The sequence below is a fragment of the Artemia franciscana genome, chromosome 11 (assembly GCF_032884065.1).
Source record: "Artemia franciscana chromosome 11, ASM3288406v1, whole genome shotgun sequence".
Taxonomy (NCBI): domain Eukaryota; kingdom Metazoa; phylum Arthropoda; class Branchiopoda; order Anostraca; family Artemiidae; genus Artemia; species Artemia franciscana.
The window spans coordinates 674251-779991 of record NC_088873.1 but is presented as its reverse complement, the minus strand read 5'-3'; the positions used below and the strand labels follow the sequence as shown (position 1 = coordinate 779991).

Genomic DNA, 105741 nt, shown 5'->3' with positions numbered 1-105741 from the left:
AGGGATTTGTGTGCTGATTTAGTGATTTTTTTGTTTATATAACATGAAAATTACTACTACTACTAACAACTCACCACAACATCAAGCCGCCTGAGGCCAACACAGCTACGCACGCTCCTCCATCCTAATCTAATAAAGCCTCCCTCTTTACACCCTCCCAGGAAGTTCCCATTTCCTTTAAATCTTTTATTTTGACATCCTCCCAGCCCAGACGAGGACGACCTGCTTTCCATTTAGCCCTAGACGGTTGGCCGAAAAGGACAGTCTTCGGCAATCTGTCATCCTTCATCTGCAGAACGTGGGCTAGCCATCTCAACCTTTCTTCCCTTATATTTTTCTTTCCCTTATTCCGTTCGAAATATGAAGAGCGAGCCTGGCTATTCTGCTTTTAACATCTTCACTGCTCCCACCTTCTTTACTAATAATACTCCTAAGGTAAGTGGAGCTGCCCACCTTATCAATCTTTTCGTTACCGAACGTCACCTTTTCATCTTCACTTATTCCTAACGTTAGTCAGTTAGTCTTCTTAACATTAATTTTCAAAGCTATTCTAGCACCCTGAACTCGCAAAACCTCTAAAAGAGGTTAATAAGTTAAAAATCACTAGACATTGTTATAAACCACTAAGGGTGGCAACCCTGCGCCCACGTGCATCCACCAACCCTTATCCATAGCGTTTCAAGTGACATGTGGCCGGATAAATTTTTGTTGTTATCTTATAGGAGTTAGACCCGGATAAGTGGAAAAGAAATCGGACAAGTAAAAGAACACGGGGATAGGGTTTTTGTTCTCTTTAGCTTATGGGTTAGACAGACATGGGTGCAAGCATTGCTGCATTTTATACCAGCTTTCGAGGTTGACAATTGGGTAAATTTTCCGATTATCTATTTTGATTATCCGTTAAAACAGTTTGAAGAAAAGAGTAGGGCAGTGCTTCCACTCCTCCCGATTTATCGGGACATCTCCCGACTTTTTGGAAAATCTCCCGACTGAAATTTCCTCCCGATAATCTCCCGATTTCTGTTGAATTGATCTCTGTCCAACTTGAAGTTTCTGATCTTTCTTGATTGTCTGGCAGAATGCAAAATATGTCTTTGATGCCCGTAAAAGGGGGATTTCAAAGCCGCCGGCCGCGTTTGATTCGCGGAAGTCAACTGCGGACCCTAATTAATGACCTAGTCGGCAGCTTGTCCCGTGAAAGACCATTGTTGTGTTCGAAAAAGGGTTGATTTGATTCTCAGTTCATAACTTCATCTGATCTGATCAGTCAACTCAGATAGTTCATTTCCACTGGATAATTTGTGTACAATAAGGACATGGCTTACCTTACGTGACAGGATTTTTTTTAGGGTAAGTACCAAGTTTACTGGAACTGGACAATTATACATCCTTGCACGTGGGCAACCCAAGAAGTAGGCTACTGACCTGTCCTAGGGGGTAGGTGGCTTTTCTGCTTCTATGATCTGTTTCTTTACCAAAGTAACATGTTTTAACTTGAAACCAATTCTTAACCTGTTGCCAGTTCAAGGATTCTATAGTACAAATTCGAATACACTATTCTTACGGGTCTTATAGATATCCGGTATTCGCCAGACTACTAGCCTAGCCTATATCAAAATAACGATTTCGAGTGTCGGCGAAATCGGCTTCACAAGTCACAACAGAGCAAAATAACACCAGGGAGTAGGGTCAAGAACTATGCTTTCCTTGCTTTGCAAACGGGCCATACTCATAGCGCCGCCCACTACGCTTGCGACATTTAAAGCGAGACAAACATGCGGGTTTAGAAATTTCTAGTAAAGGTAGTATGCGGTCTGCACACCTCGAGGAAACTGGGGAGGTCGTATCTTTTTTTTGCTTTGTTCAAAATATGAAGTTATTTGAGCCAGCGCTGGTGTAAGACCGATTGAGTTTCAGTAGGGACGTTCACTATCGCTAGTGGTGCTAGTGTGGCTGCTGTTCGAGTGTGTCTCACTTTTTCCAGGTCTTGGCGCTACTGTCTAGTGTTATTTTGCTCTGCTTCACAATATAGGAGGATGGATTTTGAGATGTAGGCCAAAGCCAGCCATACCAAATCTGTTTTCAAAGGGACAAATCTGTTTTCAAAGTGCCGATATGTCTAAATTTTATGTCACAGTGTTCAAAGTGTATTAAAAGTGTATTATTTTGCTCTTCAAAGTGTGTTATTTTGTTCTGTTTTGGGGAGACCGGAAATCTCGAAAAACGGTTAGAATGGTGGGATCGGCGTATCAGGGACCCGATCAAACTGACTTGTAAATAAAAATTTACTCGGTCCGATAGTCGTAGGGGGAGTGGAGGAAGGGGGAATCCGCAATATTGAGTCATGCGTAAATTTGGAACGGGTGATCAGATTCGAGTGAAATTTAATAATTGATCAGAGGACATGTCTCTGGTGATCTTTTTCATGTCCGGACCGGATCCAACAACTATTTGGGGGGGACGAGGATACGTGACCGGCTTAGACTGGAGAGATCGGGATGTAACTTTGTGGGAATAAAAAACAGATGCTCTGGATAAATCATTTACAGAAAAGTACGCATCATTACAGCCAAATCCAAAAATAAAATACTTTTTACAAAACGATACATTCTCGTGATTTCCAAGTTCATGGTCATTTTTATCTCAAGGGTTTTGGTTTCAAATGATCAGAACGAAAAGCAAATTCTGTATTTCATTTTCTGAACCAGCCTTGCAAGTGCCATATGAGCTACTAGCTCTTGTTGTGTTTCATATCATTCCTTTTAGATTGTTTTGTATAACTCTGCTGGAATTAACAAGTGGGCCAAAATTAAATAAATCATTGTCTGTAGGTACCCTACTCTCCAAGTTCCTAGGCTAGACAGCTGTTAAAATTAGAAACATTGTGAGAACAAGTGTTATAATGAGTCTTGTTTTCATCAGTTGTGTTAAAGTGATGGCTTACCTTTTGTGGCGTGAATTTTGTCTAGGGTTTGTGGCCTACCGCCCATTTGCGCTCATAAGAAATACTTCTGATAACTATAGGCCTATACTCCTGAAGAATATTAATGATTCAAACCACCTTAAACTTCCAATGTTCAAACTTTCCAAAATATTAGTCGTTTTAACTAACAGCTCTCTCCTTAAAAAAAATATAAACAAAAGGAAGTAAACAAAATCATCTTAGTAAACAGGAAAATATTAGTTCCTTACTGATTCAAGAAAATGGATTTTAACGCACGGAGAGAACCAATAATTTTTTTTTCAATTTGAGCCCCAAAGCGAACTGTTATGGTTTTTGGGATCCCAACACGTAAGTGGAGGGATATCTATGACATCGCAAAAGTTGTCCGTCTGTCCGTCTGTTAGCACGATAACTCTCGATGGGGTAGAGATATTTTCTTCAAATTCGGTAAGAGGATCAATTGGGTCAAAGTACAGGCCTAGTTCGTAGATGAGCCCTGTAGCCTAATATCTAGGGGTGGGGGAGGGGTTTCAAAATAAGGAACGAAACAAATGTTTTAAAAAGCCAATGAGATAGTCTATATAGGACATGCTGAATCCATATCTGAAACTTATTTTCTCGCCGGACAATTAGTTCGTCCGGAATCCGGCCAAAACCGGAAAATTTGTTAAAAGTAAAAGTTTTATTTGAAGTTGATTAAAGGCTCGATTAAAGGGGTAAGAAGACATGCTGAATTCGTATATGACAATCGTCAACTACCCGGACGATTAGTTTGCCCTGAATCCGGCCAAAGCCGAAAAAAAAATTAAAAGTTTTATTTATAGTTGATTAAATGTTCAGTTTAGGGGTAAGAAAATATACTGAATCCATATATGACAATTATTTTCTACCCGGACATACAGTTCGCCCGGAACTAGGCCTAAGCCGGAAAATTTTAAAAAGTAAAATTTAAAGTTAATAAGAGGTTCGATATAGTGGTAAGGAGAGCAAATAGGGCTCGCCGGGCAAATAGTTCGCCCGGAATCGGCCAAAACCTGATTTTTTTTTAAGTTTAAAGTTTATCTGAAGTTGATTAGAGTTTCGATATAAGATTAGGGGGATGTACTTAATTTATTTTGAGGTTTAGTTTTTGCTGGACAAGTAGTTCACCGGGAATCCGGCCGAAAACGGATATTTGGTAGAAGCAAGGCAGGAAGCTTTGATCAAAGATAGGGTAAAAACCATATGCTGAATCCAAACCTGAACTTTGTTTTCTTGTTGTGCCTAAACAAATACATGTTGCAGCATGTCCAGTAACAAACAACACTTTCCAGGCTCATGAGAAATGTCGGACGCAGATTATTCTGACTCCAATGAAGCTCAGGATATAAAAAGAAGGACAATTGAAAAGAAAATCGAAATTGTTCCTAGCAGTAGTGGCTCAGATGAGGAATTGATAATTGTGGAACCAAGCCCCAGGCCCCGAAAGAAAAAGAACAGTGGAAAACGTTACGAGCAAAATTATGTGAAATCCTGGGAGATGGAAGATACATTTAAAGGCTGGATTTCGAAGAAGCACGGATCTGAAGTTGCTATCTGTTTGTGGTGCAACGCTGAGCTTTCCTACAAAAAGGGTAAAACAGATCTCACTGTCCATGCCCGTATTTCTGTGCATGTTAAAAACACAGTGACCCCAAAAGCTATGCCTCCTGCTATTTCAGTGTACATGGTTCATGACGAGTTTCCGTCTGTGCTTGAGACTGAAGCTAAAATTGCTTCATTCCTGGTCAGCAACAACCTGCCATTTTCCCTTTCGGACCAGTTGATTCCCCTGCTGAAAGCGAAGCCACCAAAATCGGTCCTTGATAAAGTGCGTCTCGGGAAACAAAAAGTTGTGAATGTTGTTTGTCAGGGACTTGGTCCTTACTACAAGCAAAAAGTTGTCGAAGAAATGAAGGTGAGACCTTTTTCTTTGGTCATCGACGAAACGACGGATGTGGGAACCGTTAAACAGCTCGCTGTAAGTGTTTCCTTTTAAAACAACGAAATGGAAACGGATATCGATTTCATTGATTTTGTGGAGTGCTCAAACGGATCAGCAGTTTCCATTTTCACCAAACTGGAGGAAACTTTGGAGTTTTTAAGAGTAAGTGAAGTGCCTTTACGGAATTGGGTCGGGTTCTGTAGTGATACCACGAACGCCATGATGGGTGACTGACTTGGGCAACTCTGATCCAAAGAAGCTACCCTTGGGTATTAATAGTGAAGTGCAGTTGTCATTCCATTCATATGTGCGCCTCATACGCCTGCAAGAAACTGACGAAGACTCTAGAAGACCTGTGTCGTCATGTGTAAAATCATTTCAATATGAGTGCCAAGCGTACAGCTGCCCTGAAAGAATTTCAATTGTTTTCAGAGACTACGGTCCACAAGATATTGGCACCAAGTCAAACAAGATGGCTTTCGCTACAGAACTGTGTCCACCGAATTCAAGAGCAGTGGAATGCCCTAACCTTGTATTTTACCAGTGCCCATTTTGAAGATCCGACTCACGGCAGTGAGTTAGTTCTTAGTGCCCTGAAAAATCCATTTATGAGGATCGTCATGATGTTCGTGGACTACGCGCTAGGACTTTTGAACGACTTCAATACCCTTTTCCAGTCCCAGGCACCTATTTTCTACCGACTGAAAATCGAAGTCATTCAATTGGTGGAAACTGTTGAAAAACTTTATGAATGCTCGCGCAGTAAGGAGCTGTACCGACATCATGAAAATTGATGTTGAAGACGAAGCCAGTTATGTAGATCTGCGAAAGGTCTACCTCGGCTCAGATGCCGAAGCAGCAATGACTGGCCTTCTTGCGTCTAGTGATGGACGAAATGCCAATCCCGACAAAGTTGACAAGGTTTATTCTACCGCGAGATAATTTTACAAGGAAGTGGTGGTCCAGATTAAAAACCGCTTCTCGTTCGACTCGGACATTTTCGCCTTCTCAGAACTACTAGACCCTGTTCAGGCTCAGGATCTGAATCCTCCTAGCCTGGCACCATTTTTGGTGAAATATAGCTTACCCTCCTGGTCCAAAAGTCTGATAGACAGAGAGTGGAGAGAGCAGAGCTCTGTAAGACAGCCAAATGGCGAAGATGCCAGTTCGCTCTCAGTAACTGACTACTGGAAGCTTATATTTGCCCAGAAATACTCTAACGGCAAACCAAAGTTTGGTAACCTGAGGCTTGTCGTTGAGTACCTGTACGCTCTACCGTTTTCGAACGTAATAGCGGAGAGACTGTTTAGTACTTTGAAGGACGTCAAAACAGACAAACGTAACTGCCTGTCGACAGTTACGATTAGTTTAACGCTTCAGACTAAACTTGGCATGAGTAGGCTTAAGGTGACACCTCAGTCTCTGGTCGTAGATGGGAGCATGAGGCAGTTACTGAAAGGCGTAGTTGCTTCCGCAACCGCTACTGAAGCTAGTGCCGCTATCTTGAAATCGGCTTCTTTAGCGCGAGCTCGTCTGACCCCAGAAAGAGCAAACAATACCGTTGACGATCAGGATTAGCTGCAGTGTGATCTAGTGAAAATTCTAACTGTGATCAAGTAGTTTTAGCTGCAGTGTGATACAGTGAAAATTCTGCCTGAGTTCTGTTACTCGTATTCGTAATTCTAGTTCTAATTATGTGAACAAGTAGTTTTAGATGACTTTCAATAAAACCATTTAGTTTGCATAAGTTTTGTATGAAAGAAACATTGTTCCTTGTTGATAGCTGATTTTGGAGTAATAATAAGTCTTCACCTTCCGGAATCTGGGTTCCCAGATTTTCCGAGATTTTTTTTTGAATTTCTTCTGCGATACTTCAAAAATTCCGGAAATCTGGAAGTTCAAAAGCCCCTTTTTTCCGGATGATTTTGATATACTTTCAGACCGGTTCATATTCGAAATGCAAGAAGAAGAAAACGTCAAAGAATAATCTGGAAGCCCAGATTCCGGAAGTTCCGGGAGGTGAAGACCGGACTTAAGACTCTAAAACATATTTTCGATTCTACTTTGTTCTGTCTCTCTATTACTGACATTTTTACCACCAATACAACTGGTATGTGAGACAAAACAGCTGTTTAAAACCTCCTGATTTTTTCCCCGACTTAAAAAAAACCTCCCGATAATCTCCCGACTTTTTTGGAGTCGTTACTGATTTTTAGAAAAAAAAAGTGGAAGCACTGGAGTAGGGGTATAAAGTATAGTGCATATACACAATTCGGGCTATATATTTGACTATTAGGGAGGAGGGTAAAGTTAATTTACGACTTAAAGAAATGTTAGGCCAGTGTTTATTTCTTCGCTATCTTGACATTCAGTTATTCAAAGTACTACCGATTATTTACGATCCTGGATTTGTGGAAAAGCTCCTTTAGAGTGTTTTTTAATGGTTAAATTTCTAGGATTTCACTTAATAAAACAATGTTTCATTTAGTTTTATGGATCTGTGGAAAACCTTACTACGAAGGTTTAAGCTCTATTAACCTCCATCTTGAGGTTTAAATCACAGCTGCTACCCGGCGAAAAAGAAATCACTAGATTTTAGTGATTTTTTGGTTTATTTAGTGATTTTCTGTATTAATTTATTGATTATTTTAATCTTGTTTAATAATCATGTTTGTCTGACTCGTAATAACGTAACAAAAATGGATTATAAACAATTTTGTATGAGTTTCTGAGTTTTTTCTGTGAACCCAAAGCCAAAAAAAAAATCCTGGTGTAAAACACCCCCCGAAAAAATCCTGGATACGGCCCTGAAAAGTAGGCTTATCTTTCGCAGACAAACACTCTTAAACGCTAGAAGAATGTGCTTCGTCTTTTCCGCTCTTTAGCGCTTTTCAAATAAAACTGGTCATATTTAACATAACAAAACTAGAAGTGTATCTATAATCAAAAACGGTGATACTTTATATAATAGTATTTATGCAATAAGAGCATACCTCACAACCACTTTTGACCTACCAGTTTTTCCTAGGTTAACATTAAAGGCCGTTTCTAGGAAGCTACTGGGTTCGAACTCCCCCCCCCCGAAAGTTTTGTTCGATTCGTAAAATTTTATCGAATTTTTTTTTATGTTTTTGTTCAACCCCATGCCCCCCGAAAAAAGTTCTGGGTATTCCTTGTCGACACCCGTTTTAAGCGTTTAAAAAGCTTTTTTAAGCTCAAGAGGCTATTCAATATTCAAGATGGATTTGTGGAAATATGTGTGATTGAAGTCCTATGCGATCGGCTACCCGATCACGCCTAGCATTCTAATAAATGACATGGCATTGTATTTTTTAGGATCCATGATAAACAAATGAAAATATTTGATTATAAAACGCCCCTTACTCTATTAAAAAAAAAGTTCGCTTATTTTTCTGTCGTGTTCGCTCTTAAAACCCTAAGTCTTTCCAACCCTCTGCCTGAGTGAATGTAAGGCTATTAAGGGCTCACTGAAGGAATTTTGGGTTTTATCACAACAAGATGTTATACGGTGCCCCATGGGTGGACCCCTTCACGCCTCATCTAGGATTATATAGAAAAAAACTAATTTTTTCCACTGAAAGGAAGGAGCAACATCAAAACTTAAAACGAACAAAAATTACTCCATATATGAGCGAGCAGGGGAGCTGCCCTTTCTTCATCTATTGCTCTTTACACTGAAGTCTTTAAGTTCTTTAAAGACTGTTCTCATTCAAATTCAAGAACCCTTGTGTTTCTGAAGTCGTTCTTAAAGAATTAGGTCAACGAGTTAAATCTTAGCGTGAAGGGAAAGGGATGAAGAAGGGGCAGCCCCCTAGCAAACGGGATAATTTCCGTTTGTTTAGGGTTTAATGTTGCTCGTTACTTCAAGTTGAAGAAGTTTTTTTTATCTCAAAAAGTTGCAAGGAAATCCACCTCCCACCTGTGTAAAATTTCCCAGGAAAATTCCCCATAGACACTTTCTTATCCAAAGAAAATTCTCCTTGCAGAAAAACCCGCAGAAAATCCTCCTTGAAAAAATTCCTTTCCCAATAACTAATAGGCTTACTATTTTGAAACAATGGGCAAATTGCGCAACTTACAGCACTTCCTTTGGGGATGTGGGGGGTTTTGCCATCCCTAGATGAATAGCTATGAGACTTTCAACTATGCCGAACCGAATGGCTATCTTAAAATTTAGATCAGATGTCCTTGGAGAGAAGAGGCGTGGGAGGGAGACCCGTTGCCCTCCAATATGTCTGGCTACTTAAAAAAGCAATAGAACTTTTAATTTTCGCACTAAAGAGCCGTCTCCCAATGTTACACGACCATTAGTTTCATAGGATCAACCTTGTAAAAAATAATAATAAATAAACACGCACCCGTGATTCTGTAACTTATAGAAATTCTGTAAATTACTGTATTGTCTATTGTATTTGTGATTTTCTGTGCTTATGTTGTTAGGCCCCCAAAAAGCTAAGCTTCCTTTGGCCAAATAACCCTTGGTAGTGCTTTTAAAATATTTTTTTTTATTATTATGAATAGATTGATTGATTGATTGATTGATTTTTCTTTTGGCAAAAAGTACAAAATTTCATATTGTTTTTAGATCACTTGAAGCCTTTATATGGGATTCTCTGAAACGCTTAATGTGACGGTGAGATTTTCATTAAGATCACTTGACTTTTTAAAGGGCGTTTCTCCTTTTTTTGAAAAACAATGCAATTTTCTCAGGCTTGTAGCCTTCGATGGATAACACTATACATATAAACTCATATGTTTAGGGGTGTGCTTGTAGCTGTGCCACTGTTTAACTGAGTGTCCCGTGAAAATGTGAAAATCCAGGGGGATACGAATATGAAAACACTTTTATCTTAAAATCGAAGACCACAAAATAATCTGTGTTTAAAGCTTAAAATTTGGTTGATGCTGTAGGGGATGAAGAAGTAAAGACTTTAAGACTCTTCTCAGAATGGAAAGAGTCTTAGACTGAAAAGAGCTTAACTTAAATCCAAGGCCCTAATCCCCCTACGTTCGGCCCACTATCTACAATCAAGAGCATTCTTACTCTCACTCTTCGTTGCATTTCCTATCTATGGTGCTCAATGTAATGATTGAAGCTCAACCATGAATGCTCAGGACTCCAAATATTAATAAAATACAAACCTGTCGCAGGAGTTTGGCAATTTTGTTGTAAAACAGAATTGAATCAACAAAATTTCCCTAGAAGAACTGATAAATCTTATCCGAACAAGAAACTGTAATTCACTGAAACGTCTCTCTTCTGGGGAATGCAACAAATGCTGTAATATTGATTTTGTCCCTTCTCCATGTTGGTCTTATGAGTTTTCGTGTTATGTCCACACGTGTAGGGAATATTCGGGTCACAACGAGAATCAATTCATAAATTCCTATTTAAGGAAGAAGAAATGTGAAGTTCAAGGGTGTTATTTCAAGACAGCTTTCTTTTATGAGATAAATTACAAAAAAACCTTTTTTTTTTTATTATGTGAAAGTGAATAGCAACGGTAAATATTAGGGAACCTACTCGTCCCTTGAACTCCTAGCTCTCTACACTTAATTTTAATCTGCACATCCCTGAAAGCTTATTAGAAAGTGAAAAACGTAGCTTGTTCGTAATAATAGATTTTTTTTTCTCTTTTTAAATTTGAACAAAAAGTTTTCCGCCATTAAAAAGTACATATTTGAACGTTCGTGTTTTTTTCAAGCACTGGGGCCGAGGGACTTGGCAGGGAGACTTCTCAAATTTAAGGTCATTATCAGTGCACTTCGTAAGGAAAGAGTTGTCGTGGAAACTTCGGAAGCGACTCATTCGATTCTAAATTGAGAGTTATAAGGCCCTTTTTAAGAGTCGAAAGTCAATGGAGGGCAACAAGTCTCCCTCCTGCGCATATATTTCCCCAGAGCCGTCTGATCAAAATTTGAAATAGGCATCTTGTTCGGCATAGTTGAAAGGTCCAATAACTATGCCTTTGGGGATGATAACCCTCTCTCAGAGTCCTTGCGGTATGAGCTTTAAATCATACAGTTCACCGATTGTTTACATGTAGCATTTGTTATCACATAAAAAAGGCCAAGAGCATTCACCTGAAGCTTTCAGGGAATGTTGAGGGGGATGTTGAACCAAATCCGAACACACTATGTGCATGTGGGTTTTCAAACGGGTATATCTTAGGAATGACTTAGGTTTTCAAGTTGGAACTTTCAGGAAATGATCAAATTACTAAAAGTCAACTTATGCGCGCTAATACTGCTACTGCTACTATAACCACCACCACTACTACTACTGCTACTAGAACTACTAGTTCTATTGCGACTGATGCTAAGACTGAGGATGTTAAAGTAAAAATTTGAAGACATGTTGGAGGAAGTTGGACTAAATCAAAACGCACTGTGTGTATACCAGTCCTCAAAAGGGTGTTTTAGCAATATATTGGCATAGCCAAACGGCGTGGCGTATTAAGTTGAAATATCCAGTGCGTGATGAGGGGGATGTTCAATTGACCAAAAGGCAATATGAGCATACCGTTTCTGCTGTTGCTACTGCTACTACAGCATTACTTCTGCTACTGTTACTCCAACTACTAACATTGTGACTTCTATTATTACTAGGCTAAGGGCCTGAAGGGGAAAACTCTGGGTAATATGGAGAGGAAAGTTGAACTAAATCAAAACATACTCTGTGGCTGCTGGTAGTCAAAAGGGTGTATCTTAGGAATGGTTTGGAGTTTTGGGAAATTAGGGTTTCTTAGGGAATGATGAGGGGGGTGATTCATTAACCATAAAAGGTATTACGCGGACAATTCAAGCCCCCTGGCTGAATGACGCTGCCTTATATTTTTATATTTTTGTTTTGAGATTTGCATTATACATTATTGAAGGTATCGCTTAAACTAGGTAAGCCCCCCTCCCTAAAATACAGCTTATGGGCGCCCATGCATTGCTTGTTGTAGGGGATGCTGAACTAGCAAAAATACGATATTTGCATGCTAACTCTACCCTTATACAACTACTACTACACCTACTACTATTATTAAAGCTAAGGGCATTAATGTGAAAATTTTGGAAATGTGAATAGATTTTGAGTTAAATAAAGATACAATATGGTCAATGCAGGTTGTCAAACCAACTTATCAGCAATGTCTCCTGAACTACTTACGATATTAAGTTGAAACTTTCAGTATGTGGTAAGGGGAATGTTTCTAAACAAAAGTTACCATGTACATACTGCTCCTAATAGACTGCGTTTTTTTTACAGTTTTGTGTTAAACCCCCTCCTTACCCCCGAAAAAAAGCCTGGACACCACCCTGAATAGAGTTAGATTTTATGTGTAAAAAACTATAGCACAGATTGAGTGGAAAAAAAACTTAATGCCCGAGCCACAGTCACATCTGTCGATAAAAAGCCAACTTTTATGAATGGCATAGTGTTTTTTTTTTTTTTTTTTTTTTTTTTTTTTTTTTTTTTTTTTTTTGGTGTCACGCTTGTACTTCAGAAGGGGAAGATTAAGCACCAACGTTCTACTTTTGAAAATTGTGCTTTAAATCTCGACTCTGATTGGTCAATCAAGAATTTTATGCTTGAAAGTTGAACAATATTCAACTGTAAAATTACTTTTGGGAAAAATAATGGGCGCTGTAGTCGTACGTAATTTCGAATTTATCGACAAGTGCGACTGTAATATGGCCTGAAAATAAATTCAATAATTTAACTTTTTGAATATTTGAATGCATTGATAAGCAGTTTCTGTCAGCAAAAGGGGTTTCATTGTCAATTAAAAAAAAATGATTATTATCACTGAATTTTTCGATTTCATTCTCTAAATTAAAAACTAGGTCATGGTATTAAGTAGCCTTTTTAATAACCTAGGAAAATTCTGCCATAAGGAGTTTACTAGCACTTGCTTGGCCGAATCTCTCGAGGGACATGCATTCGGTGACATGTTCTGGTTTCAGGGTTTGGACAATAGAAATAACGCAATACGGAGAATTTGTCAATAGGTAATCAGAAGCAGGAATATCAGCTACAAAAAGAACACAGGGCGGGTTGAAGATTTAATCTGCATAATGTATTGAAAATTGCTAGCTGAAAGCCAATTTCTGTCTTTCGATTTTAAAGTCCTTGAATATATTTCATTTCTTGTGACTATATAGATGGGATGAGCTGTCATACAGGAAGTCAAGATTAAGAATATTTGAGGTTGGCGATTATTACGTCTTTTTTAAGGCAATGGTCAAAGTCACGGGGCTAAAAACGATAACAATTTTTGCATTAGACTTGAATTCAGCTTTGGATGAATATCACTCAGGATGCGACAAAAGAGAGGTCTGTGCTGTGTTGGGATTAATGGTTATCAATTGCATTTACAGTATACATTGATCAAGACGAATTACCGTTCTCATTACGGGAAATACTAAATAGAGAGTGGAATTTTACAGTTCCAAATGGTAGAAGCCTTTCAAGTTGGTTATCGATGATTATAGCTTTGTCTCCTTTATTAGATATGAAATGTTATTTTGAAACTTCTATAGGTTGGTCCACTAGGACCAGCTTAAAGTCCAAGCTGTTCCTAAGATGTTGCTAATTTAATATATAGAGATTTAATATATAGAGTTCGTATTTTGGTTAGGTTATGCTAGATTAGTTATTTAATATAATGCACTCTGTGCAATCTGCTGTCCATAATTCTTTGCCGCAGGTTTCATAATTTTGTTTCTAAAGTAGGTAGTAATGCCAGAGGCACTTTAAAGGGCCAATATCCTCTTCAGATCCTGGTTCGGACATATTTTTAAATTCTTCAAGGCGCAGGTGTTTGTCATGTCATAGGCAATATTTTCTAAGCGATACGGGTGTCTGTTACGTCATAGAGAATGTTTACTGTTCGTTGTTACATAAAAGGGTTTGGGGTGTTAGATAATAAAACTCATTTGAGACTGTTAGTCGAACGGGGAAGTCTCGGTTGTAACTGAAGGGGGCACTAACGTGGTAATGCGGTACAACAGTACACAAGTGGGATTTGACACAATCTTACGTGCCTTGCTAGATTTATTGGGGGTGATGTAATCTTACATGACTTAGTAGGTTTATTGGTCATGGTGCAATCTCGCGTGACATATAAGACTTCAGGGGACCAGTGGGGAAACCCAAGTTTGTAACTGAGGAGGGCACACAAGTGGGTGTTACTTAATGTCGATGCACACGTGGGTGTTACGTAATGACAGTGGATGTAACGTAAAGACGGTACAAACGTTGATGTTACATAATGACGGCTCACAAGTGAGATGTTACGTGGTTGCAGCGCCCACTTGGGTGCTACGTAATGACAGTGCACAAGAGGGTGTTACGTAATGGCAGCGCAAACTTGGGGTGCTACGTAATGCCATCGGATGTTACATTATGACGGCGCACATATTAAAGTTACGTAATGGCGGCGTACACGTGATTTGTTGCGTAATGGCAGCGCACATGTGGATACTATGTAATGACGATGTACATGTGGGATGTTACATAATACTTCAAAAGATTTCATTTTATTCAGGATTTTCTTTCAAAGTGTTTTTTTTCTTCTGGATTTCATTTTCTTTCAAGGCATAATTCTCAGGTGACGTTTATTAGTAAAAGATTTTATGTCCGCATTAGGATTCGAAAGGGGCTTCCCAAAAATAGAACTCTGGGTTGGACACCTGAACCATGAAATCCTTTCTAATATCATGATTCGGTTAATACATTCTACATGATAGCCTATTCAGTGTTTGGAAAAATCCCTGTCTTACATATTAGAATGATTAAATATATTACGTATTCCCGTATAATTGCAATAACTGACATGCATGGTGGAAAATAGATTACTGAATTTTTCTTACATTTGAAATAAATCTGCTTGTTGAGTAGTGCTTTAGAAAGTATCATCAGATAGTGTTACGGGTTTTTCCTAGCGTATAGAGTGTTTTTCACACATAAAACATTTTTAATGGCTAGATTGCGGGGATTGTTCAATCTTTTTTCTTTAAAATAAATTTATAAACTAAAAATGACTATTGTTTTTATTTGAACAGCGGAAAATTGCCATTTCATTGCTAGATTGCGATGCTCCATGACCATTTCAAGCCTGTGACACTCAATGGCTGATAACCGACACCCTCTACCAAGCATTATCAAACATATAACATGTTTTGAGCATTTTTGTGCAAAAATATTCGTTTACACAAGAACCGATCATTTAAACTTAATGTAAAATATCCCCATTAGCGTTTCTTCTGATGACTTCTAGCATTTGAGGCCGGTGTAACACCATGCAACAGCCACCGAAGCCACCTTTCTGGCCCACATTATCAGACCTAAGGGGGTTTTCAAGCTTTCTCCTAAAAAATAAATTTATAAAATAAAAAATGACCATTGTTTTTTTCCCATTTTGTTGAGATTTTCCATTTTGTTGCTAGGTTGCGCTATTTCATGACAATTTCCAGCCCATCACACTCAATGTCTGAAAAACTACACCTTCTAACAAGCATATGAAAAATATGACTTTTTCTCGAGCATTTTCCAGCACAAATATTCGTTTACACAAGAATCGATCATTTAAACTTAATGAAAAATCCCCAATAGCATTTCTTCTGATGACTCCTTGCGTTTGAGACAAGCGTGGCACAATGTACCATTCCTGACGACACCTTTCTGGTGCACTTTATCACATCTTAGGGTTTTTCAAGCTTTTCCCCTCAAAAATAAATTTATAAACTAAAAAATGACCATTGTTTTTATTTGAGCTTGCGTGCTTTTTTTGTTAGTTAAATTGTTGCATGTTGATTTTTCTCTTCGAAAAACCTTTATATTGATTTTTCTCTTCGTGCAACTAATTTTGTAACTTATTGCGTGCTGATTTTGTTCATTGAACTTGTTGCGTGTTGATTTTATTCGTGAAAATTGTTGCGTGCTATTTTTCTTCGTGAAACTTGCACATTGATTTTTCTCCTTGTGAAATTGATTTTGTTCATGGAATTTGTTGCGTCCTGATTTTTGTTTTTGGAACTTTTTGCTTGCTGATTTTTGTTCGTGAAGCTTGTCGCATATTGAATTTTGTCAGTGAAACTTGTTGCATGTTAATTTTCTCCTCGTGTAATTGATTTTGTTCATGGAACTTGCTGCAATTTAATTTTTGTTCATGAAACTTGTTGCGTGCTGATTATTGTTCTTGAAAATTGTTGCATGTTTATTTTTCTCTTTGCGAAACTTGTGCATTGAGTTTTATCATCAGGAAACCGATTTTGTTCGTGGAACTTGTTGCTTGCTGCTTTTCGTTCGTTGAAATTTTTGCGTGCTGATTTTTTGTTTCTGAAACTTCTTGCAAATGGATTTTTCTCTTCGTGAAACTTGTAAATCGATTTTTCTCATTGTGAAAGTGATTTGTTCATGGAAGTCGTTGCTTGCTGATTTTGTTTTTGGAACTTGTTGCGCGCTGATTTTTCCTCCTGAAACTTGATGCATGTTGATTTTTCTTTTTCTGAAACTTGTACATTAGACTTTTCTCTTCATTAAACTTATTTTGTTCATAGAACTCTTTACGTGCTGACATTTTGTTCTTGGAACTTGTTGAGTGCTGATTTATGCTTTTGAAACTTGTTGTATGTTGTTTTTTTCTCTTTCTGAAACTTGAACACTGGTTTTTCTCCTTATGAAACTGATTTTGTTCATAGAACTTTCTGCATTCTGATTTTGTTCATGGACCATGTTGCCTGCTGGTTCCTGTTCATGATATTTGTTGCAAGTTCATTTTTCTCTTCGTGAAACTTTTAAACTGATTTGTTTCTTCGTGAAACTGATTTTGTTCATGGGATTTGTTGTGTGCTGATTCTTGTTAGTGAAACTTGTTGCTTGTTTATTTTTCGACGTAGATAACTTCGAAGACCAAACTGCCTTTCCATGACGAAAGTAAAACAGTTCAAAATAGGGATGAAACCTTTTTATTGACAGTGAATAGATATAAAATTATTTAACTGGATATTTCGAACACATATACAGTGTTCATCATCAGCAGTAAAAAACTGTATATATGTTCGAAATATCCAGTTAAATAATTTTATATCTATTCACTGTCAATAAAAAGGTATCATCCCTATTTTGAACTGTTTTACTTTTGTTTATTTTTTTCTCTTCGTGAAACTTATATATTGATTTTTCTCCTCACAAAACTGATATTGTTCATGGAACTCCTTGCTTGATGACTTTTGTTCTTGGAACTTATTTAGCACTGATTTTTTTTTGTTCGTGAAATTTCTTGCATTTTAATTTTTCTTAGCGTGAAACTTCTACATTGATTTTTCTCCTCGTAAACTGATTTTGTTCATTGAACTAGTTGCGTGCTGATTTGTGTTTGTGGAATTGTGGCGAGCTCATTTTTGCTTCTTAAACTTGTTATATGTTGATTTTTCTCTTCGTGAAATTTGTTCATTGATTTTTCTCCTCGTGAAACTGATTTGCTCACGGAACTTGTTCCGTGCCTATTTTTGTTCCTGGAACATACTATATCCTAATTTTGGTTCGTAAAAATTGTTGCACGTTGATTTTTCTCTTGGACAAACTTTTACATTGATTTTTCTCCTCGGGAAACTGATTTTGTTTATGGAATTCATTGCGTGCTGACTTTTTGTTCGTGGAACTTGCTGTGTGCTGATTTTTGATCGTGCTGATGGAATTTGTTGCGTGCTGATTTTTGTTTGTAGAACTTGTAGCGTGCTGATATTTCTTCGTGAAGCTTGTTGTATGTTGATTTTTTATTCGTGAAATTTGAACATTGATTTTTTTACTCTTAAATCTGATGTGTTCATTAGATTTGTTCCTTGCTGATTTTGTTAGTGGAACTTGTTGTGTGTTGCTTTTTGTTCGTGAAACTTGTTGCATGTTGTTTTTTCTTGTCGTGACACTTGTACATTGATTTTTCCTCCTCGTGAAACTGATTTGGTTCATGGAACCTGTTGCATGCTGATTTTTGTTCATGAAAAATGTTTTCATTCGCGAAACTTGTAACATATTTTTTTCGTTCTTGAGACTTATGCATTGATTTTTCTCCCCGTGAAACTGATTTTGTTCATGGAGCTTGTTGCGTGCTGAGTTTTGTTCATGGAACATTCTGCGTCCTCATTTTTGTTCGTGAAAATTATTGCATGTTGATTTTTCTCTTTGTCAAACCTGTATATTAATTTTTCTCCTCGTGAAACTGATTTTGTTCATAGAACATGTTGCTTACCAATTTTGTTAGTGGAACTTGTTCCGTGCTGATTTTTGTTCGTGAAACTTGTTGCACGTTGATTTTCCTCTTAGGGAAATTTTTACATAAATTTTTCTCCTCGTGAAACGGATTTTGTTCATGTAACCTGTTGCATGTTGATTTTTGTTTGTGAAACTTGGTGCTTGCTGATTTTTGTTCGTAGAACCTGTTGCGTGTTGATTTTTCCCTTCGTGAAACTTATACATTGATTTTTCTCCTCGTAAAGCTGATTTTGTTCATGGAACTTGTTGTTAAAACTTATACTTTAATTTTTATCCTCGTAGACTGATTTTGCTCGTGGAACTCATTGTGTGCTGAATTTTGTTCTTTGAACTTGCTACATGCTACTATTTGTTTTTAAAAATTTTTGCATTCTGATTTTTCTCTTCGTGGAAATTGTACACTGATTTTTTTCTCCTCGTGAAACGGATTTTATTTTTGGAACTTGCTGTGTGCTGATTTTGTTCGTGGGACCTGCTGCGCGCTGATTTTCTTGTGAAACTTGTTGCATTTTGATTTTTCTCTTCGTAAAACTTGTAAATTAATTTTTCTCCTCATCGAACTATTTTTGCTCATGCAACACTGTAAAAAAAAGGTATCATCCCTATTTTGAACTGTTTTACTTTTTTTTATTTTTTTCTCTTCGTGAAACATATATATTGATTTTTCTCCTCACAAAACTGATATTGTTCATGGAACTGATTTATGTTTTATGTTTTATGTATTGTTTTATTTTGATTTTAATCAGGGAACTTATCGCGTGCTTATTTTTTTCGTGAAACTTCTTGTATGTTGATTTTTTTTCTTCGTGAAACTTGTAAATTGAATTTCATTTTCGTGAAACCGATTTTATTCATGCAACTTGTAGCGTGCTGATTTTTGTTCGTGGAACTTGTTGCATGTTGATTTTTCTCTTCATCAAACTCGTATATTGATTTTTCTCCTCATGAAACTGATTTTGTTCGTAGAGCTTGTTGTGTGCTGATTGTTGCTCGTGGAACTTGTTGTATGCTAATTTTTGGTCTTGAAACTTGTTGCATGTTCTCATTTCTCTTCGTGAAACTTGTACACTGATTTTGTCTCCTCGTGAAGCTAATTTTGTTCCTGGAGCTTGTTTTGTGCTGATTTTTGTCAACTAAACTTGTTACTTGTTCATTTTTCTCTTCGAGAAGCTTGTATACTAATTTTTTTAATTGTAAAACTGATATTGTTCATTGAATTTGTCGCTTATTGGTTTTTATTGATGGAACTTCTTACGCGCTAATTTTTGTTCATGGAACGTTTTGCATATTAATTTTTCTCTTTGTGAAACTTGTACATCGATTTTATGCTCGTAAAACATATTTTGTTCATGGAACTTAATTCATGCTGACTTTTTTGGTGGAACTTTTTGCATGCGGATTTTTATTTGTGAAACTTGTTTCTTGTTGATTTTTCTCTTTGTGAAACTTTTACATTGATTTTTAGCCTCGTGAAACCGATTTTTTCATGCAAACTACTTTCACGAGGAGAAAAATCAATATACAAGTTTCACAAAGAGAAAAAACAGCACACAACAAGTTTCAAGAGCAAAAATCGGTACGCGACAATTTTTGTGAACAAAATCAGTTTTATGAGCGAAAAACTAATGAGTACGTTTCACGAAAAGACAAATTAATAAGCAACATGTTTCACGAGGAAAAAATCAGCGCGTTATAAGTCCCACGAATAAAAATCAAGACGCAACAATTTTTATGAGCGAAATCAGTTTTGCGATCAGAAAAATTTATTTACAAGTTTCACAAAGAGAAATATCAACATGCGACAAGTTTCATGGAAAAAAAACCAACACGCAACAAGTTTCATGAACGAAAAATCAACATGCGCCAGACTCCATGAACAAAATCAGTTTCACGAGGAGAAAATTCAAACTGCGATAATTTTCACGAAAAAACCCAGCATGCAACAAGTTTCACCAACAAAAATCAACACATAGCAAGTTCCACTTGTTGGGTGCTGACATGCAAAAGGTTTCACAAACAAAAAAATCAGCACCCATCGGATTCCACGAACAAAATCAACACGCAACAAGTTCCATGAACAGAATCAGCGCGTAGGAAATTCTACCAACAAAATAAGTTTCACGAAGACAAAAGCCAATGTGCAAGTTTTACGAAGAGAAAAATTAACTTGCAACAAGTTTTAGGAAAAAAATTAGCAATGAACAAGTTCAAATAAAAATAATGGTCATTTTTTAGTTTATAAATTTGTTTTTGAGGGGTGAATGGTTGAAAAACCCTTAGGTGTGATAATTTGTGCCAGAAGAGTTTCATCAGGGGCTGATACATTGTGTCACGCTGGTCTCAAAGGCTAGGAGTCATCAGAAGAAATACTAATGGGATTTTTTTATTAAGTTTAAACGATTCGATTCTTGTGTAACGGATATTCTTGCATGAAAATACTCGAAAAAATGTCATATGCCTGAGAATGCTTGCTATAAGGCGTTGTTTGTCGGCCATTGAATACCACAGGTTTGGAAATGACATGGAACATCGCAATCTAGCAATGAAATGGCAAGGTTCTTCTGTTCAAATAAAAACAATGATCCTTTTTTAGTCAATGAATTTATTTTGCGGTAGGAAAGATTGACAAACCACCACAACTTATATGTATATTGTGCCACGCTGGCCTAAATTGCTAGGAGTCATCAGAAGAAACGCTAATGAGGATTTTTTCATCAAGTTTAAGTGATAGATTCTAGTTTAAACGAATATTTTGCAGGAAAATACTCCAAAAAGCTCATATATGTAATAATCCTAGCTAAAGGATGCTGTGTGTCAGTCATTGAGTGTCTTGGGCTGGGAATTGTCAGAAAACAACGCAATCTAGCATTGAAATGGCAAGTTTCCGCTGTTCAAATAAAAACAATGACCGTTTTTAATTTATATATTTATTTTTTTGGGAAAAAGCTTGAAAAACCCTTAGATGTGATAATTTGCGCCAGAACGGTGTCATCGAGAGTGCAACATCGTGCCATCCTGGCTTCAAATGTAAGAAACTCATCAGAAGAAACACTTATGGGGATTTTTTCATTAAGTTTAAACGATCAATTATTGTGTAGGAAAATGCTTTAGGAAAATGGTTTTGCAGGAAAATGTTCGAAAAATGTCATTTGTCTGATAAGGCTTGCTAGAGGGTATCATTTATCAGCCATTGAGTGTCATGGTCTGGGACTTGTGTCTCATGGAACAGTTCCACAGTTCCAGTTCCAGTGTTCCTAACAGTTCCAGTGTTAACATAACAGAATATAGCAATCCAGCAATTAAATAGCAAGTTTCCGCGGTTCAAATAAAAATAATGGTAATTTTTTAGTTTATAGATTTATTTTTGAGGGGGAAAGCTTGAAAAAATTCTTAGGTATGATAAAGTCTGCCAGAACGGTTTCATCGGGGGCTGGTATATTGTGCCAACTGGCCTCAAATGCTAAGAGTCATCAGAAGAAACGCTAATGGGGATTCTTTTCATTAATTTTAAACGAATCGATTCTTATGGAAACGAATATTTTTGCGTGAGAATGCTCGAAAAGCATGTGTGATAATGTTTGCTAGAGGGTGTTGTTTGTCAGCAACTGAGTGTCACAGGCTTGGAATTGTCATAGAACATCGCAATCTAGCAATGGAATTGCAAGATTCCGCTGTTCAAATGAAAACAAAAGTGATTTTTTAGTCTGTAAATTTATTTTAAGTTCAAAAAGATTGACAAACCCCCCGCAACTTAGCAATGAAATAGTAAGTTTCAGCTGTTCAAATTGAAACAATGATCATTTTTAGTTTATAATCTATTTGGGCAAAAGCTTGAAAAAACCCTTAGGGGTGATAATATGCGCCAGAAGGTTGTCTTTGGAAGTAGTACATTGTGCCAAGCTCGCCTCATTTACTAGGAGTCCTCAGAAGAAATTCAAATGGGGATTTTTTCGTTAGGTTTAAATGATTGGTTCTTGTGTAAATGAATATTTTTGCATGAAAATGCCCGAAAAATGTTATATGTGTGAAAAAGACTCTATTAGTAAAAATGCGCTAAGAGCAACCGGCAATATTATCTGACAATACTCTCTAAAGTATTACTCAACAAGCAGGTGTACCTCAAATGTAAGCAAAATTCAGTAATCAATTTTCCAATCGATGAAAATTCAGTATTCAATAGTCATACTGAGGGGAAACCCCTTTTTAATTCTAATGAGTACATACAATCTTTAGTCGATAAAGTCTCCCTGAAAAAAACGACTTGAAAGAAAAAGAACACCTTGAAAGAAAATAAAATCCCGTAGAAAAAAAGCGCTTTGAAAAAAGGAAATCCCGAAGAAAATGAAAGCTCGTTATATCCCAAGTGTACATCGTCATTACGTAGCGCCCATGTATGCACTGCCATTACGTAACGTCTCAAGTGTGCACTCCCATTACGGAAAATATACGTAAATAGTAATAAATAAAACACAACTTTGCTTCTTTAAGCAAAACAGTAAAACAAAACGTCATTTGCAAAACACATGTCATTTTGCAAAAAAAAAAAGAAATTACATAGCCTACTTCTGGAATAAATTCTGGAATTTTATCACGGTTTTGGCACCAAATTCTTTTACATAATGGTGAAATTACTTTAACTTTTGGGTTATTAAACAAGACAAACGTCGCAAGTAAGTGTTGGCCAAGAAGTTGAATAATGTAATATGGCTTATGTAACTGTAAGCAAAAATGTAATCACATCTATTGTGTATTTGCTGTACTTACTTTAAACGCACTGTTACTACTTTCTCCTAATTCAGTTTTTTTAAAAGACTGAATTTAGAATATATTTAAAAACTAAATATTGAAATGGAGACAATATTAAGATTTTAAAGCGAAAAATACGATGACATGAAAGTTAGCTAAATCCTGACGAATGAGGAGGGGATCAGAAAATATTTTCTTTGGCGGAGGACCAGAACACATCGAACATTTATGTTTAGGCCAAAATTCAGGCACGTACGCAGGATTTTTTTTCGGGGGGGGGGGGCAAAACCTTCGAAACAGCAGATTTAAAGAAGCACTTTTTTATTTAGTAGGTAAATAAATGCAAAAAGCACTTACATCAGAAAATACAGATTAACTTTAATCTGTAGTATTGTAGCGGATGGGGGGGGGGAAGACTGAAGCCTCAAAAGTACGTTTTAGGCTCAGGTTATGTTCATAGCGATTCAGAACAAGTGATTAATCTATTATATTCCACTGAAATGGAAATGTTAGGGTCAATAGTGCAATATGGGTGCTGTGGGGGGTAGTTCTTCTATTGCGAAAACGTTGATTTTAATGAAAAATGATAGTGTCCAAAATTGATCCATTGAAAGCTGTACTTTATCCTGAAAAGGGGGGGATAAACACCCTAATATCAAGGATAATTCTATTTTGCTGTGGAAAGCAAACTCTCTTTGCGAAAAGCAGTTCTTGGCTCTTTTTGCGTTTCGATCGTCATCTCCAAAGATGCTAATTTTTTGCATCTCTAAATTGTGGATGTTTATGTTTAATTATGGCTGAGATTCGTTGGCAGAGAAGTAGACTATCAAGAGGGAGGTGGGCGGGTGGGAAGAACAACCATCTAGCCTGGGGCAGCCAGCCACCTAGGGGGAGGGGTGGTACTAGGTTTTGATAAATACTCCAGAGAAGGGGGCAATTAGTTTCCTAAGGGGCTTTGACCGATATTGTGTATCCTAGCTATTTACATATGAGAATCAAGAGAATTCCCATATTGTCGTATGCTATTTGATTTCTGCTCGATTTAAGCTCAAACTTTGGTATCGTGAATAATTGAAGCTTATTACTAAACTATGGCTTTAACCTGTTCCTAAATGTCATACCATGACGATTTCGTGGTCATGTTTGAGGCTTAAATCGGTCTCAGGTGAGCAAAGGGTTCTCCATCTCTTGTTTTCAAGTCCAAAAATCAAAACACTTCGAAAATTCAGAATTGAGTGAGCCCTAAACCGAATTAAACACTGAATTTCAAGCAATAACATATAAACTCCATCAATTATTTTACCAGCTGAGAGAGAGGGAGAGAGAGACGGAGAGAGAGAGAGAGACGGAGAGAGAGAGAGAGAGAGAGAGAGAGAGAGAGAGAGAGAGAGAGAGAGAGAGAGAGAGAGAGAGAGAGAGAGAGTACCAAAAACTGTAAACTGGGACACCTAGTTCTGAAACTTGTGGAATTCACCGGTGTCAAAGGCCATCTAGTGAATATCCCCAGAACCAAAGGGAATTCCCAAAGCAATTTTGTAAAAACGTATTGGGGATCAAAAGTTCGAAAAGCCAACAAGTTGCTAGTTTAAAATAAAGGAAATGTGTAATTTGTTAATTATTGTAAACAAAGCGCTGTATGTTCATTATACGTGCAGTTTAAATAACATGAATCTTGTGTCATCAAGGCTTTCAATCGATACGGATGTCACGACAGGGAGCTCCCAAGCTGTCAATTTACTCAAATGACATTTCCTTTAAGTTGATTTTAATTGTTTTCCAAGCAGGTATGCTAGAATGTTTTTAGAGAATACTCGTTTTTGAATTTCAAAAACAACATTCTGCTCTGTTCAACCGAAGGATTTTTTAAATCCCCTTCTGCAACTTTCATTGAACTAAATATCCTCATATCTGACACAAAACCAGAGCACTTAAGTGGTTTTTACATTCTAAGACCACACTAGCTATGCTTGACGCATGAAGTAAAGAAGAAAAATAATAAACGAAAAATAAAATCTGGTTATTTTCGGTTGGGATTTTTCGACTGGCTGATACTATCCTCGCTTTTTTCGCCTATTTGATTTGACACATTTTTGTTCGTGGAACTTTATGCATGTGGATTTTTTCTTCAAGAAACTGAATTTATCTTGATTTATGGCTTTTCTCCTCGCTTTTCTTGCCTATTTGATTTGACACATTTTTGTTCGTGGAACTTGTTGCATGTATATTATTTCTTTAAGAAACTTCGAGAAATCTATTATACTTTTCTTTCTTCTTCAAGAAACTTGTTGCAAGTTGATTTTTCTCTTCTTAAAACTCGTAAATTGATTTTTCTCCTCATCGTAAGGTTTTGTTCTTAGAGCTTGTTGCGGGCTGATTTTGTTTGTGAAAATTAATCTATCTTGACATTTGTACGCCTTTTCTTACGTGCTACTAAGTTAGATTGCCCTAACCTACCGTATGTAGGTTAGGTTGCTTAGGTTAACCTAGCCTAGTAACATGTAACAAAAAGGCGTACAAGTTTCACGAAGAGCAAAATCAACATGTAAAATTTTTCATAAAGAAGAAATAAAAATATAACAAGTTTATCGAGGACACAAATGAGGATATTTTAAGTTTATTGAAGGAATAATCCACATGCAACAAATTTCACGAATAAAAATCAGCCTATGTCACATTCCACGAATGAAAACCAATACGCAGCCAGTTTCACAAAGAAAAATGTCAGGACAGATTAAGATTCGGGAAAGAATAAAACAACATACAACAATTTCCACGATGAAAAAGATCGAAATAAATTCAGTTTTTCAACCCAAAATCATCGCACAACTTGTTTTATGAACAAAACCGATTTCACAAGTGGAAAAAATCAATGCACATGTTTCACGAAGAGAAAAACCGACTTGCAACAAGTTTCTTGAAGAAGAAATAAACATATAACAAGTTTTTCGAAGACATAAATCAAGATACATTAAGTTTCTTTAAGTAATAACCCAAAAAAATCCACATGTAACAATTTCCACGAACAAAACTGTTTTTTTTTTAGGAGAAATATAAATGCACAAGTTTCACGAATAGAAGAGTCAGCGTGCAACAAGCTGGAATAAGTCATGTTTCGTGAAGAAAAACCAACATGTTACAGATTTCTCGAAGAAAAATATCATGATAAATTAAGTTTCACGATCAAAAATCAGCACGCAATAAGTTACATGAACAAAACCGGTTTCAGGAGGAGAAAAATCAATGCACAAGTTTCATGAAGAAGAAATAAAAATATATCAAGTTTCTCGAAGACATAAATCCAGGTATATTAAATTTCTTGAAGAAAAAATCCACATGCAACAAGTTCTACGAACAAAAAAGCATGCATCATGTTTCTCGAAAAAAAAACCAACATGCAATAAGTTTCACGAAAAAAATGGCATGATAAATTAAGTTTCACGAAAGCATAAGTTGACATACAACAAATTTCACAAGGAAATGTATCAAGATCAAAAAATTTCCAAAAAGTAAAATCAGCCCGCAACAATATCCACGGACAAACCCAGCTTCACGAGGAGAAAAATAAATATTAGAGTTTCACGAAGAGGAAAATCACCGTGCAAGAAGTTTCATGAAGAAGAAATAAAAATATAACAAGTTTCTTGGAGATATAATTCAAGATACATTAGGTTTTTTAACAAAATAATCCACATCCAACAAGTTTCACGAATAAAAACCAACACGCATCATGTATCACGAAGAAAATCAACATGCCATAAGTTTCACGAAGAAAAATATCATTATAAATTAAGTCTCACGAGAGTAAATCAAAATTGATTAAGTCTCATGAAGAAAAACATCAAGGAAAATTAAGTTTCATGAACAAAAACAAGCACGCAACAAGTGTCATTAGCAAAACCGGCTTCACAAGGAGAAAAATCAAACAGTTTTGACCCTTTCTTCTTTCTCACAACTGTAATTTATAAAACAATAAAAAATTTAGCGTAAAGAGCGAGGTGCTGTGGAGGGGTCAGCCCCTTTTGTATATGGAATTATTTCTGAATTATTTCTGTTTGTTTTAAGTTGCAATGTCGCTCCTTACTTTGGGTAATTTTTTTTTTAATTTAATCAATGCACAAGTTACACGACTGGCGTCAAGTTTAAATTGTAAACGGTTATTTCTTGAAAACTATCTGAAAATGCTTTAGGAGTGATAATGCACGCCAAAGGGTACCATGTGCTTGCCATCGAGTGCCCCAGATTGGGAATTGCTATGAAACATTACAATTTAACAAAGAAATGGCAAGTTTCCACTGTTCAAATAAAAAAAATGTTCATTTTTAGTTTATAGAGTCAATTTTGTAGAAGAATATGCCAAAATGCTTTAGGTTTGATAATATTTGCCAAAGGGTGGTATAGTGTGCCAAATTAACGTGAATTGGCATGGTATACTACGTTAAGGGTGGCTTGCTAAAATAAGAACCATTGGATTTAAAACATACTTTCAACAAGAAAATATCTGGAAAATGTCTTAGGAAGGACGGATGGGGGGTGTATGAGAGACAGTAGTAGTATTACACGGTGGTGTGAATTGACATGGTATATCACGGAGTGCATGATTTTTAACGGACGTTTTAGGCTCAGGTTAAAGAATTTAACCTGAATGATTAACCAGGTTAAGAGCATTTAAAGAATGATTTTTAACGAGGAAATATGTTGGAAAATGCCTTAGAAATGATGAGAGGTACTTAAGGGTGCCAGAGGGCCAGTAATAGTGTGAGAAGGTGATGCAGACATGGTTTATCAAGGAAGGGTGGATTGCAAAAACATGAAAAAATGGATTTAATGCATGATTTTCAACAAGAAAATGTATGGAATGAGGGGGTGCAAGATTACCAGTAATAGTGTGAGACGGCGGTGTGAATTGACCTAGCATATCACGGAAGGATGGCTTGTGAAAACACAAACCAATAATAATAATTTATTTGTTACCCGCTTGTTTTGACAAATTAAGCGGAGTAAAGACATTAAGGAAAGAAAAACGAAATAACACAAACAATACAATTAATACAGTCTAATCAAAGGATGGTAAGGGCCCAAGCGTTGACAGGCCTCAGCACCTAATCTAGCATAGAGTTTTTCATAAACGAAAATAATATCAGTGGCACAAAACTTTCTGATAATCTTCTGATTTCTATAAGAACGCGGCAGATACAATAAATATTTACAATAACGAAAATACATAACTCTTATGCCCTGCAAATCTTGATTATTAAACAACGGGCGCAAACCGGAAAGAAACAATATAGAATGATCGCAATATGTAGAATAAAGTCTGGATAAAGCCTTTCGTGGAAATCTGCCTCGGTTCGGGACAATTTTCGCATACCCTTTTTTAAGTTTAATTTTAATATCATTTAGCCCACAGGATCGAAAAGCCGATAAAGAAGAACAAATACTAATACCAAGCCACCGAATCGAAGAAACGAGCTTAACTAAAAAATAACCAAAATCAAGATCTCTACTTTGATGCTTAGCATTAAAAACTAAATATTCACATTTTTCAGCATTAAGTTTGAGGCCGATTTCCTCAAAAGACTTAGAAACAAGCTGGGTCGACTTAATTAGGCTAGATTTAGTGCGGCTGATCAAAAGTAAATCATCTGCATATGCAATGTACGAAAGATTAGTTAGGCCTAAAAAACATGATGGATTAATACGTGGCAAAACAGAATAAAGACAAGCATTAAAAAGATAAGGGGATAAGATTCCTCCTTGCCTAAGACCAGAACGGATGGGGATATTACCAATGTAGGTGTCACCTGACTTGAGTCGAACATATGAATTAGCATACCAAAAACAGAGTTGATATAATAGACAAATTTGCACCAAGTTGGATTAAAGAATACCAAAGTTGGCTATGACAAATTGAATCAAAAGCTTTTGAAACATCGAGTGCACAAAAATGAACCTCAAAACCATTTTTATGCGCTTCAAGTAATAGCGAAACTATAGCACGATGAGCATGTTGGCATCCTATATACGGTTTGAAGCCAAACTGATTAGACATATAATCTACATTATACAGGAGATCAGGGAGCAAAACATATTCAAATACTTTACTTAAAGTACAAGCAACCGTAATAGGCCTATACGAAGCGCAACTAGTTGGGGTCCTTACCACGTTTCAAAATTGATGTAATGTTACCAACTAAAAAAGAATCAGGGACTAAAGAAGAGCATAAACACATCTGAAAAAGTAACTGCAAGCGATAAACTAATTCCTCCGAATCGGTGTTGAGGTGAAAAGCACTGATTCCGTCTATATCATAAGATTTCGATTTAAGTCTCTCTACACTTCTTTTGACACGGTCAACACTAACGGGAGGTACATGACCTTGAATGATTTTGTTAGGCAACAGATTAGAACAGAGCTTGGCAAAACGAAAATGAACCGCATATATCACTGTATCGAAAATGTTACTATAATGATTGATCCATGATACATTAGGGATTCGGTCAGCCGTAGGCGATCTATCAAACTTCGCGACATTAATCACTTTTTTCCACTGGCTAGGAGACTTAGGAAATTCAGCACCATTGTACCTAATTTTTCGAAGATAGCGTTTAAAATCAAGCTTTGTTCTTTGTTTAATATCGAAAACATTACCCCTTAAGGGGCGGCCGCAAGCTATCCAAATTTTTAGCCACAACTTAGCCTGATTTTTTATTGTTTTGAGCTCTGGATCATTCTTCCAAATTGAACTTCTTGTTTTTGCTCTAAAGCGACATAGGGGAACAGATACTTCTTCAGACCTCTTTAAGCACGATACAATGTGGCTATAATAAATATTAAGCTGAATTCTGGCTTGTGGGGACCCAACGCTTGTACACAACAGATTAAAAGGGACTTTAATCGTTGATAGAAGGCTAACAAGCGTAGAAAAATAAAGAGGCCAGTCAACTTTGTTCCATTCTCTTTTAGAAATCCATTTTCTAGAATTGGGACGAAGGTTCTTCTCCGCAGTAGCATTAAGGGTAACAGTGAGGGATAGGGGGAGATGGTCGTAATCACGCTCATCCTGATCGACATGGACTTTGCCACAGATGAGACCAGAAGAAACAATACAATGGTCAATGTCTGAAAGGGAGCCACCATTATGGATATAGGAATGGGAGGCATCTTTCTTCAAAATTTTGTAACTATTCGGTAAGGAATCTAACAGAAGCTCAGTCCGCACTGATGAAGAGTTAATTTTACAGTTCAGATCACCGATTAATAACTAATCCAGTCCATTACTCTCAATGCCATTCAAAAGACTTTTTATTAACGCGCAAAATTTTGTAAATTTAGTTAAACTTCGGAGGGATTTCTGGTCGCAGGGGAGATAAACATTAATGTGGACAAGGTTGGCAAGACGAATAGCAATATAACAATCACTCTCGTGATAGCATAAAGGGGGTGGTGAAAACAGCGTCTTTTTTATTAAACATGCTAGGCCACCTGATGATCTGCCAGAGGTTTTGCGTGCACTTTTAGAAAAAACTGAGTGTTCGTTACTTCTCTGTAGGGAGTTTTAGCTCACTAAAGGTAGGAGATGCTCTTGGAGGAATAAAACATCAAAATTTTCTAATTTCTGATCTAAAGAAACGTCTTTATCCTTAGTACCGTTAATATTGAACGAACATATAGTGAAATTAGTCTTAGCACTCATTTTCTAGTATAGGACGATCGTTTCGACAGAAGTTCACGAAGAATTCGGCATTTCATTGAAAATGACACATGATTGCCTTGACAGTTCGCACATTTTGGTGTAGCCTGGCACGGAGAATCAGGCGAAGATTCATGTTGCCCTGCGCAACGGGAGCAGCATTTTTCTTTATCACAATTTGATTTTAAGTGATTTGGTGATTGGCAATTATAACAGCATTTGGGTGGGCGTTGGTATTCGTAAACTCGATATATATCATACCCAATCTTTATACCAAGTCGAAGTGCATTAGCGAGCGCAACAGCGTTTTCAAAAAACACTCTAACAGCCAAAGAATTGCCTATTCACTTCTTCTGAGTAATATTATTGCAATCAATTAACATTTCCTCATCAAAATTGGTCGGTATACATTTAATGATTCCAATATATTTCGTTTCTTTTACTTTGACGTCACAATCTCTCATTACAGTTGGAACGGCATTGCAAAAGTTCCTTGCAGCAATCTTGTCAATTCGTACCACTAGCTTATCGCCAGAGGGCTTAATGCTGTGAATACATTCATGACCTGGAATAGAGACTATTATTTCACGACGCTTGGCAGGATTATCTAATTCTGATGGGACTTTAGAAATAACAATGGTTGTCAGATCGGGATTCAATGACTGAGCGCCAGGGCTGCTAAGAGGGGGGAATTTAAGATCATACAACGAAATCTTCTCACGGATTTGCTTAAGTTCTGAATCAATGCTTACAAGCTTTGAGGCGAAGCTAGAATAAGCCAAAGCAGGAATAACAGGAACCTCGGTAGGTAAAATAATCATGTATTTGGGCAAAGAGTAATTTTCGGTGTCGATTTTCTGGAAGATTTCTATCATGTCCTTAATGTGACGGTAATTAGCTTGATCGCCTTGGCGTCTTTGCACACGTTCACCCTCGTAAACATGAGACCAAAGTTCTATTTTAGCCGCCATAATAGACTTCTCATCGAAAAACCCAACAGCATGGTTAGCAATAACTTCATGACTTACTCCTTTTTTAAGATTTGATTGCACGAAATTCAACACCGACGAATGTACATATTCCGTCATAATGGTATAACCAACAAATATGGACAATTAGCCAAAGTCAAAAATCAAATCAGTTTATTACTCACCATGCTGTCAAACAGCTAACATCCGATTAAATTAGTTTCAAAATAATCCTTTTCAAAGTAACTGAATTCGTTATTTTCGTCATACTAAAGTAGACCGGTTTTACTCACAGTTCATAAATATCCAATTCAAAACAAATCCTTTTGGTGGCGTGTATTGCAATGGGGGTTATCACATTGGAGGATGTGAAAACATGAATCAACAGACTTTACCCCAAGAAAGCATCTGAAAATGTCTTAGGAATGATGAGGAGGTGCCAGATGACCAGCTACTTATTGCCATGGTGGCGTCAATTGTCGTGGGGAGCAGCACCTAGGGAGTGGGTTGCAAAAACCCGAATCAATGGACTAAAATCACAATTTTATCAAGAAAACACCTGAAAAATTTCTTAGGAATGATAAGGGGGTGCCAGAGGGCCGGTCACTTATTACCAGGGTGGCGTCAATTGGCGTGGTGTGAGTTGCAAAAACACAAATCAATGGCGTCGATTGGCGTGGTGTATCATGCAGGGTTGACATGCGAAAATAGAAATCCGTGGAATTTAAGCTCAATTTTATCAAGGAAATATGTAAAAAATCTCTTAGGAATGATGATAAGGTATCAGAGGGGCATCTTTGACATCATTGCCGTGAGGGGCATCACGTTGGGAATTCACTTTCAAAAATATGAACCAATGGATTTATTGCATGATTTTTCTCAAGAAAATGCCTAGAAAATGTCTTAGGAATGATAATATGTATCACCGGGATGCCATGGGCCGGCCACGTACTGCCACGGTGGCGCGAATTACTTGGAATAACATGTTCTACAACTTAAAGTTAAGGTGGGAGCTGTTAAAATAATTTTCGGTTGAGGCGGAATGAAATCTAACCCCCAGTCAAAGATGCTAGGCATTTTTATCAAGACCTCTCGGAAATAACTATTAATATGGCTTACATTTTTCTCTAATAAGAAACCACCCCTCTGGAATTTGTTTCTAGGGGGTGGACCAGTCACATATTGTCACGGTGGCGTGAAATATGCATAATCTCGGCTCAAAGAAACGTGATATTTTCAGTAAAACCTCTCAGAAATAACCAACTGTCAAAAATGTGTCTAATAACAAGCTTCCCATCTGGAATTGGTTGCTAGGGAATGGGCTAGCTACATATTATCTCGTTGAAATGAAATATTTTTAGTCTTTGTTAGAAGAAGCGTGGAATTTCCATTGAAACTTCTCAGAAATAACCAAACACAAAATGTGTCTTTTTTTCTTGCATGTGCATCTAGCAGAGCAATAGAAACGATGCGTTTTCATTAAGACCTTTCAGAAAAACCTCTTAATATGGCCTAAATTTATCTCTAATATCAATCCTCCACCCCTAACCCCCTTGGAATTTGTTGCTAGGGTTCCCACCTTTCTTTTATTCATGTTTTTTGTTTATATTTTATCCTTTATAAGTTTTTATCACGCTTGTTTTTTTTTTGCGTTTTAACTTCTTATTCTGTGATTTCATGATTTATAATCTTTATTTATTAATAAAACTTTTATATACAAAAGTCTTCATTCCTTAGATTTCTTGTTCCAAGATAAAACTTCACTACGTATTCATTTACGCAATAAAATATCTAAGGCCAATGCTATGTATTATCTTGCTGATTCAATAGCTAACTTAACCTGTCTAGGTCATGTTAGAGAATTCATAACACTGTAACAGCCAGGTACATCTCATGGAACAAAAATCAGTTGCATTAAGATGCTTGTGAGTTCTCATGTGGAAAGTGTTGGAAACATGCGAACAATTTAATTGCTTTAGTAAGAGGGACAAGGGATTCCCCTTGAATGGAATTGGTCATCATGTAGAAAGTATCACCCGATTCATATTATTAGGAAGGATTTCATAGTCAAGCTGTATAGCGATCCATCCATTGGAGCCCTATCCCTTTTGAATCCTAATGCGGACAAAAATCTTAAGATTATAAAGGTTCCTTGAGAAAAAAAACAAAACCTGAGAAGAAGAGTGTTGTAACGACCCACGTGTTCATTGTCATTACGTTTCACCGCAAATGTGTCTCCTCCACAGTTACAATTGAGGGATCCCCGACCGGCCCATAAGAAACAAGTTACGCTAGGTCGTTTCACATCCCACGTGTGGACCGTCATGACTTAGCACCCATGTGTCTCTCCCCTCAGTTAAAATAGGGGATTTCCCACCTGACTAATGGACCTCTAACAAGTCCTATTCCATTACAAACAAAAGTAAACAGAAGCAATTACGTTACAACCAAGTAAAAAAATCTCTATTATATCAAGCACCTGCACCTCTTATAAAACATTCCCTATTATGTAACAACCAAGTAAATTCTGATTTGACGTGCTCTGAAGGATTTTTTCCGGCCTTGCAGGTTTTTATGAAGAAACAACCAAGGAAATTTTGAATCAAACCACTTGCATAAGTAAACAAACAAGTTTTAAATACGTAACAAATGTTCTCTATTATGTAGCAAGCACCTTTATATCTTGGAAAATATTTCCTATTATAATATCTGCACCTGAATCTTGACCTGAGGGGGATCGCCGTTAAACTTATACGTCATCTTAAATCATTAAGGGAAGAAAGGAATAGCGGATATGTGTCTTCCAGGAGGCAGAGGGGCCTCAATATTCGTTTATTCAAATCTATTATCCAAGTTGTAAATTTATGACCAGTCGCCCAATCAATTCTAAATAATGTTACCACATAAACTAAAAACGTTTACAATGAACTCGATAGGGCGTTCTTGTATTGTATCGAATCGTCTTAATTCGTTTTCGTTAACCGATCAACTTTCTTTTTCTCACATTAATTTGCTAATTATTCGTTACTCTTGTATACGTTACTTTTGTATTACTCTTATATACTCCCTCTGTATAATTAAAATGACACAGACAGGTGATGAAGCATATCAAAGACTGTGAAACAAACTCTAATATATAGATAAGACAATTTTAAAGACTTTTTGGCCTGACATAAGACTAAAAAGTCAAAAATAATAAATGCAAAGACAAGAAAACAAAACGTAGATTTTTTTTCTCGATAAACAATTAATGTAAGTGAAAATGAGAGGCGTAATACGGATTGGATTTTACTCAACATGGTGTTTGAACCCGTCTCCCTCAGCTTGATTTTTCATTTTTGTGCATTTCTAACTTGGATTAATTTTCCATGCATATTACATTTAACCCAATCCGTTTTGCGCCCCTCGTTTTCACTTATATTCCTGGTTTTGAACTGACCAGGGAGAGCTCAAAAAGTGGGTATCTTAAGTAAGCCATCTTGGCTTTAAATAAATGCTTTTACAGCATGATGAAATCAGTTGCCCCTCCCAGAATGGATTCTTGTTTTATAAAAAAAGAACAAAACTTATAGTGTCAGGCAAAACAAGAAACCCCCCCCCCCGTAAAATACTAGTCTTTTACCCTTGACAACTAAGTTTCATGCATCTGTTTATAAAGGCGGATGGCCAACAAAATTTTGGTGGGAACATTGTAAAAAGGGCGCCAATAGTTGACTAAATTGACAAGTTTATTAAAAAAAGGATATTTGTGTCTTATAGCCACCACATTCAAGTTCTGTCGAGAAGTAAGTTTGGTAAATGCTAATAAAATAAAATTTGATGAAAATATCAGCAAAACTATGAAAACACAAACAAAGAATTATGGAAGGGGCCACCCAAAGTATTGTATCAAATACGTAATCTAAACTAACCAAAACTAACGAAAATACCTAATATTTAATTAAAATATAGCTATTATGTAGTTTCCCAATATTATGTAGTTTCCAATATTAGCCGAAGCTAATATTATCTGGAATAAAGACTATGAAAACCGGTTATTGTCTTATGTTCGCGACACAAGAACTTGATTGTGGTGGCTATAAGACAAAAGGACCAAAAAAGTGTTAAAAGGAGAAAAAAAAGTAGGATGCCAGAAATACCTTTTGGGAGTATTCTTCCGCCCCCAGATCCGTCCCTGTCTCTTGAAACCTTGCTTGATATTTTCAACTCCTGTTTTACATAATGGTGAAGTCAGTTCGGAATAAGTACACAAAGATAAGTGAATTATGTCATCAAATGAAAGTCCATTTCAAGTACTCAGTCCTAGGACCTTCCTCTTGATTCGCACAGTCACCGACCAGAGTTAGCTAAGCAGAGATGTGTTCTGTCCTGTCGCTTTGCCTCAGTGTTGCCAGATTGGCTTGTTTCAAGCCCCGATGGCTTATTTCTCTGGGCTGGGGCGGGCGTTTTTTTTTTCTTATTGTTTTTTAATTTGGCTTGTTTTGGGCTTTTTCTACTCAAAAGAATAATATTTTTTTTTCAAGTTCTTTTACAAAACTTTCGAGGAAAGAAAGCGAACGGATTTAAGGAAAAGTTTAACTATACCCTACGATTCACTAAAAAACAAGAAGAAGCTAAGTAAAGTGAGTCAAAAGGAACTATTTATTACGGCAGATTACTAGTTACAACTATTGAGAGACATTTCAAACAGTTCGTGGTAACGAACTGTAGTAAGGAGCGACCCGGCTCAATAGTAAACGAAACTCTAAAAACGGAAGTTTGATGATAAAAGATACATCAAAAGAATCGAATTATCATGCTGATGTTAAATATATAAGTTTTATCAAATTTAATTTTTGTCATCAAAAGTTACAAGCCTGAGAAAATTTGCCTTATTTGGAAAATAGGGGGAAACACCCCCTAAAAGTCAAAGAATCTTAATGAAAATCACACCATCGCATTCAGCGTATCAGGGAACTCTATAGCGAAAATTTCAAGCTCCTATCTACAAAAATATGGAATTTCGTATTTTTTGCAGGAAGACAGATCATGGGTGCGTGTTTATTTGTTTGTTTTTTTTTCCAGGGGCCATCGTATCGACCATGTGGTCCTAGAATATCGCAAGAGGGCTCATTCTAACGGAAATGAAAAGTTCAAGTGCCCCCTTTTAAGTGACCAGAAAAATTAGAGGGCACCAAGGCCACCTCTCACGCTCATTTTTTTCCAAAGTCAACGGATCAAAATTGAGATAGTCATTTTGTTCCGCATAGTTGAAAACCATGAAACTTTGTCTTTGGGGATGACATACTGCCCCAGAGTCCCTGGGGGAGGGGCTACAAGTTACAAACTTTGACCATTGTTTACGTACAGTAATGGTTATTGGGAAGTGTACATACGTTTTCAGGGGGATTTTTTTGGTTGGGGGGGTGGGGTTGAGGGGAGGGGGCTATGTGGGAGGATCTTTCCTTGGATAAATATGTCATGGGGGAAGAGTAATTCAATGAAAAGGGCGCAGGATTTTCTAGCATTACTATAAAAAAAAACAATAAAAATAAACATGAAAAAGTTTTTCAATTGAAAGTAAGGAGTAACATTAAAACTTAAAACGAACAGATGTTATTACGCATATGAGGGGTTCTAAAAACACTTTAGCATAAAGAGCGGGGTATTTAGGAGGAGATAAATATCTCGCTGTTTATGCTAAAGTATTTTTAGTAATTTCAACTATTTATTCTATGGTCTTTCTGATTCAGGGGTCATTCTTAAAGAATTGGGACAAAAATTAAGATTTAGTTTAAAGAGCGAGGTATTGACGAGGGGACAAACCCCCTCGTATACATAATAAAAATATAAGAACATAAGAGTTTGTTACGTGAGTTAATTCTTAAGTTATGTATATTTTTTACTAACAAAACGTTCGTTAAAAATTAAAAGTTCTAGTTGCCTTTTTAAGTAACCGAAAAATTGGAGGGCAACTAGGCCTCCTTCCCCACCTCCAATTTCTCTAAATCGTCTGATCAAAACTAAGAGAAAGCCATTTAGCCAAAAAAAGAATTAACATGCAAATTTCATTTTAATAATTTATGTGCGGGGAGCTAAAATCAAACATGTATTAATTCAAAAACGTTCAAAAATTAAATAAAAAAAAATAGTTTTTTAACTGAAAGTAAGGAGCAACATTGAAACGAACAGAAATTACTTCGTATATAAAATGAGTTGTCCCCTCCACAATCCCTGGGTCTTTATGCTAAAGTTTAACTCTTTGTCACAGTTCTACTATTTAAAACAATTAAAAACTTTAGCGTAAAGAGCAAGGGATTGCGGAGGGGACAACTCTTTACATATACGGAGTAATTTCTGTTCGTTTTAAGTTTCAATGTCGCTCCTTACTTTCAGTTAAAAAAAACTATTTTTTTTATTATTTAATCATCTACAAAAGGTAAGACGCCAAATACGACATTGTGTTTGAAACAGATGGAGATAGACTTCATAACCCTCAAGTACTTTCCAAAAATAAGTTGAAAATCCAACGAAAAAGCTTAATATTCTACGTTTTCCTGATTATTCTAGCAAATAATGTTGAAAATAAGATACGAAATTATTTTTTAATAGGAATTTTTTTAGTTTGTACCTCAAGGTACGAATAGGAATTGAATAAGAAACCATCGGTTTCTTTAAAAAGAAGAACAAATGTCGGAATTCTTCAGATTCTGTGAAATTCATATAAAAATGAGCTCCTTCAGTGGAGCCAAAACTAGGAGTCTTCGGACTGGAGCCTGATTGGTAAAAGAAACCGATTGATAAGCTGCATCTAAAAACCAAAATGCTGTATTACAAAATAATCAGCTTTTGATATGCATATTTTTCCTAAGGTGATGACACTGAATCTCTAAATTGCAATTAGCTTTTTAGTTTTTGTAGCATTTTTTTTTTTTTGTCAAAAGCTGTACATTATATTTCATTTCTCAGAAATTATTTTTAATTTTTCTTGCTTGAGGTATTAAAAAAATGTACCAAAAGTATTGAGAGCTTTTCAATTATTACGTTGATTCTCTTGAAGTTTTTTTCCTTTGTGATACAGAATGTCAAGCTTCAATTATTTTGTTTTTTTGCATTTTACCACTCTATCCAAAGAAGTAATTAAGCCTGTGTATTTCTAGTTGTGATATTTTGGTCATGATTCTGTTTTGCTCACTAAAATTATTTTGCTTATTGAAGAGATCTCAATGCGATTTCTGTTACTCGTGAATTTTTTTTTTGCTGTATTACGATGTCAATGCACTAAGAATTAGCTGAAAGCCGCGTTCATTAAAACTAGGTGACAAGAAAAAAAAGAAGGTTTTCAGTGAAAAGTCCTGTCTTAAATAGCCATAAAAGTTCAAAATACTTAGCTGCCATGTAGCTTAAGGTAACTTTTAGATTATAATCTTGCTTCAAAATAGGTTTCTAAAGAGATAAGCAAAAAGAAAATATAATATTTAGTGACAAATTAATTTTTTTTACCCCTTATTAGGGAGATAGGGCATGGGGAATTGGCTTTATTTGTAAAGGGCTATAGCTTTCGCAAGGGTATGGAGAGGCGGCAACTCTGTTGAAAGGTGTAAATTTGGAGGGAAAACTAAAGCTGTAAGGAATACTAACATATTAAGATTTGCCTCGATGGCTCGGCTGGGAAATGACCCCTTTGTCTTTTTTATTTTGCTTTCATCTAAAATAGCAGCAGTTACAATTAAATCGTCCAACTTTGATTCTACGTCTGAGCACATGTTCTTTGATTTCAAAAGTCTCGAGTTTGAGAATTCCATGGACGAATTTGTTTCCAAGTAGACAGTTTCACTTTCGCACCATAAGTTTTTCAATGCAAAGGCTTAGCTTCAGAAAAAAAACCTGAGTTCAAAATATTAAAGTGCCATACAGACTAAGGTAATTCTTTTATATTTCAAACTTAAAATCGGCAAAAAAAGTCATGTATTCCCGTCTGCTGGGTAGGTTTATCCTTCACTCCTGCGAACGTTGAGGGGAGATAAACAAAATTATGACTCTTCCTGAAGTTTAAACAAAAAACGATGAGAATAGCTTTTGGACAGAAAATTCAGAATTGATGTTGCATCCAGATGTAGGATTCTCCGTGGAACAAGCTCTCGGACACGCTCACTATAAAGTGAAGTCTCAAAGGTGGATTATTTCGAAAAAAAATTTTTGGGGGCTTGTTCGGGCTTATTTTGAAAATTCCAGGGCGTTTTTTTACGCTGACAATGTGGCAACACTGCTTTGCCTAACGGTGACACAAGAGGAGATAATGCATCTTCTTGATTTTCAGTCTTCTCCCCTCCCCATCCTGTCTAGCATTATCCCCTGTTGGCTCGGTCGAGCACAAAGATGTACATAGAAGGGTCGTAGAACCCACCATTAATGTTCAAAGAAATTAATATTCTTTAATTTCTGGATACCTCCCATTCAAACTATCAATTGTCTCTTGTTGTTGTCCCCCTCTCTGGCATTATTGTTATTATTATTGCTCCCACCCAAAAAAATGAACACCTGGATATGTGTCGTTACGGGGAAGATAGCACAACTCACAAAACAGAGTATTTTTATTTTTACTTTTGATACAGAATATTGAAGATTGTTCTACAAGGAAACATGCATATCTAGGGGTTTGACCCCCACCCCCTTAAAAAAGGATATCGAGATAAATTTCCAGTTTACCATTTTCCCACTTGTTTCTTATCTGTTTCATACATTTCTCCTGTTTTGAATTTCCCCTATCCCGATAAATTCCTGGGCACGTCTCTGGTCTCCCCTACTGTACACACCTTTCAACGAGGCCTCAGTTCCAAGCACTCGTTTCCTTTTTAAACGATGCTGACTTAAGAGGGGTCTACATAATTTTCGTTCGCAGATTACGAGACGTTTTTTGAAGACGTTTGGCTATAAGACAAAAGGACCAAAAAAATGTAAAAAAAAGAGAGAGAAAAAACCAATGAGGGTGCCAGAAACATCTTTGGAGAGTGGTCCTCCGCCCCAGTCTGTTGAACTCTTGCTAGATATTTTCAACTCCTGTTTTACATAATGGTGAAGTCAGCTCAGAATAAGCACACAAAAATAAGTGAATTATGTCATCAAATGAAAGTCCATTTCAAGTCTTCAGTCCTAGGCGCTTCCTCCTGATTCGTACGTAGTCACCGACCAGAGTCAGCTAAGCAGAGGTTAGCTGTGTTCTATATTCTCGCTTTGACTAATGGTGACACAAGATGAGATAATGCATCTTATTAGCTTTCATTTGTCTCCCCTCCCCATCTTGTCTAGCAATATCCCCTGTTGGATCGGTCGAGCACAAAGATGTACATAGAAGGGTCGTAGAATCACCCCAAATATTCATAATTTTCTTTAATTTCTGGATACCTCCTATTCAAACTATCAATTTTCTCTTATTGTTACCCCCCTCTCTTGGCATTATTGTTATTATTGTTGCCCCCACCAAAAAAAGGAACACCTGGATATGCGTCGTTTCGGGGAAGATAGCACATTTCACAAAACAAAGTATTTTTCTTTGTACTTCTGATTCAGAATATTGAAAAATATTCTACAAGGAAACATGCATATCTAGACGTTTGAGCCCCACCCCCTTAAAAAATATCGAGATAAATTTTCAATTTATCATTTCCCCCTTGTTTCTTATCTGCTTCATACAATTCTCCTGTTTTGAATTTCCCCTATTCCGATAAATTCTGGACATGTCCCTGGTCCCCTACTGTACACATCTTTCAACGAGGCCTCAGTTCCAAAGCACTTGCGTCCTCTTTAGACAATGCTTCCTCAATAGGGGTCTACATAATTTTGTTTTCACAGATTACGGGACGTTTTTCGACGACGGTTAGCTATAAAACAAAAGGACCAAAAAAAATGTAAAAAAAAAGAGAAAAAACAAATAAGGGTGCCAGAAATATCTTTGGAGAGTGGTCCTCCACCCCTGTTCATAATTTTCTTTAATTTCTGAATACCTCCCATTCAAACTATCAATTAAACCTCCCTTTTATTATTTTCGCAGATTACTTGACGTTTTTCACTCGTAAATACAGGTCCTATATAGTTTCAAGTGGAACTTCTTAGGCAGCAAGCCAAACCAATTTTGTATCTCTCCTAAAGCTCACGTAACCACCTGAATTGCATCACTTGCCAAGTTATTATGCAAACTCTTTTAGAACACGATTGCATCATTCACGTGGCATCTAAAAAAGAAGGTATGCTCTATTATCTGTTATTACAAAACGTGTGTATGTCGATTACATGTGACTGTAGACATGTAACAAATTTTAAAACGAGAAACAAAAAAGAGAAGTTTGTGCTGGATTGGTTGTCAAGTTCATAAATAGAATTTATAAAAAAGGATAACAATATGTAGCATGCATTGACCTAGAGTAGGGAGGGGGAATGTCCCTCGTGGTGAAATCTTGGAAGGGGTCCAGCTTTTCCACGAGACCTAAAAATTCCAGAATTCCAATAGACCTATGATATATTGTTAAATGTCTGAAGAAACACAATTTTTATTGGGCAACAGGGCTGAGTCCTGCCTCTGAAGAAAACAAAACTGCGTCTGTCGTAGCATACCTGCTGACAAGGGGTGGAGCTCCAATATTTTTATTGTGTGGGGGGGGCAAGAGGGGTCTTCATCCGGAGAATCAAGGGCATAGGCTATATGATAATTTTTCCTCAAAATTACTGGGGGGCAACTGTACCCTTACCCCCCTTGAAACGATACCAATGTATGTTGGTCAGGAGAGAGAGGAGATTCTTCAAGAAAATCCATTCGAAGATCCAGGCATGTACATCAGGGGAGGGGTATACCCTGAAACCTCTTTATTGTTCTCCTTGTAATTTCCACTATCTTTTGTTTGATTCAACGGCTCTGGAATTTTTTAATTGTTCCCACTAGTTTCTGAGCAAGAGAGCTCGACTCAGAAAGCAAGTAGAAATAATTAGTTTTCTTTTCAATTTCTAGTTTAAACTTCAGCAAGATATAGTCTTGCCAACATAATTTATCTGACGGGATCTTTGTAACATTTTATGTTACTCAAGTTGTAAATTTATTAGTTATTCTTGTTTCTTTAATTTGATTAGGTAAATAAGGCTAATAAGATTTAAGCAACATTTTTCATACACTTCTAAATTAAAATATCTTTGAAAGATATTTTAAAAGGAAACAGTAACTGAAAAAGCATTTCTTTTAACGATAATACCAGCAATAGTTTTATCTTTATAGTCTCAGATACAGGCTATTTTGATTCTTATTTTTATATTTTCATTTTTTTAACACAATTGGTAGAGTTCAAATACTACACGGTACCTTAGTTATCTCTCCAAATTTTGTTTCAACTAGTTACAAAGCAAAACCAGGCTATTGGAGTCTTTGACCCCTCTTAAAATATTTGCTATTAGCACCGATAATTACGAAAATACACATCCCTAGGGGGAGAACTCTCCCCCTTCAGAAAAAGGTTTCAAGATTTTAACACCTGGACAAATATCATGTCTATTTTTTACATACTGCACAAGTCTTTACGTTTTTTTTTTCAAATTTACTCACCTGACCGCCCCCACTCACAAACAAGCAGACTAGGCATGCCTTAAGAAAGAACGTATGGAAGTCCGTAACATGCATAAAAAAAAAATGATTGTTTCGTAGTGGATCATGAATTGCCTTACAGACTACATAACAATCCCACATATTTAGCCAGGTAATTACCAGGATCATACGTTGGCAAATAAAAAAAATGAGAAATGTTGTACCAAACGTAATTGGGTCACACTTTAAAGAAGAATTAGTTTCCACATTAAAGGACCGAGCACGTGACCTTTTATCCATCCATAACGGTTAGATTTCAGGGACCCCCCCTCCTCCCCCAAAAAAGAAGAGAAAATTGAATTATTATTACACCTTTTTCCAATTATTCTCGATAGCTTTCTTGTAAACTGCTAATTCTGGCATTGTTTTGAAAATCCAACTGCGTCCACGTGCATATTTGTAAGCAAGGACTTTGCCCCAACACCCTTCCCTTAAGATTTTGACACTTTTTCTATGGTTTCTTATACTTTCAATTCGTAATTTGGTCTACTTGGTCCTTTTTTGTGTTTTCTTTTTTCAAAATATCCGTCGCTCAGCAAATGAAAGGACAATACTTTGAACATCGGTTCGTAATTATTCCATTGATGTTTAGGAATTAAAAATGAAAATACCAGAATTCATCAAAATTATGATACTTTTGACGAAACATTGATTTTTCAAGCATCAGAACCCTTTCCTTAGAGTCTTGAGATCGCTACTCAAGGTTAAGCCCCTAACGACCTTTAACACTCTCGCGGGGGCTTGTGCTCTTTGAGGATACTTCGCCTTAACCTTCCTCGAACTATAAAACTCACTGTTTACCAGAATTTCTAAGGTATCTCTTCTCAATAGGCGTTTCTACCGTATTTTACTAGGTATCTACCGAACAGTTTCAAAACCTACGAAAGGTGCCAGTTAATATCAGGAGTATTCATCGTGCTTAGACGCAACAAGTGAAATCAAATTCGGAATTTCTCGTGTCTAACCTATAAGTTTTTGAATTGCGTGAATTTTTCTCTGGAATTATTGCCTGGAATCTGGAATTAACTGGCCTATTGCCTATACGCTGGTTGCTCTTGTTTGTTTTACGAGCATTTAGGTCAGGATTTGTGGCCATCTTCTTTTAGTCTACTCATGAGGACATTACCTGGCTTCGTTTCTGATGCAGAATCACCACTGTCGCCTGAGGACAGTGCCCTACTAATAGTAATATATCTGGAGAGGCACCTAACCGGGGAAGTTAACATTATCCTTAGGATTCAGGTAGATGGTAATCATGTTCATTGTGTCTACGTTTGAGTATTGTGTCCATTTGTGATCTACCGTAAAAAATGAAAAAATAAAGTAAATTTTCTTATGCAGATGCAAAGTAACTTGGCTGACGAAGAGGCCATTAAAATCATGTTGGACATGGAAAGTGAAATCAATTAATAAGAGTGAGGTGTAGATCTTATAAGTGACGAAGAGAACTTTCGAGACCAAATGCGAAAAGGAAAGAAAACGAAAAGGAAAGAAAAGGTCTCATTTGAAGTTGCGGACAATATCTTTGGTCACAAGATTATTACTTAACCAAGTGCCGAAGTTGTACCTGAGGGTGATTCAAATGACGAAGAGCCACCACCTTCCTCAAAAAGGATAAAAACTGAGTCTAGTAGGGAACCAGCTGTTAATATATCAACCAAGCCAACAGCTAGTTCTGACGCAGTTAAGAACGACAATTCTACGCCATCAGTAAGTAGTTCTGCAAGGAAAAGTAAAGAGGACGAGGCTATGGAACTAAGCGGGCTACCCTATTGGAGCAAGTGTACCCTTTTTACTAGTGAGCACAGTGTCCTCTTATGAAGAGGCAGAGGCACTTGACTGTTCTGAAACATTGAAGACTTCTGAAATCATGGAGATGATAGTCCGATAATCTAATTGCTATGCTATGAGAGAAAAGGGCTATAAGCTTGCCCTTACAGTTGCTAACCTCCACATTAGTAGTGGGGGCTTTTTGGATTTAGAAAGACCCATAGCCACTACTCTTTTTTTCCTGAATTACTTAAGATCACGAAGAAGTTAACGGCGATTCGCTCAAGACGCAAGTGTCATTAATTTTCTTCAAGACGCAGGTGCTTACTACGTAATAGGTAATGTCATCTAAAAGATATAGATGTTTATTACGTAACAGAGAGTGTATATTCTCTGACTGTGGAAAAACCCCACAAGGGTCAGGAAAAACCTTCGCGGCCCCACCAAATTATGATCTATTTGTTTGTTAGGTGATAGAACTTGTTAGAATTCAGGGAGTCAATGATCAGGCGGGGAAGTCCCGATTGTAGAAAATTGATCATTGTCCAATATTTATAGGTGACAATGACGCAATCTTACGTGACTTGTTTTGGTTCTGTTGCACCTTTATAATCCAGCAAAAACTGATTTTGAAGGTCAACAACACGTAAGATGTTAGATATTACGAAAAGAGTTCAGTCTGTCAACATAAAAGACATTATTCATGGCATATTCTTTAGTAATGCATGCTTTTACTCTATTTGATGTTGAAAGTGCTAGCAATGGCGAAATGAAACATAGAGTGCCTAACGGAGCAGTAGAAATTACAAGTGGTTGCCGACCAACGCTAGAATGGGACAAAATGTTTGCACGATATGTAGTAACAATAAGCAAATTCAAGTCGGAAGAATAGTTTTACTTTGCAGCAAAAATAAATTTAATGCATATAAAAAGATTAAAATACAAATTAAATGCATTAGTGAAATATATTGAAGAAAACAATCTGAGTCAATCTATAAAAAAGGTTGAATTTGTTGGGATATTTTACTAGCGAGATAGAATTTTCCTTTGATGTTAGTCTATAATCGGTAGTAAGAACGTCATTATTAAACATAACTGGATTTGAGAAACCAAATGTCATAGGGAATCTAGTGACTTTTGAAAAATGTTTGATCCTAAATGATGATTTTCAACAGTCATCTCTTCAAAGGAAAACACTTTTTCAGAAAATGCTTAACAATATAATCAAAAATGATTTTCTGTCTTTAGACTCTTGTAAGAAAATTTTACGTCATGGTCCGGATGAATACCCAATTTATTAACGTATTAATTGAAATAAAACAAAAGGATATTGTGGATTTGCCTTGGCTACGCCAGATCAGCATGAAGAACTCTTTGCACAATGGGAGCTGCAGCACCTGACGAATCATTCCTTATCCTAAAGCTACAATTGGTGAGAGGAAACATATATCGATGGTTTGATGCAAATTTATTAGCTTTGAATGTATAAAAATCGTTTCTTCTTATATTCTCTCGCGTAGCCAAAGCTGCCATACAGTGACAGAGCTTCAAACATCTAAGAGATCCATATCCCGCCCAGCTGACTGGTTTGTTTGATTCCTTGGGGTATTTCTAGATGAAAACCTATCTTTCAAGCGGCATATTGAGTCGATGAGGTTAAAGCTTTCTTGATATCTTGGAATTATTTGGAAGTTGAAACGAGTCTTTCCTTTCTCTATCCTTCATCTCTTATACTTCTCTCTTATTTACCCTTATTTATGTTACTGCTTGTCAGTGTGGATATCTACATTTCCACCTTTACTTACACTTTACATACTCTCCAACTGAAATCAGCAGAAGTCCTGCAGTCTACTACCCTATTGCTGTTGAACTTCTGAAGACAAAAGATATTCATACGCTACATCTCTCTATGATTGCATTTCAATATTTCCGTGGAGACCTTCCATCAAGTTTTTCCGGGTTACTTTAGCTTGTTGGAAATGTCAGTCATTATGAAACTAGGAGCCAGGATGAATTGCTGGTGCCATCCACCCTTGCAGTGCGCTCAGACTTTGGTCTGGTAGTTGCTGTCGAGCCGGATGGAACTCCATTCCTGTTGAGAATCGACGCTCCTGTGCCCTAGGCTCCTTCAAGAAACAGTTAAAGAAATGTTTACTAAAAACAAATACAAAATTAAATAAAATAAAATAAATTATAATATTCATCAGCTACTTATATTAATTAATTATTTAGAACGAAATTAATTATTTAGAAATGGATGGTATGAGCATTGGTTCCTCGATTTGTATGGTTCAACAGATTTATTAGAACTTTAACCCTTGCCAAATTTTAGATTAAATTTACGACCATTTCCACTACCTACCTACGACACGTAATTGTCAAGATTCCCATTAAATTGCTGGTATTTCTTTGTTCACAAGTTTACCGAAGGAACCTGTTGTGCACCCCCCCCCCCTAAAGAAAATCTTGGATCCGTCCCTGACTTAAAACAAGTAGAAACTACCACAAGGAGGATTACAGCTAAAGTCCCCTATGCCGTTTATTGACCATAACGTAATTTGCACTTTACTAAAAACAAAATACATTTTAGACGTTTTCTCTTTTATAACGTTAATAAATGTAAAATGTTGAGGCCTTCAGGAATGAAATAATAGGATTTATTTGTGGTTGAAGTCCATAGCCCACAGCAAAATACATAAAACAAACAACTGTTACAGAAAAATTACAAAAATCTTGACATAATCCTTGATTATGTTATTGAGCTCTATGATCCATCGCGAGTCGGAAGAATCGTGCCAAATTACATTCATGAAACATTCATCCGCACACACTCGCACCAACCACTAAAAAACAAAACCCTCCCTACCCTACATACATTTACCTACCCTCCGTAAGCTTCAAAACTCAGCCTTCGTGTCAATTAATAGCTTTATTTCATTTTTATTGAAACTCAATTGAATAACATAACTTAACCCCAAATCTCCTTGACCGACAATACAGACCCAGAGAAGCCGAAAGCGATCACTGGGCCTGTGAACGCCTGTTTTCTCGGGTTTCATTTATTTATTTATAGTGAGTATAATAGTCGTTTTAAGCTTGAAATATTATTTGAATTTATTTCCACTCATAGTTGGTTTAACGTAGTTCTTTGTTTTCCTTAGGAAAAATTCTTTTTTTTTCGAATGAGTTTTCGATTTAATTAATCTAAAGAAAGCGTGAATAAAATTTAAAAGAAAACATAAACGGTGAATAGAAAGCACAAATAAATTTATAAAAAAATACTTTGACTCAGTGGTCAAAGTATAGCAAAATTGCCGTCTTACGTTGAAACATTGAAACTATAAGACCACAGAAAAAAACATGTCGAAAACCTATTCAAGGAACTTAAACCCGAGTCACAATTAGCCAAACTGTCTGTTACGTAGTCAACGTAATAATATGGCCTTTATAAAAAGTTACATAAACTTGTCATTCACGTGGTGAGTGAAACGAGATTACATTTGACCTGCTGAAAACGAGTGTTATGCAATATATTGGCTGAGACGGAAGCTAAACCCGAAAATTGTATTATTTTGTATTACCGCTAAAACCATGGACCGTGTTCTGTTGTTCTTTATTCCTTTCTTCTTTGTGGCGGGTTGAAGAGAGAAACTTTAAAGTTAATTACTTAAAATCATTTTATTTACATTTTTACCGTGTCCACTTCCGATTTTCAAAATTACAATTTGACTAGGTTATAAGCCCGTTACCATTTATTTTGTATTTTTTTCCTTTTTAAGTTATTACACTGCGGAAAACTTGAGAATTTTTACACTCTCGATCATTTGTATGACAAAGATCAGATGGGATAATAGCCGGTTAGTTTGCTTTGACTAGTGATAGAAAATAGTGTCTTACCAAGACACTAGGCTTACAGAGCCTAGGTTGGCTCTGAAAAATTGCATTTAATGACTTTGTTCTCTTTAGTTTGAATGAGTTAATATTCTCACTTCATTCTTTTTGTCAGTCCTGGTTGAACTTCGTTGAAGTAAGGATGTTAGGGCTGTTTTAAAAAAAAGTTTTTAAATAACATTATTTAGTTTTAATTCTCACAATTTAATGTAAGTTTATTTATATATACATATTTTCTCTCTTGCTCTCGTATTGTGCTGAAGACGGCCCTTGGACCTTGGGTCGAAATATTCACAGAACTGATTACCGCTGTCTTGGAAAAAATTTTCCTTTTGTTTCTACTTTGTATTTGTTTGTTATGGAAAGGCAGTGTGGTCTTCATCGCTATTTTCTTACCAAGGACGTTCAAGTTAAGATTTGGGATTTGCCAGGGACTGAAGAACAGGCAATTATATTTCTCCAGGATAAGGGGCTGTTGCCCAAAACCAGAAAAATGCGTCAATGGACGCACCATGACTTTGTACTCTTATGAAAAGCTACATTGTTGGAACTAGGCCATGTTAGAAAACCGTCAATACGTGGTTTTCTAAAAGTAGAATACCATATGTTACTATAATTCGTTTCATTTATTTCTGGGTTAACGAATTGTTTTGGCCTTGTGTGAACAAGAGCTTGGCATTTCTAAAGAAACGGTTGTTGATTGGAATAACTACCTCCATGAAGTGTGCATGTTTCTGTGTAACAGAAAAACTGTAGGAAAATTGGAGGAATCGGTCATTCAGCGGAAATAGATAACTTTTGTTTACAAGAAGCAAAAATGATGCAGGAAGAATATTACCGCGACAGTGGGTGTTTGGTGGAGTGTGCAGGGAAACCGGGGAAAACACGGTCCCCGACCGTGGAGCAGAAGCTTTACTCCAACAAATTAAGCTTTACATACAGCCAGGATCAAGAATCATTTCAGATTGTTGGAAGGGCTACAACAAAAGTGAACTGGAACAGGCAGGTTTTACTCATTTGAAGGTAAACCACAAAAATAATTCTGTTGACCCAGAAACCGGTGCATCTACCCATAACGCAAAGAGAATGTGGGGCTCCGTAAAATGGCGTAATAAACGGTACTGAGGTACATTCCGCCATCATTTACAATCATACTTAGTAGGGTACATGTGGCGGGCGGCAGTAAAAGCAGAAGGAAAACCTCCTTTTAATGCGATTCTTAACGACATTTCTGCGTTCTGGGCAGAAAATTGTTAGTTGTAATTTCACAATTTTCCTAATTAAGTATCATATTTTCATCATATGTCGTTTTATTTAATTAGCTTTATCAAAATTTCACTTTTTGAGTGTTTATTATATAACCGATAAGTACGACGCTGCAATTTGTCTAAGATTCTGACGGGGGAAGGAATACTTTAATTCTAAATCCTATTCTGATTCCTAGTGTACCGAATGCGATGGTTTTTTCGCGTAAAATAGACTTAAGTATATCTGCAAGTAACTTGAAAAAGGTGAGGTTCATCATGGACCATATCTGGAATTTTATTTGGGGGGGGGGGGGGTTACATAAGGATTTTTTCGGGGAGCACGCATAAAAATCCTCAAAAAATATATAAGAAATCAGTTTATATCTATTTTTGTTACGCCTTTCCGAGTCAGGAAAACATTTTTTTTCGGGGGGGGGTCAACCCCCTACCCATAAATTGGATACGGCCTTGGGCTTACCCCTTATTGACTCTCAGACGTCCCTCTTCCTTCGGGGAGCTTTCAGAAAATATTGAATATTGGAGGTGTAGGTACGAAAATTCAATTGTTTCGAATAAAATATCAGAAGCAAGAACGTCCTTAACCTATATGAGGAACGGGTAGATATATTCCTCTCCTCGTGATAATTTAAATAACCATGAACAACTAACCCTTTTTGGTGACTTGATGACTAAAAAATACTAAAGATTAATATACTGAATCCCTCCTTAAAGGTCTTGAGCCCCTTTCCCTCGTGAACTGGTCACTTGCTTTATTATACTAAGTTTTCAGTAAATCCCAACCACTTCAAAGCTGCTAGTACGGAGTTGAGGGGGCAACAGCCTTCCCCACTCTTTTTCGAAATAATTTTTGCTATTTTTAACTTCTAACGTCGTTTTACTTGAATTTGAAAAATAACGTGTTTATTTAACACAACCGATTTTTCACCATGTAAATATAATTGTTTGCTTCTTCCGTGAAATAGACGAGTGATCCTCAGGTTTAAGTAGTTAATTCTTTACTTTTCACGCTAAACTGTTGTCTTTTTTTGCTTTACTGAGAATAGTTAATAATCTCAACGTTTATTTTATTTAGTATTTTAATGTTACGAAACAGAATAGGAAATCTGATAACTACGCAATGAGAATGCATGCAAAAGGAATTTTGTGTCACACACCACAAACTGATGGTTCGTAGTTCGTATTAGTTACCTAATCATATACCTTAATCATCAACCTTAAGGCTGATATACAGCACAGAAAGGAAAAGTTCACCCGCTGTGGGATCCCATGCTATATCTTTGTAACATAAAAGAACTTAAGGGTGACAAAAAGAGAATGACATTTGTCTGACTGTTCAAAAAAAAAAAAAAAAAAAGTTTAAAGAAAACCGGATAAGTGACGTATCATAGGATAAAGTTGAAATTTCTCGAAAAGCAGAAATTAATACCCTTTTTCTGAAGAATTATCAAACAGTTCGCGGTAACGAACTGTAAGTAAGGAGCGACCCGGCTCAATAGTAAGCGAAACTCTAAAAACGGAATTTAGATACCAATAGATACATCAAAAGAATCGCATTTTTGTGCTAACTTCAAATATATAAGTTTCACCAAGTTTAGTTCAATCCATCAAAACTTAAGAGCCTGAGAATATACGCCTTATTTTCGAAAACGGGGGAAACAGCCCCCTCAAGTCACAGAATCTTGATGAAAATCACATCACCAGATTCAGCGTATCAGAGAACCCCTCTGCAGAGGTTTCAAGCTTCTATCTACAAAAATGTGGAATTTTGCATTTTTTGCCAGAAGAAAGATCATGTATGCGTGTTTCTTATTTTTTTTTCTTTCCAGGAGTTATCGTTCCAGCGGTGAGTGGCCTTAGAGTATCGTAAGAGGTCTCATTCGAATGGGAATAAAAGTTCTAGTGTCCTTTTAAAGTGACTAAAAATAGGAGGGCAGCTAAGCCCCCTCCCGCGCTCATTTTCCCCAATGTCTCCTGATAAAAGTTTGAGATAGCCATTTGGCATAGTCAAAAACTTGATAAATATGTCTTTGAGGATGACTTAATCCCCCACAGCGGGGGAAGGCCTGCAAGTTGTGAGCTTTGCCCATTGTTTATATTTATTATTGGTTATTGGGAAGTATACAGAAGTTTTCTGGTGGGGGGGGTCAGGGAGAGAAGGTTACGTGGGAGGATCTTTTCCTGGAGGAATTTTTCATGGAGGAAGGGAATTTTCCATGAATAACCTGTCATGAAAGAGTGTCGGTGGATGCAGAGTGGGGAGAGGGGATGGTGCCTGAAACCACCTAGAGGGAGCCAGATTTTCCGGGACGACCTGATTAATAATCAAAAATAGTTAAAAAAAACTGTTTTTTTCTCTTTAATTTCTTGAAAGGGTTACTGTATTGGATATTAAAAAATATTGATAATAAATAATGGATTATTGAAAACATCGGTGCTGGCCCGAAAGTATTGCAGTTTCTGCCAAAGTGAACTTTATGCAACCTGGGACTAAACAAATCGAATCGGTGGGTCAAACCTGTGGGTCTAACACTAGGATATTTGCATCTATTAGGTACCAACCATTAATGTCAATCAATCAATCAACCAATCAGTCAATGTAGGTTACAAATATTGCTGCAATTAGTATGTGATGATGTTTTGAGAGTTACTCAGGATAATTTTGAGGGTTTGCCTTGTTTGAGAATTGAGTCTTGTATTCTTCATGATGTCAGGTCTGAAGTGCGTTGAATATGATCGGGGGCAGAAAAATTTTTCCACGTCGCCTCAAATTAGCAGGGAAGTGAAAACAGGGTGATGTCAGACATGACTTTTATGAACAGAAAATAATAATCAAAGTAAAGATTAATTTCAGATAGGATTAACTTTGGATTAGGATTAGAATTCTGATACCAAAGCTCTTATTATTTTTATATTATTTCGAAATGGAATTCCCCTAGTAAATAATTTTGAACTTGTATTGACATCTCACTCCACTCTGCCTAAGCACACTGAAAAGCTATAAAAAGAGCTGAAACATTTGTAGTAGTCTTAATGTAAGTGTTCGGGGAAATGTTGGGCGTGGGGGATTGGGAAATGGGAAGTGGGATGATTTGAACGGAAACTAAAAGCTCCACTACCCTTTTCAAGTGAACAAAAAGATTAGATGGTAACTACTCTCCCTTCCATGCCCCCTTTCCCTAACAAGAATTTTGAGATAGCCATTTTTATCAGCATAAATGAAAGGTCTAGCAACTAGACTTGTGAAAAGGAGAAAAGTTACCCATTTATCAAGCAAGTTTAAATCATTCTCTAAGAACAATTATAAATATTATTATCTAATGGCATAGCTATCTTCTCTTTATGGTACAAATTATAGCTATGTGCCAGTTGGAAAATCAAAGGGATCATAAGCCTTAAGCTCCGGTCATAGAAGTCTCAGAATAAGATATTTTTTTCAGGGCTGGAAGAAGGGACAAAATCTGAGCAAAACATATTTGTGGCTTTGAGTCTCATTATAACTGATTTAACTCTACGTGAAACAGTAATCAAGACTTAAATTTTAGCAACCCAGTTCTATTTTTCAGATTCTGTAAAATCCGTTATCTACTACTACTAACAGAACATTACAGCACCAAGTCACCTGTGGCCAACAGCCAACAGAGCCATGTGCACTTACCCCCTCCATTCTGTCCGTGGCTTCACTCTTTCATCCGTCCCATGATGCGTCCATCGATTGTGTTACCAGTGGAAAAATTGGACAGTACATCGTGGGGTAAAGTCATTTACGCAGAATTGTTTTTTTTTGAGGAGGAGGAGCCAGGATACAAATTTTATTTAATGGTTTGAATGAGAAGCTCCCAGAAGTTTTAGAAATTTTAGAATTTCGTTGGGGTTGGTGGCCTCTAGGTCTCCCTGCGTTTCACCCTAATGTAATATATTTTACGAAAAACCCAGCATAATTTGAATCACAACCTAAGGCTAAGAAAAAACTAAATAAACAGATAACGCTGAATTGCGAATGAAGTCTCCGAATAGACTTAATCCCCCCTGAAATATTTACCTTCTTGGGGAGTGAGAGGTGAAAAAAGCTGTATTTAACAAGAAAATAACTTCTAAAGAGTTTTATGCTTTTAGCCAGGCTATATCTGTACCGGTATGTCTTTTGTCTTCAAACGGGAGGTGGGGTAAATTCCTGATAGACCATTCGTGACGGCACTCATGTACCAAATATAATCCTATGTTCACGCAAGAAATTGTGCGCATGCGTAAGGTCTTCCTGCCCACCCACCCTCTGAAATTCCTACACTTTACTTATAATTCATCTGTTTGATAATTTCAAGAATTTGCGTCCACCCATCTAGGTACCATGCTCAACCTCCCGCTAAAAAAAATTAAAAAATGCCCGCTTTGTTTGTTGGCAAGATATTCAGTTTTAACAAGCATTGTTAAGCCATAGTATTCTAATTTAGAAAATTTGTCAACGATGTAAACAATAGGATTTGGATATACCAGTATTATCAAACAAGAAAATTTATTTATAAAAGTACTTTGTAGTTGATTAATATGACCTTTAATCTTTTACGTAATTTTAAATATTGACAAAGAAATGTAAAGGCAAGATAAGACTAGAATTCACCTAAACTATCATAAAATTAGTCATAAACAAAAATGATATTAGTTACCAAATATTTCTAAATTAATCTGTTTCTAAATTTGATTAATTTAAAAAACTTTTTCCACAAGACAAGTTTTTCAAAGAAAAGTAAAGAGCTCCATTAAGCCAAGATTGAGCAAAAATAAAGTCAAATAATCTTCGAAGCGTAGAACTACCACAAATCACTATCAATAAATAAATGAAATGAAACTCAAAACGAACAGACATTACAATAAAGAGGCGAGTCAAACTAACAAAAGGCAAAGATTAGCATGGGTAGGGATGATAATCCTTATGCCTTCTAAAGACCAGAACACAATTGGCGCTTTACTGAAAAAAACAAACAAATGACCGTGGATTGTCAGTTTAATTGACATATAATGACATTTCTTCCTTAAAACCTTCTCAAAACCTTAAGGTTTTGATATTTTTTATTATTTTTTTATTTATGAAAGTAGGAAAGGTGAAAACATTTCAAAAGTAATTTGTTTTAAGTAAAGTGCAAATTGTGTTTTGGTTTTGAGAAGGCATAGGGGTTATCCACCTTACTCATGTTAATTTTTGCTTGCTCTGAGTTTGACTTGGCTATTCATTTTAATTTCTGTTCGTTTTGAATTTCATTTATTCAAAATTTTGTTTAGATATGTTTTGGGAATTGATGGGCGAGGGGGGCGGGACTTGATGCACTCCAATCACAATTGACTAGTAAAAAGGACACTAGCATTTTCAATTTCCAATCGAATGAGCCGTTTTCGAAGTTTCTACGACAACAAACGGTCATCTCAAAAATTCTATCGTATGCATCTTGGGAAATTAGAAGGTTTGCAGGGGGGATTATCCACCCTCCGATCACTATGAAACTTAAAAAGGGCACTAGAATTTCTGATTACCAGTCCAATGAACCCCGTCCGAAGTGTACACGGTCAACCTTTCTATATAAACCTTATATGCCCCAGGGCATAGTTTACCTTGACTTGAGGGATGTGGGGGTTGTCATCCTTAAAGACATAATTTCCCACTTTTTCCATTACGTTGGACAAAATAGCTAACTCAAAATTTTGTTTCTATGTTTTTGGGGACTGGTGGGCGTGGGAGGGGGGCTAGTTGCCCTCCAGTCCCTTTCGACGATCGAGTGAGCTCTTTCCGAAGTTTCTACGACAACTCCTTCGATAAGAAGTGTCATAGTCTATACAAAAAATAGTGCCCTTTTTACTTAGGCAGCGCTATAGCCCTGCCCATGATACCTTATATGCCCCCAGGGCATAACTTAAAATCGTCTCCCTGAAGGCTACGAGGGGTTGTCAAACTCAAAGACATAATTTCCGGACCTTTCAATTACAACGCAAAACGCTATGGCTATCTCATGAGCAAAATGGCTATCTCAAAATTTCGATTGGTTGTGTTTGTGGAAACGGTGGGCGTAGAAGGGGGTTAGTTGCCCTAAAATTGCTTTTGACTGTTAAAAAGAGCACTAGCCCTTTCAATTTCCAATTGAAAAAGCGCATATTGAAGTTTCTACGGCGACAAGTAGCCTTCTAAAAATTTCTACTCGATGTATTTCGGCAAAATACGAGGTGTGGAAGAGGGGGTATCCACCCCCCCCCATCACTCCGAATCTCAAAATGAAACTAAAACTTCTGGTTAGCATTCCTAGTGAGCCCCTCCGCAGTTTATACAATCATTCTTTCTGTATAAGCCTAATACGCCCACAAGGTATAACTTAAAACCCTTACCCTGACGGCTATAGGCGTTTTTTGTAACTTTTTGGAATATCTTTTGGAACTTAGAGTTTCTTGGGGGAACTCAGGTAGATTTTTGAACTTAGAAAAAAAATTTTGGTGACAACCGAATTTTTTTGAACAGAGAAATTTTCTCTTGAACTTAGAATCTATTTTTTACTTAAAAATTATCAAACAAGCACAATTAAGAACAATAATCGTCGCTATTTACTTAAGAATTGTTTCAATTTTTTTACCTGTTTTAAAATAAGAAACACTGGCACACAAAAAGAGAGAGAGGCATATATATACACACACACACACAAACACACACACATATATATATATATATATATATATATATATATATATATATATATATATATATATATATATATATATATATATATATATATATATATATATATATATATATAAAGAGAGAGAGAAAGAGAGAGAGAGAGAGTACCAAACACTGTAAACTGGGATCTTTTTTAGCATATTTAAAGTACCAAGGACAGTAAAAATAAAATATGCCTATTTGAATGAATTTAGAGGAAATTTACACGACTATATCTATATATATAAAAATAAGTTGTCTGTGGATCTGTGGATCTGTGGATCCACAGAAAAAACTAAAAAAAAAACTGAAAAAACTAAAAAAAGGCAAAAACTACAAAAAAAACTAAAAACTAATAAAAAAAATAAAAAAGCTAAAAAACTAAAAAAACTAAAAAAACTAAAAAAACTAAAAACTAAAAAAAAAACTTAAAAAAAGGAAAAAACTGAAAAATAGAAGAGAAAAAGAAAACTAATAAAATTAAGAATAAAATAAAAAAAAAATAAAAAAGATAAAAACTAAAAAAAAAAGTAAAAAGAAAAAACGAAAAAAACTAAAAAAGCTAAAAAAAAAGGTAAAAACCAATAAAAAACTAAAAAGAAAAAAAGGAAAAAAAAACTAAAAAAACTAAAAACTAAAAAAAAAACTTAAAAAAAGGAAAAAACTGAAAAATAGAAGAGAAAAAGAAAACTAATAAAATTAAGAATAAAAATAAAAAAAAATAGAAAAGATAAAAACTAAAAAAAAAGTAAAAAGAAAAAACGAAAAAAACTAAAAAAGCTAAAAAAAAGGTAAAAACCAATAAAAAACTAAAAAGAAAAAAAAGGAAAAAAACTAAAAAAAATTTTCATCTAAAAAACTAAAAAAAACTAAAAAAGGTAAAAACTAAAAGAACTAAAAAAGAAAAAAACTAAAAAAAGGAAAAAAACTGAAAAATAAAGGAGAAACAATCTAAATAAATGACGACACTCAAAGAGAAAGCGACCGAGACAAAAGGAATGTTCGATTAGCAATCAACAAAGCACCGGGACACAGGGAGTATAAATGACGACGACCGGGACACAGGGACATAACTACAAAGGGGACGCCGGGGTGCACAGGGGGATATATAAATGAATAAAATTAAGAATAAAATAAAAAAAAATAAAAAAGATAAAAACTAAAAAAAAAAGTAAAAAGAAAAAACGAAAAAAACTAAAAAAGCTAAAAAAAAAGGTAAAAACCAATAAAAAACTAAAAAGAAAAAAAGGAAAAAAAAACTAAAAAAACTAAAAACTAAAAAAAAAAACTTAAAAAAAAGGAAAAAACTGAAAAATAGAAGAGAAAAAGAAAACTAATAAAATTAAGAATAAAAATAAAAAAAATAAAAAAGATAAAAACTAAAAAAAAAAGTAAAAAGAAAAAACGAAAAAAACTAAAAAAGTTAAAAAAAAGGTAAAAACCAATAAAAAACTAAAAAGAAAAAAAGGAAAAAAACTAAAAAAAATTTTCATCTAAAAAACTAAAAAAAACTAAAAAAGGTAAAAACTAAAAGAACTAAAAAAGAAAAAAAACTAAAAAAAGGAAAAAAACTGAAAAATAAAGGAGAAACAATCTAAATAAATGACGACACTCAAAGAGAAAGCGACCGGGACAAAAGGAATGTTCGATTAGCAATCAACAAAGCACCGGGACACAGGGAGTATAAATGACGACGACCGGGACACAGGGACATAACTACAAAGGGGACGCCGGGGTGCACAGGGGGATATATAAATGACGATGGCGACTCAGGGAATGGTCGATTCACAGGTGGGACATAGGGACACAACTACAATGGCGCGTAACTAATATGGCGCGTAACGACTTACGCGCGCGGGTGGGCTTGGGGGGGTTCACGAAGCGCCCCCACCAACTAGGTGTTGGGGTGGCGCGAAGCGCCACCCCAACAGCTAGTATACATTAAAAAAAAGAGATATAGGGTGTTCCATTTTTTTAATGAAAACATATTGGGTATGAGTGGGAGGCAAGTAAAAAAATAAAATAATAAAAGGAACGTGCGTGGCAAATCAAGAAAACAGGAAAATCAGGAAAATCAGTAAAATAGGAAAATCAGAAAAACAGGAAAATCAAGAAAACAGGAACATCAGGAAAACCAAAGATTCCAAACAGCTTACGAAGTTGTAGTTGTCTTTGGGAATTAGTAGGCTGTTAGTGATTAAATTCTTTCAGACAACAAGTGGAGCGTTTAGCGTTCAGCGTGGCCAAACTGACGAAAACATGATACTGCCCCAAAAATCTCAAAAGTTTCGCGAATATCTTAGAAATCGTGGTTTTCAAGAATGAACAGACATAAAATAAATGGGACCAGAGGGAGAAAGTATTATTATTTTTGTGTTTTTGGTACCCTAAGGACTAACTATTGGTACCTAAGGACTAGCTATTATTCACAGAATGCTTGTGAGGTCTCTAAACAAGGTAAAAAACAACAATGACATCACAAGCTTCATTTGCCACTACGTCTCTATGGGTGAAAAAATATACCATATTCAAACAAACAAAAAAAAGCTTAAAAATAGATCATGACCCAAATAATATAACATGAAACGGATTCAATAAAACTATTGAAGTGAATGGCGCAAATCAGTAGTTCTGAGGGGTATTTGTATCCCTCGGAACCACTGATATTTTTCCTGGAATTTTCATTAAAAAGTACATTATTGTGGGTATTTTCGTTGAAGAAGTCAGAACTGTCCCCTTCCTTTAATTTTACAAAGATAAATTTTGCCCCTCCAAATTATTGGTGAGTTGGGCCGCTTAGAGAATGTGCTTAGTTTGCCGGGGTCGGCTGTAAAAAAGCTCTAGAGAATATGTCCCAGCCGAGAGAGAAGAGACAAATAAAGAGAGGAAGAGGGATAACCTCCCTTGGATTTCACTTTTCTTCACGTTTTCTTCTGATTGTATAGGGAAAAAAGAAATCACCAGTGCAACAGCAAAAACACAGAAATAAACACACATCATAAAACCAAACATAAAAATCATACATTATAAAAAATAATAATAATAATAATAATAAAATATAAAAAATTACCATAGAAAACATAAAAGAAAGACAGAAGGAGAAAGGAAGACTGTTTTCCTACTTTAGTAATCAATATAGATCAGTACTTGAACAAAGTCTTAACCCTACTCATCCATTCAATTACATAGGTCAAACAGCATAACCATACATAATAGTCATGGATAGATAGTCGTATCGTCATATACCGAATATTAAAAACAATAAATAAGACAAATAATTCAAAGGCAACCACCCAACACAAAGGCTCATCAGAAGAATACACACTTGCCTATAGGATTTCGGCATTTAAAATTCCCCAACCAGGCAAGTGGCGTGCCTACCAAAAATTTCCTATGGTATCCCCGTCCTAGGTATCACCCCCGAAATATATGCCTATTAAAAATAATTGTACAACAACCAAATAACTCCAGATCTAACTTATTCTACCTTGGTTTTGGCCCTCGTGTATTTATGTTAAACTGAATGATCAAACCTATCTACATTCTATATTAATACTGAACAATTGTTAAAAATTTTTAAACTATTATCAAACCGTCTCTGTCTGTGCAAATGTAACCTAAATAAATTCAAAAAAATGAAAGCAAATTAGGACTTTCTAAGAATAAAACATATGCAAAACCGCTGGAAAACCAATCTCAAAGATCAGGGACCCGCCATTCTCAATAACAAGGAAATCAAAATCAACCAAAAATTTCACTAAGTATTGCAAGATAATTATATCGGTATTTACTTTAAAGTTCATTATAATGAAAACTAAATTTTTTAAATTGCCAAGTAATGATTTATATTTCCTTCATTAGATCATCTTTATTGATTATTTGTAACTGTTCATTGTTCTGTAACATCTGAGGAGTTATTAGAACTATTAGAAATTAATGCCTTGTCTATGTCTTCTTTATGCTGGTGAAGCCGTTTTTCTAGATTCTGATGGGTTCCGCCAACATAGTAATTGTCACAGTCGTATTGTATTTGATAAACCCTTACTTGGCGAGTAACAGGGACTTTATCTTTACCGGAGTTTAAGAAATTTTAAGTGTTTAAGAAGTTTATCAAATATTCACTTAATCGAATTCCACTGTATTGAAAAATTTCCCTATTGTTCCTAAGTTGAGTTTGTTTGGTACTTCACCCTATAGACTCTAGAATATTATCCACTCATACAGTTGCTTTTTCTTTCTACTTTGCTCAGAACTCCAGGTTTTCACAAAATCAACGAGTGCTTTACGGACCGAGTATAAATGTTGTACTTCAATACTTCTACTATGCCACGGACTATAAGAATCTCCAATTACGTACTCCCATTTTTTTCAATTAAACAACAAAAACCATGTCATGTGATTTCTCAAGCAGCTAAAGAGTTGAATACCAAGAGATACCTCCTTTTTCTTGGACAATTTAACCATTTTTAAATTTAAGGCCTGTGATTCCACTGCAAAATCACAGGCCTTACAGACAGTAATTAGCTAGCAGAAAAGATTGACATACAGGGAGATTTTGGGATTGCAGAATTTCTTGTTATAGAGACGTTTTATAGAATTTCTAAGGAACTTACAGGATATTAAAAAAGTTATTTGGGAATATTATTTGAAATTACAGAACGTTTCTAGAATTTTGGAAGATTCATTGCAGAATTTCTTCATCCAATTTTAACGAAATCAATCCGCAAGAATTTTAGCGGAGGAGGGGGAGGGGGCAAAACATAGTTTTCAAAATTCTCAAGGGGATGTTTTACAGTTTTTTTCATTGGAAGTACTCAGAAAAGCGGTTTTTAATGAAGTACCGAGTAAAATGTATTTCTCAAAATTAAGGGGGTGAGGGTTAGGGCAAAAAACCTTGGAGGTAAATGACCCCCCCGCCTGTAAATACCAGGACCTATATTATGGTATTACTTATCCAGTATGAAGCTTTCTTGTGTAGATGTGAGACTTCTACGCAAAATAGCCCAGCCGTAGGACCGACGCAGCTCATCGCAGTGATGCATCAATTTGAATCAGCTTAATCGTACCAAACTGTGGTCATTTTCCTCATTTGTCATTGAAAAATTAAGTATCCCCAATGAACACCCTTATTTATATTTTTCTTTTGCTACTTAGTAACACGCGCATACCATTTAACTTATCCTCACAATTCCAGATGACCTTGCTGATAGTATTATTCCTAATACTTCAGTAAAAACGAGTCCAAGTAAGGTCCTAGAAATCTTGTGTCTCCATAGAACAAGAAGCTTAGAAATATGATTAATTCCGAAGAGTTTGAAACGTGATGCAATAGTACCGTGTCCTTCTCTCTTATGTGAATCACCTGTTTCCGCCACGTGAGTTACATCAACTGACGCAATCCAGTCACGATCGATATAATTTTTTTTTTTTTATATATTATTTCTATCATTGGTTCTTGGATCACGCTACTTACATATTGTTTTGTATTGATTTGAAGATGGTGAAGGGGTCTACTTAGATGCGATTTCACTGAGTTGAGGCTAGTAAAGGGGACTCCTGTTTTGAAAGAATGGGAGACAGAGAACTATAGAGTGAGGGACAAAAACAGGGGAGAAGAAACAAAAAATAATAATTAAAAGCTTTTGATCACGAAAAAACTAAGTACATTGGCCAGGATATTAGAACAGCGAATTTTTAAATTCTATAAAAATGTCACATAATTTGGAAAGCAGGTTCTCAATTATAATTGAAAATTAATTAAAGAATTAAGCCTACACCTTAAACATAAAAATAGAGAGAAACCTTTTCTATAGTCAGGCATATCTCTCCCCTCACGAAGTGGCTAAAATGCTTTCTAAATAAGTCATGCCTACAACAATTAGAAGTATATAGTACACTAACGAAAGAACCCGGATTAGGGGTTATTTTCCGCCTCCTTCGGCAGCTTTGCCATTTGGTCCTTGCTGAGGGGCGTTAATGATGGCGGGGATTCTCTCCCCTAGACTTTGAAAAATAAATTTTTGGATTTTTGGTAAAACACCTGTTTTTGGTGGAGTCATTCAGAAAAAAGACAACGAAATTACTTCCCCTCTAGATTAAAAAAAATGTTCCCCCCTTACCTGCATTTTCATGAATTGATACCACTTTCCACGTTTCCGGGACTGTATGTACTTCTTTCCCTTTGTCACTTGCGCTGAAAGTCTACTTGTGTAGGCTACAGCAATGATGAGGCCATTCAAAGAGGGCTGGGGGCAACAGGCAAGATTTGTAAACAGCAACTGCCTTGTTCATTTCCTAGTTTACATAAAAAAATCATAACAAGAGGGATGGGTGTAAGGCTAATTTTCCATCGGGCGTCACCAACCCTAGAAACAGCCATGAGCACTGTCATGAAAGTTTCACGTTACTTTTCAAAATTTGTCAAAATAATTGGATGTTTATGGTGTTAAGGTTTAAGTTTTTATTCAATCAACAGAAATAAACATATAATAATACTTTCAAAGAACCCTTTTCAAAAGTTAATAAGCGTTTGACAGGATACATCCTGTCTCAGCAGCGACTGAAAGGATAGTTCATTGTCGTCTCTAACGAGGGACAGACGTCAAATTAGAGCGAAATATTTAGTCTAGAAGCCCCCTCCTCCCATCAAACATTTATGTACTTTGAATAGTTACATCGATAACCGCTTTAGCATTACTTTTAATTCTTTAAATGGATTTGAATTTCGCATTGGTATCATGCCTTAAATTAATTTTTCAAGTATTTTTCTTGACTTGTCAGGTACTTATAGAGCTTGCAGTGACTGAGCAGGCGTCAATAAAGGAAAAAAAAATTCATTTACTATGTCAGTTGCATATATCATTCCACTAAGGTCATTCCTAAGGTTTTTAGAAACATAAATATTGAAACAAAACCTTTCTGCCACGTGTGAGTTAAGTTTTTCTAACAAATCTTAAGAAAGACACAGTAAATCCTGGCTGTGTTGACATAGCCTATGAAAGCTTATTTTTTTTTTATTTATTGACACATACACAGTCACTGAAAGCTCTATAATTACTTAGAAAATCAGGAAAGAACTACTTTTGGCATTATACCCAGAGTCGTTCCTAGGGTTGGTGGTGCCTGGGGTAAAATTTATTACAGCACCTCATCCTGAACTCAAATACAAGCGAAAATGGCTGAATCAAGGTGAAAAATTGGATCAAAGTGGGCAATTACCCAGCCATAGCACCCCTCAAACCACGACGGCTGGGCAACCTGCCTCGGTTGCCCCCCCAGGAATGGCTCTGATCATACCAACACCTAATTTTCACTCGATGCACAAAAAATTCAAAACTTACCTATACCCAAATGGATTGCAAAAAATGGGAATGGGAATGATAATTGAAATAGAAACAAAAGGGCGGAAGCTGAAATACTTTACTTTGGGCACCGTCTAAGACGGAAGCTACATTTAGAAAAATTCAAAAAAAAATCATTTAAAAAATAGCTATCTGATGAAAGTAAAGAGTGAAGTTAAAACTTAAAATGAGCAAAATTGCTGGTTCGGAGTGTATGAAACATATTTCTGAAAAACTGTTTCAAATAAGCTGACTATTGATGTTTTTCCATGTTAGTAGAATTCATAAAAAACTAGCGCTTTACTGAGAATTCAGCGTGCTTGGGCATTTTTAGAAAATTAATTGTAAATATTTTTAATTAGCAATTTTTTTTTATTTCATGTCGGGTACAAGACTTTTGAAGGCTTCAAAAATTAATATTTTTTTTTATTTCTGTAGGTTAACTAAGGATTTTCTGATCCTAATATGGTCTGGTCGCGTCGGTATTGTGTTTTCAGAAAAGGACTAGTTTTTCAGAACTACAAACACTGAAAAATCTTATGAGCCAGTTTGTTTGTAGGTTCTAAAGTTGGAGAAAAACAATTTTGGTACAGTAGCATACAAAATTGTTTCGGTAAGTTATATTTTATTTAGCCTGAGAAATATAAATTATACACAAAGCCCATATTGAAGCCATTTTAGCTTCATCTTTCTACTTTATTCACGCTAACTCTCAGTAGCTGCTCTGAAAGCTCTTAAGTTACTTGGCAGAACAGGAAAAATACTTGTTTAGACCGGTCTCAGTCATAGTCTATACACAACGAGGTTTTACTGATACCGAGATTTAGCTAATGCTAATTTAAACCAATCCGAATTTTCCATATAACTTTTCAGCCAATAAAATCGCATGAATTATCTGATTGGGTCAAACTAGCGCTAGCTAAATCTAACCCTCCACGAAACTAATACCAGATTTTTACTGGATGAAAAAAACAACAAAAAAACGTAGCTATGCCCTGATGGATTAATAAAACAGAGAAAATTTCTTAAACTTGTAGTACCCCTGAAGATGAAAGCTCGGCAGCCATTTTAGTAACACAGATTACGGTAGCACCTTCCCCCCTCCCCAAAACTCTGGATTTTTTTTTAGGAATTCCTATAGTGTGTTATATTCGCTATTTTCTCAAACACTAAAGAATAAAATTTATTTCATAAATTCATTTATTTATGCTGCCATTTCCTCCACTTTAAAATCAACCACTTTCTTTGTCTTCTTTTTCTTCATCTTCTTCTTTGGCTGCTTTTTATCTTCATTTTCAGAATCAATGCTTTCCATTGGCTCTTCATCAAAGACTTCGGCTAATTCATCTGGCTTCATGAGGGGCCCATCCTGCTTGCGGATATCATAGGAAATCTTTTGATCAATTTTATTTTTGTATTTTAATCCCGCAGATTTTCGCATCTCGCGCCGATGCTAAAAAACAACAACATATTGGATAACAATTTAGCCAAATGTGACAAACAAGAAAAAGTATACAACGCGAAATAAGAAGAAAAGATAGAAGCGCGACAGAGGAAACGAAAGAGAGAGATGGTAATAATTAGATACTAAAAGAATTGACACACTGGATAATCTATAAGAGAATAGTCGAAACAATTACAGTTAAACAATGTTCCCAGCCTCTTTTTTCATGCGTTTATTTAAACACAATTCGTATAAACAAGCAACCCTTTTAATTTTTAGTACCTAACTACCCATAGATGAATTCAGTTCATGACTGCAACTCTGGCACATTGCCACTAACATTTCCCAAGAACTTAGGATTCCAGTTCTTAGCTAGGGATATTGAAAAGAACAGACATTAATTCAAAAAGCACATTAAGTACATTAAAGCTTTTTTCAAACCTTGATATTTTTTCGAAATGTTGCCATAGGGGCAGCCTAGGTTCATCACCACTGGTGAGTTATCACTCCGTCCCATTTCATTTCATGCATTTTTTCATAATGAAATTCTGCACTTTATATCAATTTACACGAGAGAAATTACGTCCTAATTTGTTAATTAGAAGATTAACTATAGATCGTTAATATATAGGTAATTAACTATATAGTAGGTTAACTATAGATCCCCTATAGTAACTAAAAGATCATCTATTTTCCTAATTTGTTAATTAATAGAAAAATGCCTAAATTTGTCAGGCATTAAATCAAAGTTATGCGAACTTTTTCAAATGTGGTAAATTAACATCCTACCATCGCCATTTTTCCCGTGGTAGAGGAGTGGGTTTGACCTTCCCTTGCTAATACCCAGAGATCAAACCCGGTTGTAGCAAGACACTGCAGGGCTGACACAGGGACCTTAGCAGTCCAAAATCGTTGTTAATCCGATTACTTACTTACCATTACCATTCAAAATGAAGCAGCTTTTAATGTGAAATAAAATTAAAATAATTTAATACAATAATTAAATCTACAAACCTTAGAGGTAAATGACCCCCCCCCCCCGCCTATAGACACTAGAACCTATTTTTGATGTGGTATTACTTATCCAGCATGAAACTTTCTTGTGTAGATTTGAGACTTCTACGCAACGCAGTCGTAGCAGAACCCATTTCTAATTATAATTATAATCAATTATATTAATTAGTTTTAATAATTTAATTTAATTAATTTATTATAATATTTTTAATTTTAAAATTATAATTACAAGCCATTTTCCAGGATAAGATGAACAGAATAAACGAAACGGTAACGCATTTTTTTTTACTCTTCAAGACCATTAAAACGTCTCTGACGAAAAGTAAAAGTTATAACACTATCCATTTGTTAGTTTTTATAATTAGCCAAATTTAATGTACTCTCTCTTTTTGTTATTAGATAAATTTAATTGACTAAGAAAGTCGGCGGATCAAATGCAAGTATGTTTCGTTTAGGTATGCCATCAACACACAATGGTCATAAATATTATAATTTGGCTTATATATGCCACGGACACAGATATATTCAAAATTGATAAAATTAGGGATCTTACAAACACCAAAAACAAGAAGAAACAACAGGGAATTTCTCAAGACACTGGGAAACAAATTAGAATGAATATTTCGGCCATATGTCCAAGGGCCGTCCCCAGCAATACACAAATATATAAGAAGAAACAACTTACAAGAGGATAAAATCAATAAAACTAAAATGAAAAGTTTTTAAAAAAATTTTTATTTTAATTCTGTTGTTCATTTTAGTTTTATTGATTTTATCCTCTTGTAAGTTGTTTCTTCTTATATATTTTTGTATTGCTGAGGACGGTCCTTGGGCATAGGGCCGAAATATTCATTCTAATTTGTTTCCCACTGTCTTGAGAAAATCCCTATTGTTTCTTCTTGTTTTTGGTGTTTGTGATGGAAAGGCAGTGTGGTCTTCGTCGCTATTTAGGGACCTTAATTTAAAAACATGATAAACAGTTTCATTCCAAAGGACTACTTCAGTGAAAAGGAGGCCGACCCTAATGGCGTCTACGGGGAGTGAATACAGCGAAATTGACAATTGCTTTTCTCAAAAATGTTTCTTAAATAGACCATTCTACAGATTTCAAGTTGCAGGTGCAGCTAGACTTTGAATGAAAGTTTACAACGAAATAAATATTGTTTTTTTGTTATAAAAAGGCAATAATTGATACAAAAAAGAACTTTTCGAAAAGAACGATACGAAAAAAGAATTGATACGAAAAAGAATTGATAAGAAATTGAATTGATACGAAAAAGAACGTTTCGAAAAGAACGATACGAAAAAAGAATTGATACGAAAAAGAACATTTCGAAAAGAACGATACGAAAAAACAATTAATAAGAAATTGAATTGATACGAAAAAGAACGTTTCGAAAAGAACGATACGAAAAAAGAATTGATACGAAATTGATACAAAAAAGAATTGATAAGAAATTGAATTGATACGAAATTGATACAAAAACGAATTGATAAGAACTTGAATTTATATGAAAAAGAATATTTCGAAAAGAACGATACGAAAAAAGAATTAATACGAAAAAGATACAAAAAGGAATTGATAAGAATTTGAATTGATACGAAATTGAATTGATACGAAATTGATACGAAAAAGAATTGATAAGAAATTGAATTGATATGAAAAAGAATATTTCGAAAAGAACGATACGAAAAAAGAATTGATACGAAATTGATACGAAAAAGAATTGATAAGAAAAAAGAACGATACGAAAAAGAACATTCAAGTTTCGCGGAGCTCCTTTATTCACTAGCATTATCATCTTACTCTTTGAAATATCTGCTAAAATAAGAATTTTTAGAATAGGGATTAATATTGATGAATTAAATACAGATACTACTACTGATACTACAAATAAGTCTATGCAGCAAGAAGCCACCTGGGGCCAACACAGATGCGCACGCTCTTCTCCCACCTCAATACAGATAGGGTAGCTACTATCTCTCCTATTAAATATTTTACCTCTTCTAAGGACTGGCAGCCGTTACATTGAGATCGCCTATTGTTTCTAACGCTTAGCCACGTTGTATATCCAGCCTGTTTTACTTAGTCACCACTGACCAACCACCAGGTTTAATACCATCCATCAGTGTTGCCAACACTTTGGTAGAAAAAGTACCACAAAACGCCCTGAAATTGCACCACTGGTCCCAAAATTGTACCATGTCTATTTTTTTGCGGGTTGCGCTACGCGCAAGATGAAAAATTTTTGGTAGTATTTTAGGGCGTTTTTCAATTTGATGCCATTCATATTAACTAATCAATTGGTTTACACTTTTAAGCATTTTACCATTTTGAAAACAATACAAATGCAATCAGGGACAGGACTAGGACACGCAACATTACAACGTGGCTTCTTATATTGTTATTTATCAATGGCTCATCAATGCTTTTTTTGCACATTAGGGGGGCGGGTAAAGTCTTTGGACAGCGTGAAGTTAGAAAACAATTCTTACTTCTTAATATGCATAATAATTGTAGCTAACACATTTTGTATGCAGACCCACTACACTTTGCGATGGAGGGAGGGAGATGTGGGATGGAGAGAGATGGCAAAGGAGAGGCAGATGTGATAGTTGAACTTTATAGTCTATTTATAACTAAGTATAGACAGGGCTCTTTAATGACTAAAGTTTGATTATCCGTGAGGATACGAGTATGCATGCTGTAAAGCCGTGCTGCTCTGTAGCATTTTACGGACAAAAAACGCCAATTGAAAAGACGTTTTCCTGTTCTGTGTTTAAAAAGTTATTTCAATAATCCGGTCGTTGTACAGCTCATGCCCCACCCTCTTGGATTTGCTTGTGGGTCTCTTTACTTCTATTTTAACAACCTCCTTCCATCATCATTTGGAAATCAATTCACTTTAAATCAAGATTTGCATACTTACGGAACGCGAAATTCATGTGACATTGTCCACGAGACACCGTCAATAAAAAGAGGGTATTTTTTAATTAGATTTTTTGCACCAGCTATTTGGAATTTAATCCCCTTAGAAATCTTGAACTCAAATAACATTATTACCTTCAAGCGAGCAGTAAGGGTCATTAGAGAAATACTGTTTAGACTTGAATTTCGTGCGGTCCTCCTCTTTCTTTTCGGTCTTTTTCTTTTCTTTCTCTTCGTCACCCCGTCCCCCCCTTTTCTCTTTTTTGATAAATTGAGTCGATTCGTTATTTCTGTTTGTTGATTGTTTAATTATTCTTTAGTTAAGTTTCTGCCCTAGCCAAGCACTTTTTGTGCTTTCCTGGCAGATTATGTACAGTAATTATGTGTTTTTTGCTTAAATATATATGATTGATTGATTGATAAGCTATGGTGAATATAGGCAGCTCCTTATTTTTGTAATTTTTACCAATTCTTATTTTGGTAGCCTTACAGGAAGTCATGAAAAATACTACGAAGTTGAATTTCTTATTCAAACAACAGTATTTTTGATATAAACATTTCTGTCACCTTGGACTTTTGTATAGTCACCAATAAGAATCGGCTTATCCATTTTCGCAGAATCATTTAGTTAATAAGCGTCGGTAACTCTTCGTTTATGTCCATGAATACGAAATAGGAATCTAAGGATACATACGCGCCATCTATTCTTTAGATAATAATTACAATGTAAATTGATAGGTGTCATTCTCAAGAAGATAGGAGCTGGATGGAAGTCGTCCATTCATATTAGCCGGTGTTTGGGTGTTGGATTTGTTTTCATCGAAAGTATACTTGGCCTTCCATGTCTCCTCACTTCGATTTCTTACTGAACTTCACGAAAAGCACTAGTTCAACTCTTCCTCGAGGTCAGTGTCAGAGTGGATGGAGAAACTCAAGTTTTTGTTGAAAAAATGGTTGCTTTCACAAGGATGGAAGGTGAACACGAGTTGAATTCACGCGATCACATACGTTAGATATTGAAACTACTAAGTTCAAACTTTGATAAGAACATTTACATCACAAAGAATTACCGAATAATCACAAGTACATTTATCTCAGGTCTCGCAAGAACATATAAAGGAAAATAATTGATATGATACGAGAAAAGGAAAACAAAACGAAGAAAAATAAATATGGAAAGTTTATCAAGTTTAAAATTATGTGAAGTAACAGAAAATGTGGCACAAATAAGAAATATATAAAGAACTAAAATAAAGATTAGGAAAAATTAAAAAAGCCGATTAATTAGGAGGTTAAAAACACATAAAAGACTTGTCATGTTTTCTGAGATTTCTCATTAAAACTTCCGGTCAGTTAATTAAGTATTGTCATTATTTAAGAAATTTGAGACCAATGCACTATTTACAGCCTTCAAATTAGCGAAAGCCTTTTCGCCAATTTGCTTTTCTTTTTTGCTAATTCGCTTTTATCTTTTGAAGAGAGATTTTGTGTCTTCCTTCGCCATTTCTATGTGCATCTTCGGTTGTAATTCTCAGTGTCACATTCAGCGTTGATAAATCTTTTAAGGCTCATGATGAGACAATCATTAAAAAGACAAATTGTACGATTCTCACTCTTACCCTAATGCATCGATTTCATTTTCAGTGTCACAATTGAAAGTGGCTTACCTCGTATCGATATTTTTGTCCTGTATGGAGCCCTTAAGTCATTTACACAAGTTATTAAAAGTGTCGTATGAAAACAAGATAGGAAATAATAAATGAAAAGAGAAAAATGAAATAGGTAAACAATGAGGATTTTGTCAGCCAGTAGCAAAATATGAAGATGAAAATCAAGCAAATATTTCGACAAGGACCTCCATCAAGTCGTCCTCAGTGCTAATAAAAAAATAAAAAAAAAATATATATATAAAAAAAACAAAAAAAACAACAACAAAATTTAAACTTCTTAAGTGAACTCTACAAGAGGAGAAAAGACAGGTGTCAGGTGAAGGTGGGGGTGTGTGTGTGTGTCTTTTCTCCACTTGTATAGAGTTCACTTAAGAAGGTTAGATTTTGTTGTCTTTTCCTCTTTCTTATATATATATTTGTTTTCCTCTTTCTTATATTTGTTTCCTCTTTCTTATATTTTTTTTTGAGCACTGAGGACGACTTGGCGGAGGTCTTTGTCGAAATATTTGCTTGATTTCCATCTTCATATTTTGCTACTGGCTGACAAAATCCTTATTTTCACCTATTTGATTTTTCTCTTTTCATTTATTATTTCTTTTCTTGTTTTCATACGTCATGCATAGCCAGTATGGTCTCAAAACGCGTTTATTAAAGTGTCCAGCTTGAGTCCACTTTAAAGTGTCCACTTTAAAGTGTTAAAGTGAACAGCTTGGGGAAAAAAGCTGTCTAATTGATTCTGTGCGACGCTTATACAGGTTTATGAATCGGCATTATCAACCTTAAAACTACCACTCCTTCACGAGCTTCAGTTTAGTTTAATCTACAAACTTCTTCTCAGTACTAATAAATACAAAAAAACTCCACCAGCCATAAAAAAAAAAAAACAAAAAAAAAAAAAAGATAAATTGGAACTATAAAGGGTACGCACGAAACACTTTACCAATTCATTGTTCCTTGTTATATGTCAGTGTTAGCATTTATATCAGAGATTAATGAAGTTAACGTCACGAGTTAAGTTTGATTGTTCTTTACCATTTCTTTCACTATCACTTGCTATTTCATAGTTGTTGGATGAAATTCAACGCTTTGTGATTATTATTAGGAAGGAAATTGATTCTTTCTTTAAAAAAATAGTGTTTAATAGTCTCAAATTTGTCTTTTATTAGAAGAAATTAATCATAAGAAGCTTTGCAACCAGTGGCGATGTTGCCGCTTGGTGAATGACAAACTTATAGGATGCAGTTTACGGAGTTTCTATTGAAAAAGTGAACAGTGTCTTGAACTTTTACACTCAATGGCTGACAAATGACACTCTTTAGCACGCATTATCACACATATGACATTTTTCCGGGCATTTTAATGCAACGCTATAACGCTATAATGGATCGTTTGAACTTCATGAAAAAATCCCCATTAGCGGCTTTTTCTAACAATTTGGCTACTAACCGTAGGCAAACTGTTACGTTTAGTCTTCCTGGTCATTTTTCCCAGAGGTGTAGGACTGCACGTAGGTTATGTGCTAGTCCACTGCTTCTTTTTTGTATTGTAAGCAAGGGTACCATTTAGTCGGAGTTTATAGTAGACTGTGACAGCTTGTATCATTAAAATGTTTCTGATTCGGATATCATTATCTGATCCTGATATCTGATATCTCATTATGTGATTATCATTATCTGGGATTCTGATGTCTCATTATCTGATTCTGACATCATTAAAATGATTCTGATTCTGATAACACAAATTTAACTACAAATAATGAACAACCATATATAAAAAATAGTTATGTATATAGAAACATAACTGCTAAACCTTTTGGAGCCCTTAAGAGCATGATGGCTAAATCAGGTGTGTATGCAGCAATCGAGGTCTACTGCTCAATTCCTTTCGTGCAACATAAGAATATGATAAAGTAGTTTAGAACCAGAACACCTGTTGCCAGTTGTCTCCAAGCCTTCATAGAGTGCAGATCGATTTAAAACACTGTGTGTTTTCGTTTAATAAAAGTTTTACCAAGAGAATAATTTTGTGAACAAAGATGCTCTGACGAGTTCACTTGAGATGCCTCCAGGTATGTTTTCCATCAAATACTTTTTTAAAATAAAGGCAGTGAACTGGATTCTTCTTACTTAAACAGAACTTCAAATTCTGAGATCTATGGAATGTGTCATAATCTTTTTAAGAATAATAAAAGAGTGCGTACATCACTCTTAAAGGCTAATTCCTTTCCAGGTGGATTATTATAGATTTTATTTGACTGCACAACATAAATATGTAGATGTATGAAAATGATCAGATATAACACAGAGGGGAAGGAGGAAGCTCAGCTACTGAAAGTCCTTTTCTCTCTTTCAGCTATTGCGAAAATATGTTTTTAATGTAGTTTTCCAATTTTTACGTTTCAAGCAGTGTCGTCGATTTTGGAAAGAGCTTGCTTAGATTACACACACTTGCTTTACCGCTTCAGAAATCTCCATTCCGTGGAACGATTTTTGACAGAGCCGGTAGTTAATTTTGTTTGGAAATTTAGCAACAGCCATGTAAAAGAAGAGCATTCAGTTATACGAAGTGTTGAGATGAGGAAACATAGATGATGTAAACTCCTGAGTTTCCTCTGAGTCTCCTGAGTTTCCTGGAAACTTCTTTGAGAGGAAACTTCCGGAGTTTCCTGAGTCCTGAGCTTCCTCTAAAATTACTCGGCTTTGCACAGCTCTCCAGGCTTTCTTCTTACTTCCACATTAGAAAGAGTAACAAGGGTTGTCCGAAAAGTAGTAGGAATGATTTTTCTCCTGCCTGGATGTAGTAAAGGCAAGGGATTGTAACTGCGGTGGTTGGCTGGCAATGAATTATATCTTCCAGAATTCCTGTTGCCAGTCGTCTACAAGCCTTCATAGAGTGCAGATCGATTTAAAACACTAAACTTCTCCCCGGATACCAAACCAAATTTTTCAGACATTATCCCCAGAGAGGTGTCGTGGAATTCCGTATGTGGCCCAGATTCCAGCCCCAAAATATTAGCCCCAAATTTTGCGGCTTTTTGAATACGACCCCAGGACAATCTTATCTCAGACCCTCATCTTATCTCACCCAAAAGACAAATCCCACTCTTGAGTCTTGGGGTAGTGTCTTACTACCCCAAGACAAAGCAGAAAAGGCTGCTCCTCAGACATTCATCTTATCTCATCCAAAAACGCCTAAATCTCTCGCCACTACAAAAGTGGGGTGGGGTTTACAAAGAAGGTTTTGAATGCACCGTTCTTCGTGAATTTGCTTGAAAGATTCAGGAAACAAGCTCTTCCACATCCATCCAGCAATCGCTGGATCATACAAAGTCCATCACAATAATACGCCGAGCCTACAGTCTTCGTTGTTATGGATCACACAAGATCCATCACCATAATGCACCATTCCACATAGTCTTTTCTGTAATGGATCATACAAGGTCCATCACCATAATGCACCATGCCACACAGTCTTTTCTGTTATGGATCATACAAGGTCCATCAACATAATACACCATGTCAAACAGTCTTTGCTATTATGGATCACAAGGTCCATAGCCAATTACAGCCCTGATGTCCCTCCTTCAGACTTCTTCTTCTTCCCCCGACGGGAAAGGGTTTTGACAACACAGCTCGGTCCAGAGCATTCCAGTTTCTGGATTCCAAGGAGTCTTCAGTAATAGGCAGAGCCACTGAAGAGAAGCTGTGTTGAGATAGAACGAGCTTCTTTTGAAAAATTTCGACCTTTTACTTCCTAAATCCATGTTGTGTGCCTCCTATCAAATGAAATTTTCTTAGTTTCGATTTGAAACTTAGGGAGGGCACGCGAAAAAGATTCCGTAAGAACACAAAGAAACCGGGAGTAAATTTCACTCATTTCAAAAGCAATCAATGTATGGAGAGACAACCCGATTTTAGAAACACAATTATTTGTAGACCCTAAACTTATTAATTCCTATTATAATAAATTATTTGTGGGATGTTTAAAAATTTTCCTTTTTTCTACAGTTGAAGAGTTTTAGCAAAAGCTTTTATCACCCTTCTCCTTATTTAAGAAATACAAAAACTTACCAAATTTGGAGAGACATAATGACGATTTTCCCATAGTACTTGTCCGTTAAAACTGCCTTCAAATATTTTAATGGGGTTCATCACAAATCGCGGACCTGAAAAGTTAATGAAATAAAGAAAGAAAATCCGAAAGGAAGAAGAGAAAGAAAAGAAAGAAGAAAGAACAAAGAAAGAAAGAAAATCCGAAAGAAAGAAGAGAGGAAATAAAGAAAGAAGAAAATAAAGAAATAAGAAAGAAAATGAAAATCCGCAAATGTTTAAATGCGTCCACGATAAGGCGGCATCAGAACGACAAGAAAAAGAGAAAATAGCACCAAGTAAGAAAACAAAAACAAACCAAAATAAACATGTATTGTTGCTTCTGTATATATTAGCTATGTAATAAAGATCTCCAATATTAAAAAAAATTAAAATAACACACGGAACAAAAAACTTGTTTTGTGTCTTTTATTGTGTTTTCTTTGTGTTTGTGTTTAATTGTCTCTATTCTCTCTTTTGCGCCCATAGCGATCAGTACAAATTGCTAAAGTTTTAGCCGAAATGTAAACAGTGTTTAAATTATTTTTTACATTTTTTTTGCCGTGGCTAGCTCATTGGGCTTCGTTTTTTTAAAATTAAATTTAATTAAAAATAATACAAAAAACTGATTATATTAATACATTTAGTAATTTAATGCAATTACATAATTAAATATAATCTCATTTAATTACATAAGAATGTAAAAAACGTGAATTTCCAACAAATACAAAAAACGAACTTTTAAAGCACCAAGGAGAGTGAAATCGAGGTGTGATTATTTGAAAAATTATAAGTAACGCAACTATATATATCGCTAAAAAATTTTAATATAAGAAGTTTAATTTGTGAAAAAAAAAGAACTCCTGTGCAATTATTGGCAATAGGAGGCGCCAAATAAAAAAAAGAAGAAAAGCACAAAAAACATGGATGAAAAATCAGCAAAAAAAGATAAAACGGTGTGCGTGTAACTGAACTACAAGCAACTAAACCCTTGTAACTGAACCACCATATAACTGAACGCCATTTAACTAAATCCTCGTGCAACTCATCCCATTTAACTGAGCCCCCGTGCAACTGAACCGCCATGCAGCTTACCACCGTGCAACTGAACCACCGTGCAACTGAACCGAGGTGTAACTGAACCACTGTACAACTGAACCACCCTCCAACTAAACCCCCGTGCAACTGAACCACCATATAACTGAAACACCGTGTAACTGAACCACCATGCAACTAAACTCTCGTGTAACTGAACCAGTGAACTCAGTTTTTCAGTATTCTAAAAATATGAGGCAATATAATTGGGTAAAACACAAGTTAGAATTTTTACATGTTCAACTTTGTTGTTGGAGTTGTTGGAATCTTAAAGTTATGATATAAACACCAGATGATTCATATAAAAGCTCTGTTTTTTTTTGAAAAAAAAGAGGAAAATCTGATGTCACAAACCGTTAAAGCTGATTTTATTTATCTTTTTTTTCAGATGAATTAGACCTCTCTGGACGTTAAGTAATAACTGATGTATTTGGAAAAAAAAGGGTGGAGCGTAAGCCCTTTGATCAAATTTAACTCAATGAGCCCTCCCCCCCCCAAGTTCATACAAAAATATTTTCATAAGAACCTTAGTTGTTAACATTGACTAACTAGCTTAACTTACAGCCCTTACTCCAGAAGCTGCTGGAGAAGAAGCTTGGTGGGGTTTTTAACCCCAGAGGCACGGTTATTTGACCTTCAGACTATTTTGAATATTTTCTTTAATTTCGATCGGATGCATTCGGGGGAAAATGGCGATTAAGAGGGAGAGACTGATTGTCCTCTGATTACCTTTGATTTTTCAAAAATGAACTTGAAATTTCAGTTTCCAATCAAATGAGTCTTCTCCAAAGTTTGTACATTCATTGTACAAAATCTTAAATTTTAACCACAGGTAACTTGAGATAACCTACAGCTCTTGCCCCGAGGACTGTGGGCGTTTTTGTTAATCCCACTTTATTGTTCGATTGGAAATTGAAAATTTTATTGCCCCTTTTACAAGTAAAAAGTAATTGGAGGACACCCCCCCCCCCGAGAAAAACACCCTCTGTGGAAAATACCTCCGTGAAATACCACCTCGCGGAAAATACCCCCCCCCCATGGAAAATACCTCACCGTGAAAAATCTCACCCACAAAAATACCCCTTGCGGTTGGTTGATATCCAATCACTTTCGAATTATAAGAAAGACTCGGACTGCCTGGGGATTATAACTAATTTCTACTGCCATCCTCCTCTCGACTCTCCACTAGAGTTAATTCTGGATTTATTCGAAGGTTCAATGAGAGTTGAGGTGTGTTGGCATTAAAATGCATCCTTTGAGGTATCTCCCTTTCTCCCTAGCTAAAAACAATCAGAGAACCTTATTGCAGAAGTTCAAGTACCTTTTTAAGTTTTGTAATTGCTTATAGATAGTGTTTGTTATTGGGAAGCATGCAAACTTTTTTCGCGTGGGATTTTTCTGAAGGGGGGGGGGGTTCAGGAGGATTTTCCATGAAAAGAACATTTTTGAATGCAGGGGGGGGGCAAGACTTACACATAAATTCCTCTTTCCACTTTCCTTAGTACTTCTCAGCTAAACTAAAAAATAAAACAACCCAATTAAATTTTCCAATTTTGAAAACCATATTTTCCGCGATGGGGTATTTTCAAGGGGAGAAGTTTTCTTTCCAATGGGTTTTTTCAAGGGGGTATAAATGCCTAAACCCCTTAGACAGAGATAGGGCAAAGGAAAACACCATTAACAGCCATACAAAAGGAGAAATAGATCTGGCTTTAAAGAGTTTTTGACGACCGATTTTCTTTATTTTTGTGACTACAAAACAGATCTGTTTTATTAATTATCTTGATAGTCATTTATATTATGACCTTAAAAAGCAAAAAATTCCAAAAAGGTTTAAAATGTACAGATTTTAACTTGTGATTTACCCAATGTAAGTACGGTGTTTGAATTGCACGAGAGTTCAGTTGCATAGTGGTTCAGTTACACGGGGGTTTAGTTAAATGGGGTTGAGTTGCACGAGGGCTCAGTTAAATGGGGTCGAGTTGCACGAGAGCTCAGTTAAGTGGGGTTCAGTTGCACGAGGGTTAAGTCAAAAGGGGGTTCAGTTCTACAGTGGTTCAGTTGCATGGTGGTTCAGCTGCACGGTGGTTCAGTTACAGTGGTTTAGTTGCATTGAAACCGGTAAAAACTAATGGCACGAATCAATTTAAGAAGATATAGTTGTTATTTGAAAGCGTAGTGCTTTTTAGGAATTGGTGGTTCAGTTGTACGGTGGTTCAGTTACACGGGGGATTAGGTAAATGGGGTTGAGTTGCACGAGGGCTCAGTTAAATGGGATTCAGTTGCACGAGGTTTCAGTTCCACGGTGGTTAAGTTCCATGGTGGTTCACCTACACGGCGGTTCAGTTACAGTGGTTCAGTTGCAATGAAACCGGTAAAAACATATGGCACGAAACAATTTAAGAAGATGTCGCTTTTACTTGAAGGCGAACCTGTTTTTGTGAATAAAAAAACTGTTGATGTTTGCATTTTTACGGACGAAAGGCCTTGTCAAATTTAAATAGTTACTTTTTATTTCTTATTTTCATGTTCCGACGTCACAACACTGAAGAAAATGTGGTAGTGCCCTAAAAACATAAAAATTTTGTGAGAAACCAAAGTAGAAGCTTTGAAAATCATGGTTTTCAGGTATGAATAGACCTAAGATTGGTCCAGGAGGCCAAAAATGTGTTCGCTTTTAAGTCCTTGGTACTTAAATGTTTATATTCCCCTATGAGTAAGGTTTGCTACGTTATTTGTTGCAATGCTACAATTTTAAGGTTTCAATGTAAGACAACAATTCTGTAATCATTTCACATCTAACTGAACCTTTTTATCTACAAAAATAAAATTTTGAAATGTTTTGCATCTTTTTGTAGATCGGAAAACACCAATATTGGTTGAAGATCGTTGAAGAAAGGAAATGTTCCCATTTTTTGGCAAGGTTATACCATTTTGTAAAAAAAGTGTAAGTAATATCCTAATTCTGACTCAGTGAATGGGGAGATCGGAAACTTATGAATCCACCAATAGAAGAATCTTGTACTTTCGTTGCAGGTTATAACAGGGTACCTGTAACAGAATTGCACATCTCACAGGGAATATATTCCTCAAGAAGAAAAAAAGGCTAATTTTTGAAATGTTTTATTGGACATGTATTTGACATTTAATTGACCATGAATACCATGGGGAAAATGGATTTCGGCTGTGGAAATACGATAGGCGTTATGTGACATACCGATCCAGAACGGCTTATGTAATGATTCTAATAAGTTCAGGAACGCCTTATCAATTGGTTTAATCATAATACACGCATCTCCATTTGTTCTCGAGATACTCAATTTTATAATTCACTCAAAACGCGAAATGACCGAATTTCTACTAGTTTTAAAGACCAAAAACCAATTCCAAAGCCATGAAGATTGTCAAATATAGCCCACCATGAGACGGCCAGAAATGCATGACTAGAACTCGAGAGATATGGAGGCATATTTTCCAGAAGTTTTTTCCTTCTTAACATTTTTATAAATATCCCTTGAAGCCTTTCGTATATCCACCGACGATTTACCCCCCCCCCCCATAATTATGATAAATTGAAAGAAAAAGCAGCCGATTTCAACTCAATGTATGCAATAATTCCAATTAAACAGAAATAGTTATTTCTTTTAAACGGTCTTTTAAAACAAAAAATCTAAAAATTTATAATAAAAGATCAAAACATTATTTTTATGTAATAGAAACATTATATGATTTTTTTTATTTCAAATTTAAAAGATATTTTAAACGATAATACGATCTTTTGAATGAAATCACTTTTTACATGAGCATACTAACCACACAGTCAACGGTGCTTATTACCATTTTTGCTTTTGCGCCATATATATATATATATATATATATATATATATATATATATATATATATATATATATATATATATATATATATATATATATCGGTCCCCCAGATGGTCGAATCAGGGAAAAAGACTTTATCAAGTCAATCTGTGCAGGTCCCTGACACGCCTACCAATTTTCATCGTCCTTGCACGTCCAGAATCACCAAACTCGCCAAAGCACTGAACCCCACCCCCTAATTCCCCCAAAGAGAGCGGATCCAGTCCAGTTACGTCAATCACGTATCTACGACATTTGCTTATTGTTTATGTATATATATATATATATATATATATATATATATATATATATATATATATATATATATATATATATATATATATATATATATATATATATATATATATATATATATATATATATATACGAAAAGAGAAATCACCAACAACAGCAAACACATAAAAAAAAAAAAAAAAAAAGGAAGACAGAAGGAGAAAAGGAAGACTGTTTTCCTAAATTAGTGATTAATATAGACCAGCACTTGAATGAGGATGCAGTTGATTAAAACGTATCGTATAAAGACGCTTTTTCTATGGAATCGTGAGCCCCGGGCCAAGACATAAAGGCCAAGAGCTAAGGGCAAAGAGCTCATACGGCATGAGCTCTAGCAAAATTCTAAGAATCAATGGATTGATTTAAAAGGGAAATCAGAAGCTTTAATGCCGGTTGGGATTTATTGAGACACGAGGTCCTTCTAAATATCAAAATTCATTGAAATCCAATCACCCACTCGTAAATTAAAAATACCTCATTTTTTTCTAATTTTTCCTCTCCCTTCGGTCCCCCAGATGGTCGAATCAGGGAAAAAGACTTTATCAAGTCAATCTGTGCAGGTCCCTGATACGCCTACCAATTTTCATCGTCCTTGCACGTCCAGAATCACCAAACTCGCCAAAGCACTGAACCCCACCCCCTAATTCCCCCAAAGAGAGCGGATCCAGTCCGGTTACGTCAATCACGTATCTACGACATTTGCTTATTCTACCCACCAAGTTTCATCTCGATCTCCCCACTCTAATCGTTTTCCAAGATTTCCGGTTTTCCCTTCCACCACCCCCCCTCCAATGTCACCAGATCTGGTCGGGATTTGAAATAAGAGCTCTGAGACATGAGCTCCTTCTAAATATCAAATTTCATTAAAATCCGGTCACCCATTCTTAAGTTAAAAATACCTCAATTTCTCCAATGTTTCTGAATTAGCGCCCCCCCCCCAATTCCCCCAAAGAGAGCGAATCCGTTCCAATTATGTCAATCATGTATCTATAACTTGTGCTTCCCATCAAGTTTTCCAGGATTTCTGTTTCCCTCCTCCAGCCCCCTTGTCTCCGGATCCGATTCGAAAATGCAGCATCTGAGACATAAGAGTTTCTATGTATTAAGTTTCATTAAGATCCGATCACCCATTCGTGAGATAAAGATAACTCAAATTTCACGTTTTTCAAGACTTCCGATCTCCCCTCCAACTCCCCCCAATGTCGCCAGATCTTTTCGGGATTTACAATAAGAGCTCTGAAGCACAAGATCCTTCTGAATATCGAATTTCACTAAGATCTGATCACCCGTTCGTAAGTTACAAATGCGTTATTTTTCTAATTTTTCCAAATTCCCCCCCCCCCCAGCTCCCCAAAAGAGAGCGGATCCGGTTGTGTCAGCTATGTATCTTGGACTTCTGATTATTCTTCCCACTAAGTTTCATCCTGATCTTTCCACTCTAAGCGTTTTCCAAGATTTCCGGTTCCCCCGCCCGAACTCCCCCCAATGACACTGGATACGGTCAGAATTTAAACTAAGAGATCTGAGTTACGAGGTCCTTCTAAATATGAAATCTCATTAAGATCCGATCACTCCTTTCTAAGATAAAAATACCTCATTTTTTCTAATTTTTCAGAACTAACCCTCCCCCCAACTCCCCCAAAGAGAGCGGATCCATTACGATTATGCCAATCACGTATCTATGACTTGTATCTAGGTTTCCCCCTCCAACTCCCCCAATGACAACGGATTTGGTGGGGATTTAAAATAACAGCTCTGATACACGATATCCTTCTAAATATAAAATTTCATTAAGATCTGTTCACCCGCTGGTAAGTTAAAAATACCTCATTTTTCCGAATTGACCGTCCCCCCTCTCCCCCTCTCCCCTCCCCAGATGGTCAAATTGGGGAAAAGACTATTTCTAATTTAATTTGGTCTGGTCCCTGATACGCCTGCCAAATTTCATCGTCCTAGCTTATATGGAAGTGCCTAAACTAGCAAAACCGGGACAGACAGACCGACTGACAGAATTTGCGATCGCTATATGCCACTTGCTTAATACCAAGTACCATAAAAATATGAAAAAAAATTTACCTATTTCGACAAGCTGACCATCCTCTTCTAGAATTTGAAAATTTCTGAACCAAATGCGATTATCGAAAACAGTAAACGAAAAAACATGATCAAAAAATGGCTGACTCTTTGGATGGTTATTAGGGGTTCCAAAAATCTAAAATAAAATGTAACCAATTAACGACATGAAGGAATAACAGTCCTAAATGAGATCAGCACAACACACAGAGTGGTACTACATTTATCATCTCACAATCCTCACAGCAGCCCAAGTCCACAAGTGAGTGCTGATGGAATCGGAATAATAGTGAAGAAAAATGAGAGCCTCTGAGGATATGACGAAGCACAACTTATATTCCCCATCTGTCATGAAGTTTATTATTTTTAGTACAAATTGCTGTATATTGCAGCAAATAAACAGATGAAGGTATATTATCCGATAAGAAAGATCTATTTTTAAAAAGTTTAATACTAATAAAATAATATCACAGGTTGTAGGCACGTAAATAGGACTCTCAGGAAAATGGGGGAATATTCCAGGAAGGGGCCCAACTTCGAAGATGCTCCAAGACTATACAAATGCCAGGAAAATACAAGAAATTATAGGAGAAACCGTAGAAATCTCAAAATTCGAAAGGGGAGGAAAACACGTTCAAAGCCACCATGTCATTTTTCTTTATCACTATTTTTACGTTTATGTTACAGAGGTATTTTCTGGACCTGAATTTCACCAGCCAAAAAACGAAATAATGTAAAAAAATCACTTATAAAAAATTAGGGAATCTTGAATAACAGAAAAAAATCATGACATACAATTACCACTATGAGAAACTACTTAGGAAATTCAGAAAAATGGAGTATCAGAAGTATCAAACAGTTGGTGGTAACGAACTGTAGTAAGGAGCGACCCGGCTCAATAGTAAACGAAACTCTAAAAAACGGAATTTTAATACTAAAATATACATCAAAAGAATCAGTTTTTCATGCTGATTTTAAATATATAAGTTTCATCAAATTTAGTCTTTGTCACCAAAAGTTACGAGCCTGAAAAAATTAGCCTTATTTTAGAAAATAGGGGAAAACACCCCCTAAAAGTCACAGAATCTTAACGAAAGTCACACCATCGCATTCGGCGTATCAGAGAACCCTATAGCAAAGTTTTCAAGCTCCTATCTACAAAAATGTGGAGTTTCGTACTTTTTGCCAGAAGACAAATCACGGGTGCGTGTTTATTTGTTTTTTTGTTGTTTTTTTTCCAGGGGTCATCGTATCGACCAAGTGGTCCTAGAATGTCGCAAGTTGGCTCATTCTAACGGAAATGAAAAGTTCTAGTGCCCTTTTTAAGTGACCAAAAAATTGGAGGGCACCTATGCCCGCTCCCACGCTCATTTTTCCTCCAAAGTCAACAGATCAAAATTTTGAGATAGCCGTTTTGTTCCGCATAGTCAAAAACCGTAATAACTATGTCTTTGGGAATGACTTACCCTCCCCCCCACAGTCCCTGGGGGAGGGGCTGCAAGTTACAAACTTCGACCAGTGTTTACATATAATAATGGTTATTGGGAAGTGTACAGTTGTTTTCAGGGGATTTTTTTTTTTGGTTTTGGGGGTTGGGTTGAGGGGAGGGGGCTATGTGGGAGGATCTTTCCTTGGAGAAATATGTCATGGGGGAACAGAAATTCAATGAAAAGGGCGCAGGATTTTCTAAAGTTACTATAAAAAAAACAATGAAAAAATAAACATGGAAAAGTTTTTTCAATTGAAAGTAAAGAGTAGTATTGAAACTTAAAACGAACAGAGATTATTACGCATATGAGGGGTTCTAAAAATACTTTAGCATAAAGAGCGAGGTATTTAGGAGGAGATAAATACCTCGCTCTTTATGCTATAGAGCTTTTAGGAATTTCAACTATTTATTCTACGGCCTTTCTGATTCAGGGGTCATTCTTAAAGAATTGGGACAAAACTTACGATTTAGTGTAAACAACGAGGTATTAACAAGGGTACAAACCCCCTCATATACATAATAAAAATTAAATAATATAAAAGTTTGTTACGTGAGTTAATTCTTAAGTTACGTATATTTTTTACTAATAAAAAAATTCGTTAAAAATTAAAATTTATAGTTGCCTTTTTATGTAACCGAAAAATTGCATTGCAACTAGGCCTCCTTCCCCATCCCTTAATTCAAAAACGTTCAGAAATTACATAAAAATAACTAGTTTTTTTAACTGAAAGTAAGGAGCGACATTAAAACTTAAAACGAACAGAAATTACTCCGTATATGAAATGGTTGTCCCCTCCGCAATCCCTCGCTCTTTACGCTAAAGTTTGACTCTTTGCCACAACTCTGCTTTTTAAAACAATTAAAAGCTTTAGCGTAAAGAGCGAGGGATTGCGGAGGGGACAACCATTTCATATACGGAGTAATTTCTGTTCGTTTTAAGTTTTAATGTCGCTCCTTACTTTCAGTTAAAAAAAATATTTTTTTTTTATGTAATCATAAACGGGCTTGTTCCTATGGAAATTTCATGGAAGAGGATATTTCCAGGATACCATCCCTCAATTTATTTTTCAGTCGGTGATTGATTCTCCTAAACCCAAAGATTGATATTCTGTTAGATAGAAGAGGATATTTCCAGGATACCTTCACCTTAATTCATTTTTCAGTCACAGATTGATTCTCCAAAACCCAGATATTGCCCTTTAAATATTAATACAAAAAACATTTTTTTAAAGAAACCTATATTTTTAACTGGAAAGATCTAAAAGTAAACAAAATAAATAAAAAGAAACCTCAAAGACCTACCGCTTACGTACGTACGACCCCCAAAGCTATTAGCACTGATAGTAGCCCTTGTTTGATTAGCCTTGTTTAGGCCAATCAACTGATAATCTAACTGATTAGCCCTTGTTGATACAAGGACATGTAGTTGCGAGATCAATTACCTTACTTAAAACAAGTCGATTTTAATGCTCTAGATCTTGAGCGTGGCTAATTTCCACATTACTTGTATTGCTTGTTTTCTTTTAATGATTTTAAGCTTTTATGGTGTATTTTTACTTCCAGGTTTTAAAAGTAAGTCCCTTGTTCATGCTCCTTCCTACTTTGTTTAGAATTGAAGATAGCTACACTGAACACAGGTTTTTGCCGATTTATTTTACTCTCTGTTTTGTTTCACTGGCTAAAAAAATCCCCAAGTTGGTTTATGTCCTTCACAGTTTTGATGTCATTTATTAAATTATTAGATTATTAAATTTATTAAATTATTAAATTTATTATTGAATTTATTAAATTATTATGCCTATTAGCATATAAATAACCTATAAACTCAAGGATAAAAAAAAACCCATAAGCAAACGATAATCAAAAGCACTTCTTTTAACAAAAAAAAAATACTTTCCGAGAAATGACAAAAAAAAAGAAGAGAATAGTTTACCTGGACAAGCAACTCTTTTAAGAGGCTCCAGTGGGCACTTGAATCGAAATTACTGTCAAATGATAAAAGAGGACGTGACCCCTTCAAACAGTTGCCAGCCATTTTTAATTCACCACTGGTATGAACTGAAATGATTAATAGTTTAAACAAAAGGATCGTCGAAATTAAAAACACAACAGCTATTTCTCTTCAAAAGAAAAATAAAGAAAAAGAATATGAAGAGAAAGAGAGACAAAAAAAATTGTAACTGTTACAAACGGCAAATGAAATTTATGACGAAAATTCAAAATTGCTTGTTAGAAAAATTTTAATAATAAAAAGTTTAAAAAGAAGAAAAAAGAAGAAGAGAAATAGGTCAGCACAACTCCAGAAACCTGACGTGAGTAGTAGATACATGTTTAATTTTTAAAAGGATCAGAACGCCATCTAAATCAACATCCATCACCCAGGTGAATTACATAGAGTAGATGAAACCCAAATAGTTATGCTTTGCTTGCCATCTATTTATTAATGCATGTTTAATTTTCAAAAGGACCAGACGCCATCTAAATCGACAGCAATACCATATCCAATACTTAGTCTGCATAAAATTTTTTAGTGTTATGTTTATTTGGCCCACGCTAGACACTGGGTTACTTATAGCAGTAAGTGCCAAGGAGTGGTGACCCCCAAGGTAAAAATTGGCGTGGTAATGACACAACTTTGCAAACTACGTTGACCAAAGATAACTTTGTGCGGTGACATTGTTATTTTCATTGGCATTTGGTTGTTCTGTTATCGACATTGACCTTGTTATTTTCAGTCTCGTTTTTCTTTTTTAATCAGAAATACGCCTAATCAGAAGTACAGAGTGAAATCCATAAGTGTGACATAATTTATATGAATTAGGCATTGTGACACTACCGGATTGACCAAGCAATAAACATCATCGCTTAGTTGCTATCTTTGGCTAAACTGAGACCAAATAAGGTTCTGGCCAAAATGAGAAATTTCGGTTCGAGTGATAAATCCGATTTATAACGTATCTTACTTTTTTGTTTTGAGGCCTATTGAGCACAGTTTCTTTTTCCTTAATAAAAAATAAACAAAAATTTAAACTAATAAAAATTCTGACAAAGCCTAAAAATGTTATCTCTTTGACAAGCTAAACTAGCCCGCATTGACTAAGCGTAGACGATTAGGACTTGGATAACTAATTTATGGCAAAAAGCTCTGCATTGATAAAAGGGAAATAGACGAGGTCAGCTTTTGATCTTCTTTGCCCCAGTCACAAAATACGGCGAACATACTTAGTAATTGATAGGCAAACTCTTTTTTTTAAATCTATACTCCGCTTAGGTAATCCGCCTTTTTCTCATTTTTGTGGGTTACTTATAGCAGTAAGTGCCAAGGAGTGGTGTAACCCACACCACTGGCAATATATATATATATATAGACCAATTACCCCACAAAACCAAAATAATGGTTAATTTTTTTCATAATTAATATAATTATAAGATAATTTTTTTGATGACTTACTGCAGATAAAAATTACCCTCTACAAACATTTAATTTCATAGATTAATATGCAAATGTTAAAAAAACATGCAAAGGCATATAAAACTTGAGTAACAACATGTAAAGAAATTCACCAGGTTTCAAGCTCCCCCAAATTTTTTCCCGACTTGCAAACCGACCAAACAAAAAGACCAAACCGACCAAAAGAGAAATATTAGGTAAGGCACTCAGGAAGATATTCTTTTCTTACCCCGTTCCCACAAAATCTTAGTTTGAAATCTTAAGAAGGCTCTAAACGGTCAATCATTTTGATCAAAAGCTTCAGTTAATCGATTGATTCAAACATGATTGAACGTCTACGAACCTATTTGACGCTAGAGTCAAGCATTGACAGTCATAGATAGAAAGTTTGAATTCAAACGGAAAGTTTGATTGATCGTCTAGACCAGTTTTATTTAAATATTGCGTCAGTCAGGCGCCAACAACAATGGAACACATGTCAGAAGTAAGCAAAAATGCGGAACTCGAGTTTATCTGTTTATTAATAGAATTATACTTGTATCACCCTGAGCTATGGAAAGTTAAAAGCAGAGACTATTATAACCGAAATAAGAAAAGTGCGGCAATTGACAGGATATTGCGAGCGGTAGACATTGAATCCAGATTATACAGTTTCCGAACTAATTTTTTTTTTAGTGTTTTAAGGACAAATTTCAACCACGAGTACAAGGCAATCCATCAGAAAAAAAAAAGTCGTAAACAAACGTGGTTTCCTATGTTCTTTTTGTTTTCGCTTGAGTGCAACCAAAGTACATACAGGTCAAATCATTATTATACATCATATACGGTAGACACGTCAATATCCAACTCTGAACTGAAACTAAAAATCTGGTCGTGCATTAAATATAAACTTGAAATTAGCTTTGGTTCAAGATTGAAAGGTTGATTTAAGCACACGTCAATCGATTAACGGAAGCTTTTGATCAAAATGATTGACCGTCTAGGATCTCCTTTGAGTAACCAAAGAGACTCTCTTATCGATACTAAGTTAGTAATTTTGAATGGTAAATTGTTCGCTTCAAATTTTGGATAAAGAAGACGGATTCAAATGCGCGAAATTCGAAAAAAATGTAGAGATATTTAAATTTATTCAAAAAGCCTGCAAGGGTATAAACAAAACTTAGAGAAAGTAAGAAAGGTAAAAAAGTAAAGACTATTGCCCAAACTTACGTTAGCTGGGATAGAGCCACGGAGCCCGTGTTCCCAAGCCTAAATCAATCATCTTTGCTACTAAGGGATAAATAAAGTGTTGCAAGTACGGTAAAACAAGGTCATAGGACAATCTTAAGTCACAACGGAAAGTTCAAGCCCCAGTTATCGTTCAAGGAATCTAGTATCAATATCCTGGAGTTGCAAATAGAAAAAAACTAGCAATTTCTATTTGATAAACAAAGCCACTTGTTCATGGCTTAGATAAAATTTGCAAAAATTCTTTTTTTTTCGAAACATTGTAATAAACAGGCATAAAACCCTGCTGTAAAGGAAAGGAAAGAAAAAGGAATTATATAGAGATGTTGTACATGCATATATAGATCTTGTCCCCGTCTCGTCTCTTGACAATTTTGTATAGTTCTTTTTTTTCAGTTTCAGTGTATTTTAATCATTTATCACCTATTTCAATAGTTTTGCACGTAAAATCGAAGTTCAACATTTCTGGTAGTAACAATAGTCTTTGAAGTAATAATCGTATCATAATACCCTATATATAGACCCTATAGGCAACCCTATCATAAGAACTCGTTTCTTTTCCTGCTTTGTAACCCTTGCAATTAGATGTAAACAGGGAAGTCTCCCCCCCCTCCCTCCGCTAGCATAAAAAAATATATGTAAAACGTGAAAAATGAGGTCGAAAGAAAAATTCTAAAAAATGTACATGTAAACTTTTACAGCTAGGCACGGCAGTATAGATAATATAGGGAATTTTTTGTCATCTCAATATATTGCAACAGCTTCTCTATTATTAGGAAAGTTCTTTTAGGAATTATTAGGAAAATTCTATTATTAGGCAATACGCTTTCAGGTAATTTAACACGCAACAAAAGTTCATTGAAAGGTAAGAAATATACTGGGTACCTAGGTATTGTCAGAATAATACCCAAATAGAGCAGAGCTAGGCATAAATAGCTAGGCTTTTTATAATAACCTTTTCACCCACTGCTAATCGCCTTAGTTTTTTTCTCGATGCTTAAAAGTTTCTACCTTTCTTCTGTATTCATTTTCCTTTCTTTATGGTTTTTGAATAGTTATGAAGTTAATATATTTATCATTCCACTCTTACAGGCTACAGGGAGATCGTGGAGGAAGGAGGTTATTGGACTGTGTTTTCGTGTTTGATCAAGACCAAAAAATTATCTTTTTCAATTCTAATATTTGTTCTTGTAAAGGGTGTATCGGTTCAGGTTTTGAGACGAGGATAAATTTCTTTAAAAGATATCTTTTGAGGTCTCGACCCCCTGACTCCTCCGTAGTTGCTACCACAGAGGTTCTAGATAGGGTACATACCCGTGGGAATATGGCGAAATTTTCTAAAACATATCGGAGAAAAATAGGAAAAACTAACATTTAAACCCTGGTGAAAACAAAACTTCTGGTACAACTTGTCCCTCTCTTGCCCATTAAAACTTTCCCAGTGGCGCTCTTGCACCCCCTACACCCAGGGGCGAAGCTAGAGTTTTGAGTTCGAAGGGAGAATATAAAGTATGTGCCAACAAAACAATCTGGTGTGCCGACTAATGCGGACACAGCTAAATTAAGAAGACCAACGACGCCTTGCAACATATGGGGGGGGGAGTCCCCTTTAGCTGTACCCCTTCCTACACAATGTTAAGAATTGGTACCAAAAATCACTTGTACACTACTATAAATAGGTTATGTAAAAATAGAAATATTTACTGTTTTCTATTAAGAATTTGGCACTTGGTCCACTTGGAACATTTGACATCCACATGTACAAGTCCTGCTTCTTCCGACATTCAAAATACAATACTTTACTACAATTCCTAGTTTCGCAAATCTGAAAATAAGATTCAAATACAACTGACAGAACATAAATAACTGGACATTATCAAGCTCATTGACACACACCCATTCTGTTGGGGGGGGGGCTGTTGCCTCAAAAGCAGGACTGGATAAAGGGCCCCACACTGCCATCAAAATGAACACCATTTTTATGAAGTTGTTAAATATTCTTAATAATTCCTGTAAGGGTTTCTTCTGGAGAGAGACTGTTTTTCCAGGCGAAAACTAACAAAAAAACTATCTGATATCAACAGGAATAGATTAAAAATTTCAGCAGTTATTGAAAGTGAATACTCGAAGCAATTAGATTTTCAGACAGTAGAAGAATTTACAGAACAAAAACTTATAAATATGTAAATTCATGTATTCATATTTGGTGATGTATGTAAATTTATATTCAATAAATGTGTTAGTATTTTTTAAGCGAGATAAAATTGTTATTTATTTATGCATGTATGAATATTTAAATTTTTTCCTCAAAAACGTCATCTTAGAATTTTCTGACTGGAAAAAGATCTAGACAGGTCATAAGTTTGAAAAAACAAGTTAAGAACCTTCATTTCGGAAAAAAACATATGGGTAACATCATATATGAGCAAATTTCAAAAACACAAACACGTCATTTCCACCTCAGGAGTGGTTCTATCGTTTTTAGTACCTTCGATGCATATAACAATCCACTAGAAATATAGCTGAGCATAAAATACCAAATACAATGATTCTATTTACAAAAGGAATTTTTAGCAGTTTCATTATACATAGAGGACAGAGACGTATATTAATACTCGCTCAAAATGAACAAACTGGACCATCAAATGAGACAAGATCAAGAGAACAACCTGAGAAATTTAAATTCACAATGGGTGAAAATGAGTATTCTAAGACTTCTGCTTATTTTTCCCAATAAGTTTCATCCCGATCCCTCCTATTGCCACTTTGGAATGCACTGAGAGGCCTGGGGGAGCCCCTAAAAGCAGTAGATTCATAAAGCTTTTTTTGGGGGGGAGGGATAAAATACCATAGCCTAATTTTAATTTATTGTTGTCAAACCATAGACAACAGTAAAATAGCACACCAAAAGCTTAATTTTTTTGATATTTTGCACAGTAAAAATGAATGGGATAATGAACATACTCAGCTTACCTCTAACAACAGACCTTACCATTAACAACAAGATGTGGATCTTTTTTTTCCATTTTTGATTCCGATTTCGAATGTAGAAGATTTCCCCCTCCAACTCCCCCCAATGTCAAAAGATCTGGTCGGGATTTGAAATAAGAGCTCTGAGACATGAATTTCTTCTAAATATCAAATTTCATTAAGATCCGATCACCTATTCGTAAGATAAAAATACCCCAATTTTCACGTTTTCCAAGAATTCCGGTTTCCCCCTCCAACTCCCCCCAATGTTAAAGGATCTGGTCAAAATTTGAAATTAGAGCTTTAAAGCACAAGATCCTTCTAAATATCAAATTTCATTAAGATCTGGTCACCCTTTCGTAAGTTACAAATACCTCATTTTTGCAAATTACCCCCCCCCCCCCCCAACTCCACCAAAGAGAGCAGATCCGGTTCGGTTATGTCAGTTAAGTATCTTAGAAAGATTTTTATTCTTCCCATCCAGTTTCATCCTGATCTCTCCGCTTTAAGTATTTTCTATGATTTCCGGTCCCTCCCCCCAACTGCCCCCCCCCCCCCCAATGACGCTGGATCCGGTTGAGATTTAAAATAAGAGATCTGAGTTACGAGGTCCTTCTAAATATGATGTTTCATGAAGATCCGATCACTCCTTCGTAAGTTAAAAATACGTCATTTTTTCTAATTGTTCAGAATTAACCCCCCCACCCCCCAATAGAGCAGATCTGTTCCAATTATGTAAATCACGTATCTAAGACTTCTGCTTGTTTTTCCTACCAAGTTTCATCCCGATCCCTCCACTCTAAGCGTTTTCCATGGTTTTAGGTCCCCCCCCCCTAGTCCCCCAAATGTCACCAGATCCAGTCGGGATTTAAAATAAGAGCTTGAGACACGATATCCTTCTAAATATCAAATTCCATTGGGATCCGATCACCCGTTCGTAAGTTAAAAATACCTCACTTTTTCTAATTTTTCAGAATTAACCCCCCCCCCCCAACTACCCCAAAGAGAGCGGATCCGTTCCGTTTATGTCAATCATGTATCTAGGACTTGTCCTTATTTTTCCCACCAAGTTTCATACCAATCCCTCCACTCTAAGTGTTTTCCAAGATTTTAGGTTTCCCCCTCCCAACTCCCCCCCCCAATGTCATCAGATCCGGTCGGGATTTAAAATAACAACTCTGAGACACGATATCCTTCCAAACATCAAATTTCATTAAGATCTGATCAACCGTTCGTAAGTTAAAAATACTTCATTTTTTCTATTTTTTCCCAATTAACAGGCCCCTCACTCCCCCCCCCTAGATGGTCGAATCGGGAAAACGACTATTTCTAATTCTAGTTCATCGAATTTGATCAATTTCTAATTCATCGTCCTAGCTTACCTGGAAGTGCCTAAAGTAGCAAAACCAGGAACGGCAGACCGACCGACAGAATTTGTGATTGCTATATGTCACTTGATTAATACTAAGTGCAAAAAAAAAACCATAAACCCCCTTGGTCTATAACTTAAAAAACCATAAACTTAAAAAAACCTCTTGGTCTGTGCCTCATATGGAGGAACCCTATACATCTGTGGGGCGTTCCCCTATTGCCACCTTGGAATGCACTGAGGGGCCTGGAGGGGCCCCTAAAAAGCAGTAGACGCATAAAGCTTTTTTTTTGGGGGGGGGAATAAAATACCATAGCTTAATTTTAATTTATTGTTGTCAAACCATAGACAACAGTAAAATAGCACACCCAAAGCTTAATATTTTGATATTTTGCATAGTAAAAATGAATGGGAAAATGAACATACTCAGCTTACCTCATTAACAACAAGATGTGGATCTTTTTTTTCCATTTTTGATTCCGATTTCGAATGTGGAAACATGTTCTTCAAATCCAGCATTAAATGACGATCTCGATGAGTGATTCCCCTTGCTGCAAACACAAGTACCCTCTGCTTGTTCCTCCATTTCCCCTGAGACAAAGAAAATTAGTTATTTTCAATGAGACAAACAAAATTGATTCCATGGAAAGTAACAAAGAATAATAAAAAAGAAAAACAAACAAAATAGCTCCCACTTGTGCTTCACAAATTTTCTCTTCTCTCTCTTTCTTTCCCACATTTTTGTCACTAGTCAAACAACATTTTGGGGATTATATTATACGTTGTTATTTTCTTATAAATTGCATATGTAGTGCTGTATAGTGGTTTCATTTTTGTATATATTTATTTCACTATTCAATATACTTTTTGGGGATTTTATACATTGTTATTTTCTAACAATTCGTGCGCATAATATTTTACACTGGATTTCATGTGTTCTTGTAATTTTTTTATTCCTCCCTATATTTTGTCATAGTTGTGTTTCATATATTCCCAATAAATTAACCAAATTAGATTGTAAGTGAAGAACAAACAGATGGCAGATAAAAGAAAGTTAGTTATTTCCATTTCAACATTTTTTTTTCAAAAATAAGTTTCTCATAATAAGGAACATATTGATAATTGAGAAAAATTTCCATCATTAAAAGATATAATAAACGTTTAAAGAGAAAAAAATTGAAAACTTGCCAACTTGTCAACATTAATTCAAGTTGAATGCACAACTTTTGTGTCAGGTAAATAGGACTCTTAGATGCATTGAGGCAATGAACTCTATATTTGAGTAGCTAACCAAAAAAAAAAAAAAAAAAAAAAATTTAGAATCAGCATGAAAATTTGATTCTTTTGATATATCTTTTAGCATCAAAATTCCGTTTGATAGAGTTTCGTTTACTATTGAGCCGGGTCGCTCCTTACTACAGTTCGTAACCACGAACTGTTTGATACACTGTTATTACTTCAAACAGACTGTATTCAGTGAAATCATTCAGGGAAGACCACAGACGAGATGGGGGTGTAAACAACCAGTGTTGATTGGGAGAGGGGTATGTACCCCTCTAGATTTTGCAAAATACTTTTTTGGGGCGTTTTCCTTGAAAAATGTCTTTTTAGGTATATTTATTAAAGAAATAAAAAACAAAAAAATCCCCCCCCTAATATTTGTGAATTGACACCACTGGTTTAAATCCTGTCAAAAGGTGTGGCCTAAAAATGTCCCAAGCGGGTAAATATGACTCAATTAAGTAAAGCTGTGATTTAGACAAGTAACTTTCCACTGATTTAATTACATTACTTACCTTCGGCACTACTCTAATTTCAAGGGCACTACCGGAAAATGTCCCCATGGGGGGGGGCAGGTTTCTGTTGAATAGGAAGGATAATAATCGATTTAAGCACTCTAAAAGGGTTATCAGGTAGTATTGTTGTCATTAAATTAAAAATGATTTCATTTTAAATACATTAGAGAAGCAAATAAACTCTCAAAGTGAAGTTCTCTTTTATTTTCCTTTTCTCAGGGAGATATCCCCCCTTCCCCATCCCCTTGCTGATGGTGCCCATGTCTAAAAGTGATATAGATCATTGGCTCATTTTCATTTTATGAATTCCTCTTTATGAATCAGGAGCATTTTAATAGTTTTTATTATTTACAAATAGAATTTGTCCTTTATACAAATTTTGAGGGGGGGATTCATTGTTAAGATTGGTTCCTGAAGTACCACAGACATAAAAAAGCCATGTGGACCTGCCTGGGAGAAGGTGGGTTACAATGGAAACCCAGACTCCACATTACATCTATTCATTGCTGAAAAGCTCAGTTTTTTTAAGATTATTCTTTTAGTTGTTTTAAAATTATGAAACTTCCAGAAAGTATTGTATTTTTGTCATATTTTATATTTCCTGCATGGAAGTATGAAAAAAGATAAGCAAAACTACTATCTTAAATTTGACAACAGATTTTGTATGTAAAAATTCAACACCAACAGCCTGTTAATTCCCAAAGCAACTGTAACTACTGGCAGATCCATGGGGGATTTTTGGCACCCACAATCCCTGTTTTTTTGGATATATTTGTCAAGTTGGCCAATTATTGGTAGCTTTATCACATTTGCCCCCCCCCCCCCCCCAAGATTTTGTTTATGGCGCCCTTGTCACATTAGGCCTCCCCCAGATTTTGCTTAGATTTGCCCCTGACTAATTCGACAGAAAGCTAACACTTTTAAAGCTGTCTAGCGGTACATGTTTTGTCTTGTCCATCATTCCCTCATTTTTCTTTCTCATAGGAAAGGTGCTTACACCATTTTAATTATTTGTCAAAGACATAGACATATGAAAGTTAGAATTAAAGATGGTAGTCTGCTATTTAGGATCCTGAAAGTTGTGTGCCATGGAGCTTTGACTTGCTCCAGTTTTTGTGCAATAAATGTGTTACTGGTGCTCAGGATCAGTTAAACTGTACATTTATCTTCAAAGGAGTTGATACCTTGCTAGTTAGGTTTGCAGATGACTTACTGAACCTTTCCTGTGCTTTCAATGATGCTCTTTAAATTTTGAGCTTCTCCGAGAAGAGCGTGAGCACATTGGTTTGAGTTTTAACACTGATAAAACAGTTGTTCTGCCTTTTAACTATAAAGGAATTAGAATTTCAAAATTTCTATTGGTTTAAATTCCTTTTGCTTAAATACCTGGGTATGCCCATTGGAGCAAACATGAAAGAAACTGCAAACCTGGTGTTGAAAAGTTATGCTTGTAAGATATGGGCTGCATATGCCCATTGGAGCAAACATGAAAGAAACTGCAAACCTGGTGTTGAACAGTTATGCTTGTAAGATATGGGCTGCATATGCCCATTGGAGCAAACATGAAAGAAACTGCAAACCTGATGTTGAAAAGTTATGCTTGTAAGATATGGGATGCATATGCAAACCTGACTTCAAATGTTTTGTATCTGAGTGAGTTCACTGTTTTCAGTTATAATGCTACTGCTACTAACAACTCACCACAGCACCAAGCAGCCTAAGGTCAACACAGCTAAACACACTCCTTCATCCCAATCTATTAAAAGCCTCCCACTTTACACCCTCCCAGGGAGTTCAAATTTCTTTTAAATCTTTCTTTTCTCCCAACTCATATGAGGACGACCAGCTTTCCATTTAGCCCTAGATGGTTGGCTAAAAAGGAAGATCTTTGACAATCTATCATCCATCATCTGTAGAAGTTGCCCTAGCAATCTCAACCTTACTTTTGTTATAGCCCTAGAAAGCGGGATTGAAGCCCATTTTTTGTAAAGCATACTGTTTGAAATACAGTCAGTCAGCCAGGTACCCAGAACAATCCATAAGCAATTTCTCTGGAAAACATCTAGTAAATCTTCATCTGCTTTTCAGAGCACCCATGCTTCAGAGCCATATATCACTGTACTTTCAATATTGACCACTGTCATCACTGTACCTTCCAATATTCTAATATTGGTTTGCAGACTTATCTTCCTATTCTTCCAAACTTTTTTAACTGTGAAAAAACACCCTGAGCCTTAGCTATTCTACTTTTAACATCTTCACTGATCCCACTATCTTTAGTAATCATACTCAAAAGGTAAGTAAAGCTGCCCACCTGGCCAATCTTTTCGTTACCCAACGTCACCTTTTCATCTTCACTTTTTCCTAGCCTTAGTCATCTTAACATTAATTTTCAAACTTATTCTAGCACCGTGAACCGAGAAAACCTAAAAATTTTATTCATTTTTCTCACAATTTCATCAAGGATGCTTGAATCATCATCATAGTCAAAGTCCAGGAGAGTTTTTCCTTGCCATTTGGTTCTGCGGACTCGCATAGCCTTTCCTGCGCTCCTTAAGACAAAGTCCATCAAAATGATCCTTATAAAGGGGGATAGAACACAACCTTGCTAAACTCCTGATTTAATACAAAACCAGCTGCTAACCTCATTTCCTACTTTAACCATAGCAGTATCATTCTTGTACATAGCACTAATCACTTTAATATATTTGTCTGGTCAAGGAGGCACACTCGTGCCTCTATAAAGAGGCGAACCATGACAATGTTAAGCGATCTTCGGTTCCAGTGGTCGCAGAGGGATGCATTTCGTAGCCCGAGCTCCAACTAAGAAACCTGCCAAATTTCATCCCCCTCCGACTTTTCCTTCATGGGGAAAATCTGGTCGAAAGTTTCGACCCACCAACCCCAGTCCCCCTTTAACGTTGTCCGATCGGGCTGAAATTCACAAGTTAAGGTCCCCTAGGGCCCAGGAGCTTATCTGCGAAATTTCAGCTCGATCCGATAACTCCTTCCCTGTTTTCCAGAAACCACGCATAGCCACTTAAGTTTCATATTCTTTTTTTTTCTCGACGCCTACAGGTCACAGCCGACATCGGATCTGGGTGTACGAAGACTCATTCGATGCGGAATTCTCCGAGTAAGTGCCCTTGAAAGTTTCGTAGGAAAATCTTAACCCCCCGAAAGTTTCGACCCCCCCCCCTTAACGTTGTCCGATTGGGCTGAAATTCGCAAGTTAAGGTCCCCTACGGCCCAGGAGCTTATCCGCGAAATTTCAGCTCGATCCGATAACTCCTTCCCTGTTTTCCAGAAACCACGCATTAGCCACTTAATTAACCCATTTCTCCATAAGAGCCCATGTTAATTTGAAATTTTTAAAAGTTATATTTACACACATGCAGGTGGTTAGGTCAGTCGGTAGAGCGTGGGACTTTTAATCCTCGGGTCAAGGGTTCAAGTCCCTTATCGGGCAGTTTTTTTTTTTCACAAATATGAAAAAAACTTCGTTTTCTTAAAGAGTTAAAGAGGCTGCGTCCCAAAGTCGAACCTTAAAACGTACAGGAATCTAAGCTAGAAAATCGGGGGGTTAAGATTTCCCAAAGAAACTTTCCAGGAAAATTACCCTCTCAATTTATTAATATACCAGTACAATATTTTACTATTATGTTATCTAGTTGCATCTACCAGTTCCTTGGCAATTTTATCCATGGCCTCCACGTTATACCTCCTTAGTTCATGTTTTAATACATTCTCCGCTTTCTTTACATTCCTTTTGTTTTCAAAGGATCTATCACCCAGATAGTTCTTGTACAAACCCCTTCTCCTCTCGATTAAACATAAAGCTTTTTCACTAATATTTTTAGCTGAAGTCAAAACTTTCTTCCCTAACACACCATCAGAAATTTCACAAATTGTTTTTTTCTAAAATTATTCCAACCATCTTCCACATTGTCAAATTTTAAACTCTACATTTTAGTATTCAACTGTTCCTGGAAAATTTCTCTCAAATTCTCATCCTGGAGTCTACCAACATCATAATTTCCCAGTAGGTAGTTACCATTCCAAAATTTCAGCTTTAAATTAACCCTTGACACTACTAGATGGTGATCTTTATTCTTAACATCAATAACAGTACTTCTGTATACCCTAATATCTTGTATTGATCCTGCCAGTCTTGGGTTTACTATAACATAATCAATAAGGTTTGCTATCTTACCATCACATGAATACCATGTCAACTTATGGGCCATGTTATGACCCAACACCATATTGGTTATAGCTAGATTGTTATACCTACAAAATTGCAAAAGTCTGTAGCCATTACTGTTTTCTTTTCCTACACCAAATTTACCTATGTTAGTCTATCCCTATTTCTACTCACCTGGGCGTTAAAATCTTCTAGTAAAAACATCATATTCCTACCTGAGACCCTGTCCATTTGCTCCTGTAACTGTAAGTAAAATTCATCTGAGGCACTAGTATCTCTGTCAGTTGGTTTAACAGGGGGATATACTACTATAACTGATACCCTGAACGTTTTAGTCATAAATGAGCAATTAGTATCCTATTATTAATACCTTCCCAGCCTAAACAAGACTTAGCAGATTCCTTATTCATCATGAGCCCTAATCCCTTTCTATGTACCCCATCCTTCCTGCCTTGAGTTAAACAAATTCTATATCACCTAATTTCATGCTTCCTACCCCTGTGATATGAGTTTCTGAAACTTCTAGTAAGTCCAGTTTGAATTCTATGAATTCATCAGTCAAAATATTGATACAATAGTCATTTTTTAACATTGTAACATTCTAAGTTCCAATTTTCATGTTCTTTAAATCACTGAAATTATTTTGGCTTTAGAAAAAGCAATGATCCCAGATACCATTGCAGGACAGAGATCAGCATATCTTCTCAAGTCTACACCAAAGCGCTTAAGCCGGCTTAGAACTGGACAGCCAGAAGTCCCTAGCACTTCCAGTATGAATGGAGGCTTTGGGCAATCCTGGACCCATCTTGGTTACAACATGGTTTTCAGCTGTTGACAATATTTTTTATCAACAAGAGTTGAAATCCTGCAAAGACAGTCCCAAGCCTATTATCTCCAACTCATTATATATTCATGGCTATAAATATTATGCTACTACAGGGAGGCAGTCCACAGTAGACAAATTAGCCAGTTTTGCAGGTACCCTAAAAGGGTTGAGGTAGCCCTTTGCACAGGCCATTGTCCATAGATCTGGATCTTACACCCTGCTGTACTTGTCCTCCTATAGAGGATCCTCCCACAATGGTGTGAAGGTTTGTAACTCATGGGATTTGTGGACTTGCTGGAGAGCGATATTGAGTGTACATCTGAGGGGCCTTCTTCCTCCTCAAACTATATTTATGGCTTCAGGTAAGGGTGCCCTGGTTTCTATTATGGACACCCAGGGACAAGGTCCCCCTTGGTCCATGCCTCCTATGGAGGTACCCAATACATCTGTGGGGTGTTCCCCTATTGCCACTAGGAAACATACTGAGTGGCTTGGGGAGGCCCCTAAAGAGCAGTAGATTCATAAAGTTTTTTTTGGGGGGGGATAAACCATTTTTGAGTTAAATATCTTAGATTATGTTTGGAAAAAGCATATGTGATGAATTCCTCTACATTATGTGGTGACAAAATTACATGTGAAAGAATGGGCTGTTAAAAATTACTGAAGTGACTAGAAAAAAAAACATAGAATGGTGACCTGACAAAACAAAAAATTAATACAAAAAGAGACCATTTCAACACTAGTATATCAATAAAATGAGACAACACAGGCGACCAACAACTTTATGATGCAAAAATGCACATAAGATTTTAGGTAAATATTCCTTTATTTCAACAGTTTTGATAGTCCAAGAATATTTGCAAATTTTATATTTTGAAACATTTGGAATTTTATTTGCAAATTTTACAAAACACATTTAAAGAATATAAAAGAACAAAACAATTTTATTATTGGCATAGGTTAAAGAATTAGGAGGATTTAATTAGAGGCTTATCTTGAAAATTTCTCAGGAATGAGAGCAAATCCAATCTCAAAGTTTATAATCCTACTCCTTGGAAAAGAGGGTAAACTTTTATAAATTTCACTGTTACCAAAAAATACTGAAAAGAAATATTCAAAGCAAACATCTCAAACAGTGCCTGCACAGAAAGGCACGTGATAATGTCAGGATCCTGGATTTTATTGAAAAACAAATAAAATGATAACACAGTGTGAATATTATCCAACTGATGTAGAGCTTCAAACAGATTGAGAAGGGGTACTGATGAGGTCAGCCTCAGGCAGCTTAAGATGAGTGCATTTATAGTAAGAGTCACCACACAAATTATGCATGTTTGGGAGCAGAACCAATACAAAAAGGTGTTCCTTTTTTATATTACCACCCTGACTCTATCTAGGGATGTAGCTCTAGCATTTTTATTGGGGGGAGGGGAAGATCTGGAGAGTCAATGAGCATTGGCAATATAACAATTTTTTCTCTAAATTATTGGGCGGCAACTGTCCCCTCCCTCAAACTACACCACTCACTCTACTTAAACAGTGCATGCTCATACACATGAATTCGAGGGGGAGAGATCCCAAATTCGAAAACAACACAGACAAGGCGTTCAGAGGCATAGGCAGAGCTCCTTTTTTGTGGAAATAATTGAATGGCCTTGATGCTCAGAAATCATGACATGTAGTTTCAACAGGCCCCATAATAGGTAAAAAATTGTGCTCAAAATAAGAATAAACCTCCCACTGAATAAAAAATAGAAAGTATTGATTGGTAAGCCCAACTGGGGTTATTGAGAAGCATGCTTGAGATTTTTATACTGAATGCCAGAATTCTTCTATTCTTTGGTTATTTCTACCTGTCCCATGTTTGTTGTTGTTGAAGTATTTTTCTTTCTTTTTATACTGTCTTTTCTAGGCCCTGCCTGATTTCTTTTTTTCATGACAGGTTATAAATAAAATGATGACTACCCCACCTTATAGTCCCACATAAACTTTATAATATATAAAACATTGAAACAACTTAATTCTTTCTTTGTGATATACAGTATGTTTTTCTGTAATGAATATAGGGCCAAAAACATCCTCAGGGAAGGGATTGCCAAACTTCTATGTTAACCTTCTCCTGATTTCTAAGTCTTATAAGTTTGCCACCTTGATAGGTCTGTACCTATTGGAATTTTGATGTTACTGTGAATGTCCAAAATTGACAATGTTGATATTCACTTGTGAATGTCCAAAATACTATTTTTTCTCTTTGGATTTAGTTGGTGTTGCCAGTCAATTGTTTTAGTATTATTCAAGGCTTAATTGTGGCAGGTTGGGTTAAACTAAGTTTTAACCCATTTCTGATATTTATAACCTAATGCAATCTAACCAAACTTTTATCATAAAAGCTTGCACAAGACTGAAAAAACTGATTTGCAAAGATAATTGAATCCAAGCAGAGAAAAAGGAATTTAGGACATTCACTAGTAAATTTTGACATTAACCAGATTTCAGACATTCATAGTAATATATACAAAAAAATGTTTTACCTTATTTTTTTGTTTCTTTTTCTCTGATTCTAGTCTTGAAAAAGTTATTCCTTTTATTTGAGTAGAATTTTAAGCCACATCAATGGTTTTTTCCTAAATTTAGGAAATATATTTGAAGATCTTTGAAATGACATAAACTGACCTTGCAAAATAGATCTTCTGCTTGAATGAAGTACAACAAAATTGTTTTCAGCTTCACAACTTTGCTCAATCCCAATTTATAAGGTTTTAAAGATATGTAAATACATTTCCTAAATTTTGAAAAAAAACATTGATATGGCTCAGAATTCTACCCAAACAACAGGAGTTGCATTTTCAGAACTAAAGGCAGAGAAAAAGCAACTGGTAACTGAAAATTAAGGTAAAATGTTGTTTTGTCAAAATTTCAATAGGTATAGACCTGTAATGTAGACAAATTTCAGGGCCTTCTATAGGGAGAAGGAGTAGAGGTGGGTACTTTAAAATCCTTCCTGGGATATACTTTGGCCTGTATGTCCATCCCCAAAAGGTTCATTTTTCCTAACCTATCCCCTTTCCAAGATAGCAAGAAGTCACTAAAGTAGAATTTTAGGTCAATGTTACTATTACCTGAACAATTGTTTAGGGTCATAAAACTATTGTTAATAGATGCATTTTGACTTATGGAACATCTTTTCTCTCTTGTTAAACTACTAAAAACTCACCATTATGGAATTATTCTGGCCCAAATATCCTGTATTTACACATATAGAATTGCAATCATTTCTATTGATCAGATATTTGAAATTGCAAATCTTTAATAGTTTAAAAACAAATTTGGGCTATATATTTGCACATTAGGGGGTTGGGGGTATAACATAGCATATATTAAATACATAAACTAACCATTGCTATATTTAATATATGCTATGCTTTACCCCCCCACTTAATGTGCACATATATAATAACTCCATTATGGTGAGTTTGCAGAAATTTTGCAAGAGAGAAAAGATGTTCAAAAAGTCAAAATGCATCTATTAACAATAGTTTCATGACCCTAAACAATTGTTCAGGTAATAGGAACATTGATTGAATTTTAACCATACTTTAACCTACAGATCTATCCCTGAAAGTTTCATTTTCCTAACCTAAAAGCTTTCTAAGATAGCAAAAAGTAGCCCCTTATACAAATCCAATAGTGCAGTAGTCTAGGCAAATCCAACAGTGAAAAAAAAAACAAGTTTCTAGGTGGTATATTAGGGTTTAACAGTGGATTAAGTGTCAAAATAGGCTAGTGATCAGGTGGTTGAGTACTGGGGTTCTTAACCTACCAAAAAAATACTTAGCCTAGGCTTATGGAATTTTTTTCCTTAGAATAAGGGTAAAAGAGTAGGCCTATAGCCAAGAGCTACATTTTATTCAATTTATAGAACCTTAAAGACAGCCATAGGGAAACAGTAGAGACAGAAACTTGGAAACATAGGCTATGGATTCCCCCCCCCCAAAAAATGTCATTCTCCTAACTCAAGTGCTTTTCAGAGCAGCAAGGCACACCCCTTCCAGAGCTTTATCAAATCAACTGTATATCATAAAAAGGAATGACATACCCTGTGAATAGTGTTTGGCACCACTGAAATTTCTTCTGGTTCAGCCCTAACTAAAACTTGCTCATCAGTGGGCTTTGTCTTTTGAACTTTAACATTTTTTTTCTTCTGTTCCCTCTTTTTTATGGATTTTGATTTATCACCCAGTCCAAACTTCTTTGACAGATGATACGGCAGTCCATTGTTTCCTCTCTTGGGCATTTCAAATGTACTAAGACCACGCGGAATAAGAATTTAAAAGCCTTGCTTTAACTTCTTCTTTTACGTGCCAAAATTATCCCTTTACTAAAATTAATTCTTTTACTTGTCCGATTACATATCTGGCTAATCCAAGCGTTTTATGGGACTTACCTGTGTTGCGTTCGAATCACATTCCAAGTTGACTGAAACCAGCATTCTGACGTTTTATTTGTGATTCCGAGTTAACTTTTAGCGTTCGATTTGTAAAAGTTGACTGAAAGTTAATGAAAAGTTGACTTTTAACAACTTTTACATTTTGTACGTTCGTCTCAAGTTAACTCGGAAAGAGGGCAAAAGTTTCAATTATAGGTAATCATGGAGTATGTGTACGTGTACAATTGTGTACAATTTTTGGAACTGGATATGTTCAGATGGATCCAGGATGAAGGCACCACTTTTGTGTACCAGTGTGGTGAGTTATTGAGCCAGATTTTTTGTTGTTGGGTAGGTTGCACTAAAATAGACTTAGAAACTATGTTATTATCCTTGTTAAAACTGGCTTTTTTCTTGTGTGGGTGGGTGGGTTTTATCTTTTACTGGGTGGGGGGATAGGTAGATAATAAAATGGTTAAGAAAAAACTTATAAAGTTATTGCAATATTAGTTAAAGTTACTGCAAAGCTACTTGAGCACTTATTTCAGAGCTGGGTATCCTAATACAATTTGTGTGGCCAGAAGTTTAATTGTTAGATTGCAAATTGTGATTTTCATTTGTCTTCTTTTAGTCATTCCATTCAAGATGCCTTGGATATTTTTTTTTTTTTTATTGTGATGGATTGTCTTAATGATCTGGAAAGGTAAAATATTTCAATTGCATAGAATAGGTAAATTCCAGTAGGCTAATCAATTTAAAGTCCTAAATTAGCAAGGGAAGCGTTTAGTTCACTAAAAAATCACTTATATACAGTGATTTTTTTTAAAATCACTGTATAATTGGAGTTCTTTGAACTCCAATTATACAGCCCTGTTTTTGGCCCCCTTTAGACTGTATCCAGTTCCTGATTGCCATTTAGTCCAAATTGAATTTTTTCTGTTACTCATTTCTTGTCAATATTGCTAAGGGGTCATATTTAAGCACTAGAGAAGTATGCAGCTCTGCTTTACTTTAGCATCAACCCTCCTAATATGGAAATCTAAGGCTGAAATTGCATATTTCCTATTGATTCTGCCAATCTATACCTCAACCATAGTACCTGATAATTGAAGCAACTGTGGCAAAACAAGAACTGGAAAAATAAGTAGGCTAAAAGGTTGCAAAATACATTTAAAATTTTTAATTTGGGCTATATATTAGCAAATTAGGTAGGTTGGGAGTTTATTTTTTTTTTTTTCATATTTTGACTTAAAAATAAAGTGAATATACTACTTGATGCCTTTTTGTATGTTCTTTACAGATATAATTGCTATAAGATATAATTGATATAATTGCTTAT

General features: G+C 35.9%; 1 protein-coding gene and 1 long non-coding RNA gene across 2 annotated transcripts; one reads left to right on the top strand and one right to left on the bottom strand.

Moving 5' to 3' along the window:
- The first annotated feature begins 48989 nt into the window (after positions 1-48989).
- LOC136032654 (uncharacterized) lies at positions 48990-79376 on the top strand. Its single transcript, XR_010618754.1, has 4 exons — positions 48990-49072; positions 53695-53882; positions 64601-64775; positions 79261-79376. It is a non-coding gene; the product is annotated as an uncharacterized LOC136032654 (long non-coding RNA).
- Positions 65345-104342, bottom strand: LOC136032653 (ribosome biogenesis protein BRX1 homolog). The gene is made up of 7 exons (XM_065712938.1): positions 104073-104342; positions 93586-93741; positions 90516-90636; positions 86067-86191; positions 82648-82783; positions 75290-75384; positions 65345-65615 (listed from the first exon to the last, which is right to left on the bottom strand). Exons 1-7 carry the CDS (start codon positions 104268-104270, stop codon positions 65367-65369), a joined length of 1080 nt encoding a protein of 359 aa, XP_065569010.1. The 5' UTR covers positions 104271-104342; the 3' UTR covers positions 65345-65366.
- Positions 104343-105741: the final 1399 nt, after the last annotated feature.

What these genes read in the sequence shown, in the direction of transcription:
- LOC136032653 (XM_065712938.1), bottom strand. Translation starts at nt 104,270, where the DNA reads ATGCCCAAGAGAGGAAACAATGGACTGCCGTATCATCTGTCAAAGAAG. An exon ending in TGCCAAACACTATTCACAGG is followed by an intron (nt 93,742 to 104,072) that starts GTATGTCATTCC and finishes TCTTTGTCTCAG; the next exon opens with GGGAAATGGAGGAACAAGCA. An exon ending in TGGTCAGCTTGTCGAAATAG is followed by an intron (nt 75,385 to 82,647) that starts GTAAATTTTTTT and finishes TTAACTTTTCAG; the next exon opens with GTCCGCGATTTGTGATGAAC.